At 39.8% G+C, this 121,461-nt stretch overlaps 6 protein-coding genes, 2 long non-coding RNA genes and 2 pseudogenes across 13 annotated transcripts; 1 reads left to right on the top strand and 9 right to left on the bottom strand.

Annotated features, from left to right (window-relative positions):
- Nucleotides 1-4,581: 4,581 nt before the first annotated feature.
- Nucleotides 4,582-13,113, bottom strand: LOC113010738 (uncharacterized). Of its 2 annotated transcripts, XM_080292912.1 has the most exons (4): nucleotides 9,675-13,113; nucleotides 5,024-5,138; nucleotides 4,764-4,885; nucleotides 4,582-4,599 (listed from the first exon to the last, which is right to left on the bottom strand). In XM_080292912.1, the coding sequence occupies exon 1, from the start codon at nucleotides 12,927-12,929 to the stop codon at nucleotides 11,622-11,624; it is 1,308 nt and encodes a 435-aa protein (XP_080149038.1). In that variant the 5' UTR covers nucleotides 12,930-13,113; the 3' UTR covers nucleotides 4,582-4,599; nucleotides 4,764-4,885; nucleotides 5,024-5,138; nucleotides 9,675-11,621. The 2 variants fall into 2 exon arrangements, with proteins under 2 accessions (XP_080149038.1, XP_080149039.1); XM_080292913.1 differs by lacking the exons at nucleotides 4,582-4,599; nucleotides 4,764-4,885; nucleotides 5,024-5,138 and adding an exon at nucleotides 8,790-9,396.
- Nucleotides 13,114-15,068: 1,955 nt separating this feature from the next.
- On the bottom strand, nucleotides 15,069-17,125 carry LOC145422004 (uncharacterized). Its single transcript, XR_013903371.1, has 2 exons — nucleotides 17,022-17,125; nucleotides 15,069-16,743 (listed from the first exon to the last, which is right to left on the bottom strand). It is a non-coding gene; the product is annotated as an uncharacterized LOC145422004 (long non-coding RNA).
- A 3,073-nt stretch (nucleotides 17,126-20,198) lies between these two features.
- Nucleotides 20,199-21,756, bottom strand: LOC113011214 (chemokine XC receptor 1-like). Its single transcript, XM_026150655.2, has 2 exons — nucleotides 21,701-21,756; nucleotides 20,199-21,528 (listed from the first exon to the last, which is right to left on the bottom strand). Exon 2 carries the CDS (start codon nucleotides 21,516-21,518, stop codon nucleotides 20,538-20,540), a length of 981 nt encoding a protein of 326 aa, XP_026006440.2. The 5' UTR covers nucleotides 21,519-21,528; nucleotides 21,701-21,756; the 3' UTR covers nucleotides 20,199-20,537.
- Nucleotides 21,757-22,438: 682 nt separating this feature from the next.
- Nucleotides 22,439-23,739, bottom strand: LOC113010780 (chemokine XC receptor 1-like; annotated as a pseudogene).
- A 5,307-nt stretch (nucleotides 23,740-29,046) lies between these two features.
- On the bottom strand, nucleotides 29,047-30,129 carry LOC145421669 (chemokine XC receptor 1-like; annotated as a pseudogene).
- Nucleotides 30,130-32,758: 2,629 nt separating this feature from the next.
- On the bottom strand, nucleotides 32,759-34,471 carry LOC145421994 (uncharacterized). The gene is made up of 2 exons (XR_013903359.1): nucleotides 33,627-34,471; nucleotides 32,759-33,541 (listed from the first exon to the last, which is right to left on the bottom strand). It is a non-coding gene; the product is annotated as an uncharacterized LOC145421994 (long non-coding RNA).
- A 1,025-nt stretch (nucleotides 34,472-35,496) lies between these two features.
- LOC145421686 (chemokine XC receptor 1-like) lies at nucleotides 35,497-37,944 on the bottom strand. The gene is made up of 2 exons (XM_080292260.1): nucleotides 36,670-37,944; nucleotides 35,497-36,533 (listed from the first exon to the last, which is right to left on the bottom strand). Exon 2 carries the CDS (start codon nucleotides 36,521-36,523, stop codon nucleotides 35,504-35,506), a length of 1,020 nt encoding a protein of 339 aa, XP_080148386.1. The 5' UTR covers nucleotides 36,524-36,533; nucleotides 36,670-37,944; the 3' UTR covers nucleotides 35,497-35,503.
- A 3,871-nt stretch (nucleotides 37,945-41,815) lies between these two features.
- Nucleotides 41,816-43,701, bottom strand: LOC145421687 (chemokine XC receptor 1-like). Its single transcript, XM_080292261.1, has one exon. It carries the CDS (start codon nucleotides 43,699-43,701, stop codon nucleotides 42,709-42,711), a length of 993 nt encoding a protein of 330 aa, XP_080148387.1. The 3' UTR covers nucleotides 41,816-42,708.
- Nucleotides 41,816-48,357, bottom strand: LOC113010784 (chemokine XC receptor 1-like). The gene is made up of 3 exons (XM_080292259.1): nucleotides 48,312-48,357; nucleotides 43,906-46,453; nucleotides 41,816-43,729 (listed from the first exon to the last, which is right to left on the bottom strand). The coding sequence occupies exon 2, from the start codon at nucleotides 46,439-46,441 to the stop codon at nucleotides 45,398-45,400; it is 1,044 nt and encodes a 347-aa protein (XP_080148385.1). The 5' UTR covers nucleotides 46,442-46,453; nucleotides 48,312-48,357; the 3' UTR covers nucleotides 41,816-43,729; nucleotides 43,906-45,397.
- Nucleotides 48,358-48,374: 17 nt separating this feature from the next.
- fyco1b (FYVE and coiled-coil domain autophagy adaptor 1b) lies at nucleotides 48,375-77,062 on the top strand. Of its 5 annotated transcripts, none has more exons than XM_026149663.2 (18): nucleotides 48,375-49,689; nucleotides 50,266-50,346; nucleotides 51,333-51,439; nucleotides 52,452-52,577; nucleotides 53,913-54,019; nucleotides 57,037-57,180; nucleotides 58,515-58,611; nucleotides 58,718-61,162; nucleotides 62,487-62,579; nucleotides 63,836-63,954; nucleotides 64,338-64,505; nucleotides 65,557-65,697; nucleotides 67,020-67,228; nucleotides 67,376-67,517; nucleotides 69,756-69,854; nucleotides 73,169-73,379; nucleotides 74,920-75,029; nucleotides 75,121-77,062. In XM_026149663.2, exons 2-18 carry the CDS (start codon nucleotides 50,289-50,291, stop codon nucleotides 75,194-75,196), a joined length of 4,452 nt encoding a protein of 1,483 aa, XP_026005448.2. In that variant the 5' UTR covers nucleotides 48,375-49,689; nucleotides 50,266-50,288; the 3' UTR covers nucleotides 75,197-77,062. The 5 variants fall into 5 exon arrangements, with proteins under 5 accessions (XP_026005448.2, XP_026005449.2, XP_026005447.2 ...); XM_026149664.2 differs by having other exon boundaries at nucleotides 67,382-67,517; nucleotides 69,750-69,854; XM_026149662.2 differs by having other exon boundaries at nucleotides 48,377-49,812; nucleotides 69,750-69,854.
- Nucleotides 77,063-121,461: the final 44,399 nt, after the last annotated feature.

The following is a 121,461-nucleotide window of genomic DNA, read 5'->3' on the forward strand; positions in this document are numbered from 1 at the left end:
TGTTAGTGGAAGCTGCCCTGGCATCCCTGTGTGAAGTTGTTGCTGCTGCATTTGCAAAGAAGAGAATGTTGGAACTGGAGACCCAGTGTAGAAAGGTGCATTGCTGCATGTAATTGGGGAAGGGATAGATGGCAGAGAAACTGGTAACCCTGTGACGAGAAAAGGTTTGCTGCAGTTTATTGAAAAGTAGGGATAGTGGAGCAATGAACCAGCAACCCAGTGCCAGTAATGTTCATAAGGTGAATGATGGTCAAATGGCAGAAAAACCAGCCCCTGGTGCCAGGTTTGCTGCTGCATACTGCAAAGAAGAAAACAATAATGTAGAAACTGGCAGGAAAGGCTGCTGTGTTACAAATTAACAGTACAGGAGAAGAAAAACTGTCATCCCGGTTCCGGGAAGTTGCATCTGCATGATGCAAAGGAGCAATAGAGGAGAGAGAACCTGGACAAAGAACTGATATGGAGAAGAAGACTGGCAACACGGTGATGATAATGTTTTGTTGTTTTTAATAGTAGATGGCACAAGCTGCTAATCCAGTGCTGGAGAAGTGAGCTGCTATATTTTGCAAATGAAGGTTAGAAGAGAGAGAACTTGGTATCCCAGTGCAAAAAGCTTTGTGCTGCATTTGCAAATGAGGGATAGAGATAGTGAGAACCTGGCGTCTTAGTGGTAGAAAAACTTGCTTCTGCATTTTGCGAACGTGAAGCTGGAATCCAGGTGTCAGGATGCCGGTGCCCAAAATCTTGCTGCTGCATTTTGCGAAAGAAGGATAGAGGGAAGTGCCCATAGCTTTTTTGTTTGTTTGTTTTTTGTTTTGCAAACAATAGGTAGATGGCAGAAAACTGACATCCAGAGGCAGAAGGGTTCCCTGATGCCTTTTGCAATAATAGATGCAGACAGGTTTGTTGCTGCATTTTCCAAATGAAAGATAAAGAAAGAATCTGGCATCCCAGTTCTGGAAGGGTTCACTGCTGCTTTGCATTTAAAGGATCAATGAAGAAAAACTGAATTTTTTTAAAAACTGCAAAAACATAATCCAAAGACGAGGTGTGCAGTCTCAGATAATAAATTCCTGTCCCTACTCCACAGACCCACTCTCCAAAGATCCCGTCATGGAGTTCTTTAAAAGCCTAAAAATTGCACCACAGGTTAGAAACTGAGGTGCAGACGTAGGATATCTGATGTGATCTTCAAAGCTTGTTCCCTTTAGAAAGACCCACAGGAAGCTGTTTTAATGCAGAGGACGTAAAGTGCTGATTTCTCCATGTGGAGCTCAATTGAGCTGCTTTCAGCGCTGTACACACAAAAAGACTAAAAGTGCCATAATAGCCAATAAAAATACAATAAAACACAATTAAAAAAAAAAGATAGTTTCAAAATAAATAAGGAATTCAAAAATAATATTTATTATTTAGTGACAATAATTACATAATGGTAGTCCCTCTTCAGGAACATGATTTACATGTTCAGGTCTTGTCAGCAAATAACTACTGAGTAACCGAAGTAATGACGATATAACATTATTACATCATTATTAATAGTTAAAGCTGTATCAATCAGGTCATGAACTGAATTAATAAATGCATTGTATTACAAATACATTAGTCACATCTTGATAAAAACAAATGCAGTTTAGAAGCATCCAGAAATAATCTTGGAGCCTGAGAAGGGGCAAATGACAACACCCAAAGTCCATCATGGATAAGAGCTATTGCATAACGTGAGGCTCAAGAAATTAAAAATCACACATAGCAATGTTTTTCTTTTCTTTTTCTTTTTTTTAGATATTTTTTTTTCTGAACAACTAAAGAAGCAGGATGTGCACTGATCAGCATGAAAGCAAGAGATAGCATTTGTGCAAGAAATTAAGCAAAGCATTACTAGAATAAATATTCATTCTGATACACAAGCAAAGCAACACCTAATACATTTCCTGTTAAAACAGGAAGTTAAGTCAGGTGTTACAAAAAGGAACTAACTAATCAGACCACAGTTCGTTAGTTCAGGAAATTGTGGTTGCATTTCATTATAGAGAAGGAGCTGTCATAAACTGCAAGATAAGCAGACTAAATGTTGAATTGAGGCCTGGCCCGTGAAGGGAATCATGTTTTCATGGAAGCCTTGTTGTGTGCTGTTTAAGAGACTTTTCTCTTTTCAGGAGGCTTTATTCTTGTCCCATTATCAGAGAGATTGAAATCATTTGGTACTTTGACCATTGTACTATTCAAGAATCTGCTTGTTGATCTGACTATAACTACAGATAGGCCGTTGTGTGTGTGCTGATTTTTTTTCTAAAACCTGGTTGCCTGTTTTCTGTTTGATGTCATTCAGGGACCGCCATGTGAGCGCTAATATTTAGACCACCAAACAGGTGGTCCTCTGATTGCGGGCACTGTTGTCCTGTTTTCTTGTTTATGCATAACAAAATTTTCAGCCCAGGTTGAATTTCAGATTGGAAGTGAAACGATAATTCAAGTGAAATGAAGTACGAAAGCATATGATTTAGTCCACTTTTATTTACATATATATTATTAATTACATGAACAACAGGAGAGGATAAAAGAAGAAATCAAATTCTTAGTTCGTGTGTGTGTGTGTGTGTGTGTGTGTGTGTGTGTGTGTGTGTGTGTGTGTGTGTGTGTGTGTGAATTAAATTGAATACATTCTTATTTCCCCTTCTACATATTGTAATGTCTAAACATCAGAGCCCTGCATTAAACAGCTGTTCGGTCCGCGGCCAGGCCCCTCAAAAGCTGATATGTCCTCCTCTGAGCTTTCAAATTCCTGCTCTGATGTCTGGTCTTACTCCACCTATTGCCCCTTATAGCTGTCCTGAGTAAAATAATTTCTGCCTCATCCTGCCCTCTACTTCCTGAAGTATGGACATTGGTTTAACATGCGAGGTACTTACATTTCTTTTCGAAGGGGTAAAACTATTGTGCATTTCTGAAATCCTACTAAATCAAAGTTCAGACTTGGAAATAGAAGAAACAACTTGAGTTTAAGCAACAGAATCATGCTATCTACAGTACCACTCCCTTGTGTCCATAAAATCTGGAAGTTTCAATTTCCACCATTTTGAAAAGAACATACAGAAGGAGTCATATAGATTGCATAGATGGAGCTTGATGGAGCAGTCTAATACTGTTTTTCCCTAAAGTTTAAGTAACTGGATACAGATTGAATTGTCTATTAAGCACAATTCATTTAAATTTTCACATTGTATTTAAGGTTCTGGTTATCTAGTTAAGGTTGATTGATATTTCTGTTACATCAGTGTCAGCATTTCAATAATTTTAAAGCATGTTTATCCCAACCTTTACACTTTTTGTTAATTAAAAAAGTAATTTGTCTACTTTAAAATAAAGGTATAAGTAAAAATACACCAGCTATTTTTACTTTTACAGTCCAAGTTGACAGTCCAAGTTTTCCTCAGTTGGACTTTTACAGTCCAACTGAGGAAAACAGAGAGCAGTAATTAGATTTAATTACTGCTCTCTGTTTGCCTCAATGAATGAGTTAATACACTTACACATCAAAGTACTATGACTGTATCAGCCTGAATCAAGGTTTAATTTTATTAGTGACTGTTAAATGGATAGTTGTGCAGTTCCATCTAAACAGCAGAGCTCTGCAGTGTGAATTGTTGTGAAATGTTCAGGCTGGTGCTTCTCTCTCTCTTCTTCCTGTTCACTTTTTCACAGCGCAAAAGACTCAACAGATGCTTTCGCAACTTCTGCGAGAGCATATATAGCAGAGGGTTCATACAGCAGTGAGAATAGGCAAGCATTTCACAGATATGGTAGGCAACTGCTAACCGTTTCAGTACCTTACAATCATTGTTTGTATTGAGAGACTTGATTAAAAGCATAATATGGTATGGCCCCCAGCAAATGAAAAAGGCTGCAACAATACACAACAGCACAGCCACAGTCCTGAACTTCCTTCTGTTTAAACCTTGCAAAACTTTCATGAGGATGGCAGAGTAGCAGAAAATAATGATGGCAAATGGGAGGAAGAATAGCAGTGACACTTGGAGATAATGTCCAAGCGTGTCTTCAGATTCATCATAGCAAAAGTTTTTACCTTCCCAGCTTTCAACCTTTACTTTCATTGCATCACTCAGGGACGCTAAGATGCTGATGACCCAGGCAGCTATACAGGCACCAATTGCACACTTCTTCACTCTGACATGGCTGATCGGCCAGTTGTGCAGTACAACAGTAGTAAAACGATCCACTGTCATAGCAGTCAGCAGAATGACACTGCTGTACAAACCAACAGCGAATCCAGCAGTGATAACTTTGCAGACAAAGTCCCCAAAGACCCAGTTGTGTAGGTGATCAGCGGCCCAGAATGGAAGTGTGATGGTGAAGATCAAATCAGAGCAGGCCAGGTTCAGGATGAAAATATTTGTGATACTTTTCAGATTCTCGTAGATGAAAAGAACACATAAGAGGAGGCTGTTGCATATGATACTGAGGATGAAGATCAAGATGAAAAGGGGACCAGTGATGGTGGGAACATTAGTATCACACATGTATTCAACAAGACCACTCGTTCTGGATGTGGATGTGAAGTTTGCCATTTTCAATTTTCTGGAAAACATACATATAAAATAAAATGCAATCAAACACAATGACTGAGCAGTTTTCTCTAAAGTGACAGAAACTGTTGATTTTGGTTCTAATTTTTGTATATTATATAAAACCAAAGTGACTAAAAAAGTATCAAATTTCAGAAAACAAAAACAGCAACTTACCTCAAACATCAACTGTCAAGTCTTCTGCTGAATTGCCCTGTGATTCAGCACAAAAGCTGTACAATGTTCTTCGGAAAACTAATAGTTCGTCCTTTTGTTTCACATTAATTCAGATATTCTGCCTTAACAAAAACCACATTATGAAACAAAAAATTCAAAGTTAACTTGTGCAACAAACTGTCACATGAAAAATGAAACTTCATCAAAATTAAACCTGACAAATAGCTGTCTATACGCATGTTACATTCCTCTGAACTTACCTCTATCTCAGGTCTTCTGTTGAACTGCACTGTGGTGAAAAACGTGTGATGTTCGTGAGATATCTGATATTTTGTCTCGTCTTTGAGCTAGAGTACCACCCTAATGAAAGCCACACTGTGAAGAAAAAAAAGCAAAAAGCTTGAGCAATCACTTTTTTCTACATTGAAATGAAATAAAATAATGTTGAATGTATTTTTTTTTTTCAAAGCCATCTAATCAAAACAGACTCAATCAAAAGTTACATTTATTTACATAAATAAATGCAGAAACCCCAGTATTCTGTTCAAAAGAAAGTATTTCTTGCTGAAAACATGTAAACATTATATAAATACAACTAAATATGAAAACATAAAATCCAACACAGATCATAAAAATGGTGTTGATTTATGATATCTCTAATGCTGTGTAGAGCATAAAAAGGTAGACCAACATATTAAAGTGCTAAAGTAGTACAGCAGCAAGGCTCTTGATGAGGAAGCAGATAAGAAGAAAATTAAAATTGAAACAAAACATGTTACACACCACTGTGGTTAAAAAGAAGCCTCACACTCTTATTCTGTTGTTGTTGTTTTTTTCTGTTAGACCCTTTACAATAGGGCTACACTCTGACCCCACCAGCCTGATTTGTCTGAGATCTTGTCACCAGAAATTTGCCATTGTTATAGAGCCTGAATATTTGAGTTACTGTAATAGTTTTGGTAGCAAAAACCATCCATCCATCCATTTTCTTCCACTTCTCTGGAGCTGGGTGTTGGAGTGATTTTGTTAAAAGTTGTCATTGTTGCATTTAAAATTGTGAACCTTGTCTTAAACTGCAGGCACACTTGCAGGTAACATTCTGGTTTCCTTATTTAGTAAGGAATGTTTACTTCCTGCCATTTATGGGCTCACCTATGCTTGTATATGGTGGACCATTAAAAGGGGTTAAGACATATACGGGGTGAGGGGAGATGACCCTTTTTATGACTAGGGATGTTGTTAAAACAGTTGTAACCAGGAAGTTACATATACAAACACAAACACACACACACACACACACAGTGCCTTAACTTTTATGACACACCATATGGGTTTTACAATGGGAGGGGAGACTGGAGTTGGCTGGGATCAGGTGGGGAGCTTGCAGCTCCAAGATCCTGACCAGACCGGCTTCCCTTGCAAGTTAAAATGGATTGAGGTCTAATTATCTTGCTTTATTCACGGTGAACAAAGCAAAGCCTGCAAGTGCAGACCTAATACCGGGCTGCAGGGACAGCAGCCAAAGCAGAGAAAGCCAGACCTGCCTCTCCCTGGCGACCTCCTCTAGGTTATCAGGGGAACACCAAGGCATTAACAGGTCAGCCAAAAGGTATATTCTCTCCAGCATGTCCTGGGTCTGCCCCAGATTCTTCTTCTGGTGGGCCAAAACCACCTCAACTGCATCCTTTCGATGTGGAGAAGATAATCGGAGCCCCTTCCAGATGGCCAAACCTCTCACTAGGGATGGGTATCGAAAACCTTGTTGAGAACTGGTTCCCACTGTTTCAATTCCTTGGAATTGTTTGCCATTTTTGTAAAACAATTCCCTTATCGATTCCAGTCGCCCCGAATGACGTCACCACGTTGCGGAGCGTCATTTACCTGGCAGGAAACATGGCGGCTCAAACGCTCAAAAGTTTGATTATACTTTACGAGAACGGATGACAACAGGGCAACTTGCAATACTTGCCAAGTAGATATTTCATTTAAGGGAGGAAACACTACGAATATGAAAAAGCATTTGCTCACAAAACACACGATAACCTTAAATGAATGTCATGTTTTTAATTCCGCTCGACTTGTGAATCTCAACCCAGCAGCAGCGGTAACGTTGGCACGTCCTCTCCCGTTAATGCGGCAGGTAAATAATCAACTAACAGTGCATATTGTGTTAGCGCGATCTGCCTTATTACAAAACCTGCTATTACTGTGCATTTAGGTGACCATGATGAGAGAGACAGACAGAGTCTGGCTGGCTCAGATGCTGGCAGTTCTCACTGCAGTCTACCGGTAGCATCTCCTTTCAGGCCAGGATAGACGAATGTTACTGAGCAGTGACTCAGTTTGTGGTAAAAGGTTTGCACCCATTTGCCACAGCAGATGCCCTGATTTTCGGTAAGTGAATGTGTTTAATTGTAGGCAGGGACATTACTGGATATTCTTGTGTAATTGCTACAGAATAATTTATGTTATACTTTGTTATTGCTACAGAAGAATATTTATTTTGTTATTTTACATTTACAATTTTTTTTCCTGGGGACCCTGTGACACCCCATTGAAGAGCCGTAGGCTGTGGATCTCTTAAGATCTCACTGTTGGGTTTGTAAGGCCATGTTACTCCTAAATTTCTATCTTGTTCAAAGAGAAGATATAAAACAAAGTTCTAAGCTATTCGACCTTAGTGTTCTCCTTTTTTAAAAGAATCGATAAGAGAATCGATAAAGAATCGAATTGTTAAACAGAATCAAAAATGGAATCGGAATCGTGAAAATCTCATAGATACCCATCCCTACCTCTCATCCTGTATACAACAACAACAACAACTACAACTACAACTACCTCTCTGCATTTAACCCATTCACTCACTAAGGGAGAGGCCAGCCACCCTTTGGAGAAAGCTCATGTCCACCACTTGTATCTGCAATTTTGTTCTTTCAGTCACTACCCAAAGCTCATGACCATAGGTGAGCGTAGGGACATAGATTGACTGGTAATTCAAGAGCATCACTTTTACGCTCAGCTATCTTTTAACCACGACTGCATTATTGCGGCTGCAGCACCAGTCTGTCCATCGCTCTCTTGCCCCCCTCTCACCTTAGCTCAAACCAATTTTTAATAATCTTCGCTAACCAGCAAAAGTTAATATCTGCCATTGACAGCTGCCACTCCCTTTTAATTTTGTTTTGTTGTGTCAATCCCAAATTATTAAATGTTTCTAGAATACTGGAACCAGATCTTTGGGCACAACAAATCTCAAGTCCCTTATCTCTTAAATTTGGCTTGAACAGCTAAGCCTCTTGACTGTGTTTGTAGGTGCCAGTCACTTATTACAACTAATTTTCTAACATAAATATTTTTAAGTAGAAGTAGTTCTAATCTGAGTTGAGTTTGGGTCTGGGTCCCAGTGGGTCTGTGGCACAATGTTTATGTGTTTGGTCTTTTATTTCTGGTTTCTTTAATGTTCTGAGGTTAAGATTGTGTTCCAGGTTTTATTTCTTATTATAGTTGTAATTGCTCTATGCCACAGGTGTGGAACTCCAGGCCTGGAGGGCCAGTGACCTGCAGGTTTTAGTTGTGTCCATGATACAACACAGCTTATTTAAAGGCTAAATTACCTACTCAGCATTTTTTGAAGTTCTCCAGAGGCCTGGAAATGAACTAATTATTTGATTCAGGTGTGTTGACCCAGGGTGTTATCTAAAACCTGCAGAACACCAGCCCTCCAGGAGTGGAGTTCAACACCTCTGCATGCCTACTCTTTGTAATGTCAGGTTTTAGTTTGGTTATCTACAGGGTGGGCCATTTATATGGATACACCGTAATAAAATGGGAATGGTTGGTGATATTAAAGTCCTGTTTGTGGCACATTAGTATATGTGAGGGGGAAAACTCCTCAAGATGGGTGGTGACCATGGTGGCCATTTAGAAGTCGGCCATCTTGGATACAACTTTTGTTTTTTCAATAGGAAGAGGGCCATGTGACACATCAAACTTATTGGTAATGTCACAAGAAAAACAATGGTGTGCTTGGTTTCAACGTAACTTTATTCTTTCATGAGTTATTTACAAGTTTCTCTTTGTTCACAGCCATTTACATGTCGAAGAGGTTAACACATGAGGTGCATGTATCCAGTCTAAAACCCTGGTATAATTTGCAGCCACTACAGAGGTTAGATAGCGCCTCCTCACAGTTTGCACCGAGGTCTCGCGCTGAATAAAACCGGTGATGTTAAAAAACACACCGTAGTGGTCAGAGACAGCCAAATCAACAACAGAGGACACACTGTTGGACAGCCCATAGGTGATGACCAGGTCCAGAGTGTGTCCTCTGTTGTGAGTCGGCTGCGTGACGTGCTGGGTAAAATCCATACAGTGAAGAATGTTTAAGAATTCTTTTGATGTACAGTCAGAAGGATTATCTATGTGCAGGTTAAAATCACCGGTTAAAATGATCATGTTATATTTTGAGTGTATGTGTACTGTTCTCTCTATGTGTTAAACTCCCTGAGTGTGAACATAGATAAACAGCCAGCCAAACTCCTTTTCAAGAGCCAGGAAGGTGAGCGTACTTGCTCCTTTAATGACTCCAAACATAGCAATCATCTTGCACTGACATCATTGAACTGGAGTGAAACTAGAAAAACACATAATACAAAACTCTTAATCGATTGACATATAATCAGCAGGTAAATATATTCAGGCACTTACACAGGAGACCATGAAATAAGTATACTGTAGATATGCAAACTGATATTACTACAAAGAAAAACAAGCAGGTAGTGGGTGAGCGTACACTTGTATCATTAGCTCAGAAGCTACACCCTATAACTGCACTTCAAAGAAGGTACAAAATAATGTCTCAAAACACCCTATTATTAATTGCTTAATATACAAAGAACTGACAGAACTTACGACTATTGCTTTCTGAAGGACTCCTTTGAAGGATTGCTTTGGATTCCACATGAATGATTACAAAGTTGTAGCCATGCTTTTCCCACTGTTCTCTGCATTTCCTGCTTCCTGTCTATGCACAATGCAAAATAAAAGCCTCCCTGTCTATCCAGATGTCAAAATAAAAGATTCAACATTTTTCAATATATAACAATAGAAATACACTTTACACTTATTTGTGTCATTAGCATATGAACATATTGAAAACAGAACACTCCCCGTCTGGCATTCCCAAATATGCCACTTCATGCTTAACTGTCTTTGGTTAACTTAGGACTCTCTATTGATAAGAGCAAAATAACATCACTTATAGGCCTTGAGAAAGTCTTTACTTTGCCTTGTGATGCTGTTCTGACTTCCACTTTGCGCACCTTCCCATCACTACTTGGAAAGGTGGTAGTGACCAACCCCATCGGCCACTCGTTACGAGATGACTGCTTCTGTTTGAGCAACACTACATCACCCACTTGTAAGTTGCGACATGCCACTTGCCACTTGGCTGCAGAGTGTGTAGATATTCATTTCTCCATCGGGTCCAGAATTCATCAGCAAGTACCTGTACTTGCAGGTTTCTGCGTTACTATCATAGCGGGAGTCAGCAGCAGTGGTGAAGAAGGATCTTTGGAGACTGGGATCAATGGCCTTGCATTGATTATAGCAGACACCTCTGCCATCAATGTACAGAGCACTTCATGACTCAGGGAACTGTGTTTACCGTGAGACAACATGGAGTCCAGTATCCTCCTGGTTACACCAATCATGCGCTCCCACACACCTCCCATATGCGAGGCATGTGGAGGGTTGAACTCCCATGTACAGCCGTGTTCGTAGAGGTACTCAGGATCTTGTTTTGACTCTGATCATCTTGTCTTATTCCTAATTCAGAACATGCTCCAACAAAGTTTGTACCACAGTCTGACCTCAGCTGCTTCACAGGCCATCTTAAGGCAAAAAGTCTGCGTAGTGCATTGATGCAGCTACTTGAGTCCATGGACTCAATGACTTCTATATGCACAGCCCTGGTACTCATGCACGTGAAAAGGATCGCCCATCGCTTACTCTGAGCTGCTCCACCTCGAGTTCTTCGGGTGATTACCTCCCACGGATCAAAAACATCCAACCCTACATATGTAAAGGGAGGAGACATGCTCAGACGTTCTGGGGGAAGGTCGGCCATTTTCTGGACTTCCAGTTTTCCTCTCAGCTTGCGGCAGACAATACAGGAATGGATTACAGAGCTAATCAACCTTTTGCCGGCAACAATCCACAGGCCTTCCGCTCTGATTGCCCCTTCTGTAAACTGTCGTCCTTGATGTTTTATCTTTTCATGGTAATGGGTCACTAGCAATTTGGTCACATGATTCTGTTTTGGGAGAATGATTGGATTTTTCCTTCCAAGTGGAGTGTTTCAGACGTCCACCAACCCGTAAAAGACCGTTGCACATGAAAGGGTCTAGCTTGAGGATTGTGCTTGTCTTTGAAATTGCTCTATTCTCTTGCAGTGCAACATACTCTTCTGGATAAGCATCCCTTTGGACCAACCTAAGTATGGTCAGCTTTTCTGCCTCCAGTTCTTCTGGAGTATGAAGTTTGTTGCACATATGCCATCCTCTACATGTATTTGGGGGGTTGGTACTGAATGATTGAGTCTGGTGGCTCAAGAAGGCAACTGCTCTCAGTAAAGACCTCCAGGTGGAGAAGCGTTGGAACCTATTTGAAGTCAACTTACCCTCGGTTATATGGGTAGCACAGGATGTCAGCTGTGGTCTTACCTCCACATCTGCATCTGGTTCCACCAGCTCAAAGGGCTCATGTGTTTCAGCCACAGGAGGCTTGTGAAGAAAATCTGGACCTGTAAACCACATAGTCTCTCCAAGCCGAGATGCTGGGACCGATCTGGTGGCTAGGTCAGCTGGATTCTGATCTGTTGTTTGTGGGAAGTTCTGTATCCCAGTCGCATATGTCAGCTGAAAGTTCCCTTAGTAGTGCTCGTCCTCGGATGGTCACTGGAGCAGCCAAGCCCAGTGGGTCGAAGAGGCTGTTAACTGTCGATAGCACTCCTCGGCGAGTGAAGGGTTTGTTGTCAGCTGCAACCTTGAATGTGAAGGTGTCAGAATCTATCCTCCAGCACAGACCAAGGCTTCTTTGTGCTGGGAGAACTTCCTCATTTAGCGCCAAGTCTTTTAAACCTGTAGCCAGATCTTCAGGGGTGAAAGCCTGCATCACTTTGATACTGTTGGAGGCAATCTTATGCAGTTTAAGATTAGATCTTGCCAGTGATGCTGGAGTGCGCTTGAGAAGGTCAATAGCCTCTGCTTCTCTCTCGAGAGAGATCAGTCCGTCGTCCACATAAAAGTGTCTCTCCACAAACTGGCGTGTGTCAGGTCTGTATTTGTGCTCACCCTCTTGGGAAGCTCTTCGAAGTCCATATACAGCGACTGCAGGTGACGGGCTATTCCCAAACACATGCACGCGCATGCGGTATTCCCCTACTTCCTTTGTCAGGTCATGATCTTTGTGCCAAAGAAATCTTAGATAATTTCTGTGGTCCTCTCTCACCATGAAACAATAGAACATCTGTTGAATGTCGGCTGTCACAGCAACAATGTCCTTTCTGAACCTGAGCAGCACTCCTAACAGGGAGTTATTTAGGTCAGGGCCTGAGAGCAGGACGCCATTAAGAGAAATGCCACTTTCTTGTGCGCTTGAGTCAAATACTACGTGTATTTGATCGGGTTTTTGGGGGTGGTAGACCCCAAAAATGGGTAAATACCAACATTCTTCATGTTCTTGGAGAGAAGGTGCCTTCTCAGCATGCCCATTTTCGAAGAGCTTCTTCATGAATGCAATGAACTGCTCTTTCATTTTAGGATTTTTGCCCAATGTGCGATCCAGAGAGTGGAGACGAGACAAGGCTTGAGCACGGTTGTTTGGTAGGCGTGGTCTGGGCGACCTGAATGGTAGTGGAGCAACCCAGCTGTTTTGTTCATTCTGACAGAACTCCTTCTGCATGATGTTCAGAAAGCTCTCGTCTTCAAACGACAAAGCCGGTTCGTTATCACATGTCTGTCTTGTGAATACGCTTACCCCAAGTTTTTCCTCAGCAGGCATGTTGATGGAGCCATAACTGGACAGGCAAGGGTAAATATCGGGTCTTTTCTCCCCGCCATACGCCAACTTTTCTTTCACAGATATTTCATTCTGACATGGCACCATGAAAGATGGACGTCCATTAGGCAAGACACTAGTCTTATAGACAGCTACAGTAGGCTTGTGTGCCCTGTTGATGCAAACTTCCCCAACTATCACCCATCCCAAATCCAACTGCTGGGCAAAGGGAGCATTGTGGGGGCCGTTAATTTGTTGCCTTACTTTGTGTACACGTATGAGATCTCTTCCCAGTAAGATCAAAATCTGTGCTTCGGGATCTATCTCAGGAATGTAAGGCGCTATGGGCATCAAGTGGGCATGGGAACGTGCTACCTCTGTTGAGGGGATTTCAGACCTGTTGGTCATGATGTCATTACATTCAATGAGTGGAGGTAAGTCTAAGCACACTTCACCGTCTAAAGCCTCATTCTGGAAACCGACTGCCTTTCTCCCTGTCATCTCAGTAGTACCAGCGCATGTCTTCAGCAAGCACGGGGAAAGGTTGCTACTGATCCCAAAGAGTTGGAAAAACTCTGATTTGGCCAGCGAGCGATTGCTCTGGTCATCCAGGATGGCATACATCTTGACTGAGCGTTCTCGTTGTCCCTTTGGAAAAACTCGCACCAGGCAGATCTTAGCACAAGATCGTTCAAGGAGACCAACTCCACAGACTTCAGTGCACTTTGAGGTTACCTCTGTTGTGGAGTTGTTTCGCTGGTCTGTATCTGACACGGATGCAGGAGGCGACACTTCTGGGAGAGTAGTCTCCGGATGAAGAGCAGTGCAGTGCTTATCACTCTGACATTCATTGCACTGTAGGTTCATGTGACATTCCCTTGCAACATGAGTAACTGAGCAGCACCTAAAGCACCGTCTGTGGTCCTTTAATAATTTCTTCCGTTCCATGAGTGGTTTCGCTTTAAAGACCCTACATTTTTCCAGAGGGTGGGGTTTGTTGTGAAGTGGACAGTACTTAGCAGGATCATTTGCGCCTCTCCCATCTGTTTCTTCTCTATGTCTGGAGCTTGGATTAGCTACTGTGGACACATTTGTCTTTCGAACGGCTATGGCAGTTCTCCCACCATCATGATTTGCCATGGGTTTTTCATTTCAATTATAATAACGGCTGCTGTTTGTCAAAACAAAACTGGGATCGTTTCTAGCCTTGACTTCACTGTTGACAAAATCCACAAAAAAGGCAAATGGGGGGAAGCATACCCTATGCTGTTCTTTATACCTTGAATCAGCGGAGAGCCATTTCTCTTGCAGGTTCACTGGCAGCTTTTCGACAATGGGGTTAATGCCTCTTGGAGTATCCAAGTAACTAAGTAGGGCTGCTCGATTATGGCAAAAATGGTAATCACAATTATTTTCACTGAAATTGAGATCTCGATTATTTGACGATATTTATTTAACCCTTTAAGATCTACTATAGAACCAAGTCCGCCAGAGCTTATATTATTTTTTTACATGTTGTAGTGCCATTTGTGGGAGCATTTCAAGTTGCTATACATCAATACAACTGTTATAGCCCATATTTTAATAATATGTATGCATTAAGTCCATAGTAACTACATTAATTGCAAAAACGTGCAATAAGCTACAAAAAAATTGAAAATCGTTTTTGTTTTTTTTTACATATATTTCTACTTGGAGAAATTTAAGAGGTTTGTCCCTCAAAACTTTAAATACAAAAAAGTTGCAAAAAATAGTTTACAACAACAGGAAACTTATTGTGAGTGTCTTCATAGTTTTATTTTGGAGATACACCAATTTTTATATACTGCAGGAAAAACAAAAAAACAATCGTATGATGCAAATTTGCAAAGAAAACAGCATGAGCATCAAAATAAAATATTTCCAGCTGTGCAATTCGAGTTCTAAGCATCCCAGAAACTATTCAGAAACGTCAAACATGACTTATAAAAACACCAGTATAGGCTTTTAAGGCCTACAAGTAAAAAACTACATTTTCCGCGAATATGGCGTCACTTCCGGTTTTGGACAGGAAATGGCGGACATGCGATAGTTCGCGCTGACGTCTGTTTCAATGTGGGAAGTGTTACGAACAGCTGATCGGATCGGCAAAGCGTGTTTCTGGAATATTATGTTTTTGTTCCTGCAAGCGCTTTTTATGCAATTTTTTGCAAAGCTTTATGTGGAAGGAAACCGTGACCGAGGACAAATGATGGCATAAGATATAAGTTTCATATGCAAAAAAATTTATTGCGCTAGCTTACATGGTTCAGGTTCTACAGGGATTTAAAAATAGTTATACAAAACGGTGCGTGCTGCTCTGACCGGCTTTAAAGGGTTAACAATAACAATGTATTGAATAATGACTTTAAAAAATAATATAAAATAGTGTGCAAATACTGATAACAGTGCAAATGTTTGCAATATAAGAAATAAATGAAAAATGTAAACATCTATGTTTAGTGAACTTTGCAGTGTTGATCTGTGGTGCAGCTACGACACCGTAGCAAAGTTTACACACTGTGTCTACTTGATCCACGTCTGACTCCGCGAACCCATAATGTTTCCACACCACTGAAGTTTGTTTTTTTTAACCTCTTTTTTCAACCAACGGCAGTCACTCTCCTCTCCAAATAACTTCTGCTTAGCTTTCCGAGCTTCCCTCGGGTCCTCCTAATTGTCGTGACACGTGTTCGAAATGCAGAGAGGTGCGCTCGATTTTCCACACGGAGCAGCGCGAGAGTAAAGCTTGAGGGAGGTGCTAATAATCGGCTCAGTCATTTTTAATGATCGTTGAAAGCCCAGATCGTAATCGAGATTAAAATTCGATTAATTGAGCAGCCCTATAACTAAGACCTGGTAGATAACCATCTTCCTTGGCTGCCAGTTTTATGTTTTCTCTCAACGTGAGGCGAGGGAAGCAGTCCAGTCACTTAAAGAGAGCACACTCTATCACTTCTGGGGTTGCATAACATTCTTGAAGTCTCAACCATGACAAATTAAGCGCAGCTTCAGGGTTAGTGATATGAGCAGCACGGATCCTTTTTACATGTTCTGATGATTCCTTGCCGAGCCATTTTACTAGTAGATCTAACTCTTCACTGGCTGTCAGCTCCAAATCCTGAATGGTGCTGAGGAAGGATGACTGCCAAGCTCTGTAGCCTTCTGGCTGATCATCAAATTTAGTGAGACCTGTGGTTACTAATTCCCTGCGTGCTAGATACTTTGCAAAGTCTAACATGCCTGTAGATGGAGTCTGAGAGTTTTGCTGTATGCTGTTCCTTTGAGAAGTATCTGAATGCCTGATGTGTGGACTGCGTTCTACAGATGCCTTACAAAAATAGCGAGGGCTCAATGGAGTGGGTTGAGGCGAGAATGGCTGCTGTCCTGTAGTTGGCTGATGCTCACTTAGCTGTGAGTAACCAGGGTTTGTAGATAAAGTGTTATATTCTACGTTGGATTCTGGGAGTTCTTGTTTTGTTGACAACGATGCTTTCTTAACATAGATGGGACTCAGTGTGGCTTGAGAATCTATGGCAGGTTTAAAACTGATTCGAGCTTGATCTTCGAGGTATGCCTCGGTTTGCTGTTTTATGGACAAAGATGAGATGCCACTCCTGTTGCTGTGTATATCATCACAGTCTATGGCTGCTGCTGCTTCTAAAACCTCAGCCTCAGCTACAGCAACGGCAGCTGCTTTTTCAAGTTCCAATGCTTCTAGATCTGCCTCAAGAGTAGCCTTTTCTAAATCCAACTTGGCCTTATGTTTTTTTATTTCGAGCTCCCTCTGTGCAAATGTGGCCCTGGTGCGTGCAGCTTCAGCGATAGCTCTGGCGTACTTGCTCCTTTAATGACTCCAAACATAGCAATCATCTTGCACTGACATCACTGAACTGGAGTGAAACTAGAAAAACACATAATACAAAACTCTTAATCGATTGACATATAATCAGCAGGTAAATATATTCAGGCACTTACACAGGAGACCATGAAATAAGTATACTGTAGATATGCAAACTGATATTACTACAAAGAAAAACAAGCAGGTAGTGGGTGAGCGTACACTTGTATCATTAGCTCAGAAGCTACACCCTATAACTGCACTTCAAAGAAGGTACAAAATAATGTCTCAAAACACCCTATTATTAATTGCTTAATATACAAAGAACTGACAGAACTTACGACTATTGCTTTCTGAAGGACTCCTTTGAAGGATTGCTTTGGATTCCACATGAATGATTACAAAGTTGTAGCCATGCTTTTCCCACTGTTCTCTGCATTTCCTGCTTCCTGTCTATGCACAATGCAAAATAAAAGCCTCCCTGTCTATCCAGATGTCAAAATAAAAGATTCAACATTTTTCAATATATAACAATAGAAATACACTTTACACTTATTTGTGTCATTAGCATATGAACATATTGAAAACAGAACAGTATGTTTGTTAAAAATTCTGAAAATTCCTTGATAAAAGCAGCGCTGTCTTTAGGTGGTCTATAAATTGTGACAGATAAAACTGGAGGGCTGCTAAAAACAATAGCATGGAATTCGAAAGTGGTGAAATTGTCAAATAAAATTTGTTTGGTGGTGAGTGTGTTGTTGGTTAAAGATGCAGTCCCACCACCTCTCTTACCACTTCTAATAGAAAAAGAGAAATTAAAATTTGGTGGGGAGGCCTCAGTGAGAACAACTGGTGCATCCGAACCCAGCCATGTTTCAGTTAAAAATAAACAGTCAAGTTTATTATCTAAAATTAAATCATTAATAATAAAAGACTTGTTCAACAGAGAGCGGACATTTAAAAGTGCCATACTGATCAAGACTGGTGGATTTTTGACAGTAGAGGTCAATGGATGTTGACATTTTTGAAGAGGCCGGAGGTTATTAATGTTTTTGGAGTTAGTGGATTTATGATAATTCTGATGCTCTCTGTTTGTGATTATGACGGGTATTATGTTGACTGTGGGAGAGAGAGGTCCGAGTCCAGAGTTTTGTGTATTACTGTTAAAAGTGGAGCAAATATAGGAGCTGGGACCAGGGGGACATCAGTCAGTGGCGGACAGATCAGCAGGTAATGTTGGTTTGGGGTAATGACAGGGCCGTGTGCGGGAGTGCCGGACATCAGATCTCAAGCAAGATCTGATGTCCGGTGCTCGAAAAAAAAAATCGATGCTACACATTTCTTTCATTCAAAGCATTTAATTTATCCAAAAATTGTAAATATCAAATCTGTGATCACTACAGAAATCAGGTGAACAGGAAAAGAAATGTGCACTGAGCAACAGGAGAGTAAAAACCCCAAAATGATAACCTGTATTATGTATGGCCATTATCAGACTTAAATCTTTGAAACTCAAGTCACAAACTAACTAATCACATAACAGTTCCTTAGTTCAGGAAGCTGTGGTTACATTTCATTACACAGGAAAAGGCTTTTTCAGCAGCAAGTTGGTTGACTCAGAAGAAAATCTATACAATCTAACTAGCCGACGCAATAAGTTACATTTTAATATCTTAAAATAATCAAGGCTTCATAGGAAGACCATACATTCTGTCTCAGTTTTTAACTGACCAGGGAGGTAATGTGTTTTCAGCCATTGTGCCTATGGTTTACACACATCATAACTAAAACAAACCATATGTTTCCTGAAATGAAGGCACGGTTGGGGCAGCAGTCGTGTGGTGTTTGTAGGAAAGAGAACCCTACAGTATATGCAGGAAACGGCTAGATGCAGGTGAGCGTTTATTTACAAAGGGTGAAATATAAACAGAAACAAGGGTGGCGAGGACTGGGAAAAACTAATAAACCTGGAACACGCAACATGGAGAGGAACACGAGATGAGAACAGAGAGACAGAGAAATACCAACTAACGCAGAGTAACACAGACGACGCGACGAGGAACACAGGCAGGTACACACTATAAATACACACAAGGTAATGAGGGAATGACACACAGGAGGGGAACACAGCCGAACCTAATTAGACACAATGAGACACAAACCTTCAAAGTAAAACAGGAAACACACAGAGTGTTTTACAACACAAACTCGGGGACATGAACAGAGCACAGAGTAAAGACACGGGTAGGGCTGATAAAACACTAAAGCACTAAACACAAGAACCAAACCCTGAGAACTAACACAAAATAAGAATTAACACAAAACATAAGATGATACCAAAATGAACACAAAACGCTGGGTCAACAACCCAGGATCATGACACCTTTTGATGCTTCTGTTTCCATATGTTTGTGTATGAATGTGATCCCAGCTCTGACACCAACAGTGGAAATGATTAAACCAACAGATTATGATTAACAACTTTTACAGTCACTGATGAGTTCTCTTTTTTCTTGAGAATTCGTGAGGATGTCTTTGAAGCATTCAAGATAACTTGAATTTTGTCATTTTTAATCTGATATTAAGAGATATTAAGTACATCTCCCCAACAGCCTTCTCATCAGTAGGCGAAGATGAGGTTAAGCAGAGATCTGCATGTTAAGTAAGCAGTTCACAAATGCAAATAAGTACATTTGGCTTAGAGAACAGTGTCCTTTATTTAGGACATACAAAATGATTTTATGAGTAATTTGCTTATTTAGGCACATTAGTTGCTGCATTTAGATCACCCAGAGAACTTCATATGAAAATGTTTTATGCTTGATCAATTCTACATTGACGGCAACCTGCCACACTTGCCTTGTATGTCCTGCAACATTGCAGACTCCTTACCAGTCGATATGCCCTTGGACATTCCTGCCTATTCCAGTCTCACTTCTTGGAGAAATGTAACTATTTATTTAATTTTGAGGAGATAAAGTCACCCTCTACCAGGAAACAAAATAAAATAGCCTGGGTTTTTATTAGTTCCATTTCACTGCATGTGCCCTTCATAGCAGATTCAAGTTAAGTACATTAATTAGAATTAGAATTTAGATTCAAATATTTGAATTCTTATGTAGTAATATTATTTGATTATTATAATGATATAGCACAAGATTCAGTTACCTTTATACTAAAATGGTTAGTAGAATTGTGCTTCAAGAAGCTACTTTTTACTTTCTCGCTTTGAGTACATTTCAGAGCTTCTACTTTTTCACACTTGAAGTTTTGTTTTGTTTTTTTGTTTTTTTTGTACTTGAGTAAAGAAGTTGTTTCAGTACTTTGTCCCCAGCAATTTTCAACTCAGGCATCTGTACTTCTACCTCAGGAAAGAAAATCTATACTTTTGCCAACTCTGTTCAGGCTGACAATTAATGCATGTAATTATACAGGATTTACTCTCTTCTGAGACTGAGCCAAATGCTGCAAAACTGATCGCACAGGAGTTTAAATAGATAATGACCCAAAGCATACTACGAGCAAATTAAAGAGTACCTTTAATTTATCTTCCAATGGTCAAGTCAGTCATCTGATCTTCACCCAATAGACAATGACTAAAGTCAAAGCTGTGACTCTCAAACAGAAAGTAAAGGTGGCTGAAATGGCAGAAAATGACTATCAATGAAATATTTTGAAATCTAGCATACCTTTACATATACCACAAGTAGCAGTGAAATATGCATCTTTAACTTGTTACATTAAATTCAAGAAAGTTGTAATGTCATTGGATGATGTAATAAGATTTAACAATAAATAAACCCAGTTTTTTGTAATAAAAGTATTTACAGATTAAATATGTATTAAATGTAAATAATTTAAACAGCAGAGCTCTGTACACTGAAAGATACATTCTGAGTAACAGAAGGGTTGAGGCTGGTGCTTCTCTCTCTGTTCTTTCTGCCCACATTTTCACAGCGCAAGAGATTCAACAGATGCTTTCGCAACTTCTGTGAGAGCATATACAGCAGAGGGTTCATACAGCAATGAGAATAGGCAAGCATTTCACAAACACTGTAGGCAACTTCTAACTGTTCCTTACAACCGTTGGGTTTATAAAGAGAAGTAATTAAAAGCATAATATGGTATGGCCCCCAGCAAATGAAAAAAACTGCAACAATACACAACAGCACAGCTACAGTCTTGTGCTTCTTTCTGTTTAAACCTTGCAAAACTGTCTTGAGGATGGCAGAATAGCAAAAAATAATGATGACAAATGGGAGGAAGAATAGCAGTGACACTTGGAGATAACGTCCAAGCTGTTCATCAGATTTATCGTAGCAATAGTTTTTACCATCCAAGTTTTCAACCTCTACTTTCATTGCATCATGCAGGGATGCTGAGATGCTGATGACCCAGGCAGCTATACAGGCACCGATTGCATACTTTTTTCTTTTAGTATGATTGCTATTCAACTTGTGCAGCACCACAGCAATAAAACGATCCACTGTCATGGCAGTCAGCAGAATGACACTGCTGTACAAACCAACAAAGAATGCAGCAGTCACGAATTTGCAACTAGAGTCCCCAAAGACCCAGTGGTGTAGGTGATGAACAGCCCAGAATGGAAGTGTGATGGTGAAGATCAAATCGGAGCAGGCCAGGTTCAGGATGAAAATATTTGTGATATTTTTCAGATTCTCGTAGATGAAAAGAACACATAAGAGGAGGCTGTTGCATGTGATACTGATGATGAAGATCAAGATGAAGAAGGGACCAGTGATGGTGGGAACATTAATATCACAAATGTATGCAGCATGATCGCTCACTCCATCATAAGTGGATGTGAAGTTTGCCATTTTCAATTTTCTGGAAAACATAAACACAAACCTACATTTTAAAAACGTAATTAAACACATTAACTCAACACTTTTCTGTAAACAGAAATTGTTGATTTTAGTTTAAGTTTTTGTATTTTAGGTAAATATAAAAAGTAATTATGTAGCACATTTGTAATAAAAACAAGTACTGATCAACTTACCGCAAACGTCAACTGCCACGTTGCTGACTTGCACTATGATGTGAAAGCTGTGATAGTCTTGAGATAAGTAATAGTTCCTTTCCTCATTTCACACGAAATCAGAGATACCGCCCTTAACATAAACCACATCTTGAAAAAATAAATAAATAAAACCCCATAAAACATTTTGTCTTTTAATATTTTTGACATAATTTTACACAAAAAATTTTTGCAAGTATATAAAATATAATATGAATATAAGATTTTTTGTTATTCATTTATTTGTGTGTTGTTATGTATGGCATAGTCAGTAGATCAACATGCTATCAAAACTACTACATTAACAGCACTGAAAGGCTCTTTGAATTAGAATTAAGGATTAGATAATCACAGGTAACTACATTGAAAAAACTTTATGTAATACAACATGTTACACATCCTCACCCACTGTATTCTTCTTGTTTCAGTTACCCCTCTGCAGTACCTGGTAGGACGTCACTCTGACCACACCAGCCTGAATTCTCTCAGATCTTACAATCTGCATGACACACTTCACAGCAACACTACCAGTGGGAACAGTAATTTTGGAATAACATGTTGGCAGTTAATTCCTAAGTGAAGCAGATTTGTAATGTACATGTTGCAAAGTCACAATAAAGATAAAGATATTCTTTTTTTAAGAATCATGAATTTACGTTAGAAATTTTGAGAACTGCCCATGTTAATGAATAAGATGTCTTTCTTCTGGATTTCCCGACATTAAGGCACCACTGACAGCTCTTCAGCATTTGTCAATGATGTCACTGTGAGTTGATTTTGCCTACTGCGAAAGCTGTTGTTGTTGTTTTTTGGGGGGCCTGAAATCTTTATCAGATTTTTTAGGTGGCTTTTGACTTTAACCCCCACAAACACATAAAACACGGGATTAAGGCAGCATTGCGAAAATGCAAAAAGTCGAGTAATCTCAAGCGCATAATCCAGGTTTTTGCTATATTGACAATCTTCCCCTAATGAGTCACTTTCTCTGGGCCAGTAGGAAAAGGACTGCAGAAATATCACTACATTGTAAGGTAACCATCCAACAAGGAAAACAACCATGAGAATAAAAATTAGTTTCCATGTTTGTTTCTTCTTTTTTGTTCATCAGGATGAAGCAACCTGCACATGATATGAGTGTGGCAAAACATGAATACCACTGAGGTAATTAGAAAGAGGATGTTTCGCTGGTAGATTCCCCACAAGCTCCCAAAAGAATCTGCATATACACAGTACTTTGACTCTGAAACTTTGCTGGCAGCGAAAGCTAGACTAGATAGCAGAACGCTAACTAATAATAATAATAATTTATTATTTATATAGCGCTTTTCTAGGCACCCAAAGCACTTTACACTTTACAATTCCACTATTCATTCACTCTCACATTCACACACTGGTGCAGGCAAGCTACAGTTGTAGCTGCCCTGGGGCAGACTGACAGAAGCGAGGCTGCCATATCGCGCCATCGGCCCCTCTGGCCAGCACCAGTAGGCAATATGGTAAAGTGTCTTGTCCAAGGACCCAACGACCAGGACAGAGAGAGCTGCCCAAATGATCACAGATGCTACAATACTGTAAAAACCTGTGGCAGAAATAATGTCAGACAGAGGCTTTAGATTGGATTCATAACAGTGAGCAGTCATCAGGATGAGGAGGATACCGCTGCTGTAGAATCCAAGGCAGAAGATAAAGTTCACTATTTTTTATGCATGCTCCCCTAAGGTCCATCCGTGCATGTTGTAGTAGGCCCAGAAGGGCAGAGAAGCTGTGAAGAAGAGATCTGATACAGCCAGATTCAGGATGAAGGTGTTGGTGAGGGATTTCAAATTCTCAAACTTGACCAGCACCACGAGGACCAAGATGTTGGCAAAGATGCTGAGAATCACCACAATGGAGAAAAACACCAGAGTGAAGATTGCTCCAAATTGGATGACACTTGTTTTGTTACAGAGTTCATAGCTGTCATAATCATAGTCCCAGGTAAAGTCATAGTAATCATCATAGTTGTATAAAGTTGAGTCCATTGTATCCACTTTCTTCTTGCACAAAAACAAAATCCAAATTTTAAAAAAAGGCTTTGTTAGTCAAAAAATCAAGTACGTCAAATTACACAGTAAGACATGATATTATGACAACTTCAGCTTCATTAGATGTTAATCTATCATGCTGTTTTACTCTGACTACATTCACATATTTTTGTTTCATCACATTACGCTAGTGATATTTAGCCACTAATTAAAATTTTAGATTCATTTGCTGAAGTTAAGATTTCTGTCTCCATCCCAGTGCAGAGAAAGCTGATTTTACATTTTGCTCTGAGATTTATTCAAATTCTTCTAAATCCTCTATGATCCCAGAAATATGTCTCCATCTTGTTTCTTTTCACTTTAAATATTCATGTAAGTATGGAAAGGTTTTTTATAAAATGTATTAATGATATCACATCTATTTTCTACCTACAAATTCTACAAAATCTCTTATTTTTGGAGGGAATTCATATCAGCCAATAAAGCATGACATAAAAAAAGATTCATGAAAATTAAACAACAAACATCTTTTTCCAATAATAGTGTTTGTGTTACTTTGGTGTTGATGTGTTTTATAGGTCAGTGAGCAGCTTTTGTTTTAAAATTTGTTCTAAAAAAGAAATAAAACAGAGGTTAATCAGTCCATACATATTATTTAAAGCATGAACTCAGAGTTGTGACTACCAAGAGGAAGAATGTTCAAGAAATTAACTTCACATCTAAAATTCACATCTAAATCTCATTTTTACCCACAAGAATAACCACAGCAAGCAAATTAGTAGAGCTCACCATCAAAGTTAACCAGCCAACACCACTTTAGACCTTGAAATGGGACAAAGAGAAAATATGTTGATATATCATCAAAACTAAGAAAACAGTCAAATGGGCTTATACTGTAATTAATCATATTTACAGTATATCTCACTTATTAATTAATATTGCAACTACACAAATTACCTTCCGCTTGAGCTGAAAGTATACAAAAGTCAACTGTCCAGTTTATATGCAAAATATACAAAACAAAATTTTACGAAAAATACAAAAAAAAATGTCAAATGTCAAAAACAATCACTCAAAAAAAATATGCAAAGCAAAAATGATCGAAATGCTTTTCAGTTTTGTACAGAATAAAAGCAAACCTACAAAGAGTGTGGTAACTAACCACCCAGACTTACTATAAACAATTTAGCTGGTTTTCATGCACCATCACTAAGTTTGTTTGAAAGTGCTCGAAGGCAATAAGATGCAGTAATGTAAAATTTCCACGTTCCAAGTTTACATTACATAGAAATTTGATAGCTTCTTCTGAAACAGGGAGGAGGTGACCTATACAGAGGGCTTATAACTATGAGCTATAAACAAAACAGTAAACATCTGCAACACAAGCTCCAAAAAAAGCACAAATACAATAAGCAGCAATGTTTTAAATTCAGACAGAGGCAGCAGAGAGAAAAAAACAGACTCAAACCTGTGACAGCTACAAAAATCAGGTGAATAAGAAACAAGATGTGCACTGACTTTTCTACCTAATGCAATATGTTGCATTATATTATAAAGGCTTCTTAGGAACTTTATTCTGCTGTGTAGACTTTATATTTTCTCTTAGTTTTTAACTTAACGTTAACTTAACATTACTATTGCGTTTCACATTCAGTCAGATGTGACACCAATATATTTCCTCACAGTGTTTATCTTACCATTAACGTAACATACGTTTGCAGCAATGATGCTTGTGGTTTACACAAAACATTACCAAAGCTCACCATATCTTGGCTCAAATGAAGACTTGTTTGATGCTTCTGTTTAACTTACATCATCATTTATGAATGTTAATGATATTTTTCCTGTTTTATTTTGCTTATTTAATTTTTTTTTCTGCCCCAGAAGGATACATACTTTTTAACATCTACTTGCAAGTTACAATGTGTATGAATGTGATCCTAGCTCTGACACAGGCAGTGGAGATGATTAAACCAGCAGGAAAAATTGGAAAATAATTAACTCACATTTTTGTGTATATTCTTGACAACGTGTAAAGATTTGATATTTACACGTTTTAATATTTAGACGTTTGATATGAAGAATTGCCTGACAGCATCTACACCATGACCTCCTCTTGATCAGTGGGAGCTCACCAGTCGTAGAGTTTAATCATAGATCTGCATAGTAAGTAAACTGTCACACATACAATAACTCAAGTATGCCTTTAAATATAAAGTCTTTAATGTGTGCCATGCAGCATCATTTTAGGAGTATATTGTTAATGTAGGCATGTGAGTAAATGAAGCTTAAAAAATATGTTGTCTGTTACACATGAGAGGTGGAACGTTAAAATTACCCTCATAGGCAGATTTGGGAAGTCTTTTTTTTCTTTACAACATAGGCTAAAGTAATTAGGGTATCTTTGTTTGAGCCTAATCACACTCTTTTACATCACACTCTTTCTCTGAACCTCCATCTGTGTCTGCTTTGTGATAATATATTACAGAGCAGTAACAAAGTACTGTATTTAAGTAGAATTTCTCATTTTTCATCTGCAGTCCGATGTCATTGCTGTATATCCTGGTGTGGATCAGTGAATCGATGTCTCATTCACTCTTGACATACAGCTTGATGTCATCCATAGCCAGTCTTGTCAGTGATCTCACTGAGGCAGAGCCCGCACTTGATTGCGACTTGGGCTTGTAGTCTTATACACCACATTCCCATCGAGTTCCTGATAAAGGCTCTTAGGGTCCTGTTGATTTTGTATAGTTCTAGGCATTTCACAGGTTGGTCAGCCTATAGTCTTGCAATGTCGGGCAACTGCTCTGTCTACCAGTAGCTGGTGTTTTGCGCCTCTGGTGCTCTTGCCAATTTCTTTCTGTGCCCCACTGAAGAGCTTATATTACCCTAGTTCAGGAGTCGGCTCTTTAGTCCTTATAGTGCGGCTCCGTGTGGTTTGGGAAAATAAATTAGAAGTATTTAGCTGAAGTGTATGTAAGTTGTTTTTTAACTTGTAGTTCTAAATTGGAAGATTATTGTGATATTGAAATATAAAAATAGAATTCTATTCTATTTTTTTTTTTTTTCATCGCTCAAAATAAGCGTCACACACACACAACAGCATAGATAGCACAGACGTAAAGGCGGCAAGGCGTGATTGCGGGTGCCGCTCAGGTGCGTCCGCCTCCCCTGCAGCGGCGCTGCAGACCACGCCCCGCCACAAACATTAACCAGGTAAAATACATATTTAGGCAGAATTTTGCAAATATCTATTTTTCATTTTTTAGCAGCATAGTGCTTTTTTTTTCCAGTTATTTTTTAAAAGTCAGGTCAAGGCTCCAAAAGCCCAAAGGCGACATAACAGTTTTTGTTTGCTACATGGATCATTTTAGTTCAGCTGGGTGTCTTTCCTTTTGTTATATTTCTTTAAGAGTTTAAAATGTGTTAATTAAATAAATAAAATTTTATTTTCTCTGTCGCACTTCAAGGATTTCATAAGCAACACACCAATATATACAGTGTTATCTTCATTTTAGATGTCAAAAAGTATTTGCGGCTCCCAGTGTTTTCTTTTGCATGGAAACCGGGTCCAAATGGCTCTTTCGGTGTTAAAGGTTGCTAAACCCTGCCCTAGTTCTTTAGCAGCTTCACTGGTTGCCCAGAAGCCAGGATAAACTTTAAAATCAAACTTCTCACATACAAGTGTATCCATAAATCTGCTCCTTCCTATTTGTGTGACCTGCTTCATATCACCACTGTTTCCCGCCCTCTCAGATCCTCATCTGCTATTCATCTTACTGTCCCGTCCATACGTCTTATCACTATGGGGAACAGAGCCTTCAGTCGCTCTGTTCCTCGGCTCTGGAACGCTCTTCCTCCAGCCATAAGAAATATAGACTCTCTTCCCGTATTTAAGTCACAGTTAAAAACACATCTGTTCAAACTGGCTTATTCGGTTTAGTGCTGATTTTATCTGTTGTCAAGTTCTGTTTTGCAATTTTAATTTATTTTATGTATTTTATGACTATTGCTCCTTTTATTCATTTTGTTCTTCTGTAAGGTGACCTTGGGTTTTTGAAAGGTGCCCTCAAATAAAATGTATTATTATTATTATTATTATTATTATTATTATTATTATTAGTGAGCCATGCCTATTCACCTTAGTCGCTATGATGTCTGACAAGAGCTTCCATGTGGTACTCTCGTGTACTAATATTATTTTATTATCATTTCTATAAGGAGAGATCACTTGGAGGAATTGAACATGATTTATTGTGACAAAGAAATGAATGTAATTCGCGATAAGACTCTGATAAACCCCCCAGAATCTAGACGCTGGAGGTGGTGGTGAAGATGAAGACTGAGGCTTGAATAGAGCTTTGGCCGAGGTGCCTGAGGTGGAGATGGGGAGGAGGTGGGTTACATGAAAAGAAACTCAAAGAAATCAGACATGTCAATATTGAGATTGACAGCATGGGAAAGAAGCCAGGATGTAAAGAACAGAAATATCAATATTAATATTGCAAAGGTTCAGTTACTTTTGCAAAGTTGCTTCACGGAGCTACTTTTTACATTTATCTTACTTTTAATAGATTTCAGATCCTTTAATTTCTATTTTTACCTAAATAAAGAAGTTGGCTCAGTACTGTAACTTTTACTGGAGTATTTTTTTTAACGCAGGTGTCTGTACTTCTACTTAAATAAATAATGTCAGTACTTTGCCACTGCTCTGTTTTGTATCTTACACTGTGATTATTGTTAAATGATCAATGATTTCCCCTCCCTTCAGGTGGAGTGGTGACTCCACTTTTGGGAGGACTATTACTTTCTGGGCATTTCTTCTCAAAACAAGTATATAGAATTCGATTTTAATTTAAAGGACCACTTTAAATGGCGAAGCAATAATATGACAGAGATCTTTAATTACATTAAGTGAGCCTACAGGGGTCGCTGAGAGTCAAAGAAACAAAGGGTCACAGCAAACATTGTTGCTTGCATAACATCGACATTTTCTTTCTTAAATGATATATCTGCACATCTGCATTACATAAATTTGTCTATTAAGCACCAACCCTATGTCACTCAAAGTACTGCTCATTGTATTGCATATCACACTAGTTTGACTCTACCTGGGATGCCAAAAAATGGGTGTTAATGGAATAATCTTCACATGCCACAGAAAAGACACATTTTCCCATGAGACAGCAGAAAAGACAAAACAGATTCACTGGATTTAAGCAACATTTTAAAAAGAAGAAACAGAAAGTGATGGTGCAGCATAAAATACAAATTTTTACACACATACATCCTTTAGTTGGCACATTAAACACCTGAAAAATAGATATATATTGTTTCAAGAGAATATATAAAAGATGTAAATTCAAATGAAAGTATTTACACACTGAACCAACAGTTCATTTGTGCCTGCTTAATGGATCAGTGTTCAGTTACTCTTAACAACAGAGCTCTCTGCTGTGAAAGCTACATTCTGAATAACAAAAGTCTTCTGACTGGTGTCTTTCTTTCTGTTCTTCCTGCACAGTTTTTCACAGCACAAAAGATTAAACAGATGCTTTTGCGAATCCTGTGAGATCATATACAGCAGCGAGTTCATACAGCAGTGAGAATAGGCAAGCATTTCACAGATATGGTAGGCAACTGCTAACCGTTTCAGTACCTTACAATCTTTGTTTGTATTGAGAGACTTGATTAAAAGCATAATATGGTATGGCCCCCAGCAAATGAAGAAAGCTGCAACAATACACAACAGCAAAGCTACAGCCCTGTGCTTCTTTTTCTTTAAACCTTGTAAAACTGTCTTGAGGATTGAAGAATAGCAAAAAATAATAATGGGAGGAAGAATAGGAGTGATACTTGGAGATAACGTCCAAGCTGTTCATCAGATCCATCCTCACAATAGTTAAAATCATACCAGTTTACCACCTTTACTTTTATGGCTTCACTCAGGGATGCTGAGATGCTGATGACCCAGGCAGATATACAAGCACCGACTGCATACTTCTTTCTAGCATGGTTGCTCGGCCACTTGTGCAGCACCACGAGAATGAAACGATCCACTGTCATGGCAGTCAGTAGAATGACACTGCTGTACAGCCCAACAAAGAATGCGGCAGTCAGAAATTTGCAGACAAATTCCCCAAAGACCCAGTGGTGTAAATGATCAACAGCCCAAAATGGAAGTGTGATGGTGAAGATCAAATCGGAGCAGGTCAGGTTCAGGATGAAAATAGTTGTGACGCTTGTCAGTTTCTCGTAGATGAAGAGAACGCATAAGAGGAGACCGTTGCCTATGAGACTGATGATGAAGAGTGTCCCAGTTGAAATTGGAAAGTCAGTCTCACAAAGATAGGCAGCCTCATTGATTGTGAAGTTGTTTGCCATTGTTAATTTTCTAGAAAACATAAACACAAAGCTAAATTTTTTTCTCTAAAATGACACAAACTGTTGCTTTTAGTTTTAGTTTTTTCATGTTACACAAACCATGCATTCTAGTAAAGTACAAAATTAGAGGAGCAAACACAACAATTTACTTCAAGCATCTCTTGTCAAGTCTTCTGTTGAATTGAGCTGTGCTGACAAAGCTGTAATGTACTTAAACAAATCGGTGTTCCTCTTTTTGTTTCAAATTAAGTCAAAGATGCCTCCTTACCAAAGGTCACATTTTTTTAAGAAAAAGAATCCATATGCAATCCTTTTCTCATAGTGAAACTGAAAGTTGAAAATGAAACTCAAACTGTCAAGAACCATAGTTCAAGCACACAAGCTGGACCCAGAAGCAAACACAATACGCAGAGATGCACGCAAAATAAACTTTATTTCTGAACTAAGGGTGTCCCGGAATGGTCAAAGGAAAACACGCTGAGTTAATGTTAAAACAAAGGGACCGGGAGACAAACAACTCGGGAACGCCATGATCAGGACCGTGGGAGGCTGTAACAGAAAAGGCAAGAGAGTTACTGGGGAGCGGGGAGATAACAGCATACACGGGGTAGAGTTATTTATCTTACGATCAGGGCTGGGCCGTGGGAACCAGAGAGAGGGGTGAGGGTCTGCGGGAGAGCTCCAGGGAGACGGAGGAGATGATGACCGGTGGTTTATTCGAACTCCAGGCGGGCAGGAGGACAGGCAGATGTAGGCTCAAACACACCGAGCGATAACCGCTGAATGGTGACTAACGGACTGGCGTGGAGCAGCCAGCTGAGAGGGGTTAAATAGTCCTCCTGATGATCGCCTGGAATGGGATGCAGGTGTGGAGACGACAGCCACACCCGTAGTCGTGGGCATCCCATCTGCTCCTCAGACACCGGGCCGCGGACCATGACACAAACTGACTGTTTGGAACACAAATGTTTGAATATTTTTTTCTCATACTTATCAGGGACATATAACGGTGCACAAACATGCTGCACAGATCAGAACACACATAAACATAGATGTATGATTGTTTTTTGTAAAGCATGAAAATGCTGACTACATAATTTTTATGTAAAAGCACAATACCAACCATTGTGTTGGTAAGAAAGTATTTCCTGCTGATAAAATGAAATGGATCCATGATATCATCAAAGTGACAGATTTATGATATCTCTGATGGTATGCCCAGTGTAGTAGATCAACATCGAAAGTTTTCCGTTGTAAAACTGCACGGTTTTATAGCAAGAATAGATAACTACAAAAAACTACATGAAAGATACCAAACAAAGCACATCATATTACACATCAATTAACTTAGAGTGGTCCAGGGCCCTGTTTCAGGAAGCCGGTTTGGAAAACTCAGAGTGAAAAACGACACTCACGGTTGAGTAACCCCGAACTGTCCAACTCGGAATATTCGGTTTCAGAAAGGCTGATAACAATTAGTTCAGTCAACGCGGAGTTGCTTTAACCCCAAGTGAAGCGCGCGGACGAGGATACATAAAGCCCTGATTAGTGGAGCACAGATTAAGCGAGTCACCATGGAGACGGAGGGAAAGAAGGCGCGGTCAATGTATTTCACAGCGCTTGAGGCCGAAATTCTGATGGCAGCATATGCCGATAACATGCAAATTCCGCGGAAAAAAGTAACACAGCCACAGCTGCAAAAGCATGCATGGCAAAACATAGCCGACAGAGTCAATGCGTGAGTGTTAATTTAAACATTGATCTAGGGATTTCCACCCATTTAACACGTTATTTTATCATATGTTATTTTATTTGTTATTTTATACATTTTATTTTGTGACGTGGTGTGAGCGCAGGTGCAACCCAACAGGCCCCAAACGTGCCTGGCAGCAAGTAAAAATGAAATATAAAAATATAGTCCAAACAGGTAAGGTGTAATTGTATTATGAGCCATAGTGCTTGGTCTGTTTGTCCCATGTAAATCAATTGCAGTTAGAGGCTACATTAATTTTCTTTCTGTAAGCACTTATTGAAATTATCTGAGCACATTACAAGTACATATTTGCTTACCCTGTATGCTCAAATGTGGCCCGTTATAGCCAACAGAAAAAAAGCGGAGGCCCGAAAAACAGGTGGGGGTCCTCCACCACCACCACTCACAGAGGCTGAGCAGTTGGCCCTCAGCCAAAACAGTGGGCGCCCTGTGGCCGAAGGCATCTCTGCGGGGACATCCTCTGAGGCAATAACCCCGCAAGACACAAGTGCCTACATAAGGGGTAAATTCAAAATAATACATGATGTGCATACATCCTTTCTTCACAGTCACCTTTGCAGTGCTACTCATTCATTTGATAAACTCTTTACCATAATGGATTATTTTGTAGTGAAGTTATTTTCCTACTGATTTTGCCTTCCCTCAGTCTTGGTTGTCTTTGAGAGCATAATGACAATGAAGTGTAAGGTGATTGGTATGTTTGTTAATTGCCATTTGGTCCCTTGTAAGTTATAAGTGACCTGTATAAACCTCATATTCTATCAGTTGATGGTGGTGGTGTACTGCATCTGGTGCAGCCTCCTGTTGAGCCAGACCAACATGCAGTTGTGAGTAATACTCCACAGATTATATGAGTTTACAGTAGAACAGCAATGTTGTTTATTTCTTTACTACAGGAAAATAATGAAGAAACATTGACAGCTGTTACAGAGGAGGAAGCAACAGAGACACTTTATGAGGTTTACATCTTTTAATACTTTGTGTACAGGAAATACAGGTGACCAATAAAGCCAGTTGAACAAAAAATCTCTTTATTCTTCTTTCAACATGTTGAGGTGATGGGTCAAAGGAAATGATTGTGACATATGGTGTCTCTGACTGCGCTTCCATCTTGTATGTCCGTGGGAGGGTCAGGATGTTCATGGTTTGGATCACTGCTGATGTTTGGTTCAGAAGGACAGTGTTCTCCTCTAATTGTGGCAATGTTGTGAAGAATCACACATGCCACAATAATGTCACATGCCCTTTCTGGGGTGACCCTGAGTCTTTGCAGGCACTGGAACCGGGCCTTAAGCATTCCGATAGTCATTTCAATTCTGGCTCTTGTTCTGCAATTAGCCAGATTATATCGCTGCTGTGGGCCCGGTTCAGGGTCAGGGTAAGGGGTAAGCAAATAGGGTAAACATGGATACCCCCTATCACCAAGCAAGTAGCCAGTGAACTCTCCTAAGACAGAAGGATACACTTCAGTTCAAATGTCCCTGAAGCAATTGGTCTTTATATATTTTAAAGTATTTTCAACTCACCATGTCCAAATTTTGTGCTCAGTGTACATTCACGGAATATTTGTGAGTCATGGACAGAGCCTGGCCACTTGGCTTCCACATTTGTGATAATGTTGGCAGCATCACATATGATCTTCACAGTGCAGAGAACACAAATTAGCATCCATTACTATAATGAAATAATTTGTTAGTTTGAAATGCTACAGGGAACTATGTACCTGTACATTAATGCTGTGGAAAGACTTCCTGTTCACATAGTCTCCTTCATTTACTGGAGGAGCAATGATTGGAATGTGAGTGCCATCTGTACAGCCAATCACGCCTGGGAACCGTGAGAATAAATGTAAAATTTAAGTAGTAGTTCAAGTATCACCACATCATGAATTAAGTTTTGGTCATCCTGATACCTGCAATTTTGTGGCATCCCTCTTTGATAAATCTTGTGGGTCTATGACCGGGGAACACCACAGACGAGTACAGGAGACGTTTCAGTGCAACTGTAACATTCCTGACTGCCCGACAGACGGTAGCCTTGGAAACGTGCTCAGCGTCACCAATATTATACAGAAAGCTCCCGTTTGCAAAAAACCGAAGTGCAATACAAATAATATGCAATGAACTGAGAGCATGTCCGCGATGTGTCACATGCGTAATATATGGCCTGAGGATGTTATCCAAATAACTTATAGATTGTGCTGAGAAACGGTAACGTTCGCACAGAAAATCATCAGGAAATGATAAAATGTCCAAACGCGCTCTGATCACTCTCTCCCGGCGGAGAGCTCTGCGGAGAATTTGGGCTTCACGATCTACTGGCTCTTCAAGGAAGTGGCACGCCATGTCTGACACTTCCTACTGTCAGGTTTCCGACAAAGGGGCGGAGACAGTCAGGGTTAGTTGTAGTAAACCTGCTAGGGGGCAGGTTAGCTTCACGGCGTGTGTCGTCATAGTGACTCACTCAGGCTGCAGCTGAACTCGCTTTGTGAAACCGAAAACCCAGAGTTTTCGTTAACTCAGGGTATACTTACTCAGTTTTTCCACTAAACCGGCTTCCTGAAACAGGGCCCAGATATGCAATACAGAAGTCAGAGTTGACTATTAAGAATGCATGCAAAAAGACTGACACCATGTTCGCAGGTAATTCCCAAGTGAAACTAGATTTAAAAGAAGACTGAATTTCTCAAACTGAAATTTGAAATCAGAGCATGTTAACATATTAGACAAACAAAGAGAGAAGTCAATAAGCTGTTGATCAGTTCGTGCATATAATTTAAATCATCAACTGAGAGTCAGCCTCTTCTCATACAGAGAGAAATACAAAAGCAGGAGTACCAACAATCAGCAACAAGATCTCAAACTGAGACCAAGGCAGCGGATAAATAAACAAAACCGTGACAGCTACAGAACTCCAGGTGTCCAGGTCTGACCAACAAAGTCAGTGTGCCTTCACCCGAATTCTACTGACACACACAAAAGTAAATCAAATGATCTGAAAATGAAAGTCTTAAATACCCACTAGTTATTGCAGTAACAACCAAGCCCATGTTAATTATTCAGTTCATAATGCGAGACCTTTCTTTTTGCCTTTGTAATGAAATAGTAAAAAGAGTTCACTTTAATTTCACACCCATATAAGATCCAGAGTCATTTTTTCAAAAACATTTTCCTATATTTCTCTTTGAAACCTTTTAGATTTTAATTATTACATAAATCATTTCCCATTACTATGTTGTCACCTTACTCAAAAGAGATAAAATGCCACGGAGAGCTTACCGTGTGCTTGCACTCCATGTGACTTTAGGTACTGCTCAATGAGTCTCTCCATGGTTGTGTTATTGCACTCATACTTGACCAGTCTGACTCTATCAGCAATCACAAAAATCTGCTGTCAGTGCATTTCTTTTCCAACCCAGTCTATCCTGGCATACCATAAGCAACATTTTCTTTTTTACAGGCACAGCTGATTAAAGCGGTGAAATACACATCTTTACACACATAAATCTTTGACTTTACACATTAAAAAATAATTTCAGGTGAATATATAAAAGATGTCAAATCAAATAAAAATAGTTACAGACTCAATTGGTGTTTAATTTCAACTGTGTATGTTTAATGGATGCAGTTCCAACTGAACAGCAGAACTCACAGTTGTAAAAGCTACATTACGAGTAACAGAAGTGTTCTGGCCAGTGTCTTCCTCTCTTTTCTTGCTGCACAGTTTTTTACAGCATAAAAGATTCAACAGATGCTTTCGCATCTTCTGTGAGAGCATACATAGCAGAGGGTTCATACAGCAGTGAGAATAGGCAAGCATTTCACAAATATGGTAGGCAACTGCTAACTGTTCCTGTGCCTTACAACCTATCGGTTTATAAAGAGATTTAATTAAAAGCACAATATGGTATGGCCCCCAGCAAAAGAAAAAGGCTGCAACAATACACAACAGCACAACTACAGTTCTGTTCTTCTTTCTGTTTAAAGCTTGTAAAACTTTCATTAGGATGGCAGAATAGCAGAAAATAATGATGGCATATGGGAGGAAGAATAGCAGTGATACTTGGAGATAACGTCCAAGCTTGTCATCAAATTCAGGCCCGCAATAGGTAACATTTTCCCAGTCTACTACTTTTACTATCATAGCATCGCTCAGGGATGCTGAGATGCTGATGACCCAGGCAGCTATACAGACACCAACTCCACACCTCTTCCTTTTAACTTGGTTGCTCGGCCAGTTGTGCAGCACCACGAGAATGAAACGATCCACTGTCATGGCAGTCAGCAGAATGACACTGCTGTACAGTCCAACAAAGAATGCAGCAGTCAGAAATTTGCAGGCAAAGTCCCCAAAGACCCAGTGGTGTAAATGATCAACGGCCCAGAATGGAAGTGTGATGGTGAAGATCAAATCAGAGCAGACCAGGTTCAGGATGAAAATATTTGTGATACTTTTCAGTTTCTCGTAGATGAAGAGAACACATAAGAGGAGGCTGTTGCCTATGACGCTGATGATGAAGATCAAGATGAAGAAAGGGCCAGTAAAAGTTGGAAAGTCAGTCTCACAAAGAAATGCAACATCACTCAGTCCATGGTCACTCATTGTGAAGTTGTTTGTCATTGTCTGTTTTCTAGAAAAAACATAAACACAAAACTAGATTTATAAAATGTATGTACATTACCTCTTCTTTTTCCAATAAAATGACACAAACTGTTGAGTTTTAGTTTTCACCTTATGTAAGCAACAGGGATAGAGAAATCACTTACCCAAATCATCAGCTGTCATGCCTTGTGGTCAGTTGCATTGTGCTGGAAAAGTTGTGAAGTTCTTGTATTAACTTACAGTTCCTCTTTTTATTCACAGTAATTCAGAGTTGCAGTTTTTTCTCTTTTGCAAAACACATGAATATTGCTGATGATATTAAAATGTGATTATGAGGACAGTACCCAAAACTTGTTGGAAAGCAGTTATTTTCAGCTGAAAACTGGAAAGATACAGCAAACCTTCAAAAAACTGACAATGATAACCTAAAATATACTTCTAATAATATGTACAGCATATTCAGTAGGTCAATGTATTTTAAAATTGCTACAACAGAATAACAATAAAAGGTCCCAATCATATGAACTGCAAAACCTGAAAATAACTTGATGAAACACAGCATACACGTCACTGTTATTAAACTAAAACTTCACGCTCTTTATCCTAAGTTACACTTTCCGGTAATTGTTACCCTCCCATATAAAAATGAAAAAAATAAATAAATAACCACCCCTTAGAAGGGATAGTATGCATGTGAATCTTAGGCTTTGGCTCTCTTCCAGAGGCCTGATAGTTTGAGGGTGTTGAGCAGTATCTTAGGTGTTCCTATGTCTGCAATCTTCTGGACAAACATCTCTGATGTTGTGCTGAAATCTGCTGGAGCCAGTCTTCCAATTTCAGATTTATAGCTTCTAATGCTTCCTTTACCACTGGGACCACTTTGGACTTTACCTTCCACATCCCGCTGTTGCTACAGTCCCTTGTACATCTCTATTTTCTCATGCTCCTTCTTTCTGATGTTGTTGTCCACTGGGATTGCCACATCTATCACAACCTCAGTCTTCGCTTCCTTGTCAGCCACCACTGTGGTGGTTGCTTGGCCAGCTGCTGCTTGTCTGTCTGAAACTGGAAGTCCCACAGGACATTAGCCCTGTTGTTCTCAACCACCTTTGTTGGTGTCTCCCATTGGGACTTAGGGACTTCAAGTCCATATGCAACTCAGATGTTCCTGTACATTATCCCAGCTACTTGATTGTACCTCTCAGCGTAAGCTGTCCCAATTTGCATTTTACATCCTGCTGCAGCATTGATAATAAAGACCAGTTTATTAAATCCAGTATCCAAAATGCTGGTGCATGCTCATTTTTACATTTATTAAATCAATTTGATTATTGGTAGTATCAATACCACTGCTGGTATCAATGCTAGCATGATAGGATCGATACTTTGTTTTGCTCCTTTACCTTTAGTGCGTTGCTCCCAGTCATCAGAAAGTTGACGTGTCTGTGCAAACACCACTCCTCTCATCCTGCCTAACTTTGCGCCACCCCTTCTTCCCTGCTCCACTATGTTTAGTTGTCTTGTGGTCAGGTGACTCAATCGCACAGAGCTGTAGTGAGTGAGAAAGCGCAGCATTGTGTAGAAGTACTTCACAACTGCAAATAAAAACACTGCGAACACAAATCCTGTACTGTGACAAACTAGTATAAATAAAAAGAGCTTTCACACAGAATGAGCAGCAAAAGAAACGAAGACAGGAGGAAGTAAATCCCTCAGACAGACCCAGACCACCAGCATACAGAAAAAGTCTAAAGACATTCCAGGTCTCCCAAAAACACAAGGATAGTTATAAGGCGTGGTCTTGTGTTCATTCATTATCATGAAAAGTAAAAATCACAGTGATTTTTTTTTAGTGGTTTTTAAAATGTGTTAATCTTGTAGATAATGACGCACCACTCTCCCCTTCATAAGCTGCTTTTCTAAGTTAAAAGTATTAGTATACTGGCCCCGTATTTACTTGGTATCACATCAAAACTTGCACAAATATCACACACCACTAGCAGAAAGTCTAAAACAGGCTACGCAGCTTTCAATGAGCAGACTGCCTGCAGGTGTATGACAGAAAGCCCAGAAACGCAGCTTCACAGGAGGGCAGAAATCAGTTGGGATCCACCCACCAAACCACCTGCAACGAAACACAGAGAAAGGTACAAAGACCTGCTGGCTCGACCCTGTTTTAATTAATCTTTGATTTTCATGCAGCTGTTTCTTTTATTTAACTATTAAATCATATTTAATAATGATAAATGTTAGAAATACAGAAATAAACAACTTGCAGTTATATGTAATAATATATTAACTCTAACATGATTATGAAAACTCAAGATGTTGTATTAGTGGTTAAACTGGTTAAATTAAGGACATTCAGCAACCAGTTTTTTTTTGTTTTTGTTTTTGTTTTTTTGGTTATTTGTTTTTCATACATGCTAATCTGATGGCTGAGTCTGCACCTGCTGAACTTGCCTGCTTTGTTGAACTGAACATGCAAGGTGTTAACACGCTGGATCAATCGTTGAGCCTTTTCTATTATCATGCTAAGTCACACTTCACTCTAACTGATCTGCACCAGGAAATTTGTCCAACATGATTAGAAAGAGAAAATTGATCTTTCAAGTCGACAGGTCAAAGTGAAATTTGCTTACTTACTTCCTAGTTGCTCGCTTGTTGAAAAAGAAAGTATGCTGTTAAGAAAATATTAAAAGGTATCTCTTTCATATTAAATAAACTTCCACAAGATACAAACGTTAGTTTTATTTTTTTAAATCAAATGCATTGAGAATACTTTACATGAAATAAAATGTGAAAATAATCATGATATCAAATGTATAAAAAATAGCTTTGAAAGTGATTTTTTTGACAACAGAAAATGTAACACATGTAATCATAGAGACCGATCTACAATATCACTTCTACAATGTACAGTATAATCAACAGATCATTTTGGAGTAGTAGAAGTATAAAATAGAAGATTCGGATCAGAAAGTATATAAACACAGATAAAAACATTAAGAAAAGGTATTGAAACACAACACATTACACAATGTCAAAATGAAATTGTCACTTCTGTTTCTCTTTATATGATGGACACCTTTGCAGTAACTGGTAGAATCCCAGTCTAACCACAGAACACCCTGAATTTTCTGTGCATGAAGAAGCAGATGTAGCATTTGTCTTTCTATAAAGCTTGACTAATTGAGCTGTTTTTTATTTATTTGCCATTTTGTACCACTCTCTACCAAAGAGGTAAACTATGAGAATGTTGGCTTTCTTTGTCTTACCTGGCTCAACAAAACTGAAAACCCATGTGGGACATAACGAATATTACAAAGGTGGTTATCAACTTTCACTGGTTGGGTATTCAGCATGTTACCATGGTGATTTAGCCAGGTAAAAACAAAGTCACTTTCGTAACAGAAAACTCAGGTCACTAAGCTGTTAATCTTGCTGTGTGGTACACCCCTTTGGCATCAACAAAGTCAGACTCTATCATTAATAGAAACTGATGGACATTATGAACAATGCTGGGCATCCTCTGCACACGGCCATAAACAATCAGAAGAGTCTGTTCAGTGACAGGTTGCTTCTCCCCAAGACAAGAACTAACAGACTTAAAAACTCCTTTGTCCCACACGCCATCAGACTGTTTAACTCCTCTCTGAAGGGGAGAGGGAGGGGAAACAGGAGGACAAAGGAGGGGGGAACAACTAAGCTGTAGTGCCTCTTCACCTCACTGTACAATACCTTGTGCAATACTTTTTGTAAATAGTCAACAGTGCAATAGACTCAATACTTGAAATGTGCAATTCACTTGTATTTTATTTTTTATTCCTATTTATTCTATTTATCCCCTTTGTATATTTTATTTATATTTGTCTCTGTATTTATATATGTGTGTGTGTGTGTGTGTGTATATATATATATATATATATATATATATATATATATATATATATATATATATATATATATATATATAACAATTCTGTAACTGTAACTTCGGTCGTTGCTGTGCTTTTTGGAAGTCGAATTTCCCAGAGGAACCCACCCGAGGGATTAATAAAGTTCTATCTTATCTTATCTTATCTTATCTTATCTTATCTTAATAGGTGCTGCCCATTTTTTGATCTTGTTACTGTTGCTTGTACTATATTAAGTTCAGCTAATTTATCTAATCAAACCCTCAAGCATCTAGCTGTCTCATCCTAATGCATGCATGCTACAGTAAATTCAAATTTCTTCCTCATTTTGGAGAGGGATTAATGCCATTGGACTGTCAGTTTTAGTTTCATCTCTGCACAGTGATAATGTATTGCACGGCATGGGAAGATACCTCCTAAACCTTTGTACTCCTATTAAATGCACCAAAGGGATAAAGCAGCAGTAGATGTCAATGATGGGATGAATGATCAACCAAGCATAGTGCAATGCATATATCAGTTCATGTGTGTACTCATAAAAATCCAATAGTAGCAAGGACTGTATAAACATGTGGATGCTATAAGGGGCCAAACATAGAAAAGTACTGACAGTTATGCCTAAAATCAATTTTGAAGGCTGTTGTTGGCTGTTTATCCTGCCCTGCTTCGCCATTATCCACATGTGAACATAACAGAATGAAGTGATAAGGACAGGAATGAGAAAGAAAAGAAAAATCTGTGTGTAGATTTCAGTGAGTTTCATGGTTAGTGACTCCACCAAATTTACACACACTTTAATGTCAGCAAATTCGATGACTCTACAACTCACAGCCAGTTTAATGCTTGCAGCAGCACACACCAGCCACATCACAATGCTACCTATGAGAACACCATATTTTGTTAAGGCCTGTGCAGACAAGCACCAAGGCTGAACCACAGTAACATAAGAATGCAAAGACATGGCAGTGAGGATCACCACGGCGGTGAATAGTCCCAGAAAATAAATCCCTACACCTACTCCGCAGGCCCACTCTCCAAAGACCCACCCATGGAGTGCATTACAGGCTGCAAAAGGCAATGTCACAGTGAGGCAGAGGTTAGAAACTGTGAGCTGAAGAAGTAAAATATCCGATGTGATCTTCCAAGCTTGTTCCGTCCAGAGGACCCACAGCAGGAAGCTGTTTGCAGGAAGGCTGATGCAGAAGACGAGACTGTTGACAGCAGCAGGATAGTAAAGTTCTGATATCTTAATGTCATACTCGGTCTCACTGCTGTGAGTCTCATTAAAGTGTATGTAATCATAACTGTCACTGTCCAAGGCCATGATTTACTTGTTTAGGTCTTGGGAGGAAAGTACTGTTGAGGAAATGAAAAAAAAATCTTATACTGTGAAGATGATTTATTTATTTATTTATTTATATATAGTAACATAATTAATGCATTTTGGTACAAATATGTTAGTCAAGATAAAAACTAATACAGTTTAGAACCAATGATTATAAAGTTGAACAGCATAATATTCATGCCTTCAACAGCATTCAGGAAAAATTAAATGTAGAAATGTAAAAAGAATGACATAACATCATAAATCTATGAATGGCAAATAAAGCATGTCCACAGGGGTTATTGTGAACCAGTGAAGAAAATGGTCAAAACATATAATGTTGCTTGCATAACAGCACTGCAGTTTTATTTAATATTCCCTGGTTAATTCATATCGCAGTTATATCAAATTCCACTCCATATTCCTACATTTCCTTACATTTCCTATATTTCTGTCACAACATTTATTTTTGTTAATAATAAATAAATAATACTTTATTATTGTTATTATAATAAATAATAAATACTAATATTTTATTATTACATGAATCATTTCTTATGAGTATTATCACCTAATTCAAAAGAGAAAAACAGCCAAGAAGAGCCTACCTTGTGCATGCACTCTGTGTTTCCCTCACTGATTGTGTTAATACACTTACACTTCGTACTAATATGACCACAGAAATTTGCTTTCATTGCATTTTTTCCATCTAGCCTATAATGACATGTGCAGAGAGAAGAGAGAAGTGAAAACAGCTTCACTGGATTTCAGTAACATTGTATTTTGTTTTTTTACAAAAACAGCATTGCTTGTAAAAGTGCAGTAGAAAACAGATTCCTACACACGTACATTTTGCTTTTACTTGGCACATTAAAATTAAAAATGCATGTAATTTCTACTTAATTTCAGGAGAACATAAAAAAGATGTCAAATTAAATAAGAATATTTACAGATGTTTAACTTCACAAGTGGCTGTTTAACTGATTGTTGTGCAGTTCCAAGTTTATAGCAGAACTCCCAGCTATGAAAACTGCTTTCTGACTAACAGAACTGAGAGATGTGTCTCTCTCCCTGTTCTTCCTGAACAAAAGATTCAACAGATGCTTTCGCATCTTCTGTGAGAGCATATATAGCAGAGGGTTCATACAGCAGTGAGAATAGGCAAGCATTTCACAAATATGGTAGGCAACTTCTAACTGTTCCTGTGCCTTACAACCTATCGGTTTATAAAGAGATTTAATTAAAAGCACAATATGGTATGGCCCCCAGCAAAAGAAAAAGGCTGCAACAATACACAACAGCACAGCTACAGCCCTGTGCTTCTTTCTGTTTAAAGCTTGTAAAACTGTCTTGAGGATGGCAGAATAGCAGAAAATAATGATGGCATATGGGAGGAAAAATAGCAGTGATACTTGGAGATAATGTCCAAGCTTGTCATCAAATTCAGGCTCGCAATAGGTAACATTTTCCCAGTCTACTACTTTTACTATCATAGCATCACTCAGGGATGCCGAGATGCTGATGACCCAGGCAGCTATACAGGCACCAACTCCAGACTTCTGCCTTATAGCATGGTTGCTCAGCCGGTTGTGCAGCACCACGGTAATGAAGCGATCCACTGTCATGGCAGTCAGCAGAATGACACTGCTGTACAGCCCAACAAAGTATGCAGCAGTCATGAATTTGCAGGCAAAGTCCCCAAAGACCCAGTGGTGTAAATGATCAACGGCCCAGAATGGAAGTGTGATGGTGAAGATCAAATCAGAGCAGACCAGGTTCAGGATGAAAATATTTGTCATTGTGTTCAGTTTCTCGTAGATGAAAAGAACACATAAGAGGAGACCATTGCCTATGACACTGAGGATGAAGATCAGGATGAAAAGGGGGCCGGTGATGTTTGGAAAGTCAGTCTCACAAAGAAATTCAACATGATCACTCAGTCTATAGTCACTCATTGTGAAGTTGTTTTCCTTTGTCAGTTTTCTAAAAAACAAAAAACAAAAAACTAGATTTTTAAAATGTAATTAAAGACGTTAACTGAGCAGTTCTCTATTAAATAACAGAAATTCTTTATTTTAGTTTTAATCTTTGTACATTATGTTAGCAAGTGGGAGCAGCCAGTTGAAGTCCAACTTAGGAGAAATAATACAGCAACTTACCTCAACAATCAGCTGTCAACTCTGGTGTTGAATTGCGCTCTGGTCAGATAGCTCTGATGGTCTTGACTAAAGTAACAGTTCCTCTTTTTGTTTCACATTAAGTCAGAGAGGCCGTCTTAACAAAAAAAAAAAAAAAAAAAACATGCCCAAAAACCATGGGCAACTTGTTTTTCTGCATTGAAAATCCAACTTAAACAAAATTAAAAGTACATTTTAATATTTTCTCATAGTTTTATTAAAAATGTAACAGGCTACAAGCATGCAGCACTAGCCAAAATGAACACAAAAATAACTGCATGTATTATTTTGTTTATTATTTTGTAAAGCAAAAGAATAATGCTGATGGTATTAGAATATGAAAATAAGCACAATACCCAATACTCTGTTGGGAAGAAGTCATGTTCTGCTGAAAACTGGAAAGATTTTTTTTTTTTTATTATTATCATGGATAATCAAAGTGACATATATGTATATATATATCTGTAATACCATGTACAGCATAATCAGCAGATCTAAACACAAATGAAATTGCTACAGCAACAAAAGGTTCTTTGATCATAGAAGAGTTTGGTCAGAAACTATAACCACAGATAAGTACATGAAGCAAACTTGATTAAACATAACATATTACAACATATTACAAAATATTACAACATATTGCACACCATCGATGTTAAACAGAAGTTTCCCACTTTTCTATTCTTCTTGTTTCAGTTGCACCTTTCCAGTAAATTACACGACTGCACTCTGACCCCAGAACAACTTGAAGTCTTTATGATCCAATCATCTGAATGAGGCTGTTTGAGTTACGATCATAGGTTTGGCAGGATGAACAGCTCTATAATATTTTACTCAGACTTTGCATTAAAAAGTCAGTTTCTGTTATTAGTAACTGCCAGTCATTTCAATTTGTGCTTCTTTTTTTTTTATACCATTATCTGTAAACTCCAGAAACATAAGTCTTAATCCCAGATATCTCAAAAAGTTTCTGAGACAATCAAACCAGCTCTTCTGGTTTGAAATCATATAGACCACACTCCATTATGATGTTTATGATGACAATAAACCTCTTGAATATGTGTGCATACTTTGATCACTGATGGCTAAAGACATGAGGAAACCAAATGCAGTTTCACAAAGAAGTAGCAGGTTATGTTGCTCAGTCTATTTTTGGCATTTTATTTTTTATTTAATGTTATTTAGTGAATGTTAATATAAACATATTTGACTGAATAATAAATGGCAAGCAATAATCTGATGAAAATAAGCCGTTATGCTGCATTGATATAGGTTACTGATCAGTAATTTTAAAGAAGAGTCAGAAAATGGTTGTAAAAAGCACCAACATTGGGGGAAATCATTTTGGAAAAACATATTGGCAGTTCATTCCCAAGTGAACCCAGATTCAAAAGAACAATGAAATCCGTTTGAGACATTTTGAGAATCAACTATGTTAATGAACAAGATGTATTAGTTCTGTTTTTTTACAATATCAAGGTGCCTGTGACAACTCTTCACCACTTGTTATCGATATTATTGTGTGCCGGTTTTTACTGTTGCGAAAGCTGTTATTGTTTTTTTTGCGGCCCAAGCTCTTTAGCATTTTCTTCAAATGGGTTTTGAATTTAACCCCCACAAACACATAAAACACGGGGTTAAGGCAGCATTGTGAAAAGGCAAAAAGTCGAGTAATCTCAAGCGCATAATCCAGATTTTTGCTATATTGACAATCTTCCCCTAATGAGTCACTTTCTCTGGGCCAGTAGGAAAAGGACTGCAGAAATATCACTAAATTGTAAGGTACCCATCCAACAAGGAAAACAACCATGAGAATAAAAATTAGTTTCAAAGTTTTGTTTCGTCTTCTTTGCACAGGATGAAGCAACCTGCACATGATATGAGTGTAGCAAAACATGAATACCACTGAGGTAATTAGAAAGAGGATGTTTTGCTGGTAGATTCCCCACAAGCTCCAATAAGAATCTGCATATACACAGTACTTTGACTCTGCAACTTTGGTGGAAGCAAAAGCTAGACTGGAAACCAGGATGCTAACGACCCAAATGATCGCAGATGCTACAATACTGTAATACCCTGTGGTGGAAACAATGTCAGACAGAGGATTTATAACAGCTATATAGCGGTGAGCAGTCATCAGGATGAGGAGGATACCGCTGCTGTAGAATCCAAGGCAGAAGATAAAGTTCACTATTTTGCATGCATGCTCCCCTAAGGTCCATCCGTGCATGTTGTAGTAGGCCCAGAAGGGCAGAGAAGCTGTGAAGAAGAGATCTGATACAGCCAGATTCAGGATGAAGGTGTTGGTGAGGGATTTCAAATTCTCAAACTTGACCAGCACCACGAGGACCAGGATGTTGCCAAAGATGCTGAGAATCACCACAATGGAGAAAAAGACTGGAGTGAAGATCGCTCCAAATTGGATGACACCTGTTTTGTTGCAGAGTTCATCGTAGTCATAATCATAGGGGTACGAGGTTGAGTCAAGGCTGGTGCTGATAGTATCTACGTTATCCATTGTATCCACTTTCTTCCAGCATAAAGGGAAATTTAAAAAAGACTGTTAGACAGGTATATCAAGTAGGTCAAATTTCACAGTCTTACTTAAGGACTTATAATATTATAAACCTTTGTTAGACAAGGCTATCTAACAAATATTAGCTAATGGTCAGTGACTCTGTATTTGGATGCATATCTCACTTTTCTCACTTACTCTCTATTATAATATTTAACCAAGAATACATTTTAAAAGTTATTTATATTTATGGACTTAAAAATGTATTTATGTAGTATATTCTATGCACTGATTTGTGTTTTTTGACAGGATTTTATCAACGAAAACATCAAAGAAGAAATGCAGCAAACCTAGAAGCTAGCAAATAAAAACTAATCAAGGACTGTTTGTGACTGAGCCACTTTTGTGTATATTTAGTCATTGCAGTGGGTACAAACTGGCTTGGAGAAACATTGCAGGTTGAGAAGGTACAGCACATTGTGAATTGCCTGACCAAACAGTCTGGTAGAGAACCTTAGAGAAGATGAAGGGCTCAAAGCTTTAAACATAAACCAAAACTTACTTTACCTTTTCACCCTGACTTTTAACTGAGTATGCACTATGGAGAGCGATTAGAAAGCAAAAGAAAATAATATAGTATGTGTAGATTATATTATTTAAGTTTATTTTCTATATTTTAGCTCATACTTTTAGCTGTTTTGCTATTTCTTATTTTTACTAAGTATATTTTTCAGTTTTCTTATCAGATTATTAGGCATACACACAAAAGGTGATTTTGTTTAAAGTTTGATTGACTAATTGGTCATTAGAGATGCACTAATCGACCAGTCAGGAAGAGGAGCCATCTGATTGCCAGAGTTCTCTGTCCTGAGCAGTAAGTCAGCCTCCCATATGTCTGACTGTGAACTTCATTCCAAGTGTCATTCAATTGTGCACAGATACTCACAGGTGCATACTAATGTGTCGTTACCATGGAAGCTCTTCACTGTGAGTGAAGACACAAAGTTGAATTTTGTTTGTTCATGCCATCAAGTACAGGTTTTAGAAATAAAACTGGAACATGAAAAATTGGTACTGAGAGACACTTACAAAAAATTGGAAATTGGAATTGACTAAGAAAATCAATGCATCTTTAATGTTGATCAATATGTAAATGTTGGAATATTGCAAGTAATCAGGATTGGTGGCCTGTTCTTTAAAGCATCTGTAATTTCATGTTTTATGAAAGCCTTGTGATACCAGGCTTATGTTAACAGAAGAAGTATCATGTAGAAAATGAAATAAATCATATCAGAATCGGGGTGTAAAGTTAGTAAATCTAAGTAAATATTACCTTACCACACAGAATAAAGATAAGCTACTCCAAGAAGTTTTGTAATTTGAGAAAAAGGAAATTGTTTTGTGTTGCTAGTATAATTTGCTTGAGAACTTTTTTGCAAAAATCCATTCTAAGTAATAAGTAGGATTTTTTTTGAAAACATTCTAATTAAAACGTAGAGTTCTAGATTTATTTATGTCAATGCAACTCAGTTTGTTCAGTGAATATAAGATAGCATTAATGGTCATAAAAGGGGGGAAAGCCACAAAAAGGCTACATACATTCATTGTGTGCAGTGCACAAAGTGCTGTTGTGTGTCATTGTTTTCAATTTTCTCCATAGTTTCCTTAATCAGTGTCCAGGTTTTCACTAAATCAAATGCACAAATTAATCAAAATGTGTGCACAAATCTGCAATAGCAGTCACGCCTGAAAAATGTTCCCACTCTGTAAACATTGATTGAACCTGTACACACTCTAAACTTTAACGTCACTTTCAGCAAAGGTCAACCTTAGACTTTGACTGAAATGAAAGAAAATCAAAACTATACTGTACCTGCACAAAGGGGGTCTGCACACCAGGGTCCTCAGCAAGGTTGTTAGCGAAAGGTTGGTGAGAGTGGTTTTGAATATCACAAAGGTGAACAGAAACTACGCATTTTTTTCAGTTCATCCAATAAGCAGTGATTGTGGGACTTGTGTTTCACATGTGATGAAAACATGTTCCCTGTAACTGAAAACACTTAGTGGTGTGTACAGATTTCATTTGTAAATCTGTGTTCTACCTGTAACTGTTTATTGAGAAACTTTCATTACTGCAGATAAACCAAAGACAATGAAAAGAGCCGATAGGGAAGAGATATCAAATCAGTTTTCCAATGCATCAAAGGTAGTCCTTTTACAATAAATAGACATTCAGGAAGTGCTGCTGCCTTAGCCGGATGATTCTAAATTGCCCATGTAAGAATAGTGAGAATGAGAATGTGAATGTTTGTCTGTCTGTCTGTTAGCCCTGCGTGAGACTGGCGACCTGTCCAGGGTGTAGCCTCCCTGTCCTCCTACTGTAGCTGGGACGGGCTCCAGCCTCCTCGCGACCATGATAATCAGATAATCGGAAGATAATGGATGGATGGATGGAAAGAAGTATGTGTCTAATTTATTAATATGTAACCCTTAGTAAACACAAATTACATTTGATGTCACTTCATGGCTGTTATTTAACCTACCTACCCAGATGCTGAGTGTTAAGAAAAGTCTGAGCAATAACTAGAACAGAAAAGTCAATAATGTGAATAAATGCACACTGATTTTGTGCGTGCTTGTTTGAGGGCATATGTCTGTGGTCACTTTGGTATTTTTATCCTTATGAGACTGCTAAACTAACAACAAGAGCTTTTTTTTCTAAATAAATTCAGATTCAGACCTCTTTGTGTACCCCAGATATTTAATGTCAGTCAGTTGTTTTGTAATTCTTTTATTTAGCTTGTTTTTATTTATTTATTTTATTTTATTTTTTTTACGTGAAATGGTCCCTTTATTTAAGCAGCCAACAAGTTCTTACGTTTTTGAATTCTAACAACTGGTTTTAAATACCCTGCACTAATTTTTTACTTTCTATTATGAATTTGAACTCTTAAACGGTTTTACGTTGTATTTATTTTATATATTGTATCGTGTATATCCAGTATTAGACTGTATTCAGCTTTCTATTTTACCTTGCATTTATTTTATCTATCATGTGTATTCCGTGTCATATAAACATATCATGTTTTCAGCTTTCTGTTTATGGTGTGTCTCAACCAAACGTGAACAGACCTCGGCCATACACCGTGGTTAGTCAGCCGTCAATCATTTCCAGAGCCCGCCCCTCACCGGCAGCAAGTTTCTGCTATACCACTGATAAACTGGACAGTCCGGACAATTTTATACATCAAGTACGTGTTTTGTATTGTGATTTATTCAACAACGAAGTCTTTATCCTTATTTACAACCAAAGTAGGATGATTAGCGACAGAAATGTAGATGAAATAAACCAGGAAACGAGTCGCTGAGAGCAGGTGCATGTCCATCCTGTAGCGCTCACTGTTTTGACAAATCGATGTTTATGTCGCGGTTTGTTGCATTTTAAAGTGATAGGAGTCAACTTTATTGGCTCGTCATGGCGACGGTGGATAAATCTAGACAAATCTTGTCCCAGTGCGCTCTGACAAAGACGATGTAGCGACAAATTGTGACCTGTCGTTGTTCCTTTGTACATGCAGTTAAATTTTGTTAACTTTACTGTTACTTCGTTTTACAGCCACCAGAGCCTTCATGAACCTCCTACTTTACAGCAGGAGGAACTAATTTAGGACTGCACTGTTTACCTCCGAGTGTTTTCTGTGTGTGTGTGTGTGTGTGTGTGTGTGTGTGTGTGTGTGTGTGTGTGTGTGTGTGTGTGTGTGTGTTCTGGAGAACTCGTGATGACGTGCTAGATAACTTGAATTTCCCTTTTTTATCCCTCTGTGAAGAATTGCCTGAGTACATCCCTACAATGGCCTCCACCTCAGTTGGGGATAAACAGTTGCAGAGGATAATCAGAGATCTGCATGGTAATCAAGCTCTCCACACATACAGCAAACCCCATATGTGCATTACAGTAGATACAATATCATGCAATATGCATCAGGTGTCTTGTCCAAAGGATTCTGCAATATTTACATCAGCCAAAGATTTTTTTTATATGTAAATGTTTATTTGTTTGTTTGTTTGTTTTACCAGATGAACTATACACTAACCAGTTACAGCATTTACCAGCATCACCAGACAAATACTGTGTCAAGTCTCCACCTGCCACCAAAAAAGCTATGACCTGTCTGAGCTGTTTTGGCAGCTCGTTTGGGAATGTCCTGGGGTGCAAGAATAGGGAATCAGTTAAGGGTCCAATTTTGTGCAGTTGGTCTAAATTCGGTGTCACCGAGCTTTTCATGTACTTTATTCATAGCTGAAGAGTTTGAGTTTTTGCACACCTGATATGTACAGAACCTTTTTTCATACTGTATATCAACACTGTGTGTTCAGATTAAGAAAAAGAAACAAAGCAGTCACATTAAAAATAACTGTGCAAGATTCCTTTTTTTCCTCACAGAAAACATAAAAAATAATCAATTACAGTAAAGTCCTTTAAAAGCTTTTCAGTATCCAAACCCTACTTGGGCCTCCATACTGTAAATAGGTCATGTTTCTGTACATCCCATTAAGTTTAGAGGCTAAGTCAACATACTAGGATCAGTTTTTTTTGGTGTGTCTCATAATTTTGCTGTGGGAGATCACTATCTTGGGGAATATTCTTCTTTTGCAATTATGTTTAAGGTGTGTCTTGGTAGTGTCCACATGACCCAAGATTTCCCGGCCAAACACGGTATTATAGTGACACGACCAAAGGTATTCACTCCACCTGTCTATGGCTTGAGTGACGTGGCTGCTTGGTTTAAATGTCACAAAAATATTCTGGGACAAAAAAAAAAATCTATCTACACAAAATCACATATTTGTGTTTGGGTTAATAATGCTCTTGTTCTTCTTTTTTAAAATGTAGATGCAGTGATAGAGTTAAGTAAGGAACACAGGGAGTGTGGTGAACCCATAACGGACGACTTCGCCAACCTGCACAAGTTCTTCTACAAACTAGAATACCTGCTGCAGGTATGTCGCCATATCAAAGAGAGTAGCATTGGGTAAATTAAACCATAAGTACCTACCACTCCCCCCACACACTCTTCCTTTATCGTATGTGCTCACATAGCCCTTAATGGATCTGAGCCAGAGAACGCATCAGTTAATCATAGCATCTCAGCACTTCCATCTAATGCTTGCTTTTCCCTTTATTTCATTCATTCTTTCTTTTGTGGTTTCACAATTTTATGCGTTTTTCTGCATAACTGGGGAAGTGGTCACACATTGTCTTGAACATATTTGTTAATTGCTTAGCAAAAGCTATTTCTGCTGGAGCCGTTACTAGAAAGACAGTTCCTGAGGCATGTCTAGCCATCAAACTATGTGCATGCTTTACCCGATCCAGTTGACCTAAACCTTGGGCCCCGCTCTTTCTCAACCAGATCAAGGCACAGTAAGGATAATCACACCAGAGTATGGCACGATGCGATCACACTCAGTAAATACTCTCCAGGATTGTATAGATTGCCTAGTGTGAATACACCATTAGCTTCTGGTGGAAGTGGCTAATTTTAAGGGTATCCCGGTGTAGCCAGTGGATTTCTGAGCAAAGAGATCCATTTCTGCTTGCAAAAAAAAAAAAACACAGAACTATTTACCTGCATGTAACAGAAGCCTGGTCAAACATGACTTGTCAGTACTATTGGGAGTGCTGTAGACTAGTGTTCTTAAGTTATGAACTCTTAAAATGAAACATTTCACAAGACTCATCTCACAAGCCTTCCTGTATTTAAAGGTTATGAGTCCTGATACCAGTGAGTAATTTCTTTAATGTGCTTGAGCTGTTCTTGTAAAGTCCAAGTTGAAGAAAATACACATTTGTGTAGCTCAACTATGTCTTTTTCTTTCCCTTAATCTTCTTGAATTACATTAACAACTACTAAACACTAGCAACTCAGTCACCACGGTGATGTAGTACAGTCCACATTACAGAGCACGTTGTTTATGAATGCAATAATTTTGTGTCCTTTGTGTCTCTTAGTTTGACCAAAAAGAGAAGACAACCTTTCTTGGCCAGAGAAAAGACTACTGGGATTACTTCTGCGACTGCCTGATTAAGATCAAGGGAGCTAACGATGGCATCCGTTTCGTTAAGTCCATCCCTGAGGTAATCCTCCTCTGCAGCACACGCGTACACTTAGTCACCCTTCGTGCCTCAGCCCTTCCATGGCGTGAAACACATGCGCACATGTATACAGACAGTGACCGTATAACCATGTAACTAATATTCCGACCAATCAGGTGCACTAAGGCTCAACGCTGCTAATTCACATGCTATCTTACACTTATGCCACCTGTACTGTTTCCTCCTCACTTTTTGTCCTGGAAATTCACACTGGTGAGCCTCATACTTCAATAACTATTCATGATTTGGTCCTAGTTTGTATTGTAATGAATTGGTTTCCTGTTGAACTGTTAGTAATATTTGGTGGTTAAGTGATCAAAGTGTTCTTTGTGTATTGGTTATTAGCATTTACAAGTTATGTTGTTCTATTTGTAAAGGCAACAGCTATGACTACGTTCATTATCTGCATATTTCATGGTTATTTTCCTGCATTCCAATAGACGTTGGGTACCCACTTTTATAGATGATAATTTTAGGGTACTGAATTATGTGCCAGATAATTTTTGACTTATCATCTATTTTTAAACTATTTTTGTAATTGTTTATCACAAGCCTGTTAATATTTTTTTGCTGTTAAGTAATCCTTGATTTGATAACATAAGGAAGACAGATCTGTGGTTTAAAGTTTTTTTGAGGGGGGAGGGGTGGGGTTTAAATGGGTCAGCGTGTTTATTTTCAGAAGTCACACAGTCTAGTCAATAACATCTGACTGATAATTAATAATTAAAAACCTTTGGCACTCTGAAAACCTAAAACATTATTATTTTTTTTTCTCTTCTTTTACTGTTTTTATTTGCTGTCCATTGGTCAGAGACATAAAGACGTCTCCAGCTGGTGTCTGTCTGGTGTATCTGTGTCTCTTATCTTACTTAAATCCCTCCATCTGCCAATGCATTGGAGAGTCTAGGCTTAGAAATAACATTGTACATCTATTCTCTATATGGTGATCATCTTTAAATTTAGATATCTTTAAGCTGAACTGTGATTTATGCAGTAGAATTAAACATTTCCATGTTAAATTGAAATGGCCAAGACTGTTGCTGAAGACAACTAAAACTTTGATCCTTAAAGTCTGCGATGAACAGATTTTACATTTACTAACCTCAAAAATGGCAAAAGAGCTGTAGTCTTATTTTTAAAAGTCTTAACAGTTTCCTTTTAATGCTTTATACAATAATATTTTAGGAAGTAGAAACTGACGTCTGACCTATTTAACAAGTTAGATAAGAAAAACAGTGGAGGTTAGTCCACCTTGGATTGAGTTTGCCAGTGTTGTGCATGTTTATGACAAAAGAGTCTATTTTTGTGTGTCCTCAGTTGAAGACATCACTGGGGAAAGGAAGGGCTTTCATCCGCTACTCGCTCGTTCACCAGCGTCTTGCTGACACACTGCAGCAATGTTTTATGAATCTGAAGGTCACAAGGTGAGAGGACACATCAGCTCAGATTAATCTAATGTTCACTTAACGCATCGAAATATCGTAACATTTAAGACTAAAAATAATTAGATGATTATTTTTAGTCTTAGTGTTATGGGCAAAAGCATTCTGTAAATGATAGAAACTGGAAACACTATCTGTAACACTATTTTACATTTTAAAGTGGATATTATGTGCTTTAGTTACATTGAGCAGTTGCTTCTGTGATCACTTCCTAGTGATGTCATTTTCTGTACTTGGACAAGGTAGCGCTAAACATGCCCCAAAATCTGTAACTTTAAACACTTATTTTTAAAATCTAGTTTTAAGTCTGTATCAGTTTATGCAAGCAGGACCCGATGGTATGTTTCATGTCTGCTTTAAGAAGAAAAAAACATGATATCAGATTGAATGCCTGACTTAAACATTGAGATCTATGGACATGTTCCATGACAGTTCAGTTTAGTGAGAATATTAAACCCGTTTCGATGCACACTTAGGCTTAAATTCATAAATACTATTGTTTTCATGGTAGCTGATGATATTGAAATCTAAAAGGTCAGCTTTAATGTATTCTATGCTGCAAGTTGTGAAATGACAAAATTCTGGATACTGGGCAGTGATAAAGCTGACATTGCGCAAATGACTGCAGTAAAGGTTTAATCTCCACTTATCTGAAAAGAAGAAATTATTTACACAAAACTGACAAAACAAAATTAGGAAAACATAATTTAATAATGGAAGCTTAAAGTATTTCCCTGGACTAACCGATTAATCAAAGCTAATTAGAATGTGTAATTCTGTTGACTGCATGCATTTCCTTCATGGCTACATGCAACATGAACAGTGGTTTATCTCTAAATGTCCTAATTCATCAAAGAGTACTTGTTATTGAAGATAAATTGATACATTTTACAGTTCCTGACTATGACAGTTTGAAAACTGTTGCCAAGATGTGTGTTTTACTCCAGGCATACTGTACTGCTTTGTTTTGGATGTTCTTAGGAAGTGTGATTCTCCCTTCCTTTTTTATGTCCTATTTCTCCTTTTCGACTGAAATCACAGCAACCAAAAAAAAACTTGACCATAGACCTTTGTAGCACTGCTCAGTTCCTGTCTTTTCTCAAATCAAAATGTCAGTTTTATTTTTGCGTTAAGGAAAAAAAGAAGTAGTTTATTCTCCACGCATAGTAAAACTAAACACAGCAGTTTACACCAATGACATGCTTAGTTTGCAAGTTTCTCTTCACATAAACAATATTCAAAATGTAAAGAAAATAAAAATGCAAATAACAAAATGCAGGTTTAAGTAATAAGTAATTAACAAATAAAGAAATGAGTTAAAAAAAATATAGCTCATCTTAAAAACCAGAGATGCAGTATCTGTGCCTTTTGCAAATAAAGGAAGCGCTGTACAAATTAGACGCAGTCTAATGGGCCATGTTTGGCAGTATGAAAGAGAAAATATTTAACTTATATTTAAACACAGTGGGTTTTGTAAGTATTTTACATTCAGTAGAGATTCAGCGTAGTTAGCAAACACACTGGAATGAGGAACCTCAGGAATGGACCTGAAACAGGTTTGGTGTTTTGGTGGTGGGTGGCAGCTTCTATGTTTGAGCAAATAATTCTTCACCTCTGGGGTGCAAAAGCATTTTTCCCAATATGAACTATGAAAAAAACAAAATACCATTTCATACGACCTTTGGTGCTGGACTGAGTGCGCTTAGAAATAGTGCCTAGAAATAGTTTTTCTTTTCTTTTTTTTAAATTTCAAGACTTTGAATACTTCAGTAAAAACTTTCCCTGTTTTCAGTCTATAGGCTCAGCTTATGTAAGACAAGCCAACTTGTCTTACATAAGCTGAGCCTATAGACTCAGCTTATGTAAGTCTATAGGCTCTGTGTAAATCTGTGCCATCACAGATTTACACAGATTGCAGTGTAAATCTGTGCCATCAGATTTACACTGCAAACATGCTGACAGTTGTTTTATTTAAACAATTAAAGCGTTCTCAGAAAGGGTAGCCTCATTACTTTATGTCTTCATTTTATGTCTGAATTATTTTTTAAATCTTTGAAACCTTTATTTCTCTGTTCTCTAGATAGCGCAAAATGTCTTCTGTTTTTCAGTATATGAGGGAGTGTTTATTATTGTTGATAGAGCAAGGAAAAGGAATAGCAAGGATATTGATATTTGGTTGATATAAATAAATACATTTTATTTTATTTTTTTGGTTTCCCTTTCCACAGTGCCAAATTTGGGAGGAAAATATATTTGGGGGTTGAGCAGCAACTACTGAGACTTGTTTTAAGCTTGAGCATGCTGTTTGTGACAGATTGACCGACACAACCACACTGGTGAACTTGTAACAACTTCTGGTCAAAGAACCATCCCACAGCAGTGTGTGACCAAGTTCTTGACCAGCATAATGGGGAGGTGCCAGGCTATTGTGTGTATGGTTCCTCCACATGCCTCCACTGAGGCTGCTGTTTATTTAACTAATACATTGTTGAATTTGAATGTATAAGCGTTGAATGGATTTTAATGCAACTTTGTGTAGAGTCATGTTAACAAGAAATTTAAAATTTGCGTTACTTTCACCAAGGTGTTCATGGGTAACTTAATGAGTTACTGGTTGAAAATTAACAAGAAGTCTTATAACTTGGAAACAATTATTATTAAAAGTGTGATGTGTATTGTCATTATGTAAAAGGTACGGTATAAAGATATAAAGATAAAATATCTTGTCACGTTTAACAAGGTTAACAACAACAAGGTGACAGTATTGCTTTATAGTGCTATTTAAAGCTGTTTTTTACTGCCATTGTTTCTATTGACAAGTTGTGGGCATAAAGGGAAAGCTTTAATTTGAATATTAGCTTTGTATGCCAATGTCTGTGATGTATATCATACCTTTAAATGTATTTTTTCTGAATGTTTCTGTTTTTACTAGTTGAAATTCTCTGACTTTCATTTTGTGAGTTGTTTTTTCAACTTTTTTTTCTATTCTTCCGATAAAGTGACTGGTATTATGCCCGGAGTCCTTTCCTCAAGTCTCACCTGACTGGAGACATAATCAACAATCTTTATGAACTCAACCAGATCCAATTTGATGTGGCAGCCAGAGGTTATGACCTTGATGCAGATTGGCCAAAATTTGCAAGGTATGTATGTATGAACAATAGAAGACTAAAAAACTTTATAACACATAATTCTTCAACCTGGAAAACATGTAAGGTGTAAGAGACTAAATATCTAGACTGAACACATTATTTTTTTGCAAATGTTGAATTGTGGTGAAAGCGTACTGGGTTTTTCACAACTTGAAGTTAACACCTAATTATCTTATCTCCCTGCACATTCACAGTTCTGTCTTTTTGCTGTATTGCTCGTGTGTGCGTAGGTGTGTGTGTGTGTGTGTGTGTGTGTGTGGTTGCTGACAGTGTGTGAACTTGGATCATTGTTTCTTCTATCAGCAGCTTTGTCAAAACTTTCAACTTCGTTGCAATAAATTCAAGCAATACTTTCATAACCTTGCGCCTCCGTATTTGTGTGATCTTACATACATATAGAGTGCACTTTCACCAGATCTCCGGACTATAAATGCCCTCTACATTTAAATCACGACTCAATCTGTTCAGAACTGCAAACCCTTCATTATAACTTGGTCTTAGTCTATTGTTACCTCAATTAGTTTTATAGTTGTGATTTTATTTGTTTACTTTATGTTTTTATTTTGCTGAAATAATGTAAGGTGACCTTGAGGGTTTTTAAAGGTGCCTATAAATAAAATGTATTGTTATTACTATTTTTACAAGCTATTAGAAAAGACAGTAGAGTCCTGCACTCTTTTTAAGAAATTCTTAAAAAGAATTTGCTGCGGTTGTCAATTCTATTTCCAATGAGTAGCATGAAATCATCACTTTCTAATTCCAGAGAAGAAATGTGTAACGTCTGAGTGACTTCCTTGCTTGTATTTGTGTAAATTGACTCATATTTTCCCCACTAACAAGAAAAGCATAAAAGCTGGACTACATTTCAAATCTGTTCGTCCATTTAACATACTGCTAAAATTAAATTAACTTTTCTCATTTCATCGAATGAACTAATCTCATCTAAAAGTAGACTTTATGGCAGTCTATGGGATTTTTTTCGTTTTTTATGTTAATCTTTTCTACAGAATTAAATGCCACTGAGTGTGGGCTCCCACAGTAAAATTAGGCAAAATAGTTCCTTTTAAAATGAAGAACTAAGAGTTTTTTAAAATGACCTCAGTTATACTCTGTAAATATTGCATATTTTCTTGGGTTCTTTAAAATCTTGGCATGTTCTTGGTATGTGTATTGTATATAGGTGTGGTTTTTACTTCCTGTTAACCATTTCTAAATAATACAGTTCTTTCTGGTATATATTACAGAAAATTAGCAGAACTTTAAAATAAAGCATTTTCACTGTTTGTCATTATGTGACCCTAATATTTGGTGTCTCATTAACAAAGGCGAACATTAGGATCTGGCTCCTCAGCTTACCTTTGGAAACCCCCGAGTCGCTGCTCTAGTGTGAACAGTCTGGTTAGCAGTTATTCACACTCACAGGTACACAAAAACTGTTATATCAGTATTTCCCACAATTTTCTGGTTAAATGTGACTAATGTTTAATGCACCTGACCTTTGCTCTCTCTTTTTCCATGCACTGAACAGGGTCAGGAGTTCCTTCCAGTCCCAGACTTGAGCCACAGTGGTCTTGATGAACTGGGAGAACTGGGGGAACCTTCTTCCTGCAGCATTGCAGAGAATCTGCGCATTGAGCTTGACCAGTCCGAGCTCAGACAGCAGGAGCTTTTGGTGCGGGTTCAGGAGTTAGGCAAGGAGGCTGCGGAGCTGAAAGATATTGTAAAACACCTTCAAGAACAGTTGTCAGCTCAGAAGTCTGCCAATTCGACATCTACAGCAGTCCAAAGTAACCCAGAAACATACAGTGAAGAAAGAGTTAATCACTATCAAACCTGCAGGGAACCGATAAGAAGTGAACTTCAAGATAGACTCACAACTGCTGAGAACAAAAATATGGAGCTTCTTTCTAAGTTAGATGAGGCTCTTAAAGAAAGGGGCCAACAAACTGCTAGTTACAGTGAATCAGCCTGGAAAATCCAGGAACTCCTGGATAAACTCAAGTCTGCAGAGGAGGGGAGGCTGGAGGCTAAGAGAGAGGCTGAGGACACGGCGAGGCACTGTGAATGTCTGTCGCAGCAACTAAAACTCAGGGAAGAAGAATTGAAGAATGCTAAGGAGAGGCTAGCTGAAGTAAAAGCTGGAGCTGATGACGAACGGGAGGCAGCGCTCATGCGGTTAGAGGAGCTCCAGAGTGCGGTTGGTCGAATTCAGGGGGCATTGACTTTGAAAGAGAAAGAGACAGGGAATTTGAGAGCACAGCTTCAGGACCTGCAGGCCTCACTGGAATGCAGGGAAAGGCAGGCGGAGGAACTGAGAAAAATGCTCCAGGAAGAGAGGGAGGAGGTAGAGAAGCAGTGTAGTCTCAGTAGCAGCCAGAATGAGGAACTTGAGAGTCTGAGCTTGGATTTAAGAAAAACGCTTAAAAGCAGAGAGAAAGAGCTAGCTGCGAGTTCAGAAAGAATCAAACATTTGGAGGAGCAGTTAGATAAGCTAAACGTGGGGAAAGAAACAGTGGCCCCTCGAATTATTGATGATGAAATAACATCTTGCAGTCAATCAGAGAATACTGCAGATGACAAAACACAGTTCAGCAGTCTAATGGAAATAAATGCTAAGCTTCTCCAAACGGTTAGGAAAAGTGAGGTAAGCATTTCCGAGCTAACTGAGAGCAGGGCTGCCCTGTTAGACCAGCTAGCTTCTTTGAAGGCGTCTGAGAAGCACTTCAGAAGTAGAGTAGAAGCTGCAAAGATGAGTGTGGAAGACAGAGAGAAAAAGCTTTTAGATGAAAACCTGAAATTGGAGGAGATGGTTCAGAAGGCGTTTATGCAAAGGGAGCAATCTGATGCTCAGTTAAAGAAGCTGGAGCATGAGAATACTGAGCTTCTCGGCAGTCAGTCCACACTGAAGAAACAGTTAGCCACAACTCAACAGGAACTGGATTCATTCACTACCAAAGCTGAAAAGTTAGAGAAGAACATTATAGCGTCGCAGAAAAGCCAAGCAGAGTTACTTGAAAAGCTCCAGGAAACCGAAGCTAAGCTAAGAGACCAGACTGTAAAATGTGAGCTTCTCCAAGGTCGAACTGATGAGCTAGAAAGCAGGAGTGGGGAGCTGCTGCATGATGAAAAAGGAGCCGCAGAGAGCAACGAAAAAATGCAAAAGCTTCACAGTGAGCACCAGACTTCCTCAGTGGAATCCAAAGAGGCCCCATTCAGGCTGGTTATAGCTGAGGCACAACTGGAAGTCAACGTGAGAGAGGTAACCAGGCTCCAGGAAGAGGTGGTGGAGCTTAGGGCACAACTCCTGGCAGGAAATGAGGAGAGGATGAAAGCTCAGGCCCTGCAGGAGGTGACAGAAGCCTCCAGAGAAGACCTTCGTGTTTTAGTAGAACAACTGAAGGCCCAAGTGGAGGAACTAAACCGCCGGCATGTGGATGAAATTCTTAGATCTCGCGAGCGTGAGGAGGCTCTTATTCGTGAGCGAGATGGCGAGGCACAGGCTCGAGCCGGTCTTGCTGCAGAGGTGACGGCCTCTAGAGAGGAGCTTGATAAGCTTAAGATGCGTTACAATGCTTTGTGTCTGGAGAACAGTGAATCAAGGGAGGCCCTTCACAGAGCCAACACAGAGACCGCAGAACTAGGCGTGCACGTGTGCATGCTGACCGCTGAGAACGAGGAGGCTCGGCTGCGCTGGGAGGGTCAGTCAACAAAGCTGCAGGAGCTGGAGGAGGAGGCGGCTCAGGAAGCAGGAAGGCTGAATGCCTGCATGGAGCAGCTGCGCAAGGAGAACCAGGAGCTCCACAGTCAGCTCCCAAACACTGAGAATTTGATGGCATCCAAGAAGAAACTGGAGAAACAGTTGAGGGAGGCCCAACAGGAAGTCGAAGCTGTGCGGGAGATGAACCAGGAAGAGAATCAACAACTGCAGTTGCAGCTCAGCAGTGAAGCTGTGAGCCATGAAAGCCAGCTCCAGGTCAGGCAGAGTAAAGTATACATGTACAAAGTTACTGTTGTCTTCCCGTTTATGACATACTTCCTTGTAAACAAAACTGTTTCTTATAAACTGAAAAACAGTTTTACGCAGCTTAATTTTTTGAAAGAAATCTGTTAGCGAAATTACAGGTTTCTTTTTAATGTTAACTTTTGAGCTCATTCTTTTAATGCAAATTTAGGATTGTGCATCAGTCTTGTCCTTGTAAGCTGTGATTATGGTTGGTTGGCATTGTTCATGTGTTCTTCTTAATGAATATGTCGCAACCCATCAGTGCTGGTATAGAGTTACTTAAGTTAAAGAAGGAAATAAAGCAGGTATTTATTTATTTTTTCCTTTTTCTGACCATCTCTTTGCTCCTGCTTTGATATATAACTGAAATATTAGTACAGACTGACCCTCTTGTGCACTTTTATCTCGAGTCTGGTCGTTTACAAAAATTCAGATCTTACACGATGAGCTGAAATGACGCTAAAGTTGAGCACTCAACAAAAATGACATTGAAACCCCTGCTACGTGCTGCATTTGCATATGAGTATTGCCACATAATGTCATTCAGCATCATGTGTTTGGAAATATAAAGCAGATTATTCAAGTTTCAGTCATGAGTACATACATAAATGAAGCCTGATCTAAGTATAGCATACAAGATCTTAAATGGAGTCAGGACATTTGAGAAAAAAGGTGTTACTTTTGGAGCAGTGGTCCCAATTTGCATTTGTACTGCACTTTCATTTACATGTGAAAGCCTCCCCGGCACTAGAGGAGATTTTCACGCTTTGCGTTTTTGTAAAACTGCCAGAAATTCCACAAATTCTATGTCAGTTCGTGGAAGTTTTTATCTGCTGCCTACACTTTTCTTTGAAATAATATTATCCTCAAATTGTACAGCAATTTACAGAGCTGTTTGATGATTCCACTTTTTAATATAGTGAGGTGAGCGACAGAACCTGCACCTGGTTATCGGGGAAAATCACTGGTTATTACAGAGAAATACAAACGCATTCCCATATTCTCAAATAATTTCATCTGCAGTCCTGAGAATAAGTAACCATACCACTGAACTCTTGCTAAGATGCAGACACGTGCTTTTAGAAAAAGTTGCACAGTCTCACTGCACTGTACACGAGCAATATAAACAAGTCATCTTTTTTGTTACTACTAAAATATTTAGGCCATGATTTTGAAAATAACTAGAATGTATAGAAAGATTTATACCAACTCGGCTAGAGTGCAACTAGATATGTTTTCTACATACCCTGCTCAACGTTAATGATGAATTTCTGATTATTTTTTGTCCATCTAGAGCACGATTCAAGAGTTAGAGGATGTTAAATTGCAGCTCCAGACTGAGCATGAGAAGGTAGTTGCCCTGGAGAACAACCTCAAGGGGCTAGAGGTAAGAGGATAAAAAATTCAGTACGGTGTTGTAAACAGAAAGTCCATCCATTTTCTTCTGCTTATCCGGGGCCGGGTCGCGGGGGCAGTAGCCCAAGCACAGAAGCCCAGACCTCCTTCTCCCCAGCCACCTCCTCCAGCATAGCCAAGGCGTTCCCAGGCCAGCCGAGAGATATAATCTCTCCAGCGTGTCCTGGGTCTGCCCCGGGGCCTCCTCCCGGTGGGACATGCCCGGAAAACCGCGCCCATGAGGCATCCTTGTCAGATGCCTGAACCACCTCAGCTGGCTCCTTTTGATGTGGAGGAGCAGCGGCTCTACTCTGAGCCCCTCTCAAATGGCTGAACTTCTTACCCTATCTCTAAGGGAAAGGCCAGCCACCCTTCGGAGGAAGCTCATTTCCGCCGCTTGTATTTGCGATCTCGTTCTTTCGGTCACTACCCACAGCTCGTGGCCATAGGTGAGGGTATGGACGTAGATCGACCGGTAAATTGAGAGCTTCACTTTTACACTCAGCTCTCTCTTCACCACAACAGACCGGTACAGCGTCCGCATCGCTGCAGCCACTGCACCAATCCGTCTGTCGATCTCCCGCTCCCTTCTCCCATCACTCGTGAACAAGACCCCGAGATGCTTAAACTCCTCCACTTGGGTTAAAGAAGAAAGTTAAAGAGCCAAACTACCAACAAACAGACTCCTCTTAAAAATAATTTCTGTTGGTTTTTGACCATTAAAACCAACAGGTTATGGTCCTGAGTGGGAAATTCATGCAAAGAAAACAGCTTCTGAATACTGCTTTATGTGAAGCATTTTGTATTTTACATCTCTAATTATTTTAGAGAACTTCCCTGAGATAGTTATTTTTTTCCCACATTTATTTTGAAGGCTCTTTGTCTGTTATTCATCGTCATAAAAGCCACCTGAAACTCGCATTGGTTTAATTTTGCAAGAAGATTTTTAGTTGTGGTCAACATGCTGACAGTATTCACATAGTGAAGTGGTTTTACATGTGGAAATGGAACTTCTTTGCTGTCTAACACTGACCACACTAAAGTCATCGCTGGAGGATGATGCGTGACAAAACGCATGTGTAGCTTGCGCAGCTCGATCTGCATTTTCATGTGTGGGGTTGATAAATGGGAAAACAAATTGCAGTTCCATTCTGTATATTGTCAATTGAAGTAACCATAATGTTATATTCACAAACATAATTCACAAAGAGAAAGAAATAAGGCTGTGCTTTGCTGCGCTGATTGCAGGCTGAGAATCAGAGATACTGCCAACAGATTGAGGAGACAAACATCCAGATGGCCGAGTCTGAAAACCTCATCCAGCAGAAAGAAGACGAGATAATCCATCTGAAAGGGAATTTATCAAGGTGAGATACTGTATTCATAATCACACATTCTGGACCAAATTAAAGCTCCTGATGAAAGTTTTTAATCTTGTCTGTTGTGAGCTGTCTAGCCCAGAAACAACCAAATACACGTTGTCTGTGTTGGTGGCACGGAGTCGAATCTCTCTGGGTACTCCCTCTTTGTCACACAGTCTAAAGACACCCATGTTAGGTTAATTGGCAAGTCTAATTTGGCCGTAGGTGTGAATGAGAGCATGATTGCTTGTCTCTGTGTGTTAGCTCTGTGATGACTGTTAGCCTTTCTAGGGTGTACCCTGCTTTCCTAGTGACAGCTGGGATAAGGTCTGCATGGATGCTCGATCCTCCATGTTTTTTTGGTCAGCATGTATTTGTGCTATATGCAGATCTGAGGAGGCGTTAGCAGTTGCTCAGCGGGCCTGTCAGGAGATGGCTGAAAACCTACGGAGAGTCACACAGGACAAACAAAGCTTTGACGTGAAAATGGCTGCTGAACTGGATGATCTTTACCGTACCAAAATCAATTTGGAAGAAAGGCTTGTGGAGCTCATCAGGTATAAACGTCTTTTCTTTTTCCACAGATTAGCTTAATACAAAATCATTTCTGGGGGTTCAGAAAGAATCAAACATTTGGAGGAGCAGTTAGATAAGCTAAACGTGGGGAAAGAAACAGTGGCCCCTCGAATTATTGATGATGAAATAACATCTTGCAGTCAATCAGAGAATACTGCAGATGACAAAACACAGTTCAGCAGTCTAATGGAAATAAATGCTAAGCTTCTCCAAACGGTTAGGAAAAGTGAGGTAAGCATTTCCGAGCTAACTGAGAGCAGGGCTGCCCTGTTAGACCAGCTAGCTTCTTTGAAGGCGTCTGAGAAGCACTTCAGAAGTAGAGTAGAAGCTGCAAAGATGAGTGTGGAAGACAGAGAGAAAAAGCTTTTAGATGAAAACCTGAAATTGGAGGAGATGGTTCAGAAGGCGTTTATGCAAAGGGAGCAATCTGATGCTCAGTTAAAGAAGCTGGAGCATGAGAATACTGAGCTTCTCGGCAGTCAGTCCACACTGAAGAAACAGTTAGCCACAACTCAACAGGAACTGGATTCATTCACTACCAAAGCTGAAAAGTTAGAGAAGAACATTATAGCGTCGCAGAAAAGCCAAGCAGAGTTACTTGAAAAGCTCCAGGAAACCGAAGCTAAGCTAAGAGACCAGACTGTAAAATGTGAGCTTCTCCAAGGTCGAACTGATGAGTTGAGCTCATCAGGTATAAACGTCTTTTCTTTTTCCACAGATTAGCTTAATACAAAATCATTTCTGGGGGTTTTTGTTTTTATTCTTAAGTTCTTTTTTACCTTTTTCTTTTGGTTAGGCTATTCTGCAACCATCACATTTCAGTCTGTCTCATAAAATATAATGTTAGCATTTTAAATAAACTGCCTCCAACATTCCTAATAATGGAGTTTAACTTTAAGAACAGTCCGTATCAAATTGGCTGTCAAAAATCATTCTACTGGTATCAGTATAATCTAAATTTCTGGTACCGTGACATCCACACTGGAAGGGCGGATTTTGAAAAGTGTAAAAATATGCTTGTGCTTGTTACAGGGAGAAAGATGCCCTTTGGCAGAAGTCAGACGCTCTGGAGTTTGAGCAGAAGCTGCGGGATGAGGAGTCGGAGAGGGACGTTAACTACTGTCTGGGCTGCCACACTCAGTTCAGCTGGTGGTTCCGCAAGTACAGCTGCAGGTGATGGTCCATCAAAACAGAAACTGCTTGGAAGCACCAACCAGTAAAAGCACACTCATTTCTTTCACAGCTTCTCAACACTCTGAGGTCATTCACTGCGTGTTTACACTGTGGTTGTGTGATAACTGTTTTCTCACACATTCCTCACTTGGTTTACATTGAGCATTGCAAAGCACTTCTACAAACTTAGTTCTGCAAAAGACTGTGCTTATTCAAAACATGCACACATGTGTAGGATATGATAATGCATGACCGTGACCCTCAGTGACCTGAGGGAAGTGAAGACAAAGTCAAAGTGACTATGATACAGAACTCTTTGTGCCTCATGAAGCTTTGTGATCATTATTCAGATACACTCTGTTCTACCACTGAATGGTATCCCTCACAAATGCATCACTCTCAATTCAGCAAATGTACACCTTGTCGGGTACCCGGTTGGACCCTCTTTTGCCTTCATAGTTGCCTCAAACCTTCATGGCACTAATTTGAGAACTTGCGGGACGTTTCCTGAGCTGATAGGAGTGACACTCGGTACAATCTTCTGGTGATGCAATCCGTCCTTTTCAACATTCGGTGTGTTCTAAATTCAGAGATGGTCTTCTGCATAAACTGGTAGTAACAAGTGGTTGCTTTCCTATCAGCTTGAAGCAGCGTTACTATTCAGCTCTGACCTCTGGCAAGGCACTGTTACTCAGAACTGTTGCTCATTGTAGATTTCCTCTTTTTAAAGCCATTGTCTGTAAACCCTACAGATGGGTGTGTGGGAGTATTCCAGTAGATCAGCAGTTTCTTAAACACTCACACGAGCCTGTCTTGCACCAACAACACGATCAAGTTCAACGCCACTTAAAGCTTTCTTCCCTGTTCTGATGCTCTGTTGGAGCTTCAGCAGGTCGTCTTAACCACATTTACATGCCTAAATGCTCTTCCTTTACTTTTACCTTACATCAGTAGTGCTCAAGCTTTACTCATAGGTCATTCAATTGAGCTTTTTTCCTGTTTATCCACTCCACCTCTGAAGTGGCTGTTATGAGTCACATGTTTTGTCCCATAGCACTGCTTTAGGGTTTTAGATCAAAAACTGCTGACTACCCAGAGATGAAGGCTGAAAACTAAGGAACTATCAAGTCCTACAAGTTACATTTTTACACGTCTTCTGTTTTTTAATGCCCTTTTTTTACCTTTGATAGTTTCATTTCTTTTTGTGCAAATCTATACTTCACATAAAAGGAACTACAACGCACAGGTCAATTCTCTCCAGTGAACATTTCACAGCGAGTTGCACTAACACGCTCTGTCTCAATCTTTTTGCCTTATTCTAGGCTGTGTGGTCGTCCTTTCTGCTACTACTGTTGCAGCAACACAGTGAGCACCCAGCAGGGTGGCAACAGAGAGCGCTGCTGTAAGGACTGTTACAACCAGCACAGTGCAGTAGTTGAGCGCCACCCGCAGGAAGAAGTGACTCACAGCACACTGGGAACACCATTTAGGCGCTTTCTGCAGGCTGGCCTGGCTGTAAGCGGTGTTTCAGGTAGTCTCCTACACACTCACTGGATTAATGTGTCAAAGGATAAAATATTTACATATTTAATTTATATTGGGGACACGGTAGTGATATACACACTACAGTAAGAGCTAACAATAAAGATCTATGGTGAATATGATGTTTATCTTCTAGGAGCAGGTGGAGATGAGAAACTGGACGATGGTGTTTTTGACATTATCACAGATGAAGAAGTGATTGGGGCGTACGACAGTGAATCCCTGTCTTTTGTCCCCGCTTGCTCGCCTGGACATGGACAGCAGGGGGCAGCACAACTGTAAGTATCTCACACACAGATGGACAGATATAGTAAGCAACAGGATTATCAGACACTGCATGGCAGATTAATAACAGCCACCAAAACAGATTTTCTATTTGCACCTGTCCTTTGCAACATGCCTCCTCTGAAACAGTCTACTTAGTGTGCTCCAGATTAATCAGAAGCAGCCAGAAATAAGCATGACTGCTAAAGTGATTATTGAAAAATTCACTTACCCCGGAATATAATTACAATTTTATATTTAACACATTTGCATATCCCAAAACAAATGACATATGCTCTAAGACATAGATTTGTACTTCTTTAGCAGTACGTTGGCGTCTTTGGTATGTGAAGTCAATAAGCTATTACTTGTACTTGAGGTCTCTATTCTTGAGGATTTTATTGTTAATTTATTTGGCTTTTATTGTTGTTTTTAAATGTATTTAAGTAATGTGCAAAAGTCTTGAGCCACTCCTCAGTTCTTCATATTTTTCTTCCAAGCAGTCCGATTTTCCCGTTATTGTTTTTTTTTTTTCAGTTTTTCTTTGGACATTGGCAGCTTTTTTACTTCTTCCCACTCCAGTCATTTTACTGGATCATTTTCAGAAGAATGTTCTTTTTTGCTTTGTTTAACAAATTCAAGCCAGTCAACACTGATCTATGAGTAATTCAAGAAAGTCACCTAACTCGAAGGATGAACCAGTGTTGTGACTACACATAACAGAAAACTTGTACCATCGGATTTTGATCCACCATGCAATGCCATCTGGAATTTATAGCTTGGCAACAGCGTTCATCCCAAACACAATGCCAGTTAGACGATCACTGTCCTCCCCAGAGACTGGACATCAACATTATTATTGAAACAGTGTGGCATCATCTCGACAGAAATGGTAAATGGCCTGTATTTGTATAGCGCTTTACTAGTCCCTAAGGACCCCAAAGCGCATCCACATCCAGTCACCCACCCATTCACTCACACATTCACACACTGGTGATGGCAAGCTACATTGTAGCCACAGCCACCCTGGGCACACTGACAGAGGCGAGGCTGCCGGACACTGGCGCCACCGGGCCCTCTGACCACCACCAGTAGACAAGGGGTGAAGTGTCTTGCCCAAGGACACAACGATCGAAACTGTCCAAGCCGGGGCTCGAACCGGCAGCCTTCCAATTACAAGGCAAATTCCCAACTCTTGAGCCACGATCGCCCAAAAACAAAACAAAAGGTAGAAACATCCAAAGAAGAGCTTTGAATGCACTTCAAGAAGCCTGTAGAAGTACTGGTGTACTTCTACAGGCTTCTCTATGGTTCTATGATGACTGCTTAAAGAGATCACAAGAAAACTTGCCAGGCTGTGCTGAAGAATAAAGGTGCTCATACCAAATATCAACTTTGTTTTTGTTTTTTTGTTTTTTTTTGTCCCGTTTGGATCTTTAGCCATCAGAATTGTTGTCTTAAGGCCAAAAAAGATGCCAAGCGGATTTATTTTACCATGTGGATCATCATGGCCTTGCCATATTGGTCCATTTGATTGACCTTTATTATAATTATGTATTTATTTTATTTTATTTTCGGTTGTTACAAACGGGACAGACATGACTGGGGGATAGGACAGGGAGAAAGAATGAAAGAAAGAGAGGGAGAGAAAGAAAAACAGAGGGGAGAAGAGACGGTGAGAAAGGGGGGAAGAAAGAAAGAAAAACAAATATCGACTTTCAATTTGTGTGAGCGCATGATTCTATCAGTTGCTGCCATGGTTATTATAACTAACTGAAACTACATTTCAGTAAACTACCATAAAAATAAAAACTAGACGTCTGATTAAAATTAAAAACACTGGATTATATAAACTGAAACAATTTTGTAAAACTTGAAAAACTAGTGAGTTTTTTTTATTAAATAGATTTTGTTTTTAAATGATCAAAACTTGCCCGATGAGGCTTTGGTAGATATATTTCTTGATGCTTTAGATGTCTACAAGACTGTGAATCAACTGCTTCCAAAATTCAGTGTTTTTATTGTAATAACTGTTCTGATTTTCTTAAATATTGCCTCCCACATATGCCCTTCTTACAATAATTTTCATTTGTTTAGCAAAATATAATGAAAGAAGGGGAAGCTCAAGACTGCTGCTCAGTCTCATACATGTATTCAGTCTAGTGTTTTTGTAAGCTTCAAAAAATGCTTGAATAATGAGCCGTAAAGTATGTGTTGATCTGAAATATAAATGCCGTTTTGATTAGAAACAGCAGTGCCAGTGCGGGAGACGTCACATCAGAGGATACTGACGACCTCAGCGCTGCGGTACAGGACGCAGAGATCTGCCTGCTGAAATCTGGAGAACTGACGTAAGTTTCTGTGAAAGTTACACCTGAAAGCCACAAGTGTAGTTGCATTTTGTGAGGTCAAATGTTTTGTTTGGGTTTCTAATTTTCAGAAGAAGTTTCTCTTGTCTTTTTGTGATAAAAGTGTTGAACTACATTCTAAAAGGGAACTGAAAAATGAAGCAAATCTGGTTTGGGGGTTATCAACTTCTCTAAATATTGTGCAGTACATGTTGCAGATCCACAGTTTCACTTCTGGTGTAACCTGGAGCTGGTTTGTTCAGGCTGTGTGGAAACTTTCTGCTGTTAGCACTGTTTTTCAGTTACAGTGTTAAAGAACACACCTTTGATAAGGTCGAAAACTGTAAACAGGACTTTGAATTTCAACATTTTAAAGGGAAACAGTCTATTTATAGATTCAGGGAATGCACTACTTCAAACGTGTAAACATGGTCTAAAGCGAGTCATATAACGAGATGATTTATGCCACTCAGTGAGCGTCAGATGGAACCAGTCAAGATTAAAATGATTCAAAAAGAGTGAAGTGAAATTCCAGACTTTTGTAATCATTTTCTCATCACCACAAGGGGTGAGCAGCTCAAGGTTGCTTGCTAGCCGCACACTGCTAGTATTATTCTTCTTGTTATCAATCGATCTGACAGCTGATCAATGAAGGTTTGGTCTGTAGGATTTCAGACGTTTCTCATTTCCAAGATAACTTTTTCAAATTCCTTTTTAATCAGAAAAGAAATGTTGCAATGTGAGCTTGTGTTTTTGCACGTCAATCTTTTCAGCTCTACAGAGATTTATGGAATTCTGCAGAAATCTTCAACATACCGTAGTTTTTGGGTCATAAGCCGCTACTTTTTTCCCACACTGTGAACACTGCAGCTTATACTGACATGTGGCTAATGCATCTTTTTTTTTTCATGCGGCCAAAAACATTTTGCCTGGTAACAGAAGACCAATAAAATTGATAAGTAGTATACACAGTGGGGCAAAAAAGTATTTAGTCAGCCACCGATTGTGCAAGTTCCCCCACCTAAAATGATGACAGAGGTCAGTAATTTGCACCAGAGGTACACTTCAACTGTGAGAGACAGAATGTGAAAAAAAAATCCATGAATCCACATGGTAGGATTTGTAAAGAATTTATTCGTAAATTAGGGTGGAAAATAAGTATTTGGTCACCTCAAACAAGGAAAATCTCTGGCTCTCACAGACCTGTAACGTCTTCTGTAAGAAGCTTTTCTGTCCCCCACTCGTTACCTGTATGAATGGCACCTGTTTGAACTCATCATCTGTATAAAAGACACCTGTCCACAGCCTCAAACAGTCAGACTCGAAGGACACCAGGAAAAGTATTGTAGACCTGCACCAGACTGGGAAGAGTGAATCTACAATAGGCAAGCAGCTTGGTGTGAAAAAATCAACTGTGGGAGCAATCATCAGAAAATGGAAGACATACAAGACCACTGATAATCTCCCTCGATCTGGGGCTCCACGCAAGATCTCATCCCGTGGGGTCAAAATGATCATGAGAACGGTGAGCAAAGATCCCAGAACCACACGGGGGGACCTGGTGAATGACCTGCAGAGAGCTGGGACCAAAGTAACAAAGGTCACCATCAGTAACACACTACAACGGCAGGGAATCAAATCCCGCAGTGCCAGACGTGTTCTGCTGCTGAAGCCAGTGCATGTCCAGGCCCGTCTGAAGTTTGCCAGAGAGCACATGGATGATACAGCAGAGGATTGGGAGAATGTCATGTGGTCAGATGAAACCAAAGTAGAACTTTTTGGTATAAACTCAACTCGTCGTGTTTGGAGGAAGAAGAATACCGAGTTGCATCCCAAGAACACCATACCTACTGTGAAGCATGGGGGCGGAAACATCATGCTATGGGGCTGTTTTTCTGCCAAGGGGACAGGACGACTGATCCGTGTTAAGGACAGAATGAATGGGGCCATGTATCGTGAGATTTTGAGCCAAAACCTCCTTCCATCAGTGAGAACTTTGAAGATGAAACGAGGCTGGGTCTTCCAACATGACAATGATCCAAAACACACCGCCCGGGCAACAAAGGAGTGGCTCCGTAAGAAGCATTTGAAAGTCCTGGAGTGGCCTAGCCAGTCTCCAGACCTCAACCCCATAGAAAATCTGTGGCGGGAGTTGAAAGTCCGTGTTGCTCGGCGACAGCCCCAAAACATCACTGCTCTCGAGAAGATCTGCATGGAGGAATGGGCCAAAATACCAGCTACTGTGTGTGCAAACCTGGTAAAGACCTATAGTAAACGTTTGACCTCTGTTATTGCCAACAAAGGTTATGTTACAAAGTATTGAGTTGTATTTTTGTTATTGACCAAATACTTATTTTCCACCCTGATTTACGAATAAATTCTTTACAAATCCTACCATGTAGATTCATGGATTTTTTTTTCACATTCTGTCTCTCACAGTTGAAGTGTACCTCTGGTGCAAATTACTGACCTCTGTCATCATTTTAAGTGGGGGAACTTGCACAATCGGTGGCTGACTAAATACTTTTTTGCCCCACTGTATACAGTATATATTTTTACCGGTTGTTAAGAGACATTGTAAAAAAACCATAAGCAACGTAATTTGTGTGTTACGATACGTACGTGTACTTAAAGGTAGCCGTGTTACAGGCGCTGTTCGAGGAAAAGAAGCATTTGCAGTATGAATTTTTGTATGTTACCATAACGTTTATGTTACCATAACGTTTATGTTACCATGTTTATGTTACTTTACGGATTAAATTAAACGTTAAAAGTCCTCACATGTAATATTTCTGTGTAAATATCTCATATTACAGGTGAAATGCATACGGCTTAAAATCTGGTGGGCCTGTACAAGTACAAAATTGATTTTCTTTCTAAAATTAGAGCATGCAGCTTTTAATCAGGTGCGCTCTGTAGTCCGGGAATCACGGTACTTCTTATTACCACTGTGTTTTGAGAAATGTTAGCGTTTTAGCTGCTCTCAACCTGCTGCAAATTCAGTCATGTAGCATAAGATACCAGCCAACTATATTTGTAATTAATATTTTTTACAGTTTAACAGAAATATGACCCTGAAGTTACTTATTCTAGCTCATTAACAGTAAATGTGGTGTGTTTCTTAAGGTGTTTGATAGATATCGGAATACTTTTTTGTGCACAGTGACTGGATAAACTGAAAAAAACCCTGAAAAATATCAAGTAAATTGGAAATTAGGATTTTGTTTAAAAAATGGATAAATGATATGAGATTAAACTGGGTTGGGTACTGCAGTGCCACTGTTTCAGCGTGAAATGTTTCGTTCCACATGCTGCAGGTTCTCTGTGCACTTCACGGTGGATGACATCGCAGCGTTTGGCGACAGCCCCCGAGAGCTCTTCATCAAATCCAGCTGTTACAGCACCATCCCCATCACCATGAGCAACCGTGGTCCTACCGTGTCCTGGACCTTCACATCTGAACCAAAGAGCATCTCCTTCAGTGTGGTCTACAGGGAGAGCACTGAGACTCCACTGGAACAAGCCAAGGTGAGAGCCCAGCATGTGTATAACCATGGGTGAAGGACACGTCCTCACAGAGATACATTTCCATCCAATTCCATTCCAATAAAGTGGATTTATTCAACTGTAAACCGATCTCCAAAGGAATATAAACTCACCAGTGAACATTAACGTGAACATTTGATCTCATTTGATAGTTGTAAAATGAAAAGGGTAAGCAATATGAAAGAATAGAATTGATCTACAGAAAACAGTCGCTCGCATATGCAGCTCATCACAACACTGGGTTTGTTGGTTATCTTTCAAACTGATTTTTTTTAGCACTGACTCAGTCTCAGTGTTCTTGGTGTTCAACAAACACAATTTAACAGCTGCTGAACGCAGTGGAGCATTCAGCAGCTAAATAGCCAGATGTTCCCCTCAGGAGAGGATAGTGACCAAAAGGCACTACTGCCGTGACTACCGCCACACAAACATGACTCCAAATGAATAGTAATGGATGTGTTAATAGCCAACTTTTAACACTGATGCGATATGAAAATCAATCTGCTAGTCTGATGTCTTAGAATATGGAGGACTTCCTGTGCTTGCAGCAGTTGTCGGGGCTAAGCTTTCAGGTCATTACTTACAAATGAAAATTAATTTAAAAAAATTAAAACGCTGTCAGACGATAGCTGACGGTTTCAGATGTTTTCTGGCAAATGCCGCCATTTTTTTGCTTTCTATACAGATCGTTCACCTATGTGCATCCAAAGCCCGCTCAAACCTGATTGGTCAGTGTTTCCCGTTTAAATTCTGGCACTGATGGGTTGACATATACACAGATGTGCATACGGGTATATGTACACATGCTTTTGTATATAGTTTTGTATTTTTACTTTTGTTTTTTTTTTATTTTGGATATGTTTTTTCTATTTGCCAGGCAGTCAATGACAGATAAACTGTACATGTATAGTTTACAGTTTATAGTTTACAGTTTAGAGATTGTTTATATAGTGTAACCTTAATAATACCGTGGATGTGTATTTAGCCTAACCGTCTAACCACCAGTGATTGAAGTAAAAGTTTGTGTCAGTTTATTTCATCAAAGTCAACAAAACACCTCAGACTGCTGCAGGATTTTTCCTAAATATTTATTAGCAATAAATCAAGTCAGAGAGGGACAAGCGGCCTTTCCCAGCCTGCTGATAGTGTGGGGCTGTATTCTGTGACCCCTGATGTAATATGCAGTGTGCATGCAGAAGCAACTAAATTATTCAGTTCATATTTCCTCAGTGATAAAGCAGAGCTAATATTTTATTCTACTGTGGTTCTTATGCAGCCGTAGCAGAGCCGCCCACTGTGTAAGCTGCCCGGCAACAAACATAAAAATGTGTCAGGACAGGGTTAAAAAAGGTCACGGAGCAGTGGAGAAAGTCCGACAGCTTTTCTGCACATTTATTGGGATTTAGATTCAGTAAGCTGATTCTGAATTGGTTTCACAGTTGGTAAAATGTTGCCTCCTGTTGCCATCTTGTGTACACAGAAGAAATCCTTAACCCGGATTTCTCTCCTTTGCTCTCTGCAGGTTTTGATCCCTCTGACCCGTTGTAACTCCCACAAGGAGACAATACAGGGGGAACTAAAAGTCAGAAATCCTGGAGAATACACACTTATCTTTGACAATTCCTTCTCCAGGTTAGTCACGCTGTGCTCTAAACAACAACTGTTCAGAATAAGACTGAACAAAGCAGAACATAAAGCCTTTTCTCTCTCTCCTGTTTGTCAGGTTCATCTCTAAGAAAGTGCTGTATCATCTGAGTCTAGACAAGCCTGTGGTCTACGATGGAACCGACCTCCTCTGAGTGTGGCAGGAGCAGCACGAGGATGTGTAACACTGACTTTTTCAAACTGTCAAGGCTGTTTAAGCGCATAGGTATCACTTCAGAGTCTTCTGATGCTGAGCAGCCACAGCGGAAAGGTCACAGCATTAAAACACATAAGTAAATAACAATATTACACTACGGTATGTCAGCATGCACTTTTATGAAAGCTAGTTTAAATATACATAAGGAAGGATATCCAAAGTTCAGGCGCTTTCGTATTTGAATGTGACCGCTTAATGTGTGTGTCAGTTAAAATCTTCTTTTCATAGTATGAGAAGTTTTATGTTTTGATATCCAAAAGTATCAAAATCAAACAAAAAGGGTTGAGAAAGTGTTTATATACACTTTAAAAAAAAACAGGGAGGGATGTGGGGTGTTGCGTAAATAAGATAAAAATTCTTTATGAGAAAAAAAATAATATACAGTAATAATTGTAGTACATTGTTCCCAGAAAAGCTCTGACTGCTGGCAAACACATGCGATTGAGTCATAATCAAACAGGGAGCCTCTTGTTGTGAAAGCGTCTGTGGTTGCAAGCTGAGATCAAATCTAATCACTTGATTTATTAACGGTAACTTTGATTGTAAAACTTTTCAGTGGAAGAATTCAACTCTGATGTTAACAGAGTCTTAACTGACGCATCAGTGGACATTAATGCTGCGGTAGAATGAGCCCAGCAGTCCTTTCACATATCTTTCTTACTGTTGCCTTTTCAGCTGTCAGAAATTAGATGAAATGGATGTGTTGCAATCATGACGAAGCTTAAATGGAAGAAACAGAACCACAGGAAGAACCCGGAAAGCATTTGGTTTTATTTATCTTGAGTAAACAGGCTTTATTTCAGTGCTTTGTCTCTAGTGGTTGCAGCTGAAGACAGAGGGGAATGTGGCTGCTTGGGTTCTGTGCATGCAAACATTAAGAGTGTGTGCAAGCTTTCCCATCTTCATTACGCACATATCAAAATGTAAGTTTCAGTGCTTCAGTATTTAGTTGTTTTTCCCCATCAGTTTAACCATCACTCTTGATGGTTTTACATTTAAAGTGAGCAAAAATGGGACAAATTCTCATGAAAAGCACAAAGCTGTTACTGTCTCTAGAAAGAAAAAAGAATCATCTTTAGAATGATTTTCTTGGGGTTTTTTTATGCTTTTGCTGTGTAATGTTCTGGATGAGTTAATTAGAGTGTTTTGTTATGAGAAATGTGCAAAACCTGCAGTGTGTCAAACAGAAAACACGAGCCTCAGCCTTTAAATCACACAAGTCCAAAAATTCTGTTACTTTAATACTTGAATTTTTTCATATGTGGACCTTTAAAAGGTTTAATGTGGAAGATGATCCAAGTTTTCAATCAGCAATCCTCTCAGTGTCTCATCATTTAACAATACTGACAGAGTAACATTGATTTAACTGCTTTGCTCTATCCAGAGGTTTTACAAAATCTCTTCCACCATTTTAAACCCATTTTGTAATTTATGTTGTGAAGAACTGACAGGAGAAAAGAAAATAAGGAAAAATGCTAATTGATTTTTATACATCCGCTCATTAAGAGTGACAAGTTGCCAAGTATATTTTACAATTCTTAAATGGGAGTTTCTATTTAAAGACACTGCGACATGACTGCTGTATAATGCACTTTGTGAAAGGGCTTTTTGTCGATATGTATCCCATGAGCCTTTGTGCCAGATGATGAATGAGGTTTTTTTCTCCTCCATATGTAGGCAGTGTTTGATTGTAGATGTTTACAGCTGGATTTACCAGAGGGAATCTGCCGGCACGTCTTATGAGAACTAAATATTTATACTAGAAATGATGTACGTTTATGGTTAATAAATAAGGATTGTGTGATGAATGTGTGGTTGCATTTTAATCTGAAGCATATCACTGTGATGTATTTGATGGTCACATTGTTTTTTAGCCACACTGGTCTGTGGATGTCAATCTGCTCACGATGGAAGTGTCTCGACAACCACCAGAAGAGCTACCATGCACATTCACGCATGTACGGTTTGCAGAGGAGCAATTCAGCTGAATTTGCTGAAGGTTGTGAGGTTAACAAGGAGTAAAAGCTAGCCTGATGTTAAAATCCCCAACTGTGAAGCATTAGAAGGCATGTTTACAGAAAGTAGTTTTGGCCTATATAGATAGTTTCCCCTTCATAGATGCTCTGTGGGGGGTGATTTTTGCTTGTAATCTCAGAGGAGCTACGGTGTAAACAACAGGGTTTCAGTGCTGGAGCTGATACAGTGATCATCGTGGGGAACGTTTGATGAGCTCGGTGAGCTGATTAAGACCAGAGGGAACTCAGTGAGTTTGATGCGCTCCATGCGACGCTGTACCAGGACTGTCACGCCCTGACTGCACCGACCACAGCATGATCATACCTGGCTGTACGACTTCTATGGCGGACAGGAACTAGAAGCCGGTAACAGCAATCTTACCAGCTCGGGATGAAAAAGGATACGTTCAGTGAAACATTTATTTACATAACAGGTGACTACTGGATCTGTTGTTGTTACACCGCGTTTATTAAAATGTACAATGTATGTACAAAAGCAGAAAAAATTTTTATGTTACATTTTTGGAAAGAAACAGCAGCACGTTATTTATGATTCAAACAGCTTTAAATGAATGAACAATTTTTAATTTGCATATTTTAGTCACATAATGCTGGTATCCACACTGCTGGAGTTGGAGTGATAACATTATATATTTTTTACGATTTCTGTGTAGTTTTCACCTTGTGGGTTAGACTGCTCCCTGTGGTGAGGATAAATTTCCCAACCCACCTTACTTTACATCTACAATCTCAAATTTCACATTAACTGCATTTGTTGTTAACTTAACAGCATTTTTCTCACTAAGCAGCAAAATGTTCTCAAAGCACAGAGTTGGTATGTTAAATACAAAAGACTCCTCAGCCTGCTGTTGGTACTCATAATGCAGTGGACAAAGAGACATAGGCAGCATGTAGCTGGGAAAAGGTTGGGGAAACGGTCCAAATTACAAATCTGAGAAACACAAAAGAAATATTAAATCTGAGGGAAACTACAACATGTAACTTGCATACAATTGTAAGTTACATTTTTATCATATTCATATGAGTATTTTAGTTACTGAGATTGTTAACTTGCATTCATAATTGGTGTAAATTTAATTTGATACTCTGTTAAAATAGTACAGTAAGACTGTTGTAAATATACTGTGTACTCAAAGAACTGTTAGGTGGTCTGTACCTAGGGTTGCCAACTCCCTGAAAAATAAATAAGGGACACCTCGTGGCCAGGGCCGGGCGACCCAGTTGTCTTCACCCTTCCCAGTGTGGTGAATTTTCTAGCTCTTTTTTTGTGTGTGAAATTATTTTTTTAACCCTTTGACTTGAATTTGATTTAAGTAGATGTGTATTCTTTGTGATATGAACACATGTGAAACAAATGATCATTTAGCCATTTATTTTTAGCTCAAAATGACAACATTAACACAATAAAACAGGTCTCCTTCTTAAACCGAAGCCCGTCATGCTTAACTTTTGAGAATATAAGTAAATCTTTCTTTAAAAGAACTCTGTCCTGCTTAACTTAAAATAATAGAAAACAATAGAAAGAAAAACATTCTTGTAACAGTGCACATTTAGTGCATTTAGTACAATTGGCTTCAGTTGAAATATTATTTCAGCTTTTCTAATGCTAATCAGCTGCTCCTGTTTGTAAACCCGCTTGTTCCCATGATTACGCATCATAACTCATCATCATTATTCATCTATGTATTACTTTTATGTATTAGTCATCTATTTGTTGTAATCATCTATCCTTGCAGTTGTTTATTACACAAAATAAGTTATATTATCACACTTCTGGCCACATAGCGCTGATATTCACTGCACATGCCCATATTAACTTTTTTCCAGCCAGGTGTTTTCCTTTTCCCATTCTTCCCTTTCTCTGAGGGGAACACACATTGCTGCTCTAACGCTGGGCTCACACTGTGCGGTTTTAGGCCCATTTTGAGCCGATTTTTGAGTGATCGGACCGATTTTGGCCTTCATCGTGCATCGTGTAGTATACGTGGGGTAACGAGAAGCGATTAACACCTCACGACCAGCTCCCGATTATCAATCGCTCGTGAGGGTGTCACCACAGCCGCTCACACTGCTCGCGCGCAAACACGTAAACGTTGGTGTAAAAGACGGAGCAGCACGGCTGTGCAGCGTGTGATCTGGACACAAGCGATGGAGGCACAACTTGTAGAACTTTGGAAAGCTCATCCGAGCCTTTTCGATGTGGCATCACAAAATTATCACGACCACAACAACCGTGAAAACAGCTGGATTTACACTGCTGCTCATTCACAGCTGCCTGATCATGTTTTTCATTAGCAATTTAGCAAAGTTGATGGTGGTGGTGTGTGTGTCTGTGTGAGTGTAAGACGGAGAGAGAGAGCGACAGATTTTCTGTTATAACCTTCATGTTATGGAGGCACAGTGTGAGCACTCAGGTCGCATCAGAGCATCGGGCCGTATAGTGTGAGACCCTGCACGTGACCTACCAACTTCTAACCCCTGCGAGTCAATCGTGCAGTTTGAGCAGGAGCTTATTAACGTGACTGAAAAAATCGCACAGTGTTTGCCCAGCTTTAGGTGTACTGTCGTCCGAGACTTGCACCGCAGTGTCGGCGTTTGTTTCCCTGTTGGCCATGCTTCTTGTTGTGGTCATCTGTTGTCTTCCGGTATTTTCTCCGTAAGCGACCTTTCCTCGACCAATGAGATGAGCGGTAATCTGAATTGTCATACTCGAATTGTCATAAGTGTGCTGTCAGCTCATTGGTCAAAAAGCAGGAGAGGGGCAGGGAATTATGTTTTCAAACAAAGCGTTAATTCCATTAAAAGTTATAGACTACTTTTGATTCTCACTGTATTACGGGACAAAGTGCGTCCCTTATTAGCTCAATACGGGACGTGTACTTTTGTTTCGAAATACGGGACGATTCCGTATTTTAAGGGACGGTTGGCAACCCTATCTGTACCTGACATGCAGAACTACATGTGCTAGCATGTCCTTGTAAATGTCCTGTGTTAGCATGCTCTTATTAGCTTATAGCTCATTGCACTCAAAGTGCAGGATATTGTACCTATATCCTTAAAATCGCTTCTTCTAGCAATCCTTTTTTAAAAATGTATCCAGGTAAAAATCTCATTGAGATTAAAAATCTCATTTCTTCTTTCAGCAGCTCTGTTTTTACCATCTTTACCCCCTCCTCCTCTGTCACACCAACCCTCCTTCACTATCTATGAATCTTCTCTGTGGTGTTCCCCCTTTCTTCGTCTTTTGTCTTTGTCCAACAGTTGCACATTTTCCGCCAGAACCCTGTTGTTCTGGGCCCTGACTGAATCAGTATGAAAATCTCATCCGCATGTTTGATTTGGCAATGATTTCATGGCGGATGCCCATCCAGATGCAACCATCCCAGTTTTTTCCAGGCTTGGGACCAACACTGGAAGTACTGTGACTTGAAGCCCACTGTCTCTGCTGTACAAAATCATGATCAGATATAAACATCTAAATGTCTTAGTATATCATTTTTAAAATCAGAATGCATGTCTGAATATTTTTGGTTAGCTGAAGCTTTGCACCCTTTCTCCTGAAGCAGTCACTTCAGCTCTGAGCAGCTACTGCATTAATTGTGTTTACTGCATTTTAAGAATTTGTCTTCTTACCCAAAAAACCCCCAAAAAGAAAATAGGAGAAGGGAAGTATAGTTTGCTTCACGTTTCTTTCTCATTATGCCTTTATTTTGCCACTTCTTGTTCTTCTTCTAGTGTGAATCCATTACATCTTCTCCGTGTCTGGGACACAGCTTAAGTCGTGTTATTTTAAGGATCACAGGATGTGTGTTTGCCTTTTCGTACATCAGTCTGTGTCTGTGTGTGTGTGTCTGTGCGTGTACACATGGTATTGTTCTAAGAGGGTGTTTGTCTCAGAGATAGTGTTTATGTCGCACAGGCCATTCTGTTTCTCAAGGTTAATGATCTCATTGTAAATCATGTCACATCCACCTTCCCTCTCCCTGACTCCCCTCTCTCCTGCTTTTCTCTCTTCCTGCCTGTCGCCTTCACTGAATCTGTCATTTGCTCTGTTGCTGTGCACATGTATGAATTTGCGTGTCTGTCGGAGGCGGTTGTTTATAATAGTGACTGCGTGTTGAATGTAGATGGGGACATTCACACGTGTGAGCGTGTAAGGGGAAAATCACATTGTTGCACAAGTGTGCATACGATGCACATTTATATGAAATGTCATTCCACAATAACAGTACATCACACTTTCCTTTATAGGTGGAGAAACTGCTTTACAGCCTCCTCTGCTGTTCTGCTCTCGTCGTCATGTATCTGACAGTTACACAGAAGTGTGTCTTTTCCCCCCCGAAAACTCATTTATCAGTCCAACTTCTCTTTTCTAGTTGAAAAAAGTAAGCACATGCAGTCCTTCACAGTATTGGTAGTTACCAAAAATCATGTTTTATGTGTCTGTAATCATTAATCCACCAGCATGTTCCAGCTTTTTGATTGAAATATTTTTAATTCTAAAAATCTAATTATTTTTTACCGTTTTACAGAAAAAAGTACTGCACACTATTATTGTTGATTAAGATGCCAAATTACAGTTTTTTAATTTGCATTCCTGAACAGATTAATTAGTTTTAGTGGTCGGATGTTTGATTTATTTCTGACTTCCCAGAAAAGTCCAGTATGCCGACTCAAACGTGGTATAAAAACACAACATCAGTTCATTAAGTAGGTTTTTAGTTTTAGACAAGTTTTTGACAGATTTCTAAAATATATTTCTTTTTTATGACATGTTGTCTAATAAATTTGTTACGCACTGTATTTGTGTTCTGCTACATAAATTAAAAGGGATGCAACACCTTGCAACTAAAGAGTAAAATGTGTGAGGTACATTATCTCTGATGTGCTCTTGTTTGGAGTGGAAGATATTAGCACCTCATAGGTGACAGCTGATGAAGAATCAACAGAAAAGTCTGTTTTTATTATCTGATGATTGATGTGAAAATGAATTACAGTATTTTGTTGTTGTTCTTTGTTTAATGCTATAAGAGATCTACTAATGAAGTTAATCATAGCATGCACTAGAAACTCTTGAAACTTTTTTTTTTCTTCGTTCATGTGTAAATGGAGCTCATAGTGCAAGACAGTGCCCTAAAAAAGTATCTTACCTAACCTATTAAATAGAACTTATTAATTAACTTCTTTTGGAATGCAGAACAGTTTTGTCTTTAAAGCCCTTTTATTCACTCATATTATGCTGTAATGGTGTGTAATTCTAAAGCTTGCACACATTTAGCCTGGATCTCTGCAGCCCCCTGGAGTCTTTGAGCTCAGGACGTTAGCCCACATTGTTCTCCATCTCACATTGCTCCAACTGATTGCTGTTGACAATGCTGGCACGGTAATGTTGAGGTTGGCAGAATCATGCACATGGGTTAATCCTAATGTGCAGATTTCTGACTCACTGTCCATCAATCATAATGTGTATTATATCAGCATTACTGGCAGTAAAATGAAATGAAAAATTCATTTACTGTGCATAGGTGGGTGTTTGATAGCCTGTGTACAGTCAGAGCAGCGAATTAGCCCAACACAGTAGGGAAAATACATTTTTGTTGCTTATGTAATTTTAAAAAATGGATAGTTTGTCTCTTCACTGTAAACACAAAAAAACATCCTTTGTCAAAATACTGTGTGTTTCTAACATATAACTTATAGTACAGTAGACCTAAACATCTCCAATTTGCAGTGGATGAAGTCTCAGACCACCCACTGTCCACAGTTACACTCCTGTTTAGAGACCTCTCATGCTTTATTAAAGTCTTCCCCTCAGACACCTTAACATAACCTGTACCTGCGTGACACTGCATTATCATAACTGAATAAAGATGGGTCTGAGTGAGTTGGCAGCCTGTCTATGTGCAGAGAGCACAGCACTGATCTGGACTTGCCGCTGTGTCCCTAGCAGTCTACGCATGTCTGTATGCATTGTGAGGTTAGACACACGGACACGCTGGTGTGTCTTTGTGAATGTGCCTCCATCTGTTTGCTCACTGTATGTGTGTTTCCTCTCTCAACACTTTCTCTGCTCAGGATTTGCAGCCCCCTGTAGTGGTAATGACAGGTCGCGTTGGCCCCTCTCAGACAGTTTGCTCCTGTCAAATATAGTTTCATAGTTTCAACCAGACACTTTCAGCTCCTGCTGCCCTGGGACCCTCCATCACAAGCTGCAGGCCAGCCAGACATTTTGCTCACACAGCAGCAGATCTCGTTTTCCTCTGCTGGACTCCCCTTTCCTTTTTTTGAACTTTCTCCTGTTTCCTGATTTCTTATGGCTTCACGCCTGTGCTGCAAAAAATGCACAAGCACACACAGCCCAAGTTAGGAATTGTCCTCCAATGTACTCATACTTGCTGTTACACAAACTTCTTAGGCCAGTATATAGCTGTGTGTTTTACATGTTTACATCAGGTAAAGATACCTTGTGAGAAGTTAAAAATAGATATTCTAATTACTTTGGGTAAGGGGCAACTAATGGGGCATTTATAAAATGCAAACCTTTCAAAAACTAAACCTTTGTGGTAATTACATTAAGGACCACATTTTGCTATGGTATCACGTCCTAACAGTCTGAACTGACTGATGTAAGCTTCCCTAAAAACAACACATAGTCTAGATTTTTAACTACACAGTTTTTGTGACATGGCAGATGGGGTGCAGCACTTTGGCGACAGTGGGAAGAAAAAGCTCCCTTTTAACAGGAAGAAACCTCCAGCAGGCTCCAGGAGGGGCGGCCATCTGCCGCAACCGGTTGGGGTGAGAGGAGGAAGACGCAACAAAAGTCCTTACGTTGGTTATAAAGCACTTAGACACATGTGGCTGAATGAGGCACATTGTATATAGTGCTTAAGTAAAATAGGATCTCAAAATTTTGGTGACCACTTTCAGAGCAGATGCCTTAATTGTTGCATTTATACTTTTATGTACTTTGTGACTTTTGTTTCAAGAACAGAAGTCGCAAAGTGATTTAAAATCTAGCAGATTGGAGCTGAACAGCTATGTACTCTGGAGGTGATTGGCTAATTGGAAACAGGTGTGACTAACATAACACAGGTGAAACTGATTAAGGGAGGGCAGCAATCACAAAGGAGACGTCACTAACAAAGACATTAAGTAAAAAAAATAACATTCAGTGTAAAAAAAAAAAAAAAAAACACAGGAAATTACATAACAAATACCCCGCAGGTTTGACCTGGACATCCCTAAATAAATGATCCGGTTCCTTCACAGGTGGGGTCAACAGACTTGGCTTTTTAAACTTGGCAGATTAAAATGAAACTACTTTCTTAGGAATAAAAAGAAAGAGAGCTTGAGGGAACAACAAGTGCACGCATTTCCTCCGAGAGTCAAAATGTGGAGTTGAATAAAAACCACAGTAACTAGTGATGATGACCTCATCATGCTGCATTATCCTGCAGTGGTCGCAGACCAAAGTATTATTACTACATATCACAGCTGTGCTGTGTGCTGTGCACACAGCTTGAGCCTGTATTTTTTTTGCTGCAGGTATCACATGAAGCAGTGATTTTTTTTTTTTTTTTTATGCGTCCGGAGTTTTGTTTCTCTATTTACAGCGTCTCAGCCAGGTTTGTCGAAGCTGTTGTGATGAATGCATAGGAGATACAGGAGGCCTGACACATAGATCCAGCAGGCTGATCATTAACAGAAACAGATTCACGAGGAGAAGCAGCAGAGAGCTTAGGAGAACGAATATAAATGTCCTCGTATATGTGCTGGATACACTATTTATATGAGTGAGTGGCTGCCTGAGAACCATATTTATTTCTTTTTTTCCAGTCGTACATTAATCCACCCACAAATCCCTACCATCTTAAATCACATATAGAAGCAGAAAGGGGAGGGGGAGGGTACGGCACAGTTGTTCATTACAGCCTTTCTTCTTTGTGGAGGTAGCTTGATGGCCACTGTTTCCATGGTAACTGCTTGAGCAACCTCTGCCCACAACATCTCAAAAGATCAGAGATGTTATTTTTAAAGAAGCATGAAAGAAGATGATTTCTGAAGCCCCAGGGAAACAAATTCTCGCACAGACGTGGTTGACCATTAGCGAATGTTGGGAGTCATTTTTGATGAAATGCACGGCAAAGGGCCTTGACATCTGCGTGTTTGTGTAGGACTTTAATAGCAGCTATGCCATTACAGAGTTCAACAGACCCTGAAAAACAATGATACTCACATCCTGTACATCCCGAGTTTGTTCCAAACGAACAAGACGGTGAGTTTCGGAAACGTTTTAACTTCTTTTGCACAGTTTTCTCAGCTTGTAAAGTTTATGAAAACATAAAAATATAATACTCACTGTTTTTATCGCTTTCTCATCGGTAAGGATTTTTTGAACTTGTGATATATTTGCAGCAAAATTATTCATTTACTGCTGTGTTCACCAATAATGTGCCACTAGTGCCTAAAAGTTGTTGCCCTGCTGTCATGGTATTTAAAATATTAAAATTTCCATCTGCGCAGGCTTTAAAGTTCAGACACAAAGTTCATTGTTGTTTTGTTTATATTTAGTTATACATTTATGACAGGGTGAGGTGTTTGTCTGAGTTTACTTTTCCCTTAATTTTGTGTTACTATATACCAAATTAATAATAAACTTGTGTCATTATGTTTTCATCTAACACTTTTTTTGCTCTTCTTTCTTTCACACCCTCCCCTCCAGATAAGCCTCATTTAATGTGAACTTGAATCTGAATACCTCACTCACACGTTTGATTTAATTTCCAGGGGACGATGTAATGTGTCTTTTTCCACATGTACTGGACTCAGCAGGACTTGGCTCAGACAATAAGAGTCTTTCTCTCGCTCTCTGTTCTCATTTACTGTGTCTGGGGTTGATTTGTCACCCCCTCCCCCCTCTTTCTTGATGAGGGACTTCAGATGAGTGTATACAGCAAATCCTATGTAGCGCTGCAGGCTCCTCAGTGGACACACTTGCCACCGTGTGTTTCCATGGAGACGCAATTTGTTCACGTGCCCCTGCAGCTTGTGTCATTGACTTCAATTAGTGCAGAAGGCCATCTTGCCTGAGCACATACTTACACAGAGAGCCAGCCTCAAAGGTGGGAGAAAATTGTCAGAGGAGATCTAAGAGCTTGGGATCTGTCCGAGACTGCTTTACAGGACTGCGGAGCTTTGTGGCATAACGGCATTCATTTAAATACTGGGACATTGTCAAAACAAACAAAAAAAGACTCTTGGGACTAAAGCTGCAGCAATCAATGGAAACTGTAGAGCCAGTCATGTATACTTTATGTCAGTAGCTACAACAAGCATTCTTTTAAAATTTAAGTAGGTGTTTTTGACTGCTTAACCCAGAAATAAAGACTGCTATAAAGAAAAGACCTAGATATAGACTTCTGGTGCTGGATAAAGGAGGCAGGGTTCACCAACAAAAAGCGATGTCGTAATAGCGGACTGTCAAATCCAAAAATTAAACATGAGTTCAAAAGTAATTCAATTTCTAGAGCAGAAGTAATCAAAAATGCAGGGACAAACAGGACTTTACAAAAATGGAGCATACAGAAGAACATATGCAAGACTATGGAGGCAAAACGACAAATGGCGAGCTGAGTACATATAAACGTAAGGCTAAATGAAATAACAGTAGTACTACTGGTGCCCATCAAACTACCAGTGCTCATGTTAGGGAACAGTGTCAACACAACAAAATGCATAAAACAGGCATGGTTGGCAACACTGACTACACTGAGAGCACAGCTTGCACTTTGTGTTTGATTTGAGGCAACATTATGGAGATTAAACTCAACTGCTATACAACTTATCACACTATGTGCACAGAGTACTATATGAGAGTGTAATCTGAATTGAGACTTGTAAGGTGAAGGGATCTAAATAGCTTATCACTATAGTCAATAAGGAGGTTTATGCTACAAGCTAAATTTAAGCCAAGTTTAAGTGCTTTCTTGTATATATTCAGTGCTTTAACTGTCACACCCTAATCAAGTGTCAGGTATAGATAAGTCCAATGTCTTAGCCAAGGATACTCCTGTTGCCATTATTTTTGTATGTATTTGGCGTTTTATCGAAGTGAATATCCTCTAGACACATGTGACATCTGTTTTATTCAACACAATGTCAGGATATTCTGCTCAAAATTAAAAATGTTAACCTTCAGCAGTACTGAAACAAAAATGGTCAGAAACATATGCCATCTGGTAGATAAAGCAGATCACTGCATGTATACAAAGTCTGGCCTGCTTTTAGAGGAAATGGTGAAATATCAAAGCTCAACTGTTGTTGTTTTCCCTCTGGAGGCCACGGTAATCTATCCTATCCCTCTATCCAAAAATGCCCACGCTCCAACTTTAAAATGAATTAGTCCACCTTAAAGAAAGGTGAAGGCTGTCCCAGGTTTCATTTGCCAGAAGATAATTTCTATTTCCATGTAGACAGACAAAAACATTATTGGCAAATTGGCAGGATGTGTCTTTAAAGTGATTCAACCTTGACTATCCCAACTCATTACAAGCACACTCCCAAGCTGCATCTGTAATTACTGTGAGCAGGTGCATTACTCAGCCTCATCGCCACAGAGTTGGAGATTTAATTTAGAGATGCTGCCCGGGATATTAACCCCGCTAATTACCACAGCGAGCTCTACGTTCAGCCACAGGGATGAAACGTTGTGGACCACAGGGCGCGGAAAAGCACACAATTACTTTCTCTTTTATTCAGAGGGGAGCACAGGTGGAGAGGACGTGGTGTTTGCACAGAGGAATTGAGCTCTTGTGGGCAAATTGTGCGAACACCGTGGAAAACCGCTTCTTTTTTGTACGGATGGATACACAGGAACAGAGGTTTTTGAAGTTAAAGCGGAAAATTAAAGTTAGTCAGTCCCAGATTTGTAAGGTCTTCATTACACCCCCCCCCCAAAAAAAAAAATGCTGGCATTGAATTAAATGGACTGACACAGCAAGAAAATATGATGCTGATTTTTTTCTCTGGTGATGAGCTCAAGCATGTCCACTATTGTTGTAATAAGAAACATGATTATGTTATTTCGCTGACTCAGAAAATTATTTTTATTTATGGTATGTACACTGTTGTTATTCCCAAACTTTTTTCTGCACACCCAATGCACTGAACACACACGGTCACATAACACTAGATTGATTCATTGATGATAGGCAGTCCTGTTTAACCTGTCAGCCCTTTGAAAAACGTATCCAGTTTCTATCTGGGCAGAACCATGTGTCACTTTTATTTAGCCTTGCTGCACTCTCCCCTCCCACTCATTCCCATCCTCTAAAATGTGCACCATAGCCCCGTCTATCACCTGCTGCTTTATCCTCCTTATTTTTCCAAAACTCAGTAGCAGTGGTTAGCATGCATGTATACTGATAAATACCCTATATGGACAAAAAGAAAAGGAAAACTGCATGGCATGGTGTTTCATTTTATAGCCTGGATAGCAGAGGATCAGTCTGTGAGAGCCTCAGCACTCACACACTGCACCTAACCCCTACAGCACCTCCTGTAGATGGTGGTCCAACAGAAGGGAAGGCCCATCTCTTCTTTAGCTGGGCCCCATTTGCTAGGCCCTGGCCACCAGGTGCTCTCCCTCACTCTTGAGGCTTTACTTCAAGATTATGGACAGAATTTCTAGGCTTACCCAGATGGCTCCTAGTGAACAAGAGACCTGCATTATTTCTAATGTACAGCAGGGAGCAACTCTACAGGCTTATTGATTTCAATTGACTTGTTACCTCAGTAAATATTTTCTTAATACGTTTGTGGTTTAATTAATTTCAAGTCTGACTTAAAAAGGTGTGACACTTACTTTGCATATTTTAGATATTTAGAGTTAAATACATGAAACCATACGAGTGTACAGTGTTCTCGGTTTAGCAGCCTCTTATCCTGTTTCACCTGGTTTGAAAATAATCATGACAGCACCCAAATGCTCCACTTAAAATTTCAAAATGGAGCGCAGAACTCAGTGTCTTGCCATCTTTTATAAACAGTGCATGCAAGGAACAAATCTACATACAGATTTCCACGTTTATTTGTGACATTCTGCACATACCAAATAATTTATTTGAAACTAAACTTAAAATACGAATTTAAATCAAATAAAGTAGCTTTTTATTTAATCATTTGAAATAGATTTTTTTTAAAGAAATTCTTTCTAAAGACTGGGTTTGCCAAGAGAACAACAAGGAATTAAACAGACAAATGATTCTGCCAAAAACTACAAATGAGTGAAGTATCCAGTTCGTGTGGAATAAAGGATCAAGGGCAGAACAGGTACAATTCCAAACGCTCGTCAGTGCAAATTTAACGGGGAATGATCACACTGATCCCTTTAAAAAAAGCTGTAATTCCCTCAGATCTCACAATTTTAGGTCCCTCTGAATGTAAGAGGATGTAGAGCTTGATGACACATTCAGTCACTGAGCAGAATTAAAAAAAAACAAAAAACCTCAATTTATTCATCTTGAAAGTAAAATATAATCCACAGAAAGTCCAAGAACAACCTGTCAACAAGGGCACTGCTCTGTCCACAATAACTCCTTCTCACTAATGAGCCAAAATGTAAAAAACAAAAAAGAAACAGTCAACATGTGTAAAAAAACAAAAAAAAAAACAAAAACCCAACAACGAACTTTGAAACTGCACATATTTGATTACTTGCTCTTGCTCAACCTTTTCTTCTCTCACACAGTCTCAAAACACTGTGGCATTTTTTATTTCATGTGCATCTGCGTCAGAATTTTTCCTTTCATTGGAAAACAGAATAGGGTGATAGCTGCCCTGTGATCTTTTATTCATCCATTCGTCCTCTTCTCCACACTCCTCGCCTCCGCATCAGGGAGCTCAGCATCTGACAGCCCTCACTGAAAACCACCAGCTGGAGTGACAACAAGAGGAGGTATAAAAAAACGAGAGCAGAGAAAGTGTGTGTGTGTGTGTGTGTGTGTGTGTGTGTGTGTGTGTGTGTGTGTGTGTGTGTGTGTGTGTGTGAGTGAGTGAGTGAGTGAGTGAGTGAGTGAGTGAGTGAGAGAGAGACATGGACAAAAGGGCAGTTGGGGGCAGAATGTGATGACAGCAGCCCGGCCCTCGAAGCAGAGCAGATGGTTAGGACAGGACTGGCTATGGTTCCAGATCAAAACCTCACCTCTCAAAAGTCACAAGCTTTGAAGAAAATGAACTTTTGGGTTTCAGCTCACTTTGTCCTGTTTTATATTTATCCTCTTTTTGAAAATGTGAAGCTCCTGGAATACATTTTTAGACATTCGCGGATTAGATATGTAGTCATTTGAACATCAAGAATGACTGTCGCTATATTTACTTAATTTTTTATGTTATTATTAAAAATAAAAGCACAGGCCATTATTAGACATGCTAGTTAATCAAAGCATGTAGTGATGTTATGTGATGCTAAGAAAGTACACGACTCTCTCTCTTCATAGTCAAAGGTTTTACATATAAATGCATAAAAAAAGTAATCTGGTCCTTTGCGGGTCAAGTTAAATACAACCTTCGACTTGCGTAGTAACTCAGTGCCCTTAATCAAATTTATTTATGATTAACTGATCATCAGTAAGTGTGATTACTTCTATAATAGCAGACATCTTTAGCAGTTTGCAGGTCTGGAGCATTCAGATGTAGTGACATACTGTCAAGGTTAGCAGTGATCTTAGAGAAGCAATTATTGCTTCTCATTCTAGGAAGTATTAGAAGGTCATTTAAAAAAAAATCTGAATCAGCCTTTCTACAAAGAGGAAGATTATTCACAAATGGAAAACATTCAATACAGCTGTCAATCTTTCCAGGAGTGGAATTCCAAGTAAATTCTCTGCTAAGTTTCGATCATGCAGTGCTCAGAGAAACTGCAGTAACAGTGCAGGCCTCAGTTAGCATGTTATGTGTTAACATTCATGACAATACAATTAGAGAAAAATAGCAGCTTAGGTTGTAAAGCTGCATTTGAAAAAAGCACAAGACTTAAGATACTGAATTTATCAGTGTTGTTTGGAAAGATGAGACCAAAGTGGAGATGTTTGGCCATAGTGCATAACACCACATCATGAGGAAACCAAACACAGCATGTTGGCAAAAATACCTCAAGCACAGTGATGGAAGTGTGGTGATTTGGGTTTTGCAGCCACAGGACCTAGGCACCTTGCAGTCATTGGGTCGACCATAAACTTCTCAATACCAAAGTATTCTAGTGTCAAATGTAAGACACTAGATGTCTGACAGCTAAAGATTTGCCCAAACTGGGAAAGGTTGATGAAAGAAAAGAAGGCGTTGCATTTGTCAAACTCCTCACTCCTCAACCTGAAATGATTACTTTCGTTATCCAGTTGTTAAGTGATGACATATGAAACCTGCTTCCGGGTCCAAACCACACTGTGTTTATTAAGGCTGTTGTCTTTTTAACCTTTTTTGTATCTTGTTCTATTTAGTCTGAACAAGCCCTTAAAATAGTCTGTGATCACTGTCTGCCTCTCTGGGTTTGTATTTCTCTATTCATCTGCAGCATGTTTTAAAGCTCAAGTTTTAAAACCTTATGATGTAACTTCAGCCCATTAGCTCACAGTCTGCCAGAAACCAAATACCTGAACATGTCAGAAAAGATTCACTTTGAGGCTAACAAAGATTTGAATGGGTACATAAAGCTGAGGAGTAAACATTTTTTCACACAAACTAATCCAAACTATACAGCAGTATATTAATGACTAACCTCATATTCCATATGGATCATTTCAGGGGTTCTCTTTACTAATCAGTTTTCAGCATCTTTTTCCTGCCATGCAATTGAATGTCCAGTGGTGACCCTCAAATTAACTATTAAGGGGAAAAAAGCTAGCATTGATCCACCAGCTTCACTGTGCTAATGCATTTATACTATCTTAACTGTAGCTCTGTAGCTAGCCACCACCAGTGTTGGTCAAGTTAGTTGAAAAAAGTAATCAGTAACTAATTACTGATTACTTCCCCAAAAACTTAATCCCGTTACTTTACTGATTACTTATTTTCAAAAGTAATTAATTACTTAGTTACTTTTTAAAAACACGATTTACAACCTGAAGAGGTGATAAAGCGATAGATCTTTCAGCCCAATTCTACTTTTTCTACATAATCCATCATACAAAATGTAATCAAATGGAAAAGTCTCTTTTTAAAACTTGTTTTATTAGTTTTAATCTTTTAACTTTATGCATCAAGCAAAAATGTAATTATATGCAACATTATCTGACTGGAAGAAATTTGTTTAATATTTAAACCTATTTTCTGCACATCCCAGCACATAAAATAAAATATTTTTTGTGTTTACACTCAGTCTTTCAAATAGATGCAAGTAAAACACAGCAGAAAATAAATAAAGTCAAAGACTCAGCGGTCCTTTTGCTCTATTTTCACCTGTAAAGCAGGAGTTGCGTAGGCGGAGGTTTACCCTGGTGCAGGTGTGCCGCGGCGGTCAGTGGAAGAATCTGCGAGTTTCTCTGTGAATTTCCCATTACGTCATTGCGCACTCGGTATTTGCTTGGAAGTTTAGGGGGGGGGGGGGGGGGGGGGGGTTCGCTTTAAAAAGAAGTTTTCTTCCCACGCACAACTGACGCTAATGTTTTTGTCACTTTTTATGGAATCAAACTTAAAGGAAGGTCAGTGCTTCCACGCTTTAAACGCTGCGCGCTCATACTCTCTCCCGCACTCCATATATTATCCACTGTTGATCTGCAGACAGCTGTTGTCACAAACGTCGCACTTGCTTAGTCACTGTCATGAGACATTCTCGCAAAAAGAAATCACGGTTTTAGTAACGCAGTAACGCAGCGTTCCTACGGGAAAGTAACGGTAATCTAATTACCGTTTTTGCAATAGTAATCCCTTACTTTACTCTTTACTTGAAAAAGTAATCGGATTACAGTAACGCGTTACAAGTAACGCATTACTGCCCATCTCTGGTCACCACACAGCATAACATTATATGCCAGTTAGCCCAATTTCAGTAACATTACAAATATTGCTGCTGTTTAGTTTTCTGTCCTTATTTATGTCCAAAGTGATAGCAGAACTGTATGTCTTCGTTTTTCAGAAATCCATCAGTCAGAACGTGTTATATCATTGTTAGATCAAAGCTACTCCCTGCTAACATTTAATGCTGTTAAACGTCATGAAACCTGCTTTTAATGGATGCCTGGATGTTAAACTTTATTGTTACACCTGGTAGGGCAGCCACAGTGATTATTTTATTAAAGATGAAAGAATTTAGAAGTTTATTTGAGTTTGGGAACTGAAGAAGAATATTGGACCTGAAAGCGTCTAATGGCGTCAGACATAAGAGGCAGATTGTTACTAGATGTGGCTCTACAAACTAGTCAACTATGGGGTGTACTTAATTTTTCACGCGGTGCTACTATATTTTGTCTTAGCTTTTGTTAAATAAAAATATAACACAGTGTAAGATGTCATGAGTTATAATTCATCTAATTTTAAAACCTGGCAAACACTAGATCATTTTTTGTTATATCCTGTATAAAACCTTTTTGCCATGGCTGTATATGGTTTGTGGTTCTTTTATTAACATTTTTCCATTGTAACTCTTGGACTGCATCAAACATTTTAACTTATTCTTCAATTCATTGTTTTGGTTTTACCACCCACGGTTTTACTGTTTCCATCTCACCGCGCTCACCAGAGGCATTGGCCTCAATCCCTCAGGTGCTGGAAACCTAAGCCTATTTTTTCCTTCATGAATCAAAAAAAAATTATTACCAAAGACCACCATCTGATTGACCCATACTTTGGTTTAGAAAAAAGGCAAAAAAAAAAATCTTCTGTGGGCTGAGAACATAATATAGCTCAACTTCACTTGAAGAAGGAACCACCTGTCTGCTGCATCTAATTTATTATATAAATTATAATAAATATAATAATGCATATAATTTAAATTATTTCATCCACTCATCCTATTTGTCTGTTTCTTTGTCTGTTTTCTATTTTCTGACTTTATCTGCCCTTTTTCATTTTTTCATTCAAATCATCTCAGCACCCAATTCCAAATTCAACCCTCACAGATGAGAGCTCTGCTTATTTCATCACGGCTTCTATGTTTTGTCGAACAGTCACATCAGTGAAATGACATCGGAAATTTCCAGCATTTCCTGGTGCCTGTAAAACACACTTCTTGTATCCATAATTTCTTATTATCGTATTATTGTATCATTTTTTATTGTATCTTATTAAAACTGCTACTTGTCTGAATCTTACAATCTTAAAACAGGTCTTAATTTGGCTTAAATTTTGGGGTCTTGCTGTTCTCCTGATATAAGGCAGAGATGCCCCAGTAATGTTTCTGTGAGAAGCAGATTTAGGTCCCCACAACATGATTAAATCCTGACTCACACACAAGTCGCCGAGCCCCAAGTTGCCATGACAATCTGATGAAAAGGACTCGTGATTGAATGGCTCCGGTGAAAAATGTACATGTGCTTTGATTTGATTGCAACAGATTACCATTATTTCAGCTTTCACATAACAGACAGTGATCATTAATTCTGATGAGTACCCAACCAGTTTAAATTTGCTGTAAATTGTAGCGCCATAAGTGTGGCTTCACTGTTTCTGAGGGTGGTTTTGGGAATAAACATATGATTATTTGTTAATATTTAAAAGGAAAGTGAGACATTGTGAATATAAGTCTGTGTGGGACACATATTATATGTGAAATGCATCATCTGAAAACTGTAACATAAACCAGAAATGTAAGAATTCTGATACCAAGTATCAGGAGGGGTTAGACTTGATCTAACCTGTAACCCATAAAAGAAATGATGCTCACTCTGTATATTGTGTGTATTTAGAGTAAAATATGTATAATATCTTATGACTTATTAAAATAGATGCATCACAGTATGAGCAGCACAGGGGTTCATTAGATCCATTAGATGGTGACAACAGTTTTAGAGAAAACTGATAACCATAAGGTCAGGGACAGTGCTGACTACATATTAATATTTGAATAGAAAGGGAAAAAATGTTTTCTCTAAATTTTGTTTTGCTTGTTTTTGAGTTTGCTTATAGGATATTAGATTTTTCTATATGATATTTGGGTTTGAAGACAGGACCCAAATGCAGACACTTGAGACAGGACTGGACTTAACAAAAAGCAGAGCTGTTTATGTAAGCTGGATGAAAACCACGCACGAATACAAAACAAAAGGCAAAAGGAGACAAAAACTAACGATAACCTAAACTGGGAAGTACTAGTAGCATGGAAACATGGAACATAGGTGAGACACATGGAGGGAGACAAACTGATGCTCCAGCAAGAGACAAAGGGGAAGTGACACAATAAATACACAGGCAGGTGATTAGGAGAGTGGAGTCAGCAGGGAAACACAGCTGGAACAAATTAGACACAGAGACACAGGAAGCAAAACTAAACACAAAATAAAACAGGAAACACACTGAGACACAGACTAAGACACACAACTTGACGTGGGAATACAATAGCACCCATAGCAGACAGACACGAGAGAGAGAGAAAAATTGCAGGACAGAGAGAGCAACAGAGGCAGTCACGAACAGAAGGAAAACAAAAGGATAAACACACAGGGCGCAACTGACTCTCACAGAAGACACAGGGACGAGACAAAGACACAAAACCTAACAAACAAGAAACCATGAACCAGAAGTACAAATAAACTCAGAGACACTAACAGAACTAAACTCAAAACTAAACCATACAAAACTTGAAGGAAAGAATCACAAATGCAAAATAAACTCAAAACGCTGGGTCAAAGACTCAGGTCCATGACAACAATGACACAACAATTAATAGATAGTACATACACTCGTAAGTCATCAAGACACAACAAATGTTTGTGCAGTGAAAAAGGTCTATTTATGATAACTGTCATGACTTATATAAAACAATCTGACTTCTGTGACAGATGATGCTTTGGTGTCCATCCAGTATCTATCCACCCACAATTCACAACATGCCCTACTACTGTTTGTATGCCTTAGTAACAACTGGTAATTATGTGTTGCACTGTATTATTATATTTGTATTGTATTGTATTTCCCTTCTTTCTACCTTCATGTTTAATGTGGGTCTTCTGTCCCATGTGTCTTTTATAGTGTGTTTCAGGATTTACTTTGATCGATGGTTTTCTGTAGCACCTTGTTTTTTGCTTTACTTTCTGTCTATTTGTCTTGATTACTTTCACCTGTGTGTTGTTTGCCTCCTGTTTCTTGCACCCATTCAGCCCTCAGTTTTTATATAGCATATAAATAGTCATGTCCGAATGTACCTTCTTTGTTCTTGTAAATGTTCCCAGTCTGCAGCCCTGTGTTGTTATAGCCCCTTGGGCAAGACACTTCACCCCTTGTCTACTGGTGGTGGTCAGAGGGCCCGGTGGCGCCTGTGTCCGGCAGCCTCGCCTCTGTCAGTGCGCCCCAGGGTGGCTGTGGCTACAATGTAGCTTGCCATCACCAGTGTGTGAATGTGTGTGTGAATGGGTGGATGACTGGATATGTAAAGCGCTTTGGGGTCCTTAGGGACTAGTAAAGCGCTATATAAATACAGGCCATTTACCATTTAGCGGAGGGCTACGGGCTAAGCTAAAGCTAACACCACACCGGCTGCCTTTACCCAGTATTTTCCTCGCCAATGTCCGTTCTCTGGCAAACAAAATGGATGAGATACGGCTCTCCATCTCTAACAACAGACGGATTATGGACTCAAATGTCATGTTTTTCACCGAAACATGGTTGAACAACAGCTGCCCGGACAATGCTATCGAGTTAGCAGGACGCCACACACACCGAGCCGACAGGCTAGCAGATGACTCCGGCAAGACCAGAGGTGGAGGTTTGTGCATTTATATTAACAATGCTTGGTGCATGAACTCCACTACTACTGAGAGTCACTGCTCACCTAATGCGGAGTTTCTAATGGTCAAATGCAGACCTTATTATCTCCCCAGAGAACTCACTTCAATCATACTCACTGCCGTGTATATCCCCCCCGACGCTAATGCTAGGTTAGCCATGAAAGAACTTTCTGCAGCCATTAACAAACACCAGAATAAACACCCCGAGGCTGCTTTTATTGTTGCTGGCGACTTCAACCACACCAACTTAAAGACAGTCCTCCCCAGATTCCACCAACATGTCTCCTGCCACACCAGAGGAGACAAGACTTTAGACCATGTGTATTCCAACCTGGCTGGAGCCTACAAAGCCACACCCCTCCCCCACATTGGACAATCGGACCATCTCTCCCTGTTCCTCACACCTAGGTATTCACCACTCATCCAATGTGTGAAACCTGCTGTGAGGACAATTAAAGTGTGGCCAGCAGGGACAGAGGCAGTGCTCCAGGACAGATTTAAAAACACAGACTGGAATATGTTCACCCACACAGACCTGGACCAGTACGCCTCATCTGTACTGGATTACATCTCCGAAACCACAGACAGTGTCACCACCCAGAAACGGATCACCATGTACCCCAACCAGAAGCCTTGGATGAACCGGGATGTTCGTCTCCTCCTGAAGGCCCGCAACACCGCCTTTAGGTCAGGAGATGCACACGCCTACAGCACAGCCAGGGCTAATCTAAAGAAGGGCATCAAAAAAGCCAAACACCATTACAAAAAGAAGGTAGAAGAACACTTCTCCAACTCCAACCCCCGACGCATGTGGCAAGGACTCCAGACCATTACAGACTACAGGACCACCAAACCCTCCCCCGCATCCTCTGATGTCTCCTTCCTCAACGAGCTCAACAACTTTTATGCTCGTTTTGAGCGAGGGAACCCCACAACCACAACCAAAGCAGACATGACGCCAGACCACCAACCTCTGACTCTCTCCCCCACCGATGTAGCAGCGGTGCTGAGCAGGATCAATGTCCACAAGGCTGCAGGTCCAGATGGCATCCCCGGGCGTGTTCTCAGAGCGTGTTCTGGGGAGCTTGCAGGAGTGCTCACAGACATATTCAATCTGTCCTTGGCCCACGCTGTGGTACCGGCCTGCTTCAAATCCACCTCCATCGTCCCGATACCCAAAAACTCCAACCCATCTTGCCTCAATGACTACCGCCCAGTAGCACTCACCCCCATCATCACTAAGTGCTTAGAGCAGCTGGTCCTAGCACACTTCAAATCCTGTCTCCCCCCCACCCTGGACCCCCACCAATTCGCATACCGCCAGAACAGGAGCACAGAGGATGCAGTCTCCATCGCACTGCACTCTGTCCTCTCACACCTGGACAACAACAACACCTACGCCAGGATGCTGTTTATAGACTTCAGTTCAGCATTCAACACAATCCACCCCTCACAACTCATCAGGAAACTGACAGACCTGGGCATCAGCTCCCTCATCTGCAAATGGTTACTGGACTTCCTGACCAACCGCCCCCAACATGTCCGGCTGGATAACCACTGCTCATCTACCATCACAATGAACACCGGTGTACCACAAGGCTGTGTGATGAGCCCTTTCCTCTACTCCCTCTTCACCCACGACTGCAGACCTGCTGATGATTCCAACACCATCATTAAGTTTGCAGATGACACCACGGTGATTGGCCTCATCAGTGACAACGATGAGGCCGCCTACAGGGAGGAGGTGGATCGTCTGGCTGAGTGGTGCGACACAAACAACCTGCTGCTTAACACCGAGAAGACCAAGGAGCTCATTGTGGACTACAGGAGGAATGCTGACCCACATCCACCCATCCACATTAAGGGGACGGCTGTGGAGCGTGTGAGCAGCTTCAAGTTCCTGGGAGTCCACATCTCCGAGGATCTCACCTGGACGACCAACTGCTCCAAGCTGGTCAAGAAGGCTCACCAGCGCCTCTTCTTCTTGAGGACCCTGAGGAAGAACCACCTGTCTTCAGACATCCTGGTGAACTTCTATCGTTGCACCATCGAGAGCATCCTGACCAACTGTATAACAGTCTGGTACGGGAACTGCTCTGCCTCGGACCGGAAGGCGTTGCAGAGGGTCGTGAAAACTGCCCAGCGCATCGCCGGAGCACCACTTCCTGCCATAAAAGACATCTACAGGAAGCGGAGTCTGAAAAGGGCTGGGAAAATCATCAAAGACCCCAGTCACCCATCACATGGACTCTTCACCCTCCTGCCCTCTGGGAGGCGCCACAGGAGCCTCCGGACTAAGACCACCAGGTACCGGAACAGCTTCTTCCCCACAGCTGTCAGACTCCTGAACTCTGCCTCCTGACATCTGACCCACGTTAAACTCATGGACTGAACATACACACACCCACAATGGAGAACTGTACCCTCAAACACACAATAATAACATGGACTGAACCACCACTCACAACCACTAGCACTTTATATAGCCTCTGTAGAAACTATCTACACCCTCACTTATCTTAACTGCACTACTGTATAGCTCTGTGTAAATAATCATTCTGTACATTCAATAATCTTTAATCCTACAACTGTTTACAACTTGCATAGTTCCCATTTCTGTATAGCTGTATATCTCAGATTTCTGTAAAGTTATTTATTTCATATTCTGTATAGTTTTTCATATTTATATCCTGTTCATAGCCTGTACATAGCTTGTACTCACTACAGCCTTTACATACTTAGTTATAGAATATTCACAACATACTTCATACCGTGTACATTATAACATACCATAATAGACCCATTTCTGTAGTATACTTACATATCTATACTATTGCTAATATATATTGTAATATATCTATATCACTAAAGCACTTCTGGATGGATGCAAACTGCATTTCGTTGCCCTGTACCTGTGCATGTGCAATGACAATAAAGTTGAATTCTATTCTATTCTATTTACATGCCATATGTCCTCATAGCCACATGGAAAAGCTGCACTGTAAGCCCACAGTCAGTGTTTACTCCTAAATATTGGCACATTTACCAAAGATCAGGCCGCCATGTTAAATATTTGGGATTAACACATTGTAAACTCAGGGAAAAAACCTTTCCGACGTTTACTTTTGTGTGAAACAAAGTGTGGAGAATTTAGTTTCATGTGATTTCTAGTGTGCTTGTCTAAATGACTAAACAATAAAATATCAACACAAGGAAGAAAAGGCCTACTTTGTGTCAACTGTTTCTGTATTTTTGAATCTTCATCGCTTCATTTCATAGTCAGATTGCCAAAACAGACACTGAGCTATGCTGATAAAAGGTATATTTTCCCCCAAAGACCTCTGTTGTTAAAATAGGCTTATCCCAGTGTGAGGACCACAGGGGTTCATTAGGACTGTGTTTAAATTAAAATTTAATCAAACATATATATATATATATATATATATATATAAAAACACCCAGCACGCCCCTGCGGGCGGTTTATCCTTCAAGCTCAGGTCCTCTAGCAGAGGCCTGGGAGCTTGAGGGTCCTGCGCAGTATCTTAGCTGTTCCCAGGACTGCGCTCTTCTGGACAGAGATCTCCGATGTTGTTCCCGGGATCTGCTGGAGCCACTTGCCTAGCTTGGGAGTCACCGCACCTAGTGCTCCGATTACCACGGGGACCACCGTTACCTTCACCCTCCACATCCTCTCGAGCTCTTCTCTGAGCCCTTGGTATTTCTCCAGCTTCTCGTGTTCCTTCTTCCTGATATTGCTGTCATTCGGAACCGCTACATCGATCACTACGGCCGTCTGCTTCTGTTTGTCTACCACCACTATGTCCAGTTGGTTAGCCACCACTATTTTGTCCCTCTGTATCTGGAAGTCCCACAGGATCTTAGCTCGGTCATTCTCCACTACCCTTGGGGGCATCTCCCATTTTGACCTCGGGACTTCCAGGTTATACTCGGCACAGATGTTCCTGTACACTATGCCGGCCACTTGGTTATGGCGTTCCATGTATGCCTTGCCTGCTAGCATCTTGCACCCTGCGGTTATGTGCTGGATTGTCTCTGGGGCATCTTTACACAGCCTGCACCTGAGGTCTTGCCTGGTGTGATAGACCCCAGCCTCTATGGATCTTGTGCTCAGAGCTTGTTCTTGTGCTGCCATGATTAGTGCCTCTGTGCTGTCTTTCAGTCCAGCTTTGTCCAGCCACTGGTAGGATTTCTGGATATCAGCCACCTCCTCTATCTGCCGGTGGTACATACCGTGCAGGGGCCTGTCCTTCCATGATGGTTCCTCGTCCCCCTCCTCTTTCTTGGGTTTCTGCTGCCTGAGGTATTCACTGAGCACTCGGTCAGTTGGGGCCATCTTCCCAATGTATTCTTGGATGTTTGTTGTCTCATCCTGGACTGTGGTGCTGACACTCACCAGTCCCCGGCCCCCTTCCTTCCGCTTAGCGTACAGCCTCAGGGTGCTGGACTTGGGGTGAAACCCTCCATGCATGGTAAGGAGCTTTCTTGTCTTTATGTCAGTGGCTTCTATCTCCTCCTTTGGCCAGCCTATTACCCCAGCAGGGTACCTGATCACGGGCAGGGCGTACGTGTTGATGGCCCGGATCTTGTTCTTACCATTCAGCTGACTCCTCAGGACTTGCCTGACCCTCTGCAGGTACTTGGTGGTTGCAGCTTTTCTAGCGGCCTCTTCATGGTTCCCATTCGCCTGCGGGATCCCCAGGTACTTGTAACTGTCCTCTATGTCTGCAATGTTGCCTTCTGGTAGTTCAATCCCCTCAGTTCTGACTACTTTCCCTCTCTTTGTTACCATCCGACTACACTTCTCCAGTCCGAATGACATTCCAATGTCATTGCTGTATAGCCTGGTAGTGTGGATCAGTGAATCGATGTCTCGTTCACTCTTGGCATACAGCTTGATGTCATCCATGTACAGGAGGTGGCTGACAACTGCTCTGTTCCGTAGTCGGTATCCGTAGCCAGTCTTGTTAATGATCTCACTGAGGGGGTTCAGGCCTATGCAGAACAGCAGTGGGGACAGAGCATCTCCTTGGTAGATCCCGTACTTGATGGTGACTTGTGCTATGGGCTTGGAGTTGGCCTCTAGTGTTGTACGCCACATCCCCATTGAGTTCCTGATGAAGGCTCTTAGGGTCCCATTGATCTTGTACAATTCTAGGCATTCCAGTATCCAGCTGTGGGGCATTGAGTCATAGGCCTTCTTGTAATCAATCCAGGCAGTGCACAGGTTGGTCAGTCTGGTCTTGCAGTCTCGGCTGACTGTTCTGTCTACCAGTAGTTGGTGTTTTGCACCTCTGGTATTCTTGCCAATTCCTTTCTGTGTCCCGCTCATGTGTTGACCCATGTGCCTGTTCATCTTAGCCGATATGATGCCTGACAGGAGCTTCCATGTAGTACTGAGGCAGGTTATTGGTCGGTAGTTGGAGGGGACCGGTCCCTTCAGGACCGTCCTGATCCCCAAGGATCAGATATGGGAGAGAGGGATAAAAGGTCAGAGACACATCTACACAAAAACACACACATCTCTGTGCAGATTAATGAAGTTATGAAGTTGAGGAGGAAGGTAAATAAACACCTTCTGAGATAATAGCAAGCAACATCTCTTATGCATCGTAACTGGTAGGAACTAAGAAGGGAGAAAGAGAAAAAAATCTGGAAGATATGTCAACATTATGAAAGCTCACACCACCACCAAAATGGTCAAACATGATGGTTGTTAATAATTTGAGTTTGGTGATGTAAAGTAATTCCCAGCACAGCTCCACCCCTCTTCAGCCTAAGTAGATGTTTATTTAACTGAACCTTTTTTAGATTATTTGTCTCTCGGTGTTAGCCCTATGATACATCAGTGACCCATCCAGGGTGTGGGATGGATGGATGGATGGCCTGGAATAGTTTATGTTTCTGTATGACAAAAAGGGGGTCTGAAATCAATTATTTTTTTAATGAGCATGTTTAATTCGTGCCGTACTTTGTGAGTATTTTTGACTTCCTACCTCTATATAACTGCTTGGAGTTGCTGTAACATGACTCAGCCACAGCAGATGAGGTCAGGATACACAGTATCAGCTCTGGTGACCTTTAAACTGTAAACTGTCTGAACAGTGTACAGCACTCAGCTCTCGTGAAGTATGCATTACTTCAAAGCACACTTATCATGTAGTCCTTTAAAAATGTATTTAAACATTCATAATTACGCATTCTGCACACAGCCAGCACTACTTTCTTTGTTGAACTTTTTCATGCATACTACTTTGTGCTTTTAAAGCCCTTTTTGATTTACTTGTCCTCTGCCGTGTCTTAGCTCACCAGAGTCTGTGCTCATCGCAGGCTGCCAAACATTTCATGCTTGCTCGCATCGCTAAGCTTCAGAATTGCACGGCATGTCGTTTCTTCAGCTATCCAAGCCAAACATCTGTGTGTGCATGTCCATAGGACGGAACTTATTACATGCTTGTGGGCTGGTGCCTTTTGTGGTACATTTTCTCATTTAAAAAATATGTTATGCCTAATAATGTCTTTGCATGCAGGCTAGAACCAAACATGTATCACATATAAGCTTTCACATACTGTATGACTCTGAGAAATTGTAGACTGGCTTAAACTTTTGTTAAGTACCATGGCAAACTGTTTTTCAGGAGAACCTTAAGAGAAAATGATACCATATTTGTATTATAAAATGTTTAACTCATTCTTGTTTGCAACATGTGAGCTTGATTACACTACTGCCATTTAGTTTCAGTGTGCTTAAAAGAGACACACACATTTGTTATCTATGTCTCTGTCCATGTAGTCTGAATTTAAAATGTTCAAAATGACACACCCTATTTAAAAAATATTGGGGGCCACAGCCTAAGCAGAGAGGCTCAGACCTCCATCTCCCCAGCCACCTCCACCAGCTCATCCTGGAGTATACCAAGATGTTCCCAGGCCAGCCAAGAGGTAATCTCTCCGGCATATTATGGACTTTCCTGGGACCTCCTCCCCGGAACCTCCTCCCTGCTCATAACATCTCACTCAGGAAGCAGCCAAGACGTATCATACTCAGACACCTCAGCTGGCTCCTTTTGATGTGGAACAGTCGCATCTCTGCCCTGAATCCCCCTGAAATGATTTCACTCCTCATTTTATCATTTAGGAAGAGGCCAGCCACCCTTTAGAGCAAACTAATTTCCGACTCTTGTATCGATGATCTCATTACAACACTACCCAGACTGCTCGTGACCATAAGCAAGCGTAGAAATATAGATCAACAGGTAAACTGACAGCTTTGCTTTTTATTATAACACTTTTCATTTCTAATGTTTATCTAAGAGCTTTAGTGGCTTCAGTTACTGTTGTTTAAGATTAGTCACAGCCATATTAATGTGTTTTTTCTACCATCTGGAGTACTACTTTCTTTCTTTTCTTTCTTTTAGCTGGCCAAACAAGTACAGTTTGTCTTGTGCTTCCAATTTTTCATGCTTCTCATCAGTTCAATTACACAAAATTATAGGATTTTGTAAGAAATGGCCCAGTCATTGTGAATTTAACAGGTAGGTAATTTGATTTGGGCTTTTTAACATAGTTCACTGTCCAACTTTATTTCTCCACGCCAAGTTTATTTCGTGATGTTGATGTCAACTCGATGCATGTCAGAAAACAAAAGCATCTTGATGACTCAAAATATTAAAAAAAGCTCTCTAATGAAATGAAACAGCAGTTCATTAGCTTTTCTTTTTTTTAGAGTTTGCCTGGTATTAGCTAACTAGCAGCTACATATCCAGCGGCTGGTCTGAGTTAAGCCTACACACCCATTATCCAAAAGTAATGACTTTTATGAGCCGAGCCAATTATGGCTACAGGGTTGACTTAGCTTCCTGAATGAACAGCTGAGAATAATATTAGATTAGCTATGAACTACATTCCAGTGGCTAAATAAGTGACTGACATTGGCCTGATCCCCTCTTAGATCCTAGCAAGGCCATTTAATTATTTTATTTTATTGCAATTGTGCAGGGGGCCATCAGATCTTTGACACATTTAGAAAATCAAGATTTCAAAGTGACCTTTGCATTTCATACCTTTACGTTATAACCCTCCAACTTCTATCTTCAGCAATTTGTAGCTAATCAGGTTGCTGGAGTTTAGAGTCTGTAAACAAGCAGATATTCCGATTGATGTGATGAACTTTTTCCATTTTTATTTTTTTTTCCATACTTTTGCAGTTCTTGTAGTTTAACTTTTAACTTTTCATTTTAACGTCCTGTTCAGCCATTCATTTCTGCCTCCTGCTTGTACATTTGTACATGCAAAGGGGTTCATTTTAATCTGGTCTATTTAACTGACAGAACTGTGAGTTGCAGTGTGACTCAAGCTTTGAGAAAGGGATCCGATTCTTGATTGCAGATTCTTGAGCAGAGTCTGTGTTTATGTGTTGTACTAACATGCACTTAGACGCAAAGAACCAGGGTTTTTGACTCTTACATTACTTTCTAAATCGTGTTTGCTTGTTTTATTATCTTTTGAGAGATCTAACGGAAGAGACTGACATCTCAGTTCTGCACATTACCAACAAGTAGTTTATATACAAAGCACCTCAGATTCTTTTGTCTCCATGACAACTGGGAATTTTGTGTCTTGATTTTTCTGAAGCTGTGGGAGCCACATCCATACAGAACAGTGCGTTGCTGCCAAAATCTGCTCCTGTTTAAAACTGCTTGGTTTCGGTATGCTTCGTAATCATACTTGGGTTGTATCTGGTATAGATAACCAGTTGAATGCATATTAATATGGTATTTAGCAGAATACTGCATTGTATAATTAAAGAAGTAATATGATACTGCCTGGCACTAAAACAAACAGTTTCACTGTTTTCCAAGTTGAAAACCATAAAATTTGTTATTTTCAGTTGTTGCTGAATTTTGTTGGATGATAGCTTTCTGAATTAAGCTGAAATCTGTATAAGGTTGAAATTGATCTCTGTTTCTAAGATCTAATGGGTCTCTGTTTTTAAAAAATATATGACCATCATTTTAAAGCTATTAATAGCATGACTGAATCTTTCAATAATCCTGCCTTCTTTCACCAATATAGTTAATGCTACGAACTAAATACATTAGAAATGCCAAACAATACCCCAAATTATACTGTTAAATTTCACGACTTAGCAAAAGTACTGGGAAATGTATTTTCCTTTTTGCTGATTGGAGATAAGCTAATGAGGTAATTTCGCATAATTAACTGCTTTCTGGCAACAAGTTCAAAGCTATTCTGAGGAACTGGACTCATTTGCTTTTCCCTGGCATTCAGCTTCTCTTTCAGTTTGATAATTTGTCAGGAGGTAGGTCATTTGGTTTTTGCCTGCTGACTTTGAATACAGTCCAGGATTTATACACAAAGACTGCTGAAAGAATGCCATCCTGACTGAAATAACCTTTGTGGTGGAGAATGTCTCTTGTAATTAAACTGCAGAATCAAAGTTCAGCTGTGTGATGAGAAAGTATCAAGTCTTAGGATTAGCAAGTGAAAGGTCTTCAAACAACAGACTCATGGTCAAAAAGAAATGCATCAAGGAGGCCAATAGCCTCTGTGTCAAAAGCAGAAAGAAGCTTTTAGTCTAATGGAAGAACCCTTTTATTGGGTTTAATGTGGAAGAGTCCATTAAGTCTAAATTTACATGTAAGGGGATAATAAAATCAATAGACATCCAGTACTTAACTACCTAGGATACATATGAGGATGTGTGTAGATAAATCATTAAAATGAGTAGGTGTTAATATCTGACAGGAAAAAAGTGATACATTATGCAAAGATTTAAAAGACAGTAATTAATAATGAGCTTTTTCTAAAAAGCTCAGGAAAGCTGAAAATGTAAAAAATCCACATGGGTCAAGAAGATTAACTCTGCAGGAGCTGGCAACATAAAAAAAGAGAACAGTCTGCAAATGCTTGCACCTCAACACCTGAGCACAGCTTAGTTTGGAGATCCTAAAATCCCTGTTTAGAAGGGTTTTGTTTTAGACTGTTTGCCATATTAATTTAACCTGTTAGCATTAACATTTGCTTATTAGTTTAAAAGAATAATGGGAACTTCTGAAACTGATTTGTCAACTGAAGTAAAACTCAAATCAAAGTGATGATTTTGGATCCCCTTGACTTTGATGAGTTGCTAATTTATTACATTCATTTTTTCTTCCACTTCCACTGGGACCTGCTGTGATAGGGCAAAGGGTCAGGGCTAAAACATAGACAGAGACCTACATTAACACCTATAGTCCAGGGATAGTCAACTCCAGGCCTCGAGGGCCAGTGTCCTGCAGGTTTTAGATGTGTCCTTGAGCCAACACAGCTGATTTAAATGGCTAAATTACCTCCTCAACATGTTTTGAAGTTCTCCAGAGGCCTGGTAATGAACTAATCATTTGATTCAGGTGTGTTGACCCAGGGTGAGATCTAAAACCTGCAGGACACTGGCACTTGAGGCCTGGAGTTGCCTACCCCTGCTATGGTCAATCCAGAGTAACATAACATGTATTTTTTTGTCAGTAGAATGAAGCCAGAGTACATGGAGAGAACCCACATTTGACAGAAGGGAGCCCACTTAAATTCCACACAGATAGGCCCCAGCTGGTGGATTCAAACCCAGGGCTTTCTTGCTCTAAGGCAAACCCATGCGCCACTGTGCTGCCCAGTTGTAGATTTAAATGGATAAAATAAATAACATTTGCTTTAATCATATGGAATGTGCTGTTAAAACTTTGGCTGGAGTCCATGTCTGACTAACTAAAGTGTGTATGTAAGTGGTAAGATGAAAAAGGTTTTGAGGCCTGTTGAACACAAAGGATCGTGGCAATCCAACTAGTGCCTCTGGTAACTTTCATGAGTCAAGATTGCATGTGGCATCACCTGATCTGCATCGAGACCTGTGTTACACAGTTTTTCATCTCTTGAAAGTGCAATTTGTACCCGGTCAAAGTCTCTGAGGATCTCTGTTAATAGATGACCAACCGTTGTGTTGAGGATTGTTCTGCTATCTCAAAGCCAGAAAGATCAGAGGGGTGACCATCAGCAGTGTCAGTGATTTTCTTGAGGTTCATTTGTAGACCATTAATGTTTCTCCCAGGACCAATGCAGTCTACTGCTACAACATCCTGAGGCGCCTGAGGGAGGGAACTTAAACTAAGACACGACAGTATGCAAGATTTTTGGCACCAACACAAATGTTACTCCCTCCCACCTAGCTCACCAGATTTGGCTCCCTGTGAATTCATGCTCTTCTCCCAATTTTTGATACAGTGTAGGATATTCAGCATGTGACGCAGATGGTGTTTAATGTGCTTTCTAAATAGGACTTCCAGTGAGTGCTCCAGGCGTGACAGGAGCCCTGGAGTGGTGTATTGCTGCGCAAAATGACTAACAGCCAACTTTAGATTAGGTATGGTTTTTGCTTTAATGGATGCAGTCAATGAGCTTTTTGACTGCAGCTTTTAAATGCATAATCTAGATGGTATTCAAGTATACATTAAAAAGTTCAACAACAATCTCTCCATCTAATAAATATGGAATCAAGCTGTCACTCTAGCAAAAATGTGTTCTGCAGCAATACAAGAACCTGCAGCTCACCAGCTCACTTTATTAATGAGGCATTGATAGCAGACTACCTAGATGGAAGCAACTCTGAGTAAGACACACGAGAGTTTCCTTAGAATTTGTCAATATAAAGCAGCCGCATCACTGAGCGCTAAAAGCAATCCAAATTCTTTCATCTCCAATAAATAATCAGTGTATCTGTTCACTCAGGTTTTATAAGAATTAGATGTTAGCAGGTTAGCTGCTAGTTTCTATCGAGATGATGTAGACCACTTTCTGACTGAAAGATTTTTGGGAAAAAAAACAACCCTCAAGTGTACAGCTCTGCTGTCACTTTGGACATAAAATAAAGAACAACAAACTAAACAGCAGTGATTTTTGTTGGTTTCTGAAGTTAGGCTAGCTGACATATAATAGTCTGCTACCTGGTGGCTATGGTTAGGATAATATAAAAACATTAGCACATTCGAGATGGAGACTGAGGGTTTACGTTTTTGCCCTAAGTAAATGTCAAACTGAGTTTTTCAAATCGACAGAGAGAAATGCACACACATGGCAGGAAGAAGACACTGAAAATAAATTCAAACTTTGAGTTTAGTCATTAATAATCTCGTGCATGGTTTGGATGACTCTCTATGAACAATTTGTGATCTTGAGCTTCTTATCCTCAATAACTTCTTATTCAATCTGAGAAAGATTCTTTTCTGAAGCTTTCAGTTATTTAGTGTCTGGCAAATTGTGAGCCTGTGGCCTTCTTTATATTTATTAAAACAAGATAAAAACTATTACACACAATAAAACAACAATAGCCTCAATGAATGCAGTAGGACCCAAAAGTTGGGCCGATAATCACTTAAGAAGCAGATATTAAAGAACTGTGGTAGCTTGAGGTGGGTGGATTGTATCAATAAATATCGATAGTATCGATACCAACTCAGGTATTGGTATTGGATTAATATTAGTGCAAGAGGATCAATACTTTGTTTCTATCCTCTAAGTTCAGTATATGTCAATAACACCAAAGCTAACCCTGTCTTCTCTTGGTATTGGATCAATACGAAAATTTTCAGTATCGCACACTACTATTGATAGCAGCAACATTTTTGGATGGTGCTTCTCAGACGCAGAGACAGGGACACCTTTCATAATTTAAACCAGAATGAATGCACTAAAATATAGAGAGGTCCTTGGGGTAAAAACCTCCTTCACAGTGCAGCAACCTGAGACTGAGGTGGCAGTTTACCTATCAGCACAACTGTGAATCACATCATGTAGACAAGGCTGGTGTGACTTCAGGGCAAGTCTCTAACTGTCTTTGAGGGGCCGAGTCAAAGCCTTTAGATGATCTGTGGAGAAGTCTGGAGACTGCAGTTCACACATGCGTCACATCCAGTCTGACAGGATCTGCCAGGAAGAGTCCAGCTGTGCAAAACCTGGGAACAAATTTCAGTTTTTTTACTTTTAGCATATTTGCAGAAAAAAAAGGAGTCGTGTTTTCACTTTATTATTCGGTATCTAGTAGTAAATTAACAGTGAATTTATAAACAGACACACTCCAAATATGGCAAATGTTAGCCAGGCAAATCACTCTGAGGCTAAACAACCTGAAATCAATCTCTTAATTACAAATCCACTAAAAATGAATTTCTCATGGATCACCAACAAGTAGCACTAAGTAATACATTTGTAATCTTGCCTCAAGAGAGTCATTAGATCTCAGTCACCAGTGCAGGCCAAATGGTCATTGTAGTGCACTGAAACCTCCAGCTGCTCGAACAAAGCCTGGAGGTCATGCAGCTGGCTTCCGCTCACCTTATAATTAGTTATCTAAAGCAGGATGACAGTGATTACTACGTTGTATGTGGAACCATTAATCAACTGAGCAACTGCATAGTGATTAATGTAGCAAATCTTGGCTCACAGGAGGGTTTGAATCCTGGGAATATGTTGGGTAAATGTTTAGAATGAAAAAGAAGCCGAAACACGCACCTCTCTAATGCAATTGGTAAAATCTTTTTTTTTTTAATAGATAGTAGTAGATACTTTTTTAATTTCACCTGTTGAGAATGAAAAAAGAAAACAAGCAGAAGAAAACGAGAGCAATACAATAAACAACATCATGATGATATATGGGAATATAACAGTAAATACTAAATATTAAACATTATTGTGCAGCACGTAAGATCGACAGCGCACAGTGTGCTTTCAGGTAGGAGCCAAAAAGGGTGTAGTTTGTGTCTGTGAGCACCCGTGTGTACACCTGTGAGCATGGACGCGCTTCTTTTAAAAGGTTCCTTCATGTAATGATCTGCTAGAGGGTGTGGGGGGGCCACAGCCCCGTCCACCAGGGCATGAAACAGGTATGGAGGAGATCAAAACTCCAGACATCCAGAGGCCCTCAGAACACAAGAGACCAAGGAAGACCAACAGAGGGGCAGCCGCACCACTGTCCCAGAAAGAGCTGAGGAGAGTCCCAGATGAGGGCTCACTCAGCAGCCGCGGAGCAGAAGCCAGGGGGAGTTGCAGTGACGCGCCCGTGAGCTCCGCCGGCAGCCGAGGGCACCCCACCTCCGAAGTGGCCCGAGCGAGCCCCAGGCTCCAGGCCCCGATAAGCAGCCACCAAGGAGTGAGCCGGTGTGTACCTGGACGCCCATCCCCGGACACAAAGAACCACCAACGCACCGATGTCTGAGGGCGTCTGCCACTGGCAGGGGAAGTGGTGGGGGAGATAGGCCTCCATACCTTGGAGGACCTGGGATGTCCCCAGAGAGGTGCCATCTGATACCCGACCTGACATATGGACACAGACATACAGGCACATACAGACACAAACATCCATTCCCACCCTCATGCTCTCATATGCAATTACTCAACACTCACCCAACGTGGAGACAGACATAGAGAGACACTGTACACACAATCACACTCCCCAAGCGTACTCTAAGCCCCGGGTCTAGGTACCCTTGCCCCTGGAGGGGGAACTGCACCCAGACCCAGGTGGTGTTACCCTTTTTCCCTGCAGTGGGGAGAAGCAGACCGCCCTGACTCTGCAGCAGCAGGGAGGCCCCACATTCCAGACCCCAGTCGGACGGCCAACTTCTCCTCCTAGCACACCACCACCACCCCCCCCCCCCCCCCCCCCACCACCCCTGCAGGAGCAGGCCACAGAGAACGGGGGTGAGAGAAGACTCCAAACCTCCCTCTGCCCGCTCATATGTGTTGATGCATGTGTGTTCTAAGGTGCATTTAAAACCCAGGAGGGCATGGAGCTACCTGCCAGAGAGCAGCAGGTAAGCGCATAGCCCCTCCTGCTAGCCCTCAATGTCTACGTGTATTTAAAATTGAGAGGTGGGCAACGATGCCAGGGGTGAGGTGTACACCCTGATGGTCTTTTGGATTCCGTGTAGCGTGCCCACCCCCAAGATCCTATATGAATGTGTTATGAGAGTGTAAGTAATGTGAATGTCTAAGTAGTGAGATAAGTGGTAAAATCTTAATATACTGTAGCCAAGAGAAAAAAAAGAAAAGCTGATGACAGTCATCATCTGGTGATAATTTCTGCTTCTGTCTGGATTCAGGAGCATTTAGCATGATTGTTCACAGGATGGGGCTTTAATGTGAACAGAAGATGCATAATTTTGCAAACAAACCATTAAATTTAGACACAACCTGCGAAAGGCCATTTGGAATCATTTGCAATGCTGTCGCCTGCCGTCATTAGCGAAGCAGTGACTAAGAAATAAAAGTCATAGTGGTAAAAACAAAGACATCAGTGCCACACTGTTTTAGAATAAACAGAGTGGCAATGAATACAAAATTAGACCCAAACTATCTCCAAATTAAATTCTGGGTAAAAAACATCATATAGTTTCCTTTTTGTTTGGGGTTTGATGAAAATGCAATTTTTTCTGTTGTCTTGTTTCTCTGTAACATCAACTCTTTGTTTGCTACCTACATTTCACATGACAAACTGTACCTAGATACACAGACTCCAACAAATGAAACAACAATTTTGGTTATTATGAGCAGCAGATTGTGTCTGTTGTATTTTCTGGCATATTACAGACACAATTGACCATAACCACACTAATTTCTTTAATGGTCCACATAACAACAGTAGAACAACAGATTTTTGAGCCAATTCATCCCTCATCCCTAGGTTATGTATTTTGGCTTTGAAAAGGCACGGCCTCAGGTTATTTATGATCCTCATACAACAAAAACACATGCAAGTTTTCATACTGTCGATGTATCAAAAGACAAAAGAAGGCCTGATTGATATGATTTGCTTGCTGTTTTTGTTTTACGAAAGCGAATGTGGTGGTAATGAAAACCTGACTCTACAAAGCTGTGTGTAAGTACAGTGGCTCCTAGGGACAAAGGAAATGCAGGACAGAAAGCACAAACATTAATGAAAACAAGTCGAGCTTCCAGAAATTCAACAAATGCTGAAACTAAGTAGACAAAACGTGTTCTTACAAGGAAAATGCTGCAGGAACAGAAAAAAGAAAGTGCGCCATTTTAGAAGGGGGAAGCGATACGCTCTTCATGTCACACACAGATCAAAACAAGAGATCGTCTACTGCATTTGTTTTGCAGCATTAATGACTTCAAAACTCTTCAAGGGCGTCTGCACAGGAAGTGATTAGCTCATCGTGCATTGTTTTGTCGCTGGCTGCTAGCTAACATTCCGAACTCCAGTTGCCTAGGTAACCCTCTAATGTATTTCCTACTCTGTCTTCAGTCAATCAACAGTATCCTCCACTCATTGCTATAGTTGCTGGAATTGCTTGCCTTGAAGCTGAGAAAACTTTAATTCCTGTTTTATAGTACCATGGTTGTATTCTTTGGCATAGATATTTGCCCAATGAGCGCTTACTAGGAGGGGTTTCAACCTACATAAATGTGCTCCAGTGCAGTTCTCCATAAATACTACAGCACGTAGCTCTCCCTATACCTGCCACTAACAATAAAAACTTTATGGAGAGGTGCATAAGTCGAATACTGATTACTTGATATAACTGAGGCAGAACGGAGCAATAGCAGAGTCCAGAAAGTTCACTAGAAACAGGAGAGGATAAAAAAAAAAAGAAACATCACAAAATACTGCATGAGAGGTACAGACAATTGCTGCAATGGACACTTTTTTTTTTTTTTTTTACTTGGTTTCACTTCTGCTCTTTGTTTGTGATAACTTCTTGTTCTCTGTGGCTTGCTGAAGGACCAAAAACAGCACAACTGAGGCAATTATGGTTCAGGCCGGTCGTGCCACATACTCTGAGTACTGCCTCCACCTGGCAACAGATGCTCTCTGCAGGTAGATGAGCTGCCTGTAGCTCCCTACACACTGCCAGCAGAGAACCATTTTCATCTTATTGCCTGAGACCTGCCTGACTGACGTCATTTACTTTCTCTGGTCTCTGCTGTTAGTCATTTCCCATGTGCCATATTTTGTAGACTGGGTAGCTGTTGTTGCATGCTGAAATCTCAAAATTGGCTAAAGAGAGATGAAGAAGACAGTGCAGGCAGGGTGGAGTGGGTGGAGCGAGTGGAGATAAGTGTCAGGGGTGATTTGTGACAGAAGGCTAGCAGCAAGAGTGAAAGAGAAGGTTTACAGGATGCTAGTGAGACCTGCGATGATGCATGGTCTGAAGACGGTGGCACTGACAAAAAGACAGGCCAAAGGGGAGGTGCCAGAGTTTAAGGTGTTGAAGATTTTTACTGGGAGTGACATGAATGGACAGGATTACAAACGATTACATCAGAGGGACAACTCAGGTTGAGCAGTTTGGAGACAAAGTTAGAGCTGCAAGACAGAAATGGTTTGGAAGTGTGCAGAAGAGGGATCGTGGATATATTGGATAAAAGATGTTGAAAATGGAGCTGCCAGGCAGGAAGACAAGAGAAAGTCCACAAAAGAGGTTAATGGATGCAGTAAAGGAGGACATGCAGAGGATTCATGTGACAGAGGAGGATGCTAGAAATGCTAGAGGGTGAGATGGAGGCAGATGATAGACTGTGGTGACCCCTAAAGGGAGCAGCTAAAAGAAGAAAAGGCTATTCATAGTTGTTAAGTATTTTTCTGTCTTGCTAGTAGGTTAAATCTAGTCCATTGTGGCAAGCTTACAATGCAATAATATTATTTAGCATTCCTCTATTGACATGAGGTCCGTTTTCCACCACCACCAAATCACATGGCTAGAGTCTGGCCACGTAGTACACCAAAGGTGGAGGAGAAGCAAACTTATATGTGTTTGCATACAATGGAAGTAAATTTAAATTCATAAGATATGAAAGCTCATACCAGTCTTTTCATATCTGAGAGGGTTCCCTTTTAACAAAGAAGTGAAAATTCTCTTCTGCATCACCTAAAACGTCACCGATTGAAGAGAGATCAGGGCTCTAACAAATAGAAATATGCAGCAAAATACTTATTTATTCCTGATATTGTCATAATTATTTTCAGCAGGTTAGATATATGATCCTCCTGTGTCTAGACAGCACACAATGAGCTAGCTAAACAACAACAGCCCGTTATAAGCTAACACTATGTTAGGCTTGGGAAAATTTCCCCTCTGATTACATCAGAGTTTATTCTCCCAACAATGTTAGATCCACTTCAGAGAAAGTGTCACTAATGCTACCGAAGAGCAACTAACAACAGCTAACAGCAGTTACACACTGTAACTTTAAAGCAGCTTTGATATAGCGGTGGGCAAGTGAGCAGTGTGACTGCTACATGTGCATAAGAACAACAGTAGTATCAATCCTTACCTGAATGTCCAGAAATTTTATCTGAGTTTATCTGTGAAAATCCCTGCAGTATGAATATCAGGGGGTTATTTAGTTAAAATGAAGCAGCATGAGTTTAAGAGCAATGGCTTGGAAGGTCTCATTAAAATATTAACAAAATGCCAAAATGTCTGCTAAATTACAGGCTAATTTCAGTTGTTTCACACTCGAGTTTAAATGTATTCAAATCAAGACAAGCTAAAAGTCAGTGTTCAGTTACGCAATGTGTGTCATAAAACATGGTTTTGCTTTAAAGTTGGTCTCAAACCAAAAGGTTGAGAAAGCACTCTGTAGGAATAATATTAGTTGCACAGATTGATCTGTGGTATTGTCATGTCTTTGTATCCTGTAGTTTTAAGATAAGATAAGATAACCTTTATTAGTCCCACACGTGGGAAATTTGTTTTGTTTAAAAAGAAAAGATAAAGTAGCTGCAAATTGTCTTTCTTTGTCTAGACTTCTGCATAATGTTCTTGATTCCTACTGATCAGCGAGTGATCACTGGTGGAAATGAACACAGAGACTAACAATTAACAAATGCACTGGAAACAGGCAGTCAGGCATGCACTCTCAAAGACACACAAACACTCCAAAGTCTCCCCTACCGAGACGTCTGCCGGGTGATTTGTCATTCTCTTCTCCCATACCAGTGAAAGGGCCTCGTGACGACATGTCATCCATTACAGAACATTTTGTTGAGCTGCTTTTCTCTTTCTCTGACAACCTGCAATTATATCCACATCCTCTGAGAAATCAATCCACACTGCCAGCCTCGCATTAAAGGCAATTCAGAGCTTTTGAAAAGTCTTGTCAGGAACGAATTGGAGGTCCAGGCCCTGTGCTGTCATACTAACTCTGACTGCTTAGAAAGAAGCCTCGGAAAGACGATCAGATATCATGACAGTTCCTACAGTATGTTTTAAAAAATTAGCTTCTGTATATCATTCCCAAATTACTATTTATGACGTCTTCAGTTATATTGTTTTTACAAGATGATATCTGTTTTGTAGCTATTTTTAAGAGCATTTTAAAAGTTACTGATCAACTTAGCCAATATTTAGACGGATATTTCGCTCATGTCTTTATAAGCCATGTCTCTTGTGGTGCTCCCTCCAACTTACTGGCATTTCTCTGCACGCATTTCTCGTTAAAAGCAAATAAGTGGGTGAGAGCTCATAACTGAGAACTCTGAGTTTTTTTTTCAGCCTTTTGCTCATCTCACCATCTGCCATTTGAGAAAACTTTAGCTCCGTCTGTGCTGGAAGATCAACAGTCTTCCTCCTCTTCATTCTCCTCATTTCTGTGCTATAAACCAACCCAACAGACGTCCTGTGAAGATATAATGTAAATGTAGAGGAAACACCAGTTGAAATTGCCAGTCACCTTGGCAGAACTGTCTTTGTTTATGATAACTACTAAGACTTTTCCAAAGAGTTTAGTGCCCTGTGCAAGACATCCATTGCTACCCTGGAGAGACTTAGACTAGATGATGTTGTGACAATTAAATGTCATCAACTGTAAAGAGACTTTACATGAATACTCGACTTTGTTCTAACTTATTCTACCTTTTGTCATGAGACTGATATGAAACAATGTATTATTAGTGTCTGTTTGTGATTCAAACATGATCTGTTTCTGATTATTTGTGCAGGAACTGATTTGCCCACATCAGTGTCCTTAAACTAGTGGTAAGACTTTAATTTATAAATGTCTGGATTACACTTTATGATCCAGTCTTTCTGTTCATTGTACTGTTAACCATACACTTTCTAGACATTTCTGTTTTAACTTTGCATTAAGAAGATATATTTTCTCTTAATTTTTTGCAAGCATTCCTTTTCTATAAATCTTATAAATTTTGTGAAACCTACCGACCTAGTAGTAGCACTTAGTACTTACTACACTATAGATTGGCTGACTTTACATACATAAACTCATAAAACGAGATTTCTAAAAATTCTGCATATTATTATAGAAAATAAAGATTACAGCAGTGGTTCTTAACGGTGAGTCGGTCTCAGGGGTTCGGCAGAGCCTTCGCCATGACATGCATGGCTCATTTTGTGCACCAGTAAAAAAATCACATTTTATTTTTCACTAAAGAGGGGTTCAGTGAATGCGCATATGAAGCTGGTGGGGTTCGGTACCTCCAACAAGGTTAAGAACCACTGGATTACAGCATTAACATTAAAGAAATCTCTTTTGCCATATCCCTGTACTCACTATCCACAGGAACACTGTGGAAATATAGTTTTGTATTAAGTCTGCACTGTATGGTAATACATCGTAACCACAAAACCTTCCTGAAACTATTACAATGTAACCTTCAGTGTAATAGTTGATTTAAACTCCTGCAGTCAATCTTCATAGAGCCTACAATCTGACATACACATAAGCGGCCGATTTAGTTGCCAGCATTCGTGCTTGTGTATGGTTTATTATGTGTTAATTACTTTGTGGTTGTATAAGCAGTGCCAGGCATGATAGAAACAAATGAAATGCTGGGACTTTTTCCCCTCCTGGATCATGACTCTTTGTTGCGGTCACTTCTTTTTGGAGGTAACATGTTTTCCCCATGTTCATTTCCTCGTGCCCATTCTGATCTGAGGAATTTGCTAACTTATATTTAGGCAATGATTATTGTTCCTTATATTGAGGTGATGATTGTTATTTCCTTACTGCTAAATTCAAAAACTGTTGAGAATAGTAGCTGGAAATGTGTATAAGGGATTGGCACTATCTGAAGAGATCAAACACAACAGCTGCGGGCTGCGTCAGCAATGCATGCAGTTACATTTCCAGGAAAGTGCACGTCAGGTTACAGCACAGGTTAGGGCATAGGGTTTCCGAGGGTAATGCACTTAAAACATAGGTTTCACACAGAAGTATAAGAAGCCATGCCATGTAACTGGGGATGCAATTGGGAATACACAAAACAACATAAAAGAGCAGCAGTTGCACTCCAACTGGATGTTTGAGCTCCTTGCTCGATCTCTAAGGCTGAGCTCAGCAACCCTGCAGAGGAAACTTATTATCCAGATTTCATGACCACAGGTGAGGGCTGGGGTGTAGGTGGACTGGTAAAAAGCATTGCCTTTTGGCACAGCTCTCTCTTCACCACAATAGTCCAGTACAATGCCCACATTACTGCTGACGCTGCACCAACTTACTGGTCTGATTCACGCTCCACCTCCCCATCAGGATGCTAATGTTGCATCAAGTCAGTTTGTGAAATTTCTTCCCTTCTATATTTTCCAGGGGTCAACTGTAAGTGGCCCTACTTTTTCTGACATTAACATCAGCATAAAAACCATACAGCGGGAGCTTCATTGCATGGATTTCCATGGCTGAGCAGCTCCTAAAGGTGTAATCTCTAGGTGGCCCAGTGCTTTTATCCATGCACTGCGTTAGCTGGACAGCTATTATGAAGTTTAAATAACGTTACTGTTTAATTTACTTTTGCCTCTCTTTTTGGTTAGGATTAGGAAATTACAAATTATTGAATGAATCAAGAGTGGAAAAATGTTCAGACAACAAAGGAGTAAAAGAAGAATAGTTGAAGTTCTAGTCTTTTTCTCTGAAGCTCCTCTGATGCTGTCCAAGGCAGCCATCTAGCTTGCATTATGGCTACAAACAGGTTTTAATTATTGTCAAGTTTTTAAGCTCTATAATGCTTGTGTTTTTGGCACTGTATCGCCAAGAAGCATAACTAAGGGATAGTTTTCCTCCTCCTTCCCTGCCTTGCCTCATGTGCATAGCTGATTGATTAATCCCCTCCATGTGAGCCACTCCGTGGGAGGTTGACATGTGGGAGAAGAATGAAGATGGCATGGAAGTTAGGAGGAGGTCTTGCCTGGTTCCCTGCAGCGTCCTCTCAGCGATGAGATGGATAGGTGGTCTTTGCACTCAACCACTTGATGCTATCCTCCCACATGCTGTCAAAGATGAGTCTCCATGGCAATCCAATCTGATTAGTGCATGATGGCAGACAGAGTAGGAGAGTAGTCCTGTGGTGAGCCTCATTGAGTGGTGGCCCAATGGAGCGTACGCACTTGTTATATCAATAACACGACTAAAGAAGCAAATTCTTCCTGGGGATGTTCTTGAATCTGTGTAAATGGACAGAGTGTAAAATGTAATGCTTAATATTATATTTGACAGCACCTTCCACGTGTGTACTTGTTTGCAGGTTTTATTGCTGTGCTACCAACTTTATTTATTCATATAAGTAAACAACCATTATTTGGATTGCCTTTTTAGAATTTTAATGTACCCTGTGGTCAAATCAAATCCTGAACCCTTTCGTTTTCCTTAAACTTGGTACTTCCTACTTCTAGTAAGATGATGTTTGTTTGGGTTTGTTTTTTTTTGTTGTTTTTATGTATGGACATTCATGTGCCCTTTGGGATGATCAGTAGTAACACTGGTTATGACCAAATACCTACAAATATAATGGCCTTCCAATAACTTTCAACTGTACTTTGGGTTTTGTGTCAATTACAAAATGTTAGCATTTTTCTCCCCATTTATGCAGAGGGTTGATGCAGAGGAGGATGATATAGAGATAGGGTGAGATGGAGGTAGATGAGCCTCTGTGGCGACCCCCAGGCACTGGCTAAAAGAAAAAAGTCTGTTTCAGTATGTCAACAGGCTAAACTAAGACAATTAGCATGGTAAGCCATAAATCTGCTAAGCATCAGCTATTTGAATTTATGAATGGAGCTGTCAAGGCGTTCAGGTTACAAATGATAACATCTTAAATCATCTTTCAGTGAGGAGGGAAAAATGTGGTTTTTAGACATAAAAACCCCAAGTGACTCACTCTTGAAAATCTTTTAAAGCTTGATTAATATTAGTTCCACAACCTTTTAGAAAATATCTTAATACCATAGTATTTTTTAATAAAGGACAAAATTGTTCACAATTATCTCTTTCTCTCTTTTTTGTGTTTTAGGGTTTTTATTTGGATAAAATGAACACCAGTGTCATATAACACACAGGTTACCATTGTGGTTTAGAGGCTATTTTATATCCAGAGTTGGTGGTTTGACCCTTGACACAGACACACATTTCTAGTATAGTACCCATTACCATCCATGACTGAATGCCTGAAACCCTAAACTGACTGTTTGTGCAGTAATTGCACTGAAGAACTCTATGAATGTGGATATTTTAGAAAAAATATATAAACACAAGCAGCTTTATCTTCTTCTTGCCTTGTAATTCTGCGCACACACAGAGGCAGTTATCACAGCAGTAGGATTCTGCAATTGCTTTGCTGCTTGGTCTTGAGTTAATAGAGAACTGGAAAGCCAAATTACTGAAAGTAACTGGTAGAATCCGTGTTTGCCATGGAAACAAGGCTAAAATCAGTGTCTCACATGCTATGATGTACAACACTCTACAAATCTCTGACTTTAATAACAGAAGATTTTCTGAACTTGTCTCACTGGGAGCATTTCTGTGTCTGTCCTTGAGGCAAGTCCAGTAACAGTGTTAAAATGTTCCAGGAACAGAGGGAGGCATGCGTCATTGCTCTTCATGGGCCCCACCCCCACCCCTATTTCATACATTTTGATAGAGACGAGTGTCTTCAAGGCAGTTAATGTGGCCTTTTCAATTTCCTGTTTGGTTCTCTGGATTTAATACTTTTTATGCTTCATTGATTTATAGCCAACCCATCAAAAGCCTCATGCTGGGTGATCATTCACGTCTGAGTCGAGCCACACTCAAAACACTGGAAACTGCCTATATCCTTGGATTCTGGGGCAGGTTAAAGAAACAGCTTTAAAAAAAAAAAAGGTTTAAACTGAGGATAAAAATAAGCTTCTTTGTTTGTTTCAATGAAT

Source organism: Astatotilapia calliptera, chromosome 18 (genome assembly GCF_964374335.1).
Source record: "Astatotilapia calliptera chromosome 18, fAstCal68.1, whole genome shotgun sequence".
NCBI lineage: Eukaryota > Metazoa > Chordata > Actinopteri > Cichliformes > Cichlidae > Astatotilapia > Astatotilapia calliptera.

What these genes read in the sequence shown, in the direction of transcription:
- LOC113010738 (XM_080292912.1), bottom strand. Translation starts at nt 12,929, where the DNA reads ATGGTGCCATGTCAGAATGAAATATCTGTGAAAGAAAAGTTGGCGTAT.
- LOC113011214 (XM_026150655.2), bottom strand. Translation starts at nt 21,518, where the DNA reads ATGGCAAACTTCACATCCACTTATGATGGAGTGAGCGATCATGCTGCA.
- LOC145421686 (XM_080292260.1), bottom strand. Translation starts at nt 36,523, where the DNA reads ATGACAAACAACTTCACAATGAGTGACCATGGACTGAGTGATGTTGCA.
- LOC145421687 (XM_080292261.1), bottom strand. Translation starts at nt 43,701, where the DNA reads ATGAGTGACTATAGACTGAGTGATCATGTTGAATTTCTTTGTGAGACT.
- LOC113010784 (XM_080292259.1), bottom strand. Translation starts at nt 46,441, where the DNA reads ATGGATAACGTAGATACTATCAGCACCAGCCTTGACTCAACCTCGTAC.
- fyco1b (XM_026149662.2), top strand. Translation starts at nt 50,289, where the DNA reads ATGGCCTCCACCTCAGTTGGGGATAAACAGTTGCAGAGGATAATCAGA. An exon ending in AACTAGAATACCTGCTGCAG is followed by an intron (nt 51,440 to 52,451) that starts GTATGTCGCCAT and finishes TGTGTCTCTTAG; the next exon opens with TTTGACCAAAAAGAGAAGAC. An exon ending in GCCATGAAAGCCAGCTCCAG is followed by an intron (nt 61,163 to 62,486) that starts GTCAGGCAGAGT and finishes TTGTCCATCTAG; the next exon opens with AGCACGATTCAAGAGTTAGA.